The following is a 141,909-nucleotide window of genomic DNA, read 5'->3' as shown; positions in this document are numbered from 1 at the left end:
GGAGATCCAGACCGCCGTGCGCCTGCTTCTTCCCGGTGAGCTGGCTAAGCACGCCGTGTCCGAGGGCACCAAGGCCGTCACCAAGTACACCAGCTCCAAGTAAGAAGTGACCAAGACTCCATCAAACCGAACGGCTCTTTTAAGAGCCACCCACAGTTTCGCTTGAAGGGCTTTTTTTATTTTTTTTTTTTCTTTCAATTGTTTTCTTTTTGTGTGTGTTGTGCATGACAATGAAAGCGCGATTTGTTTGAAGGCGGGGGGTGCATGGGGGAAATGTTAAATAAGGTTCTTGCGTACTTTCCCGCGCAATTTCTTTGCACGTAGTTTCTCTTTTTTGTTTGGGTAAGGGGCACTTTTTTGGTCTTCTGTATATGAACGAATATGAACATGCACACAGATACTTGCGTGTGTAATAAGTGGATAATAATTGAAAAGGTTATGGTACATATCCTGCAGAGGTATGCTGTAGTTAGTAAGTTTAAGTTTGGATCCAAGGTTAACAGGAGGAGTTCGGTTTTTCTTGCCACTGCACATAGAAAGTCATTACTAATCAGAAGTGAAATTATGGGAAAGCCCCGGGCTCCACATAATAATCGAGTTTTGCATTTAGATGGATGAAAACAGGAGCGGGAATGGGGTAGGAAGCGTTTCTTTATTTCTTTCCCTCTTTGTCTTCGTCCTCACTCACATACGAAGGGGCGGCGCCGGGCGGGGGGGCTTGGTGAAGAACAGCGGGCGGACCCTAGAGTTTGACGGCGCTAATGGGATTGGTTGTTGGAGGCCGTCGCATTTCAGCCAATAGAAACGCAGCCGCTTTGCCTATATGAAGGGCGTTCGGCGACCAGCGCCCTTCATTTCAGCTTAGTTCGACAAACACGGTTTTAAAGGCAAAATGAGTGGACGAGGCAAGACCGGCGGTAAAGCTAGGGCCAAAGCTAAGACTCGCTCCTCCCGCGCAGGCCTGCAGTTCCCTGTGGGACGTGTGCACAGGCTTCTGCGCAAAGGCAACTATGCCGAGCGCGTCGGCGCTGGCGCTCCCGTCTACTTGGCTGCCGTGCTGGAGTATCTGACCGCTGAGATCCTCGAGTTGGCTGGTAACGCCGCTCGCGACAACAAGAAGACCCGTATTATCCCTCGTCACCTGCAGCTGGCCGTTCGTAACGACGAGGAGCTCAACAAACTGCTCGGAGGAGTCACCATCGCTCAGGGTGGCGTTCTGCCCAACATTCAGGCCGTCCTGCTGCCCAAGAAGACCGAGAAGGCGGTCAAGGCCAAGTAACCTGCTTTTCTCTTTTGATTTGTATATAACCAACGGCTCTTTTAAGAGCCACCCACCTCAGCGACAAGAGTGCAGTTTTTCTTTCCTTTATGCCACCAAAAAGAAAGGCGGCCGTTGATCGATCGGTGATTGTGCATTAGAGTGAAACAAAAGGCAAAACATCTCCACATGTCCCGCCGTTCTATACTGAAAAAAGGTTTTGAAGTTCCTATTGTATTCTAACACATGTGGTGAATAGAAACACACAGGAACGTCTGTGTAATGGCGCGGGTTAAGGTGAAATAACAGCGGTGTAATAAAGAACGAAGCAAAAATCAGAATAACGTTACACACCACTTACAAGGAAGAAAAAAATAAATCATGCTTATTAGTTTGCCTGTGATGCAGAAGCCCGCCACGGCGTTGGGGCGGTGTCTTGTGTTTTGAAAATGTTGGCGCGACAGAAGACGCCCAATAGCGTTAGACTGAGGCGTGGACTGCCGTCCAATGGGAGGCGAGCACATTCAAGACGCCCAGTGGGCGGAGAGCAGCTCGAATGCATAAAAGAGCGGAGGTGCGCGCGCGAGGTCATTCTTTTTTCCTTTGCAGAGAAGATTAGAGTCTGACGGCATGGCAAGAACCAAGCAGACCGCGCGTAAGTCCACCGGTGGCAAAGCCCCGAGGAAGCAGCTGGCGACCAAGGCTGCGCGTAAAAGCGCTCCGGCTACAGGCGGCGTTAAGAAACCTCACCGTTACAGGCCCGGTACCGTGGCTCTCAGGGAGATCCGCCGTTACCAGAAATCCACAGAGCTGCTCATCCGCAAGTTGCCCTTCCAGCGCCTGGTGCGGGAGATCGCTCAGGACTTCAAGACCGATCTCCGCTTCCAGAGTTCTGCCGTCATGGCCCTGCAGGAGGCTAGCGAGGCGTACTTGGTGGGTCTGTTCGAGGACACTAATCTGTGCGCCATCCACGCCAAGAGAGTCACCATCATGCCTAAGGACATCCAGCTGGCCCGCCGTATCCGCGGAGAGCGCGCCTAAATTAAACGGAGCGCTTACAAGTTGCCAAAAAACCCCCCAAAGGCTCTTTTAAGAGCCACATAAGCGTTTCAGTCCGAAAGAGTGAGTTTTCTAGCGAACTGCTAGCTCTCCTAAGTGCTATGATGTGACGATTCCTGAGGAGTTTCTTAGTCTGCCCATAGTTCCCCTATTGTGTGGATAATGGTACACTGTGATAAAATGGAGCAAATGTTATGTGTACATGAGGTGAGTTTATATGTATAAACAACAAAAAAACTTTAGTCTATATAAAGGTGTTCACATATGTATTTTTTATTTAAATGTAGCAAATATGATATAACTAAAAGTAGTAACAATACATGAGGATGTGATGTGAAAGGGAAGTCCCTTTTTATGAGAAAAACGTTGCTCAATTTTATTTTTTTTTTTGCCTTTCTTCCTTCAAGTGCACATGTGAATTTATGAATGCAAGTCATTGTGTGCACATATGCATATTTGTATTAACAATTAGAGATGTTCATCTACAGATCATTTTCATGCTCTCTTTGTGTGTGTGTATGTGTATTTATGCTTAAGGTTAGTGTGCATGTCCAGTTCTTATGCTGGTGAATTTAGAGCATCGTTTAACTCTACTCAGTGCTGAAACGTGTTGTTTATTTTTCTCTCCCAGTAGCAGTTCCTTGACTCAGCATACCTGATTCAGCTCATCAAGTGATTATGAACTGGATCAGGTGTGGTGGGGCAGGGAATAGTTGGAATACGCTCTAGTGTGGTCTGTTGTCCAAAGCACAATTAAAAACCCTGAGCTAGGCTTTAGGACTAAAGCATGGATTTAGACGTGTGATATTGTTAGACTGTAATAAAAGTAGTTCTACATCTGGGCATCAGGTTAATGAAGAAGTTAGAATGAGTCAAAGTAACGTTGGAGCTAGGTTTTAGGCTTATGATGACGCTCCAGGAAGTATGAACAGGTACATAGCAAGGCCCCAGGCTTCTGTTGTGTTTAGACAAAGTAAAAGTGTGTTTATAGATAGACTGTAGGTTTGTGATGAATTGAGTAAATTGATGTGTAAGTAAAATTAGGTTTTACGGCCAGGCCTTAGTGTCATGTTAAAGTTAGAGTGAGTACAAGTTTACAGCTAGGCCAGAGACGTATGATGAAATGAGAGTAAGTAAAAGTAGGTTAGAAGCCAAACCTTGGCTCTGTGATGTAGAGCTAGGCCTCAGGCTAAGGAGGACGTTACTGTGAGCAAGTTATTGGTTATTGGTTAGACATCTGATGAAGTTAGAGTGAGCAAAAGGAGGCTTATAGCTGGGCCTCAGACTTCTATTGAGGTTATAGTGTGTAATAACAGGTGCAGGGCTAAACCTTAGGCATATTGTGTACTTAGAGCTAGACCATGGGGACATGAGATTAGAGAAAGCAGAAATGAGATTAGGACAAGGACATAGGCGTATGATGAAGTCAGAGTAAACCAAAATGGGCTTCAATCTAGGCCCCAGGCTTATGCTGATGTGCAAGTATTTAGAAACAGGTTAATGGCAAGGGCTTTGGCTCCTGATGTAGTTAGCATTAATGAACAGAGGTAGAGGGCAAGCTATTAGACCAATGATGAAGTTCTGATGAGAAAGTAAAAGTAGGTACAGGTTAAGGCCGCATGCTCATGATAATGTTAGAAAAAGCAAAGGGTGGCTTACTTCCCCAGATGTAGTTAGATAAGCAACATGATCCTCACAGCTAGGCATCTGGCATCTAATGTAGTCGAACACATAATCAGTTTAGAGCAAAGCCTTGTGCTTATGAAGAAGTTAGATTGAATAGTAATTCTCTAAGGCCTAGCTCTCTAGCTGCTGTTATTTACCCATTCTCACAGCTAGAGTAAGTAACAGTGGATATTGTGCTAGAGTTAGTGAGTGAAAAGACATCGATAGCATGCAATTAGACTTATGATGAAGTTGGAGAAATGAAAGTGGTAACAAAGAAAAGGAGGCTTCCAGCTAGGCCTCAGGCTTATATCGTAGTTGGAGTGTATGTAGGAGTAGATTCAGAGCTAGGCCCCAGGCTTATGATGAAGTTAGATAAAGCAGTAGTTGGTATGGGGCTCGGCTTCAAGCTTTGGAAGTGTTTACAGTGAGCATGTGTAGGCTCACATCTAGGCCCCAGGCACATGATGAGGTCAAAGTAAGTGAAAGCAGGTAAATACGTTTCTAGTTAGGTATGGGGCTCCTGATGTAATCAGTTGGAAAGTATTTATTTATTTGTTTATTTATTTATTTATTTATTTTTATCGATTGATTTTGGCTTATTATGAAGTTAGCGTAAGCGAAAGGAGGCATATAGCCTTGTGCCTTTACTGTTGTAAAATAAATAACAATGGCTTCAATGCAAGGCCTAAGGTTCATGAGGAAGTTAGAATAAAGCACAAACCTCTATAGGTTCTTTAGGTCCTAGGTTACTTTCATTATTTTATATATTTTAAGTCTTAGGCTTATGACAAAGTTAGTGTCAGCAAAACTAACCTTTCAGCTTGGCCTCAGGCTTATAATATAAAATAGAATCAGAAAGAGTAGCTATAGAGCTAGGCCTTAGGTTTACTAAGAAATTAAAGATGTAAAAGCCAGTGAAGGGCAAGGCCTTTAGCTTCTGACGAGGTAAGAATGAGCAATATGAGCTTTCCTGCTAGGCCTAAGGCGTATAATGTAGATTGAGTGAGTGATGGTAGGTTTAGAGCTGTGCCCTAGGCTTGTGGTAAAGTTAGGGTGAGTAACAGCAGCTACAGTGCTACAGTTAAAGAATGTCAAGGTAAGCTTAGGGCAGAGCATCAGGTTTGTGATGGAGTAAGAGTGAGTGAACTGAGATAGGCCTTGGGTTTATGGTGAAGTTAGATAAAGTGAAAGCAGATTCAAGGACCTTTGTTGCTGAGGTCATAGTAAGCAAAAGCATGTCTACAGTTAAAACTTGGGCCTATAATAGAAAGATTTGGGCAAGACCTCAGGCTTATGATGAAGTTTGGGTGAGTGAAGAGGGATATTTGGAATGTCATTAAGCTTGTGAATAATTTAGAATGACTAAAAGTTGGTTTGGAACTAGGCCTTAGGCTCATGATGTAGTCGGAGTATTTCACAGCTAGTTCCCACTAGGTTTGTGATGACTTCATTTTCTAGTTGGATTAGAAGGGGTTTAGTTACAGAGAAGTTCGGGTAAAGCTAATTATGGTTAGAACGAGTTAGTGATTATATCTCACTAGTAAAGTCAAAGTTTATTTATTTAACAGCACATCAGCATAGAGCAGTCTCTGCCCCCAGTGGCCGCCGGCTTACGCGTGTGCTTTACTCGCTGCAAGAAAGCTCGTTTTACCCATAATCAGCGGGGTGCTCGGCCATTGGGAGTTCCCTCAGGCCCTCGCCGAGGCTCTCCCCGAACGCGGCGTTGAGCTCTTCGGGGGCTCACGCCGCTGTTTTCCACCTTTTTTCACAGATTATTGCGCTAAATACACCACATCTCGTTCGAAGCGGCTGTCGTGCGGCGCCCTTTTGAGAGCGCCCTGCGAAACGAGGCGTCGTTGCGCGCTCAATCCCGGACTGAGGAAACACAGCAGAGTCTCTCCTATAAGACCGAGCCGTTGGACGCTCGCCAAGTTACGCTTTCGCTCTTATTTTGGCTGCTAAATGCCACGAGAAAACACAAGTACGAGCGCGTCACTGAGGCACGGCTGCACAGTGCCCGCCGGGTTGAGTCTACACCGTTCGCATGTGGCTTTTAAGGTCCGGCCCCTCGCCTGAGAGGGAGGTTCTTCTGAACAGTGCAGTTCGCGCTCATTCTCGCTCCGCTCGCAGCAAAAGCATAACGATGGCAGAAGTGGCTCCCGCTCCGGCCGCCGCCGCACCGGCCAAAGCTCCCAAGAAGAAAAGTGCCGCCCGGCCCAAGAAAGCCGGCCCCAGCGTCGGCGAACTCATCGTCAAGGCTGTTTCGCAGTCTAAGGAGAGGAGCGGCGTGTCTCTCGCCGCTCTCAAGAAAGCCCTGGCTGCCGGCGGCTACGACGTGGAGAAGAACAACTCTCGCGTCAAGATCGCTGTCAAGAGCCTCGTGACGAAGGGCACTCTGGTGCAGACCAAAGGTACCGGCGCCTCCGGCTCCTTCAAGCTCAACAAGAAACAAGCCGAGCCCAAGCAGAAGCCGGCAAAGAAAGCGGCGCCAAAGGCCAAAAAGGCGGCCGCCAAAAAGCCCGCCGCTGCTAAGAAGCCTAAGAAGGTTGCGGCGAAGAAGCCCGCAGCCGCCAAGAAATCGCCGAAGAAAGCCAAGAAGCCCGCGGCCGCCAAGAAAGTCGCCAAGTCTCCAAAGAAAGCCAAGAAGCCGGCGGCCCCGAAAAAGGCGGCCAAGAGCCCGAAGAAAGCGAAGGCGGTCAAGCCCAAAGCGGTCAAGCCCAAAGCAGCCAAGCCCAAGGCGGCGAAAAAGGCCGCCCCCAAGAAGAAGTAAACACGCCGATTTACCTTGGTGTCCTGTTTTTCCACCACTCCAAAACGGCTCTTTTAAGAGCCACCCATATTTTCATCTCAAAGAGCTTGATTTTCATTCTTTCTGTCATAATTACTAAATGATGTACTAAAAATCTCCATTCTTAACATAATTAACGAGCTGCTATTTGCAATTACATGGATGGGAATAGGAGGGGGAATGGGATAGGACAACGGCGGAAAAACAAGGACACGTATACGCTTCTTTGTCTCTCTGCCTCACACACACAGGCGGCAGCACGAGGGAAGCGGGGTACGTGGACAGAACGGTGGGCGGGCCCTAGAGTTTGACGGCGATAATTCGATTGGCTGTTGCATTTCAGCCAATAGAAACGCAGCCGCTTTGTCTATATGAAGGGTGTTCAGAAACCACGGCCGTTTATTTCAGCTGTGTTCGACGAGCTTGATTGAAGTGCAAAATGAGTGGAAGAGGCAAAACCGGCGGGAAGGCTAGGGCCAAGGCTAAGACTCGCTCCTCTCGCGCTGGGCTGCAGTTCCCTGTGGGCCGCGTGCACAGGCTCCTGCGCAAAGGCAACTATGCCGAGCGCGTCGGCGCTGGCGCTCCCGTCTACTTGGCTGCTGTGTTGGAGTATTTGACCGCTGAAATTCTCGAGTTGGCTGGAAATGCCGCTCGCGACAACAAGAAGACTCGTATCATCCCTCGTCATCTGCAGCTGGCCGTTCGTAACGACGAGGAGCTCAACAAACTGCTCGGAGGAGTGACTATCGCTCAGGGTGGCGTTCTGCCCAACATTCAGGCCGTCCTGCTGCCCAAGAAGACCGAGAAGGCGGTCAAGGCCAAGTAATCTGTTTTTCTCTTTCTCTGATTTGTATAGAAACAAAGGCTCTTTTAAGAGCCACCCACATCAGCGACAAAAGTGCAGTTTTTCATTATCAACTGCCCGCTCCACCCAAAAGAAAAAAGCGGTTGTTTACCCATGTGTTAAGCCATGTGTTTACATGGGCGTGAAATAAAAGGCACCGCACCCCAATGAGAATGAACACGTTAGTACCTGATCAAGGAAATTAGTAGCTGAAGAATGAAATGTGTAGTACAGGCGAGTAGTTTGAACAGGTGACACACTGGCGCTCTGCTCAGTTTTTGCCAAACACTACTAAAAAAAGCTTTTTGTATATAGTGTATAATAGCAGCACCGAATATGTAGTTCAATTATTAATGTGCTGATCAGAGAAAACAGTGCAGAAAGACCAACTCTGGTGTTTTGGGCTGAGGGCGATTTGTCATCGATGGAGCTTGGATACCACCGTGTGGTCAGAATGTGAACCTGCAAGAAGTAGAATAAGACATTCTTTCTTATAATGCAGAAATATTGTGTTTCTGAGTGACTTCTTGAATTAATGTGTTTGTGAGGCTCCGTAAATAAAGTGGGAAATAAAGTGGGAAATAGCAACAACCAAACCACATCATTTCATACTGTAGTCCAGCATTTACAATAAGGAGTCTAATGGTCTTTCTAGGACTTGCCAGTTCACGGTTTGACCACAGGATGGCGCGCAAGCTTCAACATATCAACGTACTGTATATAACACACACACACGCATACGTTTGGGTATTATATTATTCTAAGAGAATTCTCACTCCATAAGAGTGTGTTGCTTTACATTTGGTGCAGCCTAGATGAACCATTTTTTACTTGTTATTATTAAATAAATATATATCTTTTTTTTTTATTTTAAATGTCTTGATTTAAAAGGCTGTGAAATGCCACTACTAATATTGACAATGGTAATAGTAATAGTTATAATAATATGAGTGTTATTTTGTAGTTTCTGAGATTCCCCCGCAGACGTAGAACAAAGCACAATCATGTTTTTATGCAACTTCAAAATCTCTAGTTGTGAAATGGATGATGGTATAAAAATATTTCACTGCAAAATTTGTGTAATTCATTAATATTTGGACACTCCCCAAAACCAGAAAATGTGCAAATTTAGTCCTGACTTAAAGGGAGAGTGTCTGCATCACCGCTTAAATTTCAGAAAATAAAACTCAGAATGTGTCCAACTTTAAACTCACCGTGCACAAACACACACTCTGTCTCCTGAAGAAAAGATAACACTGATATCTTTGTCCATTGTCTAAATACAGGCCCTTAAACGTGTGTGTGTGTGTGTCATCAGCAGAAACTGATTTAAAAATTCTATATTGAAACTGTAATGAATACGTTTGTGCCATTAATACATTAATATAGTAATGAAGCCAAACACCATAAAATGCTATTGTTTTGTACTAGACGCTGTTTTCTGCTTATAACAACAGTTTTAATGCACTTCATCTTCACACATTATCAGCTCTTAATAAGATGGAAGTGCATTTATACTAATACATGTAATAATTTACCTCAATAAATGTATTTATTTACCCAATAAATGTATTTTTTGCCTCAATATATTTATCAATTTAATATTAATTTAATTTAAATGTATTAATTTAATTGAATAAATGAATTAATTTACCTCAGTAACTTCATAAATTTACCTTGAGAAATGTATTAATTTACCCTAATAAATGTATTAATATACCTCAATAAATGTATTAATTTACCTCAATAAATATTTTACTTTAACTGAAAGAAATTTCACACGTTTCACACCAAACCCCTCTGAACGACTCTGTTCGCATATCAGCTGTTTAATTATGTATGAACTGTGAATGAGAATCTGCACTTTGGTCTTATTCATCCATATAACTTTGTTCCAGGTCCTGCTGCTCATCTGAAGTGAATTCTGTAATTCAAAAACATAAATTATGTACAAATGAAGAAGAACGTTTCAGACAGCAGGTGTTCTGATGTGGCGGGGCCTCAGAATGTGACGTCATAAATAGAGCTGTCAAGGCAGTGTGACGTATAAGAGAGCAGGTGTTTGTAGCAGAGCCTCATTCCGGAAGAATCAACACTGAAGAACATCTTCACACATTTTCAAACGGAGTTAAAACATTTTTCTTTCTCTCTCTCTCTCTCTCTCTCTCTCTCTCTCTCTCTCTCTCTCTCTTTCTCTCTTTCTTTCTCTGTAAATGTTTCTGTCACTTATTTCTCTGTTTCTCTGTTTCTCTGTTTCTCTCTCTCTCTCTCTCTCTCTCTCTCTCTCTCTCTCTCTCTCACACTGGGTGAAGTTTCGGTCGTGTTTGTTTCTCCATTCTAAGGTTTTCCCTCTTTTTTTTTTGGAGCAGGTCCAGCATTACTGGTCCAGGTGAGTCTTCAGGAGACGCTCAGGTGAAGCAGCAGAGGCGATGACGTGGGGGCGAGAGCTGCGCCCCCTGTCCAGTCCCACCACCTGTGGGTGCTGGGGCAGCTGCCTCCCCAAAATCTCCTTCTTCTGCTTCGACGCCCGAATCCTGGAGAAGCAAAGAGCAGAGGAGCATTTCCGCCAGCTTCAGAGAGAGAGGAGAGAGATGGGGAGAGAGCTGGAAGAGATAAAGAAGGACATAAGGAGGTTAAACAAGGAGGAGTGGAAGCTGGAGGAGAAGAGGAGGAGGCAGCGGGAGAAGGAGAAACAGGAAGAGAGAAGAGAAAAGGCTCAGTGGAAGAAGTGGATGGAGCGCATGAGGGTCAGCCAGGAAGAGAGGCGGGAGCTGAAGACGCTGAGCGAGCTGAGAGCTTTGGAGAGAAAGAGCGGGAGATCGGAGAGGGAGCATCACAGATCTACTAGAAAGGTGAGACGTCTGATCTTCTTCATCATTACTGTCAGTGAGAACATTCAGAGAGGCTACCAGTCAAATCAGACTCTTTAAAGCTGGACACTCAGATTCATTCATTCAGGCTCTGGATCTGCAAATCTTAATTTTGATCTTCAGGACAGAGCTGTAAATGCTCAGGGATGCACGATGTATTGATCAATAATGAATATTGTGGTACTATAATCGCAGGCTGCCATATGCTAATGAGTCTGTAGCCAAACCCTGAGAGTCTCATTATGCATTGTGTGCATCTCAACCAATCACAGACGTTCTTGGACGAATAAAGACGTTCAAGTGATCCAACAAATGTAAATAATTTTGGTAAAAATAACGGAGGCCAATCTTTAACCAAATCACACCACAAGTTCCTAAACCCTTTAGCATCAACTGAACTTCTGCCTAAGTTTTATATCATATAAACAACAGAAAATAATATCATTTTTAGTTATTCATTTTATTGGGTTCAGTTTATCTAATGTTACGATTCAGATAAAGATCTGATCACATTTTGCAATACAGCACCACTGTATGCAGCTGTATGATCACTGTGTGCTCTGTTGTCTCACTGTGTGAACCTAAAACTGCTGTTTACTGTGTGCTGTAGATGGACGCTCTGCAGCAACCCTGGACAGGAGCTGTACAGAAAGGCCTGCGTACCTCCCATTCCTACATGGAGACGCAGGGAAACCTGCAGGAGAAGGTGATTGAGCTCCAGATCAGGGATGTTCGGCTGATGCTGGAAACTGGAGATGTTCAGAAGGACAGAGACATCAGAAGCTTGGAAGAGTTGGTGAGACAGAACGCTGCTGAGATTCTGCAGTGCAAAGAGCGAGAGGAGGAGCTGGAACAGGAGGTAAAGAACATGAGGAGGAAAGTATTCAGGAGAGCTCAGAGAGAAGGGAAAAAAACAGACGTGGAGAGAGAAAGCTTGCTCCTCCTTCAGAGAATCCAGAAAGAGAAACAGATGGAAGATCTGAGATGGAGAGAGAGGGAGGAGGCACTGGAGAGAGAGCTGGAGGAGTTGAAGCAGAAAATGGCCTCCATTGAGAAGAGCAGAGAGCAGGAATGGCTTCCAGAGTTTGGAGTGCAGCGAGAGATAGAGAGAGAGACAGAAATGGAACTGGAGAAAGAGCTGGATGAGATGAAGGAGAGACTGTCAAAGGAAGAACAGCAGAGAGAGGAAGATAGACGGAGAGAGATGGAATGACTGAGGGAGAAAGAGAGAGAGATGGACATGAAGAGGAAGCAGGAGAAGTTGGAGAAACTGGAGCAGACACAAAGAAAAATGGAGGCCCAGCTGGAGATGGAGAAGAATGCGGCAAAAGTACGAGAGATGGCCATGCTAGAAGAGATGGAGAGAAACAGAGAAGAAGAAAAATGAGAGATGGAGAAAAAGATGAAGAAGAAACAGAAACAGCTGGAGAAGAAGTTTCAGGCTTGGCTGAAAGAGAGCAAGATGGAAGGAGAGAAACAGACAAAGCTCGAAAGAGAGCAAGAGGAACAACAGAGGCAGGCGGAAAACCGTCTGAGAGAGATGGAGAAACGGATGATGGAGGAAAGAGTATCAGCTAACAGACGGGAAGAGGAGTGGAGAGAAATGATGAAGAAGCAGGAGGAAGAGTGGGATCGGAGGTATCTGGAGATGGGAAGAACCAGAGAGGATGAAATGAGAGGAATGATAGAGAAGGAGAGAAAGAAAGAAGAGAAACTGATAGACAAGAAAGAAAAAGAAAGACAGAATGAGTTTGAAAAACTGCAGCAGAACATAGCAGAACAAGAAGAAGTGGAGAGAGAGAAAAGGAGGATGGAGGAAAAGGAGACAGAAACAGAGATAAGCCTGAAAGATGAGAGAGATGCATCTATCAACAGAAAGAAAATGGAACAGAAAGATCTGGAACTGGAATTATCTGCCAGTTCCATAAGAAAGGAGAGGATGCTGGAGAAGCAGAAGGAGAAACAACAGAAAGAGATGGAGAGGGAGCTTGAGGAACCTGTGAAGCAGAGAGAAGAAGATCTGCTCCAGGAACCTGTGAAGCAGAGAGAAGAAGATCTGCTCCAGGAAACTGTGAAGCAGAGAGAAGAAGATCTGCTCCAGGAACCTGTGAAGCAGAGAGAAGAAGATCTGCTCCAGGAAACTGTGAAGCAGAGAAATGAAGATGTGCTTCAAGAACCTGAGAAGCATAAATACAAAGATGTGCTTCAGGAACCTGAGAAGCAGAAATATGAAGATCTGCTCCAGGAACCTGTGAAGCAGAAAGAGGAGAAAGATTGTAGAAAAAGGGAACTGGAGATGCAGAAGGCCAGGCAGGAGCACATGGACAGACAGCAGCAGTGGAAGAAGGAGAGGCTGAGAAAAATGTTCACTCCAGGACAGAGCTGGTTTATTTCGGAGGATGAAGCTCGGCGCAGGGGCTTTGGAGGTAGAAGAACGAGAAACAAGACTTCCAGTGAAGACAAAAAGAAGAAAACACTGACCTGAAGAACAAACAAGATCATCTCCAGGGTTTGAGCTGGTCAGTTTCTCCAAATGGAGGAGGCCTGCTCGTCAGTGTGAAGCCTCTTCACCCCTGCGTGGAACCTGGAGCCCTGACTCCATCCACAGCTGACCACAACACAGATCACACTATGGAGAACAGCGTGGGGGAGCAGGAGATCACCGCTGTTCCTGAGGAACCCGGCCCACAGCCTCAGGCTTTCAATGAGCCACAGAAGGACACTCAGATCTTCACTGATGGCTCCAAACTCACCACTGAGGAGAAGAATGAGGCTGAGGAAGCAACGAGCAGCCAGGTGGACAACCTAAAGCAATCTGCGCTGCAGGTGTTTTCAAGGGCAACTATGGTCCAGTGCTGCATCCAGCGTGATAGGACGGACAAGAGCGGCCCCATCTACCACATGTTCCGGGAGATCGAGGACGGCACAAAGGTCAGAGCAGTCAGAAATACACACAGCATCACAAACTGCTTCAGTCTGCTTTAGGGATGCACTGATGTAGAATTTCTGGGACGATAACGATTAAACCAAATTAACATCTCGCTGTGCCCGACATCAATACCGACACCAATTACTGATCATTTACTGCATTTTAAAACATGTTCACACTGTATGTACTGCATGCATATAAAGTGCAGAGAGTGCAAGACAGGTTAGCACGCAGGATGGATCATTGATCAACAGCTAATTCAGACAGTTACTGTAAACATTTACATTGTTTTATGTAGATATTTTACATTATTTAGCAGATGCTCAGAGACACTTACAGGTAGATGAATGTGACGTCAGTGAGCACTCAGTGAAAAAAGGTGTTAAATTATTGTCTGTAGCTCCAACATCACAATAATAATAATATCAGAAACATTTTCTCATGTATTGCTGAGTAATATATGATGCACCGATATATATCGATTAGCCCTGCTGTCCGTCTAACGGTCAGTCCAGCTCTAACTGATCTGTCTGTCTGTCTTTCTCAGCAGTTACTGTTGGTGGTGAGGAGGATGAAGAAGAACAAGGCGTCTTCTTATGTGATCTCAGTGGGCGAGCCTGACGAGGCTGAGAGCGTTGTGGGAACATTGAGGTATGTACAGATTTCAGATAGAACCAGCCGTCAGTTTTGGGGGGGGGGTCAGATACAATGTCTGCCGTTGTGGCCAGTCAGAATCCTGAAACGCTCAGTTTCATTCCTAAACAGGGACATTGCTCATTAATCAACAGAAGAGAAATACTGTGAATGAGCCAGAGTTAGCTGTATAGGCTAATTGTCATCTGTTGTCTCTGGCCGGATCTTAAAATTATATTTAGAAAACATATTTTAAACTTGAAGCTCCAGATGCACTCAAATCTGTGGTAGCAAGACATGAAGCCCCGGTAGAATAGATATATTATATATATATACATTTCCAAAACCAATAACATGCCAGTGTACTTTAGCTTAGCATGCTTGATGTTCCTGATTAGTGTTTGTGGATTCTTTGATTAATCAAGAAATACACAAGATCCATCAACGGTAGGAAAATTTGGTCACAACTACGTCGGCTGCTCTTTGATCTTGTCACATCTGAGAGTTTCTAATATACTATGAGGCACATCGTGACCACAACATCTAGCTGAATGTAGCTGTAATGTGGTGTTTTGTCCATATGGTGCAGCTCTGCTCTCCACAGTCCTGTCACCCTCACTCAGCTGGTCAGGATCATGTGTTGTTAAAGGTTCTCTGTGTTCTACTGTAGATCCAACAAAAAGCGGACTGAGTTCACACTGTATGACGACGCTAGAGACCCTGGCGAGATCAATGAAGCTCTGCTGGCGGAGGCGTGCATGAAGGAGCTCGCAGCGATCAGCTACGTGAGTATATGCAGTTACACATTGTCTCTCTCAGAACCAAACCTTGTGTCTTTTTACTGAATTTGAAACTTTCAGTGTGTTTTCATGATGAAAGGAGCAACATAAACACTCCAAAATCACTTGTTCCATTGATTTCCATTTAAATTTAAGAAGCTTTTTTCTCTTGTAAAGTTGCATTTCGAAAATACGAGGTTTTATGGTGACGATGTTGATGTACGTTCTTATTGGCTGCTGCCCAGTGCCACAGATAACTGGACACCTATCGTATGTTCTCCTTGCAGGAGAAGATGCTGGGATTTAGAAGACCACAGCAGATGTCCGTCGTCATGCCTGGCATGGACAAGAACCTCAAGCGGCGTCCTGTTTACGTTTACACAGCTGAGGTAAGTTTGATATGCAGCACCAGCACTGATTATCATTCTCACACGCTCATTCTTCCACTCACTGTTTAATGTGCTAATGGAATAAAGTGGAATAATGTAGTAATATAAACTGATAAACTTATAATGTCCCACCGTATAACATTGTTGGGGATTTCTTACATTTTGAGGCTGATTATGTATAAAACTGGGGCATTTACTGTATTGAGGGGTTACATTCAGAGCTATAGTCTTTGGCCATTTCATCAGAAACACCTATAGATGCATTCTGCTGTGCTGAGAATAGACCACCATGCAGATATCTGGTCAGTGGTGGTCGTATGGTGGTCCATTTGTCAAAGAGATTTTATGTTTTAATAGGCTAAAAGTCCACATTAGACATACAAAACACTGTAACACACAGCCAACAGTGGATTATTACTGTAGAATAACAAACTCAGATTTAATGAGAAATTGTAACTGTGCACCAACAAATGTGGTGTTTCTAATAAATTGGCCAGTAACAACGTGTCCCTTTTCTACAGTCTTTTTTAAACATTGAGAATATTATCACCAGTCTCATTAAAAGGTGGGAGAATAAAGTGAGCAGATCTGACAGTGTCGAGTATAAGAGTCGTGTACTCGTCCATCAACATCTTAATGATCAGCTCCAGAAAGAACCAATGAGAAAGTGTTCTGTATCAGACCAGCACTAAAAAGCGCACAACATTAAAGTCTTACAGCAGAATGTAGAGCACGGACTGAAAGTGAACTCACTGTTATATTATCAGACTAAATTATCACATCATCCATCTGGAATGTGAATAAATTCCTGTAAAAGAGTTTTACACCATGAGTGAAACTGTTACACTATTGGTCAACATATCGTACTGGACACAGTGGAGGTTATGAGATTATTGGGTCCTACACTGCAAAGTGAAGGATTTTATCTTAACAGGTTGTTTCTTTATATCTGTGTTTATCATTAACAGGGATCTTTATTAAAGAAACTACAGAAAAATGAGGATTCGAAGCTGATTACGCTGGAGGCCTAAAAGCTCAGTTCAGCAGCATTTTCTCTCAGCGTGTCTATGTTTGGATGGATGTTTTCCTCTGATTGTCTCTCTTTCTCTCTCTCTCTCTCTCTCTCTCTCTCTCTCTCTCTGCCACATCTCTTTAGCTCTCTTTCTGTCTTTGTGGTCTCTCTTTATCATATTGGGGGTCTGAAGAGTCTCTCTTGTGTCTCCACAGCGGACAAGTTGGTGATGCAGTTTGGTCGTGTGGATGAAGATCACTTTGCACTGGACTACAATTTCCCCTTGTGTGCGCTGCAAGCCTTCGCCATCGCCCTGTCCTGCTTCGACAAATGACCTCAGTGAAACCTTACACGTGTGTTGTCCTCATTTCTCTTCATTACATCCTCTTCAGCCTTCAATGAAAACAATAAACACTAGAAAAGTGTTTTTTATTTACTGATGAAAATGATGAGTGTGCAGCTTAAGCAATTCCCAGGTGGTTACTAGGGTGTTCTGAAGTGGTTGCTATGGTATCCCAGGTGGATGTTTGGGGACTACTATGTAGTTGCTATGGTATCAGGAGTAATTGCAAGTTGCAAAAGAACATTTGTGTACATGAATTCTCACTAATACCAATGCATTTCAAAAACTAACAAAAAAGCCATCAAAATAGAAGATTCATCTGTAATGATGATGCTTTCTGTCTATTTTCCATCGGTCAAATCACTGCAGCTACAGCAAATATAAGAGCTTTAAACCATCAGTGGGAGCAAAAAAAAATTTAAAAAAAAAAATAGAGAATGGAAAAAAAACAAACAGAAGCAGAGTCGTTCAAAGTGATTTGGTGTGAAATGCTCTTTTCTAGAGAAACCTACCGAATTGTTCACAGTGGTGGTGATAGGAACCAGATGTCCACCTCTAAAAGCTCCCTCACAGAAAGTTATTAGGTGGAATGGTTATGAATTCACTGCCTGATGTCTGAGACACTGTTTTATAATAGCTTTAAGAGGATTGTGGCCTTAAAATCCATTCATGGTGGAGGGATACATTCAGGGTGCTGTGAGGCAAAATAGTCCCCAAAGAAAACTTATTATTTCAGATTTTTTACTGTTTTACCATTATCAACAATCCATTTAAACTCAGAAGACACATGTAGGTTCACTGGTGGTTTTGGATAGTAAATAAAATGTTTATATTTGTGTTGTAGTCATGGCGACCCCTGGTTACTCTCGGCACCACTGTAAAGAAATCCGAAACGCTTGGACATGGAGTGCAAACATGGTTCTGTTTATTTCTGTGTGATGTATGAAGTTCTTTTTTATTCCTTTAATGTGCAGATCAGCTGCAGTTTTTCATTCCAACAGAACAGGAGGGCACATGATCAGTTGTTTGATAACTGAGACAAACTGATTAAACTGGAGGAATCAGGTGAGCTCCAGCTTGTTTGGAATGAAACCCTGCAGACACACCGGATGTTTGCAGATAAGACTGGATACCCTTGATTTAACCAGCGGGATGCTCTTTCTTGGCAACCCACAATTTCAGGGCAAAGTGCTAACGCTTGGTGGTTAGGGTACAGATTTTCCAGTTTTTTAGAAATATAGTGTTTTAGTGTTTTAGAGCTAAGGAGAAAACACAATAAAGGACAGAAAAAAAGAAAATGAGAAAGCTGTGAAAAAACCATGAGAGAGCAGTTTAATATGTATATAAATGCACTATAACTTTTGCCACATTTTATTTTATTTTGTAATAAGTATTCAGCTAACAAATAAAAAGTATTTGTTCATCAGTGATTTTACCAAGTTGCTATTGGTTTGCATACAGCTGTAGGCCCATTCAAAACGAATATAACAGCCTGCTGCTAAAACCAATGTTATCTGAATTGCCCAGTAATCTGACCCATTTCCTAGTGTCCCAGGCTGAGAGGGCCCCCTCACAGTGGAGAACAGGAGTAAAATGCTTTGAGAAGAGTTACTTGCCTTGACGTGGGTGAGAAGCACTGGATGGTTTGACCTGCCTCATAAGTAAAGGCCTCATCACTGGATGACTCAAAGGATCTGAGGCTACTGAACAAATGGCTGCCAGTCTCTGTCACAATGAGACTCACTGACTGTAACCTTTACCTTTGGCTGCACCCTTAACATCTGGCACATGCAACACATCTGGTTACTGTACAGGAATAAATGAAGAGATTAAACCATGTGTTGCTGCTGCAGGTGTGCACTCAACAATAGCGTCCAACAACCAGGTGAAACTTGGACTTGGACTTGGTCCATGCAGCTAAAGCACATGAGCAGAGGGTGGAGCTGGCCTGTGTCCAGTTTCTGTAAAGAGGGGGTGCATAAATACACAAATGTATTAAGTAATTAAAAGTAATTCATAGTAGTTTTGCGTAAAATGCGGCATTTTAGAGAAACTTGCTGAGTCAGAATTGTTCACAGTGGCATAAATTCTGACATGTTTAAAGCCTCTAAAAGCTACCCTGCAGAAAATGATTACACAAAATAGTTACAAAAGTTTGGAGAGAAAAAAATGCATGCAGGGTAGAGAGGTTCATGCGTTGCCAGGCAAAATAATACATAAGGTAAGTATTATTTTGGATTTACCACTAGTTACCATTATCAACATTACATAAAAACTGAGAAGACACATGCAGGTTATTTTGCGTAGTAAATAAATCGGCTATGTAGACATTGGGACCCCTGGTTCCTACCAACACCATTGTAAAGCAGACTGAGTAGGCTTCTCAGTCTGAGTAGTCCTGTGGCAGGACTGAGGAATGGGGGGAGGACATGGAGTGGTGATGGGGATTGCATAAACTTTGTCATGAGAAATGGATGGCAGAGATGGGAATTTATTGGGCGTTAGACTGGACGGAGGGAAGGTTCCAGGTATGGTCCTTACCTCAAATTTCAGTTATTCTACAATTCCATATCCCCTACTATACTTTCATTGCTCCTTCCATCATCCTATACAAGCCCATCAACTTGATTGCACTTTCAATTTTCAAGCTAGAATACCTGGCATAGATATTCAACAGTTCACTCAGAGCACATCACTACATTTTATTCAGATTGTATTAAATTTCTATGGACCACATGGTATTTTTTTTAGAAGAGCACGTTTGTGGATATAGTTCTACAAAAAGGGGATCAGCATTAGCTATGAGGCACAAAGTAGATCTATCACACTTACTGAAGTTTATCTTCACATTTCAGAACATGTACAAAGGTCTATCATTGTAACTCAGATACAAATGCCGATATCCTCAGGACCATCAGGCTTTCTTTTCTGATGTTGAGTGGTCACGTGGAGGAGCTTTGGTCTAAATGTTGGAGGGTGTGAGTTTACACAGGTGCTGCCCTGTGGGGAGGTGCTTTGAAAGAGATTTCAAAGATAACTTAGTCTTGATTCAGTAAAAACTTGGTGAAGGACATGTGAATTATTATATTGTCATCATATCGGTAGTGTTAATTTTGCATTTGAGATCTAAACATTGATCCAGACCTTCTTTTTGAGCCTGTGCATGTGACAATAACATGTAAAGACGTATGATGTGGTCTAAAAACACAAAATCCGACCTGACACCTCTGACAAGGAGTGAAAGCAAAACTGTAGAAAGAGGAGAGAGCCCAGAGAGTAGAACATGGTCTCTCTACTACATTTATTACATAACTCCAATATATGAAACTGTGCATACATAACACTTCACAGGATGATATTTAAATGCCAGTTTTTAAGAAGACTTTACAATAATCAATGACTCAGAACACAAATATTTTAGGGTAGGCTAGGCTTTATTGAAGAATTACAACTTGATGTTTTTTCTCACAAAAATGTTCAAACAAACATCTTTAATGATCATGACCGTAACTAGCTATGAGGACACCAAGGTCCAGACCTCGGTAGTTTCAGAGGGACAGAGAAACAGTGCCGTTCTGATAAGACAGTCTACTCAGAGGCGCAGTGTCACAAACCTACCCAGAATATTCATAATTAATATTTTTTTATGACAAAGAAATTTGTTTTCTGTGAGCACCGTTACTGTACTATGGTCACTCAAAATCTTATAAGCTCTGCCTTATTTTTCTCAACCCTTCAATCACTGCTTAGCAACCACTGCTATCCACAAATACGTCAGTAATCAGCGTCGGTGATGTTCATGACTAGCGTCAGGACTCCGAGGTCCTCTGAAGTTTCTGAAGGGTTTCATAGATTCAGTGTAAAAAAAAAGCGACATATCTACCCAATGAGCTGTGAATGGTTCTCAGCTGACTTCAGAACTGCTGTGGCTCAGCCATAGACTGAACTGCCCACTCCGTTTATCTCTGTATGAGACGCTATACTGCCCTGAAAAGATTAGATGAGAAATTAAAGCTTTATTTTGTTACCTACACATAACAAACTACAGCTTGCATGAGAAAGTTCACTGTTAACCAGCATAGTGATGGTATAGCATCATGTAACTAACATTACTAAGAAACAGCAGGTATGTTAGACTGTATTTTGTTTCATTAGCTCCTGTTGTGTGGGGTTCGGTACAGACAGCTTTTTATAATGTATGTTTAATGTGTGCTTTTTTCAATTATTAGTGAAATAAAATCAATTTGAAACTATCACTTGATGTATTGTAGATTTCAACATGTATTTTCAGCTTAAAGTAAACATATAAATTAATAGTTAAATGAATAATTAAATAAACAGGGTAGGAGTCAAATCAGTTTATGGCAGAGTAATAGCAGTTCATGGAAGAATGGAGGGACAGGGAAGGAAAAAAGTAAAGGAAAAGGTCCATAGAAGTTATGGATTATAAATACATTATGTATATATATATATATATATATATATATATATATATATATATATTTCAGCCCTGTTAATGATTGGGGAATGGATAGTAAAGTTAAAGCTATGGAAAACATACAGGTCTGCCAAAGGTTGAAATATTTTAGATACGGATAGAAGTTAACCTTAAATTGTGTGAATGTAAACATAGATTAGTGTAAAGACCTATTTCACAATGACTCAGCATCAAACTCTTATCTTCAGGCTTGATTCAGCTGCTAGGCTTTCTTTTGTGAGGGTGCCGCTAATGTTTGTCATGTGGAGCAGACTTGGTCTGGTTGTTTGGAGGGAGCGGTTTACCAAGGTGCTGCCCCGTGGTGAGGCCATAGGGTTGAGAGGCATATGCCTCTTTCATATCTGAACGCAGTCGGAACCCTGCCTGGAAGTTGAGGTCAAAGAGCTTAGTAGGAGCGAAGGGCAGAGGCTGTTCATCCAGCATTCCTTTCAGCCTGGCCTGCCATGCCTCTAACATAGCTGTTCTCTCAGAGGGAGGAGTGTGTCCAACACACCAGAAGATCTGCGGGGCCAGAACCTGAAAACCACAGAAGCGCAGAACTCCGTTCTGCATCAAGACACATTGTTATGGTTATTATTGATTGTTATTTTTTAAGTTATTCCCTTTTAGCAACTAACAGATCAGAAATTTCCTCAACACAAAATGGTTTATTTCACCTGTAAGGGCCAAAGCAAAACATTGATGTCTCCATTGATGCCGTCAGGGAGGTACATAGACTCTATTCCTCCAGTAGTGAATGACAGCACAGCCTTTTTATCCTGCAAAGTGAGCAAATAAATAAATAAATAAATAAAAGTAGTCCTGTAAAGTACTGCAAATTCACTTTGATTACTTTCACGATTTATCTCTGCATAGAAAGCAAGTGTTTAAGAGGATAAACACACCAAGAACCTTAATATTACTTTAGCTAATTGAGTTTTTTGTCCTTAATATACACTGAGTTGCAGAGTTTTAGATACACCCACTTCACATATGCGGGTGTTGCAGCAGGCAATAGTTAAAACTCTGCAAGGCAGTAAGAAACACTGCTCTAAAGAATAGACAGGATACACACTCCAAAAATCTTAATATTTCTTTAGCTATCTGACTTTTCTGTTGCATGTCTCAGACCTTAAAAATGCCATTGTCATATATGTTCTGCAGAGTGTAGGCGAATCCTCGAGTGAGCACTCTCTCCATCCAGCCTTTCATTATAGCGGGAACAGTGAACCAGTAGAGTGGGAACTGCAAAATACATTACAATAATTATATGTATTACTTTTCTGATGTAACAATGCATCCAGTATTTTCATGCCAGAAATATATACATTTTTCCTCTTCCATAAAGCTGGTTAAATGAGCGTACATGCATATCATCGCTGTTGTAAATAATCCTTGTAACATTTTTTTTGTTGTGTTTTTTTTTTTTTTTTACCATTTGAATATACCAAGCATCCTTTACATTGTGCAAACATTATATGATGAAAGAACCTACAGAAATGGAACAGTATTATTTTTTAAAGTTTCTAAAGTTACGTTAAGTAACTTTACATTCTTTCTTTCTCATTTAAAGCTGTTGTTTTGGAGATACAAGGTTTTCTTATGGCAGCAACCATCTAAGGGAAGTTGACAGGATAGCGTGAGAGTAAAGAAGAGGCAGTAAGAACACATAAGAATGATGGAAAGAACTATCTAAACATCTAACCTGAAAGATGATGAGATCAGCTTGTGCCACCTTGCGGTGCTCTTCTTTGATGTCATCACTCAGTCTATCCTCCTTCCAGGCAATAAAGGTCTCGTCACCGTACAGAAAGTGCTCAGGGTTCTTCAAGTTACCTAGACAGGTATAACAAAGTGGATATGCAGGACTCTGGCAATGATTTTGATTCATGTTACTTTTATTATTAATTAATATTATTGTTATTGTTATTATTATTATTACTATTATTATTATTATTATTCACTTCTATAATACCAGTTTTATGCATGCATGTATTAGGTGAAAGGTCTTGCATAATTGTTCTTTTATTTATTTATTTATTTATTTATTTATTTTATCAGGGAAATGCATTATGTGACCTGCCATGCTTTGTTGTGGAATCCTCCCCAATTGGTTTTATCACTTTGGCATTTCAAGGAAATTCGGAACTGAAACAACTTTTTTGCAAAATGTAGCTTATGGGTGCTCCAATGACTTATTCCAGGTATGTCTTGGAGAGTCAGTAAGGTGCTCTTTGGTAACAAGGTTGTATATCCCAATGTTTATGGTCCACTCTGGGCAAATTTACGCAAAAATGTTAAACAGGCTGGGGCAGATAAGAGAAAACTACCCATGTGTAGAAGCCGTTGCCTTAATAGGGGAGCAATCTCTCAAACAAAAGAGGAGTATTTCAGCTTTTTGGCCAACAGGTGACAATCATTCAAGTTGCCTACACAGCTGACTGACAGACACACCTACAAAGTTGTCAAAATATGAAACCCAAATAAGAAAACAAAGGAAAAGGTAAAAGCACAACAAATTATCAGGATTAACATTCGGTTCTTTTAGCTTTACAGTAAAGGCCCAAACTCTACTTCCTAATTCAATTCAGTAGCCCTAAGCTTCCAAATCCACAATGTTTCATGCTGAAGTAAAAGCTTCAGTCAATCACCCTCACAAATCCAATCTCTAGGTCTTGAGCTTTTAACACTGGAGGTTACTCTGATGCCTTTGCTTGTAATATTTAACTATCGTATAGTCCATATTGTCTGGGCAAACTGCATATTTATGATCTGTAAATTGTTCTTTAATTTCTTCTTAGTTTTTCCAATTTAAAAGCAACTACATGGACATATTAAGTGATGCACAACACATTCTTTTTTTGAAAGACTTTTGACTTTTGCACATTACTTATGAATAATATAAGCTGAGGACATCTTATATTTGCAAAGGTGTTTCCCTGCGCTGCTTCTGGTCATTCCAGTACACAGCCAACTGGCACTTGATTTTACTGACATAGTACTGCACCACCATACAGACCTTTGATATCCGCCGCTGTTGCTGAGGAACAGAAGTTCATGGCATAGAGGTCGGACACAATGACTTTACAGCCCTGGGCAGTGAGCGTCTGCACAGCCACATCCTTCGCGGAGGCGTTAAAAGAGCTTGGACTCTGATGGGCATAAACGATCAGCACGGTCTTCGGCGCTGCAACATAAGAAACTCATAAAGATCAGAGAGAAGGTCCTCCTATGATATTGCAGTTTGTTTTGAAAGCACATGCTCCTTTTAGTGGTTACATTTTTGAAAATTTCTAATGAATGGACTTCCAGAAAGTCAAAGCTCTGCATGACTGCATGATTTTTTTCACATGAAAGAGCAGCATGATGGGTCTTATGCCCCTCATACTTGCATTCTTTTCCTTTGCCAAGTTCCCAGGAGAGGCAGAATTCATAATGTTTATTGTGTAGTGAAGTCACACCCTGTCAGCAAGCAACAAGCTTTGACTTCCTTACAGTTTTATAGCTTAATCTTACACTATATTGCCAAAAGTATTCGCTCGTCTGCCTTCACATGCATATGAAATTGAGTGAGATCCCGTTCTTAATCCATATGGTTTAATATGACGTTGGCCCACCCTCTGCAGCTATAACAGCTTCAACTCTTCTGGGAAGGCTGTCCACAAGGTTTAGGAGTGTGTTTATGGGAATTTTTGACCATTCTTCCAGAAGCGCATTTGTGAGGTCAGACACTGATGTTGGACGAGAAGGCCTGGCTCACAGTCTCCACTCTAATTCATCCCAAAGGTGTTCTATCGGGTTGAGGTCAGGACTCTGTGCAGCCCAGTCAAGTTCTTCCGCACCAAACTCACTCATCCATGTCTTTATGGGCCTTGCTTTGTGCACAGGTGTGCAGTCATGTTGGAACAGTCATGTTGGTTACCACTGACAGTTGACAGTGGAATATTTAGTAGCGAGGAAATTTCACGACTGGACTTGTTGCACAGGTGGCATCCTATCAAAGTACCACACTGGAATTCACTGAGCTCCTGAGAGCGACCCATTCTTTCACAAATGTTTGTAGAAGCAGTCTGCATGCCTAGGTGCTTGGTTTAATACACCTGTGGCCATGGAAGTGATTGGAACAGCTGAATTCAATGATTTGGATGTGGGAGGACCATTACCACTCTACTGCCACAAAAAGGAGAAAAAACAAAAAAAGCAACTACTCGCAATGAAGTAGAAGAATAAAATATGTAAACAATGTAAACCATGAGCCATGGCAAAGATTCTTTCTTCCTTTATTCACTGAAGCTTATCATGATAAGCTTGTTCAAACTGCATCATGTCTTATCAGAAAGATTCCAAAGCTTTCAATACCAACCAGTACCAGGAACCATTTAAATACTCTGTACATGCTTACAAAAGATGGTTCTTCAAGGGTTCTTCAGTAGAGACAATGGGTCTATACAGAACCATGAATACCCAAAGAATTATTTGCATGGATAAATGGTAAAATATTTCCTCAGATTGATGGTTGTATATGGTTCTCTATAGCCTAGAAAAAGGGTTCTTCTATTGTAACAAGCTTGCCAACACAGCAATAGGAGAATTGTTTTAGTGCTATATAGAACCTTTTTCAAAAAGGTTCTATACAGAACCAAACACAACACATTCTCCATCAATCTGAAGAACGTTTTCACCATGCAAAGAATCATTTCATCATGCAAATGGTTTATTGAGTGTTCATGGTTCAATACAGACCCACTGCCTTTACTAAATAACCCTTAAAGAACCATCTTTTATAAGAGTGAAGTGCTCTAAAAAAAGAACTATTTCAACATGTTATCATGCCCACAGCAATAGTTTAAAATAGTTTAAAATACAGCCTAAAATACCACAAGCGCATTCATGATATTACTGTTTATCAGTTCTGAATGAGATCTGACAATAACTTACATAAAAGAGAAAATATTTATACTTTTAGTAAACACATCATTTAATGAAAAGCACGGAGAGACTACATTTCCAATACAGGTATAGATATTAGAGCTTTGGACCAAAAAGTAGACCATTATTATAATAAAAGGCAGTTTTGTTTGACAGTGTGGAACAATATGCATTACTGAATTAATAATTTAGTAACAGGGTAAGATCAACAGCATCAGCAGTAAAGAAACCATCTTTTGAGAACTGCCCCATCAAGCAAAGGGTTTTCCCCAATGCTTTAAACATGTTTTATTCTCTTAAATCATCTACAGTCTACATCTACCACCAGCCATCCAAACTGGACAAACCTGTCAGACCTTTTCCAACCCTGTAACTGAAGAAGTCCCTCACTCTTTATGACTGCATTATTCTGAGAAACACAGGCCCACCTGAGATATTCCTGGAAAAGCGAGCCAATGCAGAAACCAGGATTTTGATTTTTTTTCCAAGTGATGTGGTTTAACTTGTAAACTGAAATATTTTTGGTTTTATCTGTTTTGAGCCACAAAATTTTATGCTCAGTCATTTCATTACTGGTGAGCATAAGAACCGTAGCTTAGATATATTTTGGGGAGAAAATGGAGAAATAAGAAGAAACAACCTAGTGAACTTAATGAGACCGTATCAGCTGAGGAAATAAAAAAACATGATTAAGATTAAAAACAAAAAAGACCAGAGATGTAAGAAAACTGAAAAATAAGCATAAGTGAAATAATTATTCAGGGGCTGAAATCATGAAAACTTTCTTAAGAAGAAACTTCCGAAGGTTCTTAAGACAAACACTAAGAAGTTCATAAGAATGTTCTTGAATACAATTATTTAAAAAAAAAAAATACTTAAGAAGTTCTCAAATATTCTCTTAAGAAAATCTTAATTGATTTCTTATGTTGGCTACGCTGCGTTTTACCACATACCATAAATGACGCAAGATACGTTTTGAATTTTTATTGACTGTCATTTCCGTGATTAGGTTAATCCGCTCAGAGGTGCAAAATGGGGGAAAAACATTAAACTACGTTTAAAAAATTAGCAATTAGCTAGAGGCTATGGTGGATCCTGCTTGGAAAATATAATAATTGTGGGATGACAGCAAAAAGCAAGAGATCAGGATGGACAGAATTAGATAAATTGATTAATTCAGATGCTCACCTTGTGAACTCTTGTAACTCTTATAATTATATAAAAGACGTGTGAGGTTAAGAAAACATTTAAGAACACATTTTCAAGAATACCACTTGTTCTTAAAACTATTCCTAAGAAAACAGTTAAGAAAAGAAAATAAGACAATTCTTAAGAAGTTATTGAGGAATAACATCTTTCCCTAACTCTTTTTCTTAAGAATGAAGTTAAGAAAACACGTTTAAGAAGATTTTCATTTTTAGACACTTTCGTAAATCCGGCTCAGCTTCCACAGTGAATGAGCAAAGTTCTATTTCCTATTATTGTCCAGGTCTCTTTGGCAGGCAGCAGTCAGATGTAGTCTATCATGCATCAAAACTCACTGAAACACTACTAGTTTGATTTAGATCGCCTGCTGTGAGAAGCCCGTTCACAACAAAACAAAACAAAACAAAAACACCGTCACCTGCTGAACCGAGCGGGTAAAGAAATCTCACCCATGTCCCAGAGTGCCACGCTGAGAAGTCTCTCTGCAGTCCTGGACGGAAACGCTCCTCTGTCCGGTTCTTGAGACTCGGTTAAGAAGCACCGGTCGTTGTCTCTTATGTAACGAGTCCAGTTCCCTCTTAAAGGAGCTGAGACCAGTGATCGCTGCACCCACACACTTTACACTCGCTCTGCCTGTATTCTTAATTTCTAAGCACGATCGCCCAGTCTGAACGATACACGAGCATAAACAGCCTAAAACGACGACAGCTGTACTGGTATTACTCGCGTGCAGCCCGCGACGGTGATTAGCAACCAGCCAAACTTTGTCATTGGAGCCCCAGCTATGTATCTCTGCGGACCGGAGACCGCTGAGTGGGAAGGGCTTACACCGCGGGTGGGTGGTCACCAGAAAGTGGGCGGCCTTTGCGTCACCATAGAGTTTTTTTTTAGTAGAGGCGGAAACCATAGAGTTTCTCCTTTTGTGAGACGGAGCTGCCGATATTTTTACTGCACATCCGTGAAGGAATTTTAGCGCATTTTTAAAACCATCTTCTTTATAGCACTATAATAAAGCAAAATTGACGCCCTTCGTCACAGATTACACATAATTATTGATTCATATATTTGTTTATTTTGCATTTGTTGTCATCCAACAATTTTATATTGACACTTTATTTTATTTATCTTTTTATTAACGTTCCAAAGGGCGTATGAACCCAGATAGCAAGCACATATGGTCCGCATCGGGCAATAATAATAATAATAATAATAATAATAATAATAATAATAATAATAATAATAATGTAGGAGCCAAACCATAAAGACCATCTTTTGCATTGTGTGTAAATATAAATAGTTAATTAACTTTTTATGAAGAAGTGCATATGTGTATATACTGCTGCTTAATATAGTATTAGAATGCCAGAAGTGATATTTGTACTGATTATGTGGATACAAATGTCTTCAGGCACCATTTGTTTATGTGCAGAAAATAGGTGCACTGTCACTTTAAGAGCTAAGCTGCTACGGTGCTGGGAGGACGTGTTTTAGGCAGTGGGGAGTGAGCTGCAGAGGATACTGGTAGCAACACAGTTTTCTTACCGTGTTTAGCGTTACGGTTTGTGTTGCATCTTATATTTGGAACAACCTAACCATGGTTTGAAAGTTTTGTTTTAATTTTATTTCATCACGTGTACAGTCTGGAATAAACAACCGTTTTTGTTCATTCGTACACGGAGCCCTGTGGAAATTTCCTTTTCTTCTCTGAATAACGCAGACACGAGTAAAGAAGTTGCTTCAGCCACCACAGAGCTATGTTCAGCTCACACAAATAATAATAATAATAATAATAATAATAATAATAATAGTGAATTTACAAAGGTAAAGAATGACAACCAGCCAATCACACCAAACAGCAGTAACCAATCATAACCAAGCTCAATAGAAGAAAAAATAGTCGAGGGAGCGCTTCTGCTTCCGCGCCAGTAACTGGAGAGCAGTTTTCGCTCGTGCGAGAGCGGTTTTGCTCGCTTGCGAATTTTGAACTGAATTTGCCGCCACACAAAACCGCCACAAATTGAAAAAAATCAGCGCGAGCCGACCAACGGAAATTTACCTCAGACTGAGCGCTGCTAGTCAAGTTAGCTTACATTTCACCACATTTATGATTTACAGGTTTGGAGTCTCCTAAATCATTTTATCATTTATTATAAGATTGTGTTATTTCTCATCCCAATGAATGAAATTTTAGCAACATTCATAAATTGGCAAAACAAAACTGCCAAAACTGTAAAATAATATTTTAGAAATAAAATAATTTAATCCCTGCCATAAAACACTATGATGTAGTACCAGCATGTGACCACCAGATGTTGCACAGCACACAGTGAGGAGGCACAGCACACGGTCGAAAATATTCTCCCTTTTTTCTAATTGTTGTATATCAAGATTATGGATGAATATGGATCTATACAGACATAAGGAATTGTATATTTTATATTTATACAATAGAGCTTTATTAATAATAAAAAAAAACTTTGTTTACACTGTGTCAGCCCAATACAGCATTTGACTGCGCTGCTTTAAAAAAGCACTGCAATTAACAGTCTGCTCGTTTTGTTTTCATATCATCTTAGTCAACCTTTGGACCAATTTGCCATTCGTTTTACAACAGCATAAGCTGTTTAGAGACTTACAGAGAAACGAGTGATTAATTTGAAGGATAGCCATATTCAATGTTCTTTATGGCTTAGAAAGTTGTGCTTGGACTTGGATACAGTTACCAAACATTATTCGCTTTGCACAACTTGTTATTGTACTATTGTTATTGTTTATTTGTTTCAGTTTTTTTAATAAACATGTTCATATTCCATTAATTAATTTTCTTTATTTCATAACTTCTTTCTTGTTACCCCTGAACACATTTCAAGCACACACCAACAAACAGTTGTGTTCTCTCTTTCTTCCTCTCTGTTCTCCTCCTGCTCTCTTTCTCCACCCCCTCTCTATGACACACTAACCAGTAGAAAACCAGGAAGTCCCTCCTACTCAGTTCAGGAAAAGCGAAACTGATCTCAGAGAGCTGCTCTCACGCAGACTAGAAGGGCAGGAAAATGGCCAGTATTTCAGTAGATCATGACCAGTTCAGCTGTCCAGTCTGTCTGGATCTGCTGAAGGATCCAGTGGCCATCAACTGTGGACACAGTTTCTGTAAGGTGTGCATTAATGGCTGCTGGGATCAGGATGATCAGAGGGGGGTCTACAGCTGCCCCCAGTGCAGAGAGACTTTCGCTCCAAGGCCTGTTCTACGCAGAAACAACATGCTGGCTGAAGTGGTGGAGAAACTGAAGAAGACAGAACTCCGAGCTGCTTGTCCTGCTCCCCGTTATGCTGGACCTGGAGATGTGGAGTGTGATTTCTGCACTGGGAGAAAACTCAAAGCCATCAAGTCCTGTCTGACGTGTCTGGCCTCCTTTTGTGAAACTCATCTTAAACCTCACTGTGAAGTTCCTGGTTTGAAAAAGCACAAGCTGGTCAAAGCCTCCTCACAGCTACAGGAGAAGATCTGCTCTCAGCACGACAAACTGATCGAGATCTACTGTCGTACTGACAAAAGCTGCATCTGCTATTTGTGTACAATGGATAAACACAAAGGCCATGATGCAGTGCCAGCTGCAACAGAAAGAACCAAGAAACAGGTGAGAAATATACATTTTTAGGAATCAAATCATGAATTGTGTGTACTCAGTGCTTTGGGGATGGAAGAGTTCAATAAATTCTTCCTTGATCAGACTTCATTATAAATAAGTCATAATACTCTGTGAATAGTTCCCCAGACAACACCCATCTTCCAACCTGAGTGTTCAGATAATAGTGTGAAATCTCTGTACAACAAACCATTACTTTATTTCAATTACATTTTAATATTACAGTTTGCCTTAGCACATTAATAAAAAAAAATGTTTTGTCAAATTTTGCTAAAATTCATAAAGATTTATGACAAAAATGTATGTGTTTAAAGAGTCAACTAAAGGAGATACAGAGAAAATTCCAGCAGAGAATCCAGGAGAAACAGAAGAAGCAGCAGGAGCTGAAACAGGCTGTGAAGACTCTTAAGGTGAGAACTGAGCAGAGATTTTTATATTTCAGTCCTCAGTGAGGCTCTCCTCCAGTCAGACAGTGAGGAGCTCAGTGTTGGACACTTTTGGATCATATATATACCACCTTACCTCCCCCACTTCCCCTGCTGTGTTCAATAGTCTCTAAAAGACTTGATTGAATGGTTTCTGATACTATATTGACACACTGTTATCTGTAAAAATAGAAAAAATATAGTATAGTGGTTGGTATAGTGTAGTGGGTAACACAATTGAAAACACCAAATATATTTTGAATGATTGACTCCATTTGGGATAAGGAGTGGAAACTGTATAAGTTAGATATTTTTTTTTCTTTTTTCTGAACTGTTCCTCTTAAAAGGATCTCCATCTGGTGTGTTCTTGTCCTAACAGCGCTGTGCTCAGTCAGCAGTGGAGGACAGTGAGAGGATCTTTACTGAACTGATCCGCTCCATTGAGAAAAAGTGCTCTGAGGTAACAGAGCTGATCAGAGCTCAGGAGGAGGCTGAACTGAGTGGAGCTGAAGAACTCCTGGAGAAACTGGAGCAGGAGATCGCTGATCTAAAGAGGAGACACACTGAGCTGGAGCAGCTTTCACACACAGAGGATCACATCCATTTCCTCCAGGTAACAATCACTCATCTACAGAGGAACCTGTTCCTCATGCAGCTTCTAAAACTCCTCTCAGCAAAAGTTCATTAAGGCAGCAGTAAATCTACCTGTCTGTGATCACAAGTCTGTCTTTAGTCTGATTGGAGCTCCTTCATTTCTCTCGTACTCCTTTATCTTCCTCCACTGTGTTTGCTCCCTCTGTAGAGTTTCCAGTCTCTCTGTGTCTCTTCTGGATCTGAGAACTCACCCAGCATCACTGTCCATCAACACCTCTCATTTGATGGAGTGAGGAGATCTCTCTCAGAGCTGAAGGAGCGACTAGAGGAGTTCTGCAGAGAGGAGTTCAGTAAAATCCCTCCACATGGTAAGAGGAGCTGTCCTGCTGTGGAGCATAAGGATGGAAATCTTTACTTATACAGTTCAGAGCTCTCACTGACCCTTTACACACTGACCACACAGTGCAATCATTATCAGTATTTGACTCTTTCTGTAATATAATGTCATTTTTAGACATATGATCTCAAAAAAAAATAATGTAACAGTAACCAATCTGCATAATTCATAAAGTATTCATTAAAGTGTATACAAAAGTATGCATAGTTATATTACACATACAAAATAGTGCGTTACGTAATATTATATATAATAAACATTCATGTACAAAAGTTTGAACACCCCCAGCCAAATTTTCATTTTGTTGAGACTCTTCCTGCTAACAGTGATTGATCTCACTCATTCTATTCTATTCTATTCTATTCTATTGACTGTGTTGGTCTGTTGTGTGTTTGTGTCTCCACAGCTGCAGCAGTTCAGATTTTATCCTCAGAACCAAAAACCAGAGAAGATTTTCTGCAGTGTATGAGTAACAAACGCACTCACACACACACTCACACATAAACTCACTCACACACACACACACACACACACAAACTCACACACACACACACTCACACACACTCAAACACACATAAACTCACACACACTCAAACACACATAAACTCACACACACACAAACACACACACATGCACACAAACACACACATTCACACACACAGACTACAGACTCACTCTCTCACACACACACACATAAACTCACTCTCTTGAACACTGCTAAACTTTGTTCACAAAAATTCATAAACTGTTTTTGTTTTCTTTTATTTAGATTTCTGTCAGCTGACTCTGGACCCCAACACAGCATATAGATACCTCATTCTGTCTGAGAAGAACAGAGTGGTGACGTGGAGTAATAAAGAGCAGTCATACTCTGACCATCCAGAGAGATTTGACTACTTTCTACAGGTGTTGTGTAAGGAGAGTGTGAGTGGACGCTGTTACTGGGAGGTTGAGTGGAGCAGTGAGGGAGAATGGGTGTTCATAGCAGTCTCATATAAAAGGATCAGCAGGAAAGGATGGGATTATGATTGTGGGTTTGGACGCAACAATCAGTCCTGGAGTCTGCAGTGTTCTCCCTCTCTCACTTTCCAACATAACAACATTAAGACTGAGATCTCAGGACCATCATCCTCCAGAATAGGAGTGTATGTGGATCACAGTGCAGGAACTCTGTCCTTCTACAGCGTCTCTGACACAATGACCCTCCTACACACAGTCCACACCACATTCACTCAGCCACTCTACGCTGGGTTCTATGTTAAAGGAACTGTGAGGTTATGTAATAAAAGATAATGTGTCTATTGAATATTGCAGATAAAAAAAATCTGTTGTTGATCAACTGTAACAAAAGTTGACCCACATTTATTTTTCAGGTCATCACATTAACTTTATTATTCCTGCATGTTTGACTCTCCTTCACTCAGCCTCTTTGCTGGTTCAGATAAAGAGCCAGAAGTGTTTCAGTAACACAGCTGATGGAAAATGAAACCATTAGATTAGGGTGTGAATGAGTCGTTTCACTCCAGCTCACAGAGAGCCTGGCAGGTCACACATAGACATACGTGGAAAAATCAAACAGATCCTCCATTTAATTCATACAGAATTTCAGAGCTATGCCATAAATAGTTTCTCAGTTAAGAGTGCAGAACTCCAGCAGGTTCTAAACCACATCTTAAACACTGAGTTTAACTGCTTACAGAACGACTGAACTGAGCTGAAATATTAACTGGAATAAATACAACACTAAGAATAATATTTCACTTTAAATCAACTGCTTTGATCTTAATAAACTCCCACAAGAGCTGTGTTTAAAATGATTAATATGAGTAATATTAGCTTCTATGTTTTATATTTAACTGTATAAAACAGACCGAAACAGAAAGTTTATTAATCCAGAAGGAAACTGCAGAGTCACAGCAGCAACAACAGAACAGTGCAGATCACATAACTCTACTAGAAAGAGCTCTAAAATATACAGAATATACAAAAACACTTTGAGACTTAAATCACATTATGGGTTTACAGTGAATATGTATGTTTGTATCTTGAGATTTCTTTAAAATGTGTAAGTGAATATTAGACACATGTATGTATTGATCCAGTTGATATAATTGACAGAATAACTCTGTCTAACTTGAGAAATATTGATATAAAATGTAATTTGAGAGAATATAAGGGATTCCATTCTCATAGTCTTCTGTACGGCTATATTTGTAGAAATAATCATCATCAGTCTATTTCAGAGTTCATGCTGATATAAAGAGACATTTTCTGAGCGTTTTTTTTCAGAAGCTGGTGATGAATGTGTTGTTCAGTGAGAGTTTAGATTAGCGTGAAATAAACTCCACTTCATTCTACATCACCCCATAGAGCATCTCTAGAAGAGCTTTTATTCCTCCTCAGCCTACAAACCACAAATGGATCATGATGTTTCTCACATTTCTCTAATAAACTGGAAGCTAATGAAGCTGATGAGCTGGATTAGCTGATCACTCAGTGTAAAATACTGTTCTCTGTTTTCTAAAATGAAATAAAAAACTGATCAACTCTTATTTTTCTGTGATGAATTCACTTTTGGTGCTCTAACTTCTGAAGCTCTGCCGACATCTTAACACATTAAACCTCCACATGTGGCAGTTTAGAATTAGCCCTTGCTCAGGGTTTAAATCTGACTCCATATGTTGGTGCAGCCTGATTAGATTTCTATTTAGTTTAGATACAAAGATAAATCAATAAAAATACTGTTTTCATTTTAATCCTGGTTTTAGTTTTAGTGAAAGAGGTTTATCTTGACTGAAGCTGATCTAAGACTTCATCATTGTTGGTGAAACCCTGCCTGAGTTACAGCTTCATAAATCCACAGATGTGTAGAGCAGCTTAAACCCACACTGGAGTAAAAGTGTTGTTACTTCAGTGAAATAACTGCAGTAAAAGTACTTTTCCAACGAAAGCAGATTGAGTAGAAGTACAAAAGTAGCAGGTCCAAAAACCCTTTAAGCACTGAGTAACTTCTAGAACTGCAGTGGAGCTTCTTAGTCCATCCTCTTGGTCTAAAATGAAACGCTAAAGCTCCAAAGTCAGAGGTGTGACAAATCACAAAGCAGGACAAATGCCTGCACCAATCTATCTATCTATCTATCTATCTATCTGATAATTTATATCAAACAGAACGTGTCATATTGAGTAATAGACAGCAATACTATGTACACAAATCTGACACATCAGACCGCTGATACACATCCTCTTTCTGATCTCTCCTTCCGCACCAGTTTTACGCAAATGTGATGAGCAGCGACCAATCAGAGTGTTCAAATTTGGCGCGTTACCGATTGGAGTGATCCGGCTCAGAGCCGCGGAGGAATACAGAACCACCACAAATTCAAAATCAGCACGAGCGCCGACCAACGGACACTTACCTCAGACTGAGCGCTGCTAATCAACCGTCGGCAAGCTAGTTTACAGTTATTTTACCTGGTAAGTGACATTTTTTTCCTGTTTTTATTTTTTTTTATTTATTTATTTATCTATCTATCTATCTATCTATCTATCTATCTATCTATCTATCTATCTATCTATCTGTTTTTTGTAGCTGATTCTAGTGAAATCAAAGCTAACACTAAACATTGTGTTATTTCTAATGAAGTTAAATTGAGCTGAACAGTTCAGAAACCATTTCAGAAAATCCCAATGAATTGCATTTTGCCAACATTAATGAAATGGCTGACAAAACTGCCAAAGCTGTAAAATAACTGCACTGAGCTGTAAAACACCTCAGTGTCACTGCTGGACTGAGAATAGTCCACCGACCAAAAATATCCAGCCAACAGCGTCCTGTGGGCAGCGTCCTGTGACCACTGATGAAGGACTAAAGGACGACCAACACAAACTGTGCAGCAGCAGATGAGCTATCCTCTCTGACTTTACATCTACAAGGTGGACTGACAAGGTAGGAGTGTCTGATAGAGTGGACAGTGAGTGGACACAGTGTTTAAAAACTCCAGCAGCACTGCTGTGTCTGATCCACGTATATATTGTTTAACATGCTTTTAAAATTAGTTTTAAGCTTGAGATTTTTTTGTAATGCATTAAGATTTTGAAGGTTTTGTGTGAGACTGTAAGATGTGGCTCCAGATAGATCAGGTCTCACAATCACTTTTTACCTGGAAACACCAGCCAGACTGAGATAACTGCAAATGTCTTTTATGTTCTTCTGGAGCTGCACTCCTCATCCACTGCCTGCTAAAAGGTGACAGACCAGCAGATGATGTGACTCCTCCCAAAAATCCAGATGTGTTCTGGTGAAAGTTTTAATGACATACTGTGTTATCATGGGAACATTGTGAGTTGTTCTGTCTCTGATCCTGCAGTGTTTGAAGGCACAGATAGTCCAAACCATTATCACTTATGGTATGTTATCATTTTAACCTCTCTGATATTACTAAATGTTATTGAGGTAATAAACTGTCACTGTTCCCTTTTCTCCTCCTTCTCTCTTTCTCCACCCCCTCTCTATGACACTTTAACCAACAAAAAACCAGGAAGTCCCTCCTACCCAGTTCAGAGTAAATTAAACTGATCTCAGAGAGCTGCTCTCTCTCAGACTAGAACTGCAGGAAAATGGCCAGTATTTCAGTAGATCACGACCAGTTCAGCTGTCCAGTCTGTCTGGATCTGCTGAAGGATCCAGTGGCCATCAACTGTGGACACAGTTTCTGTAAGGTGTGCATTAATGGCTGCTGGGATCAGGATGATCAGAGGGGGGTCTACAGCTGCCCCCAGTGCAGACAGACTTTCACTCCAAGGCCTGTTTTAAACAGGAACAACATGCTGGCTGAAGTGGTGGAGAAACTGAAGAAGACAGAACTCCGAGCTGCTTCTCCTGCTCCCCGTTACGCTGGACCTGGAGATGTGGAGTGTGATTTCTGCACTGGGAGAAAACTCAAAGCCATCAAGTCCTGTCTGACGTGTCTGGTTTCCTTTTGTGAAACTCATCTTAAACCTCACTGTGAAGTTCCTGGTTTGAAAAAGCACAAGCTGGTCAAAGCCTCCTCACAGCTACAGGAGAAGATCTGCTCTCAGCACGACAAACTGATCGAGATCTACTGTCGTACTGACAAAAGCTCCATCTGCTATTTGTGTATGATGGAGGAACACAAAGGTCACAATATAGTCCTGCCTATAACTGAAAGAACTGAACAACAGGTGAGAACTTGAAATCTATGAGGATTAAATCATGCTAATTGTATTTGAAATTAATGTCTGATTAATCATTTGAAAGTTTAAACTTTCAGTTCTTCCTTTCAATGGACTGATTTAGAAAAAAATGTGTTAAAAATGTTGATGTTGTGGGGTTCAGTGTCAGAGTGTTCAGTAGGTCAGGTCAGACCAGTCAGTGAACATGTGACCATCCAACACTCAACTTCCAGCCTTATAGTGCTCACATAACAGTGTGAAAGCTCTGTAGAACTGTAGCTGCTATTAAAACAAATCTTTGTAGGTCATAAATCACAAACAAAATATATCTGTTCATAGAATCAGCTGAAGGAGATGCAGAGTAAATTCCAGCAGAGAATCCAGGAGAAACAGAAGAAGCTGCAGGAGCTGAAACAGACTTTGAAGACTCTTAAGGTGAGAACTGAGCAGAGATTTGATATTTCAGTCATCAGTCAGGCTCTCCTCCAGTCAGACAGTGAGGAGCTCAGTGTTGGACACTTTGGGATCAGATTCACACAGTTTCTTATCTAGCTGATCAGCCAAGACATGTTTGGTGTCTGAAGCTTCTATTTACAGTGGAGCAACGAGACTAATGTAGCTAACAAGTAATGGAAGCTTCTACCAAAACTGCATGTCTTAACCATTACACACTCAAATCACACCAATTTATTTAAATTGATTAAGTGATTTCTGACACAATTATCAATAAAAATGGTCAAAAGTATGCAGAGCCTAAAACAGCAACAGCAGCAATCTCTGAGATTTGTTTGTATGTGAGTGGGTTTATGTGCAAGACAGTTTAACAGCACTGCAGAACTTGATGTGGTTTGAGGAAAAATTGTGTAAAATAGATTTTTGCTGAACTGTTCCTCCTAAAAGGATCTCCATCTGGTGTGTTCTTGTCCTAACAGCGCTGTGCTCAGTCAGCAGTGGAGGGCAGTGAGAGGATCTTTACTAAACTGATCCGCTCCATTGAGAAAAAGCGCTCTGAGGTAACAGAGCTGATCAGAGCTCAGGAGAAGACTGAACTGAGTGGAGCTGAAGAACTCCTGGAGAAACTGGAGCAGGAGATCGCTGATCTAAAGAGGAGACACACTGAGCTGGAGCAGCTTTCACACACAGAGGATCACATCCATTTCCTCCAGGTAACAATCACTGATCTACAGAGGAACCTGTTCCTCATCCAGCTTCTAAAACTCCTCTCAGCAAAAGTTCATTAACTCTGTCTTTAGTCTGATTGGAGCTCCTTCATTTCTCTTGTACTCCTTTATCTTTCTCCACTGTGTTTGTTCTCTCTGTAGAGTTTCCAGTCTCTCTGTGTCTCTTCTGGATCTGAGGACTCACCCAGCATCACTGTCCATCAACACCTCTCATTTGATGGAGTGAGGAGATCTCTCTCTGAGCTGAAAGAGCAAATAGAGGAATTCTGCAAAGAGAAATTCTGTAAAATCCCTCCACATGGTAAGAGGAGCTGTCCTGCTGTGGAATGTAAGGATGGAAGTCTTTACTTATACAGTTCAGAGCTCTCAGTGACCCTTTACACACTGACCACACAGTGCAGTCATGACCTGTGAACAGCCTTTTTAGAAAAAGTATTAGAAAAAATAACACGTACACAGAAACATGAGCAGAAAAAAAGTTAAAACAATAATGTAACAGTAACTAATCTGCATAAATCATAAAACATTCATTAAATATAGTATATAGAGTATAATCATATTATATACAAGAAACATTGTAGAATGTCATATTAAATACTGTATAATATACACTCATATGCAAAATTTTGAACATCCCCAGTCAAAGTACATGTTTTGTTGATTTTCTAAGTGAAAATAAGTTCACACATCCTCTCATGTTGTCTAGGGACCAATCCTAAATATGGCATTTTTCTGCAAATTTCAATGCACAGTTTCTGCTTATTTGTTTCTAATAGTTTCACATATTGGAAAAAAGTAAGATATAAAATGTGCCATATCTTTTGCACAAGCCACATTTTATGTTTTATATTATGACTGTGCATTATATCACAATAACATCATATTATTATTATCATTTATACACATTTTTATTTTTACAGAAAAACACTGAAACATTCTAAACATGTTATGTGCTGCCTTATCCACATACAACCTGTTATTAACATGATGATCAACACTTCAGAGTCTAAAATATTTATTGTAGAAATGTGTTAATCAAGTGTATTATTACTTATTATTAAAGGGGCTTTGTATTACGAAAAGGAAAATACAAAGTCCTCTTCATTTGTCCGTGATCTATTCATAGATGACACACATTTATACATCATAATCTGAGCATGAGAGATATAAAGTGTATGACAGGAGAAGAGAGAGAGAGAGAGACAGCACAGAGAACAAGAGAGAGAGAGATAGAGAGAGAATCTTTCCGCAAACAGTGACTGATCTTCCCCAAAGTCCATTGTAAATAAAAAGATTTTATATAATAAAAAAAGAGTTTTCTACTGAAAGAAAATACACATTATGCTTTTAACCAGGTGCGTAGTCAGAACTTTCACAATGGGCTGGCCAGGTTAGACCCAGTGAATTTACTGGGGTGACATATGAAAACAGTGGTTAATAGCGTTTTTCTGGGCATATATTAAGGCTGTGTTATTAAAATAAGATAAATGAGTTCAGCAGTAAAGTATTATTATTATTATTATTATTATTATTATTATTTAGAAACAAAATTATCTTCATCTTTTCCATCTAGTTCTCATTGAGCCTAGAGATGTGTGAGTTAATGTTCATTAATCAAAGTCAGATTTGAAATAGAAATCAAATGGAATTAAAAGTATAAAATCTCTACATCTCTGATTAGTGTGCAAGGCTAAGGCCTCATTCTAAGGTACCTTAAATAACCACGGCAGCAGACTTTTCCGTTTTTCCATTTTTTACGGTGTTATTTTCTGTCAAGGTTCAGACCTTGATACGATGTAAGATATCGGATAACGGAGGAAATTTTATTCAACTGGGAATGACTACAGTCACTGCGACAAAGCTGAAGTTAGCTTCTTTGACAGCTTCTCGTTCAAATTTTCCGTTCCACCTTCGATAGTGCAGTAGTTAGCTGCACTAGTACAGGCGGTAACTGCAGAACCATTTAAGGTGTAAGGGAACGTGAGTGGATGTGAGTGGACGCTGTTACTGGGAGGTTGAGTGGAACAGTGATGGAGGAGTTGTGTTGATATCAGTCTCATATAAAGGAATCAGCAGGAAAGGTTTGGGTAATGATTGTGTGTTTGGATGCAACAATCAGTCCTGGAGTCTGCGGTGTTCTCCCTCTCTCACTTTCTGGCACAACTACATTAAGACTGAGATCTCAGGACCATCATCCTCCAGAATAGGAGTGTATGTGGATCACAGTGCAGGAACTCTGTCCTTCTACAGTGTCTCTGACACAATGACCCTCCTACACACAGTTCACACCACATTCACTCAGCCGCTCTACGCTGGGTTCTATGTTAAAGGAACTGTGAGATTATGTGATAAAAAATTAGGTGTTTTTCTTTAAGATTGTAGATTAAAAAAATCATCACTGTATTGTTAATTACCTGTGACAAAAATATGTTCTTTTCAGTTCTTGACATGAATAGTGCTATTCATGCATGCTATACAGAGTTTAACCCACATTTCCTCAGCCTCTTCTATTTGAATCTTAAAAAGATAGACACATTTTTTTTTGTCATCTGAAGGAAATTGTAGTTACAGCAGCGACGGCAGAACTGTGCAGTTCACACAACTAAGAGCTGTAAGATTTACATGATTTACTAGATGCTTTAAAGAGACTTAACATTGTGGGTTTACAAATGTTTGTTTGAATGACAGTGAATAATTATTATTGTAACTGGGGTATTTGTTAATGAGATTTCTTTTGCAAATGAATATTATGCACGTGCATGTATGGAAAGAAAAACAGTATGTTTGGTTTGGCTGTCAGATGGGATCAGAAATCAAATTTCAGTTTTCTATTTTCTAATTAAGTCATTAAGTCAAAGACAATTCAATGTTTTGAATCAGTGTTTTGTCCCCTAAATCCACCAGGGGGAGCATGAAGCACTGTAGTGAAAGTAGAAGTCTGTAACTGGTCCAGGTTTCTGAAAGTAGCTGAGTAGCAGATAAACCACACAGCTTCACCTTCCTTAGAAATGTGAGATTATTAGCTATTTAAAATGGTATGAATGTATTGCTATGAATGTAGTAATAATCATCAGTCTATTTCAGAGTTCATGCTGATATAAAGAGAGATTTTCTGAGCGTTTTTTTCAGAAGCTGGTGATGAATGTGTTGCTCAGTGAGAGAGTTTAGATTAGTGTGAAATAAACTCCACCTCATTCTACTTCACCCCACAGAGCATCTCTAGAAGAGCTTTTTATTCCTCCACAACCTACAACCCACACATGGATCATGATGATCTTGATGATTCAGTCAGATGCATATTGAAGCTTAATGCATGTTAAATGCAACTAACATAACAGAAACTGTACAGGAAAATTCCCTTTGCTCTGAATTTTAGTTGTTTACTGTAAATACAATGTTCTTTACCAAGATATAATTTCTACCAATCAATCCTGTCTTCTGTGCAAACTGCTTTTATTTCCATCTCACAGTAAGATCTGATGAACAGAAAGCTTGTAACTATAATGCTCACCTGAGACTATTTCATAATTTATTATTTTACACTCATTTGAACGCTGTGGATATTGATGTTTGCATACGTCATCACTTTCTGAGGATGTGATCCAGTTTGTAGTCAGCGTTATGCCCAAAAGTGAGTGTGAGCTAGTCCCTAGGTCCTAAGTGCCCTTAAGTCAGCAGTGCAACAAAAAGTCAACAACTTTTTCAGTCTAAGGCCCTCTTGTGGATAGTAATTGCTACTGCACCCTGATCCCCTGCTGCCTTTCCTGATGTCATACATTTAATGCACACTCTCACTGAAGTTGTTGGTTAAGTAAGAATTTAATGCTTTTCCACAGCACATTAAAAAAGCATACAACACACGGCAAGGGCTTGCTATCAAATGTGTCCCTGATGTCAAAAGAGAGTTAGAGCATCTGAAGCACATGAGAATGAGAAAAAACATAGTCACAAATTACATTTAAGATAAATTAAAGGAAGATAATTAATTTTTCTTTACTACATTAATAAAAAAATAAAAAAATGTAGTAAAAAGTATTGGTAATATTTGCTTTGTAATTTCAAGCTGCAATTGAAACAGTTGTACTCATAGAAGTAAAAGGAGGGTGTTGTCACTACTCAGTGTAGTGGCCTATGGTCACCACTCCTTTTTAGAAAGGCTTGATGCTCAAAGTAACAGCAACTTTATACACTCAGATTACAAGAGAAAACTGAAACGTTATTTTCTGCTGCTCTTCACTGAGTGTGGTGCTGGCAGTAGCTTACAGGCTAAGGTTACCATCTGAGTAATTACCGAACACACATCCCAAAACTGCCATGCACTCTCAGCTTTAATCATTTCTGATTCTACTTGTTAATTAAAGCACCGTCGAATTCAGCCAGGTTTGGACTGTCCACTCCAGGTTTGTAGTCGTCCATAATATCCGTGGAAATGTGATGATGACATCAGACCAAGTTCGGTGTTAGTTCTGTGGTTTATAGAGCAGTAGTGCTGTCTGGAGTTAAGATAAATAGAAATGTTATTAATATTTAAAAATATTAATCTATCAGTTTGTCCTAAACAAATGCATTTTCATAGCAACTGTTCACGTAATTTTCACGTAGTTGAAAAAACTGAATAACCTTTAAAATCTACATAATGTGTTTCCAGTTTAAAATGCCACACTACTGAGCTGGACTGTGTTGTTTTAGACAGCCAAACCTAGGCAGATTGGAAACAACAGTGACAAATTTGCCAACTTCATTACACAACAAAATAAAAGTGTCGATTTGCATGCACCCAAAATGAATATCATTTGAAAAGAATAAAGCATTGTAAATGCAGGTATTTTAATAAAAACTATCAAACTACAGTTTACTATTAGTTTGAATGGGATTTTTGCTATAAAAAAATAACACATTTGTGTGTGGAGTAAGGATAGGTCAACTGCAGTCACAGTAGCAACAAAAGAACTGTGAAAATCAGATACTTACAGTACTGTGCAAAAGTCGTAGAAACCATAGAAAATTTGTTTAAAAAGTTGTTCATCTGGGCAGCTATTTGTATGGGTTGACTGTAGAAGTTGAACTTTTGGCTGGACTATTGCTCTAATACTCATGTGGATATTATACATGTGTATTGTTATAATGGGCAGGGCAGAAAAACACTAGTGCAATTAAAAAATACCAAATACTTCACCAAACTAAAGAAACAGTAAGAAGCTTAATTCAAGAACTAAAGTAACTTAAGAAATACTGAGATACTTAAAGAACTAAAGTAACCAAAGAAGTCCTGAGATACTTAACTAAAGAACTAAAGTAACTTAATAAGTACTGAGATACTTAATTAAAGAACTAAAGTAACTAAAGAAGTACTGAGATACTTATTTAAAGGACTAAAGTAAGTACAGAAGTACTGAGATACCTCAGAACTAAAGTATCTTAAGAAGTACTGAGATACTTATTTAAAGAACTAAAGTAACTAAAGAAGTACTGAGGCACTTTATAACTAATTGTGGCTGAAGAAGTAAGAAGAGTTGATAACGTGAAATGAACAATCATATACTGCTGGCTGTCTTCTGTCCATTACAACACTTCCTTCATATCTACCTCATTATCCACTCGCATCATATATCCACTGTCGTTTTCTCACTAATTCTCTTCCATCTTTTTCTCCCCCTTCCCCCTCTCACCGCTCTCCGAGGGGAAGACGTTCCTCAGTTGTTCGATGACCTGCTGCAGGTGGTCAGCGGTTTGTCTCTGGATGTCCTCCTGGACATACACACCTGCACAGACACAAAACCACCCAACAACATGGAGCTGAAACATGACTCCATTCATTTGTTTAAAGCAGCACTATGTAGGATTTTTGTTCAAATGAAGTATCATTACAGAGTCTGGAGAACAAAAACAGGCTAAAATATGCTGTAAAGTCTGTTTGTAAGAACTCTTACTATTGTTGTACCTTTTTTTTAGGCTAAGGTAGCTAACGAGACATGGAAGTTTATAGAGTTATTGGCTTAAAAGAAGCTTGTTCATGTGGTTATTGACACTCTAAACATGGTCAAGAGATGGCAGTCCAGCTTGGGTGGACTGAGTGAGGTACCTGTTGGTTCAGAGCTGGGCTGGATGTGCAGGTGTGGTGGGTGGGGCCCAGGTGAGCTGGTGGAGGCGGAGCTTTCTGCAGAAATGCTGTTTTCAGAGTCATCTCTGGCCTGAAAAAAAAACATAATCCAGTACAAATGGCAATTCAGAGAAAGTGGTTTAAGTCTTTTGCCAGTCATAAAGTTATAAAGTATGTAGTTCCTGATCTAAAATCTGATTGGCTGAGCCACGATTAAAGCTGTTGTAAAATACTCAGCACTCACTTATGACCACTGAACTGAACTCTGTTTGAATTTGCCAAGTTATTAAAATCGTTTTCCTACATCTTCCACTCCAGTATCTCTGCTACAGATAGCAGGAACAACACTCTACATCACATCAATGTGAATGGGCGGGGCTTACCTGCTGTAGGCTGTATGGATGGTCATATGTAAATGCGTTCATGGGTATGACATCACGGCAATTACAAATTCAAAACAGACCATTAAGCAGTTTAGTCTTGAAATAATCATGAAATAATCTTTGACCATTATGTTGCTTTGTAATCACAGCCACATTTTTAAGTGACATTGATTGACATAAGAATGGGTCAGCTTATATAAATCTTCTTATTTTTGAGCAGTGTATTTTATACCACTTTGTTTTTATTATATTTCTAACATGCCCTAATTGTTAAAAAACACTCTAGTAGAGATATAGCCGAGCCTTTATTATATAACAATAAAACACTGTACTGTACAGGTAAAGATCATCTGTGTTAATGTTGTTGTTTATATAATTAATAAATTTTTTATTCAGTAATACTTCTAATTCTGAATGTATCCATCCAGGTGCAGCTCTGTGTATGTGTGTACCTGTAGCAGTAATGTTCTGAATTGCTGTATTTGGCTCTCCAGCTGCTTCTTGTGTTCCTCCAGCATGAGCATGCGCCTCTCCAATTCCACTTGTAATGTAGTTTTCTGACCTCCAGGTGACCTCGGTGATCTCTGGGCTTCAGCCTCCGCCTGCTGCCACTGTAGCCTCCTATACTCCCCCTGCAGGAGCCTGCAGGAACAACACTCTCAACATCACATGCACACCCTGGCTCAGTCTCAGCCTAAACAACAAAAACAGGCTTAACAGGCTGTAGGTGGAATGGGCGGAGCTAAACTGCTGAATAGCCAGGGCTAAGATGCTGTAGGAATGGGCGGAGTAAAGATGCTGTAGCCTCAAAGGGCGGGGCTAACCTGCTGCAGGCTGAATGGGTGGGGCCAAGCTACTGTAGGCTGAATGAGCACTCATAGGTAAGTGTGTTCCTGGGTGTGACATCACAGTACTAAATTAAAAATGCGCTGCTTTTGCTGCTTACTTTCCATTTATGGACTGTATGGACTGAACGATACCTAAAAAAGACTATGATTTTGGCCCTTTAAATGCATTAAATCTACAGCATCCTGTGCAAATAATAAAATAACACATTCAGAAATCTCCAGTACCTGTTCTGCTGCTCCAGGATGCTGATGGTCCGCTGCAGCTCCCCTCGACTCTGCTGGCCTGGGCTGTTGATCAGTAGGTCCTGTCTGACTCGCTGCTTCACACAGGTGTGGCAGTTGTGCAGGTGTGTGCAGGATGGAGCGTCCATGCAGATGTTGGTGTACTCAGGCTCTAAGTTAGGTGTGACTGGCCAGTCCATGCAGATGTTACTGTATTCAGGTTGAATGGTGAGAGTGACTGGCCGCTCTGTGCAGGTGTGGTTGTGTTTCAGCAGGTGAGGGCAGGGCAGGGCGTCCGGCTCAGGAACTGGACTGTAGTAATGCAGAGGGTACTGCTCCTCATCGCTGTACCGAAAACCACACACACACAAGGTAGCATTATAATGACAGGCACAAGATCAGCAACAAGATGCAATGTACATTAGTGGAAGGTTGAAAAATTATCTTCATTCAAAAATAAAAATAACATAAAATCTACTACATACTGAAAATGTAAAACCATGGAACTCATTTCACTTATCTTGGATGAAGGACATTTGATTTTTTAATTAACTTTTAACACTTTTAAGATCATAAATACTCATTCCATAAAAACGTAAAACGTGCTGGCAGAAAATTACCAGTACTTTTTAATTTTCTCTAAATGAAAGTCAATAAAACCATCATTATGTTAATGGTCAATTCTGTTAAACAGCATTACATAAAAGAAATATTCCATTATTTACATTAACTAGCTAGCTACCATGCAGTATATGTATGCAGTATTGCTGGTAAACCTGGCAGTAGAATTCCATTCATGCCAGGTTTACCAGCAATACATGAACACTGTTTAGAAACTGTAGCACATGCTTCACATGCTGACACGAACACAGTTAATTAGTTATTGTCAATTTAACATTAAGACATTGCTATAAAATGCCACCATATTATACCACAGTGGTAAATGCAGAACTGTTAGAATATAATGTAGCAATGAGTGACATCATTAGTTATACGATACTCACAGGCTGTTGTTGAAGAAGGAGCAATTCTGATTCTCCATTTCAACCAGTCTACAGGAAAAAGAAACTCATCAGCCATCACGTTCATCACTCAGCAGAGTAAATAAAACAATATTTACTGAAAATAAACAACTGGCATTTACAGTAAGGAAAATGTCTATGACTGATATACAGAACGTAATTGTCTTATTGTGATTGACATTTTGAAGCAGCACAAAGAAGCACATGGACATGGAGGCCCAAGTATTGATATATTGTTATTGAATTATTATTATTGAATTATTCATAATTTTAATGTGTATAAAGCCCATTGTTAGGCTAATGTGTGGGGGGGGGGTGACCTGTGCCGCAGTGGAACGCGTAGTTTTGTTTCAAACTATAACATATAACACATTATAGTTTTGTTAAAGCTGAGGAAAAACCCACATCCGCCTTGTGATTGGTGAGAGTAATGCTATGTAAGCGCTATCCCAGATTACAACTGCCCAGTTTAAATTAATAAAGGGGAATTTTGGCCATGTATTATACGTGCTAAAATTAGGCATAGGTCATATTTTGTATATGTATATTGTGTAATGTGTAAATAAAAAAAATATATATGTATGTTTTTAGGTTCCCTGGGGCTTTAACGCGATGTTCAGCGGGTGTCCTGAGTAGGGGAATTACCAAACCTCTAAGACTGGAGTTGAACCCTGATTACCAAAACGCATTTACGTCTATATCCACAAGATGGTGCCATTTCTTTCACTGCAGACCAAAGAAAGATATTTCTTTGAATGTTTATTTGTGTACTGCACAGTTATGATTGGCTTCACTACATAAGATGAAGAGGTGAAGAAGAACATGTAAACTTCATTAGCTAAAACAAAACTGCATCACATTACAGTCTCTCCCCAAGATTTCCAAACTTTGTAAGAATGCATTGATGAAATTATTTGGTAATTCCCTGTGGCTCTACTGTACTTTGTGGTGCATACTGTATATTTTATATGGTATTATATATTTTTTTTATTTTATGTATGTGTTACATTGTATGTTTTTGTGTATTGTGTTACTGTATCAGTCAGATTACATCATTTTTAATTACCAATTACCACTGACACATAGTGTGGCAATAAAAATCAATCAGATCTCTAAACATCATAACAGAATTGTATCATGGCTCAAGTAACATGGTAATATTGTATGGTGGGGCCTGTAGAGGTTCTCAGTCCTAATAGACGTAACACATGAATAGAAATACTGCTTTTGCACCACCAGGGGGCAGTAGGAGCATGACAGAAAACAGGCTGCCTCCAATACTCACTTTCCCATGCTAAATAGTATATTAAAATAGTACAACACCAAGTAGTATGGGTAATATGTGTAGAATGTATAGTATGGGCAGTATGTGTAGTATGGTAAAATGTGTAGTGCATGTAGTATGGTAGTATGTGTAGGATGTGTAATATGGTATTATGTGTAGCATGGTAGTATGGTAATATGTGTGGTATGTGTAGTATGGTTGTATGTGTAGTATGTATAGTATGGTAATACGTGTTATATGTGCAGTATGGTAGTATGCAGTTTTGGACACAGACAAATTCTATGAGAGATGCTCTGCTAGATAAAAATATAGAGTAACACCTGAGTAACAAACTCAAGCTCACATAGTAACACACACTCACACACGCACATAAAAACGTCACCCTGGGTGCTGCTCAGATGTGAGGTGGTGACGGCTACATGCTACTGAAGGTCATCACTATGACGACAGTAGCCGGGGGTCAACCACAATCAACCCTCATGACCAGCGTGTGACCTGTGTGTGACCCCTGGCTGTCCTCTGTCAGACTGTGACTCATTACTCTAATCAGTGCATGTAAGAAATGACCCACTAAACCAGCCGAGTACAGTGTACAGTAACACAAGCAGCCACTGCAGGCCATGTGTTCCACTCAACTTAGCATGTAGTCACAAATAATAAACTATAACAAACTATAACCTTTCAATAGTCATCTATATTTCCACCTCTGTATAATATCCTTATAGTGCTGCCTTATAATAATCTGTAATACTTGTTGTATAATTTACTACAGTGCAGTATGCTGTCTATAAGATTCCACAAATCCTTGTAGAAATTCCTGTAGTATTAATATAGATAATTTCCATAAGTTTAGAATTATTGATCGCTCTAATAATCGTGTCATTTTATTCAGTAATATTTAACATAATACATTTATTTTATACTTTTGTCAAATTATCTTTTAAAACCAAAGACATTCTGGATATTATTTTTGTTATAACTTTTTTATTATGTTTTTATTCAAGATATTCATTATATTCGATATTATTATAATATATGTTATACATTATTTTATTATACGTCTATTCTGGATGTTAGTTTATTAGAGCTTCATTATTTTGTTATAATTTTATTCTAGATTTTAGTTTTTCAACTTTATTCTGGATATTTATTGTATTATAACTTTGTTCTGGACATTAATTTTATTAATATATTCATTAGAATTAGAATATGAATATTCATATTAATTAATAACTACATTATATATGAATTAACTATAATTAATTATATGTTCGCTCAGTCAGTTCGCTTTTGTGTTCTGAAGAACAAAGAACGAGTGTAAAGCTGCCGCACTGTGCAGTGTGCTGTGTGGGGGGCTCATGTACAGTAGGTTATGTGGGCTGAAGTCTGCCCTGCAGCACAGCCCCCCTGATCTCCACCTGATTCCGCTAATTAACTCCTCCAGTCGAGCACGCTGATGAGGTTAGTGAAATCAAGCAATCTGCTTTATAAAACACAAGCTACGGGACATCTGCGACATATAGAGAGTGTATGTGTGTGTGTGTGTGTGTGTGTGTGTGTGTGTGTGCTTAAATGCACATGTGTGAGATTCACCTGAAGGCACAGTGCTCAATAATGGACTGAATGAAGAAAGAATTTTAGAAATGTTAGCAGTGGTGGTGATAGGAACCAGATGTTTGAAGAGTCTCTAAATGCTCCCTTACAGAAAGTTATTACATGAAGTGGTTATGAATTTGCTGCTTGACGCCTGAGACATTGTTGTACATCGTTGGCCTGCTTATTTTTTTATTTTTTCATGAAGTCTGCCTTTACACACCTTTGTAAAATAATCGGTCGTTCTAAAGAGCTCACTGAATTCGAGTGTGGTTCTGTAATAGGTGCCACCGTTGCAACAAGTCAGTTCGTTGAATTTCTTCCCTCCTAGACATTCCACAATCAACTATGAGAGGTATTACTGAAAAGTGGAAGCATTTAGGAACCCAGCAACTCATCCACGAAGTGTCAGACCATGTAAAGTTAGAGAGCGGGTTGCTGAGTGCTGAGGAGCATAGAGCATAAAAGTCTCCAATGCTCTGCTGAGTCAATAACTGCTGCGTTCAAAACCTCCTCTGGCTTTAACGTCAGCACAAAAACTGAGCACCAGGAGCTTCGTGGCACGGGTTTCCATGACTGAAGAGCTACATGCACGCACAGTGCCAAGAGTCAGATGGAGTGGTGTAAAGCACGCCGGGTGTAAGACTCACCTGCAGGCAAAGGGCCCAATACTGGAGTTAGACTCTGAATGTGGCAGCTTAGGAGATGAGCTGGGACTAAAGACAGAGAGAGAGACATTTTGGAATGTTAGAATCGATTATAATAAAATTCAGTAAAATAAGTGTATATTTTTGGGCTTAATTCAAATTGTAAGCCTATTTTCAACCAGAAAAATCTGAAAATAGCCTGTTGTTTTGTTTTTAATGTATATATTGCACTACTTTGTAAATATTTCCTCCAGTCACATCCAGTGTAAATAATTCCAAATGGTTCCAAAATAATCAAATTGTGATGGATTTTAGAATTTATGATGGAATGATTCATTGGCTACAAAGTCCTAATCAAACTGAATCACTGTGACCTCAGAGATTTAGACCCCTGATCGGTGCATATGTGTGTGTGTTACCTGTCTTCCTCTCTGCGTCCCACAGTGGACTGAACAGGTAGATATCCTCTCTGGGGGTGTCTGCTAAAATACTGTTTTCGAGCGAAACTTATTCTTCAGCGTCTCGGCAAAAGCCCTCATCTTCTCTCCAGACGTACTCTGAACACAAGAGTTTAAACAATGCCCTCAATGTCTCTTTAGAACAGTGGTCACTAACTCTGTTCCTGGAGATCTACTTCTCTGCAGACTTTAGTTCCAACCTGCATCTAACATGCTGCCCACACTGTATACCTACACTAATGCATCTGAACCAACCAATCAAGGACTTCTATAGATGTTAATTAGCTATAGCAGGTGGGGCAGCTTGTGGTTTGAACTATAATCCACAATGAAGTAGATCTCCAAGAATAGGGTTGGTGACCACTGGTTTAGAATAATGTGGTGTTGCATTGTGGGTAGTCTTACTTTGGTGTAGTGTTCAGTGCTGTAGTCTAGGGTAGTGTACTCTAGGTAGAGTAGTTTTAGTTAATGTAGTATTTTTCAAAAGTGCAAAGCTGTTGCATGCTGGGTAGCCTTTTTCTGGGGTAATTTTGGTTGGGACTGACTTAATGTGGCCCTGTGCAGAGCTGACTTAACATGATGCATACTGGACTTAAAACAATGCATGCTGGTTAGAAATTATATATGACTTTCGCTGGGGCTGCAGCACATCACCATGTCACCATGTCGCAGCCGCTGTTACCCTCCATCCACTGCACAAGCTACAAAACGCATTCATGACATCAGAACATCACTCTCATTTGCTGGAATCTCCAATGACAAAAATGACGTGTGTCACCTATGTTACGTTTTTATTCTAAAAACTTCAGGTCTTATCCCCTGTGGTTCTCTCTCTTAAAGGGGATGCCATTTATTTGGGCTGGCAGCTAATTGTTTGCATATGGACACTGTTAACAAAATAGTTTCATTTCCAGCAAACAGTTTAGTTTAGGAGTTTGTTATTTTAAAAGATATAACGCCCTTGTAGGTCATAATTTATTCTTTAGATTTCTTGTCACCTTACTGGCAATATGGCTGACTTGGTAATATTGTAATTTTTACTTTATTATCAGGCATATTGTTCTCAATAGAACAGAAAGAAAAAAAATCTTCAAAAGTGTGGCTCTAACAGGTATTCTGTGTGTGATGTTTTGCCCTAAATGTTTCCTAATAAATTAAATTTAATTTGTTTGTGTGTCAAAAATTTAACGTAAACTTTCGAGCTCTTCAATTTCATCTGCAACAAAAAGGCAAATGCCGCAAGATCGGACACTGTTGTGAGCTTATGCTAGGGGAAGTAGAATATGTCTGACTTGACGCCAATGTTTTTATTCCCCACCCCTGCAGTCATCAGCAGTTCACGTTGACCATAAAGTCAGCAAAAGTCAGTTGAAAACATATAATATAACATATAATTTCATCTTGAGATGACTTCTTTCTGTATCCGCCATGGCAGTGTCATTGGGTCCTCCAGAAGGTATGCTAAATCTATGAAGGTATGGCACTATTTGTTATCCATTCATTATTCTATGTGCCATAAGCATTTAAACCCAAAAGACTTGTCTAAGTAGGCTCTTTAACTCTAATACCGTATACCCCAGTAAAAGGAAGGTATGAAAGTATAAAGAAACAGATACCACTCAAGCCTAAGTGTAGTCTTTTTTAGTGTAGTGCTCTATGATGGGTCAGTGTAGAATGTGATGTTGCAAGGTGGGCAGTGTAGTCTTACTTTAGTGTAGTACTCTATGATGGGGTAGTGGAGGGTTTTACCCCGCCATGCACGTCCCGACAGGAAGCAGCTCTGACAGATATCTACATTGAACTGCTTCAGGCTACGATACCTTTAACAAGATAAAAAAAAAACAAAAAAAAACATCAGGCCTTAAAAGAGGCCAAAACCTTAGAGTGATGTTTCTGCCAAAAAATAACATTTCCATAATTTTCCTTCCTCACTCCAAATGTAGCTGATCAACATCTGTCATCTATAAATATGTATATCACATAGCTAAAAAACAGTGACGGCAGCCATCTTAAAGCCTGAAGTTTGTCTGTACATTTGTCCACTTTTTTTTTATTATTGCGATTTAGTTACGCAGTTTGCACAAAGCAAATTCTGTACATAGGCTTCCATTACTTGTTAGCCACATTGGCCTCATAGCTCCAGTGCAAAACAAAGGTAGCAAATATGTCTTGGCTGATAGACTACATCTGGGAGCAAAGGGGAAGTTATGAATTCTTTATTGCTGAATGATTGCTTTAATAGCTAAATATCACTTTAATAATTGTAAATGTGATTATATGAACGGTGTGTGGGGGGGTCTGGTGTGCTGATTTGGGATCATTATGAACCTGAACCCGCGGATGGGGCTGCGCCTGCAGACTGAACAGCGGACGTGGTGCAGCGTGCGTTCTGATTGGCTGACGCGCTGCAGGACAGGTAGCCACACGACAGACTGAGGCTCCAGAGCGATCCAGTCTAAAAAATCACCCTCACCTACTGAGAGACGCCCTGGGACCTGCAGAGAGAGGGCGAGAGAGCGAGAGAGAGAGAGAGAGAAAGTTTGATATTATCACTTGGGTGCCTTATAGTGACCCCTGTGGCAAAAGAACATCATAAACTATTGGTGATATGTTGGTGTATAGTGAAGGTAAATACTGACCGCTGTAAATCTGTTGATAAAAGACTAATGGTAAACAAAAGAACAACAGTAGTGGGAGACCACTCTTCATTTATTTAAATTCCATTTAAAAAAAGTAAATGTTACACATTTTTCAGTGCCAGGGAAGAAATGACACAGAAGCCTCAACAACTAAATATAATATCAGATTTTTCAGTGTTTCATGTGTCGCTCTTTACCTTTATTCCAGCTTCCATTCCTTTCAGGAGACTCACTTACAGTTTCTCAAAGAATCTGCAGACACACCTCCAAAGTTCAGTCTTGGAAGTTGGTTGATCATTTTCTGAAGTAATCAAACCCATTCAGTGGTGTTGAGGTCTGGACTCTGGGGTGGTCAGTCCATTGTTCAGCTTCTTTGTTTGATGTGTCCGTCTCCTTTTCTCAGTGAGGTTCTTCTTGACAGCTACACATCCTTTCAGACCCACAGCGCTGAGTCGTCTTCTCACAGTGGAAGGATGGACAGAAACACCTGTGGATGTTTTCAGATCTGAAGCAGCTTGATTTTCTCCTCTCTCTCAGAGATGAAAGCTTTAAGTGCTGTTTATCTGGTGGGGGCAGTTTTGGTGTCTACCAGGTCTTCCAGGTGGTTGTTAGGAGACACATTTTCTTTGTAGCTTTTATTCATTTTTTGAGCTCCGGTTTTGAAAACTCCTGTTTTGCACTTATTTTTACTTTGACTTTCTGCTTCCTTGTGCAAGTGGATTGTCTAATCTCCTCAAAATATCTTCTGAAAAACAAATAACTTGTACTTAATGGCTGTTTTGACTGGAATTTAAATAAATGAAGAATGAGCGATCTCAGAGATGTATATATGTGAGGTATACATATTACTATTGTGATGTAGTATGTAGTGTGTGTGTGTGTGTATGTGTGATTGTGTGTGTGTGTGTGATTGTGTGTGTGTGTGTGTGTGTGTGTGTGTGTGTGTGTGTGTGTGTGTGTGTGTGTGTGTGTGTGTGTGATTTGTGTAGTGATATGATGTACTTTATGTTTGTAATTTTGAAGCTGATTCTTTGTGGCTTTATTAAGAAAACAATTGCTCATTAGAAGTGTGTGTCATACAAGTTCACCCTCAGCTACAGTACTAATACACACACACACACACACACACACAGTCACACACAAACACACACACACACAGCCCTGGGCTGAAAGACTGACCAACTCCCCCAAACCTAAATACACACATGCACACAAGGTCACAGTGACAGTGCCGAAGGTAAGAGGTCAGTCTGAGGGTCCAGTATTTTACTCTTATAAATAAATGGCACCTAAAGCAATAGTTTAGCCAGAAAACAACTTTACTCAATTTTCCCAAAAGTAACCAATCAGCTAAGACTTGTCTGGTGTCTGAAATTTGCTTTTGTTTTATACTGGAGCTATGAGGCTAATGTAGCTAACAAGTAATAGAAGCTTATCCTCACCCGTTCAGCATTGTACATCCCTACATCATCACAGACTTGCCTCAAACCACATGGAGTTATTAAGTCATCTCCAATAGACTTGCTTATGTGGTTTCTGACTCAAGCTAAGCTGCAAGTGGGGCCTGTCCACTCATCCACTGACCTCACATGGGCACTTTATGTGTCTTATTATAGTGGAGCCCTTGTGGGCAAGACGGGTATCTGGGCCCCAGAAAGGTTTATCATATGTATTACATAGGGCTACCATAGGCCAACATGTGACTTTATATGATATATTAAATTAATGGCTCTAATTACACCAGTTACAATGCATAACTGTCACCAGGCATCGCTTTTCTAACACAGCATGAGGAAACACCACAGTACTTTAAGCAAGTATTTGCAAGTATAAAAAGGTAATTTGTTTAAGACCTTTTTAATGCCACTTTTGCACTGTTTAAACTGGATGAAGTGGCTTAGAGAAAGTAATTTCATTATGTTTTGGACATCATATCTTATAAATATGTAACTGCAGTAATGCAGATATCACTTTGCAAGCAGTCTTTGTATAAGCATCTCTTAAGTAGATGCAGTGTTATGTTAGGGCATAGCTAATCACTTATCCACACGAGGTTTAATGCTACTTAGGTCAACTCTAGCTTTAAAATAGGCATTTAAAGTTCAAAATACTCATTCAAGCAACATATATTTTACTCTGTATGTTTCTATTTTTAGTGAATCATTCAGTAAATACTTCAACTTAACTCTGAACTCTAATTTTGGAGGAGCTTGTTAGCCTGTTAGCCTGCCAAACTGCAGATTACACAGTGTATGTTCTTACACGTTTGCAGTAGAACTCAAACTGAACCTGATTTTATAACTCTGTGCTATCTATCACTAAAATTTGTTCTGAATTAAAATCATACAAAATAAAATGTTAGATGGCTAACTGCTAACAGTTATCTTAGCCAGGTGGCTAGCTGGCTGTTTTAAATTAGTTTCACAGGCTTACAAGCTCAACCCTCAGTCTAATATCTTATCCCTCCAATACATTTTTCCATTTATGTAGCAACAGCAGTGAAATTAAGGAAAATATTGCCTTGTTATTTGAAGCCATATTGAACACTGCAAGCTGAAGGAAATCAGCTTTGCAATAAGGGCTCCCCAGCAACACTGACAGGCAAAGTCACATATGTAAGGCTGAGAATTAGTTTTTATTCATTTACTGCAGGGGTGCTCAACTGTAGTCCAGGAGGGTCAGCATAGTTTAGTGATTTACCTGCTCACACCTGGTTGGACTTGCCTGTTAATTGCCTGGTTTACTGGGTGTGTTTAAGTAGGGAAACCTCCAAATTGTGCTAGACATCAGCCCTCCAGGCCCGCAGCTGTGCACCCCGATTTAATGGATTATACGGTTGGTGGTCCTGTTTTACTAGTTTTGTTTGTGATTTTTTTTTTTTTCCCCCTCGGGTTGAAATTTGTGTCTCAAGTCTGTGACTTGAGTCTCCATGTCTGAGCAGTACTAGCAGCCATCCAGAAGCCAGTTTTTTACTATTTTTTTACACATGTGGATATTTGAATAGCAAAGACTGTCATAATGTCCATCTATAGTGGTACCAGTAGCATTAAAACAAATCAGACCATTCTGAAGCAGCTGTTGACGCTGGGTTCTACGTTGTTCCCTCCGAATGCTGCTGCCTCCCCCAGCTGCCGCGGAATCTGGATCAGCTCATGCAGTAAAGAGCTCAGGTGGGCAGCATCGCACTGTCCATCTGCACCACAAACCTGCCGGAACAAATCTAACACACATATCAAATATCAGTGCCTAAAACAAGATTGTCTTGGCCAAAATAATGTAGGGCAACCTTTAACTTATTTCCTTAATCCACTCTTCTCCATATTCTAGACCTTTCTTGTAATTTTAATTCGTGAGGTCCACTTACGACATTTGTTTAGCTGTATGGTCCATAATTCATTTTTACATGATCATTTTACAACCCTTGAACATGAATAAGCAGACTATTTTTGTTACTCTGCCTTTAAAAGTGATATATGTAAATGAGCTCTGTTCTGATTGGCCTCATTCAAAAAGCAGTCCAGGTTGAAAGACTCCTGAGTGAATGGGCAGAGTTAAACTGCTGCTGACTGAATAGCTGGACTATATGGATTAATGAATGTTTATTTATCAATGTTTACATACTAAATCAAAATCTTTTATTGAAGGCGACAGACAGTACAGGAAACTGCTATTCACTTACATTTGCATTTGTCTTTGACATCAGCATCACACAGGCAGACCAGGCCAGTAACCAAGGACAACAGACGCAACTTCCCAACACGGCCACTGAAAGAGAGAGAGAGAGAGAGAGAGAGAGAGAGAGAGAGAGAGAGAGAGAGAGAGAGAGAAAGAGAGGAACAGAGAGGAGTTATAATTAAAAAAACATGCATATAAGCATAAAGGACATGTCCAGGTGTTTTCCCTGCAGTGATGCAGGCTGCAGAGCAAATAACAGTTCTGTATTCCACACGCAAACAAAGCACGGAGAGGCGCCGCTCAATATTCATCACGGTAACAGCTCCATCACACGACATGCACATCAATGCTCATATGCATAGAAGCAAAAAATAATAATGTTCACACCATGGCCTGACACATTTGACATTATTGGCTGATACTGGAACTAAAAATTCCAATGAGTGATAATATTATCTGGTATACTTTTAGTTACCCAGTGCTTTACTGACTGTCAGTTTTCATTTCTTAAACAGCAAAAACTCTTAAATCTCAAATATCAGCATAAAACAAGCCACTTCTAATCTTATCAGCCAGCTGCAAAACAGGTGAACAACATGAATCTCATAATATGTGAACTCAGGCCTGCAATTACATAAAGATGACATTATGCATATTTATAAATAGGATTTCTGCTATTTCAAATAAGTCTGTGGAACCTTTGTTTTTATCAATCAAACTATACAGTCATATGCAAAGGTTTGGGCGCCTCTGGTCAAAGTATATGTTTTGCTGATTTTCTACAGAGAACACAAAAAAATGTAGCCTGTGCAAAAGTTATGGCACATTTTAGATGTTATGTTTTTCCAATATGTTAGACTTAGGAAATACATATAAAAGTTGCTGTAACATTTGCATATAGGTGTCATATTAAGGTGTGTTCTCTGTAGAGGATGTGTTAACTGTGTGTTAACTGTAGCTGTTCAGACTTTTGTGTATGACTGTATTTCAGTTGGGCGCTAGAGCACGCAGACACGAATACATGATACATGTGTCATAACAAGTGAATGATATTTACAACTGATATAGTGTAATTAGTGGATAAAGTGTTCTTTGAGAAACTGAAAGTGAGTCTCCTGGAGAATGGAAGCTGTAATAAAGGTAAAGAGCGACACAAGAAACACTGAAAAATCTGATATTACATTTAGTTGCTGAGAAAATGAGCTGTTGTAATTGTAAGGCAGAAAAAGGACAAAAACAGGGAGATAATTAAGAGAGAAAGAGAGAGAGAGACACAGAGAGACACAGAGAGAGAGACACACACACACACAGAGAGAGAGAGAGGGAGAGAGAGAGAGCGAGAGTATTTGTAGAAATATTGAGCATCAACTGTCACAACCTCTGAAATGGAAACTTTATAGTAGGATAAAAAACCTAAAAACGTAACTCTTCTAACTTTAATGAATGTTAACGCAACATGTAATGCAAGATATTATTGGTAATACAGCTGTTTTTGGATTTCTATTGGTTCATTCATCAAATGTTTACAATGTAAAGAGGGAGATGTTGCTCTCAAAAAAGAAAAATTATGAGATTTTGTTATGGCAGTGATGAAATGAAGGAGGCCTGGACCAGTACAGACAGACAGGTGGACAGTGGTGTAATCTGACCTGTCATAAACGCTGAGCAGCCAGTTGAGACACATATCCACACACAGCGGAATATCGACCATCATGCCTTTCTCCTGCTCCATGTGTTCATAAAGAGAGGTCAACAAATCAACAACCTCCTGAACCTCCACGACCCTGCTCCCTGAACCTGTGACCTCTGACCCCTGCATGACCCCCACATCACTCTGGAGCTCTGCCACCAATGAACTTAGAGGGACACAGTCCACTGAGAGAGAGAGAGAGAGAGAGAGAGGAGTGAATGTACAAGCTCTTGAATATGCGTACGCGTTACTTACTGTGTGCATATATTCATTATGTATAACACTCACACTTTAAGGCCTTTTGCACACGTCGCAACTTCATGGCTGTTCTGTAGGCTGAAAATCTAATCTCACTGAGATCAGCTAAAAGAGAGAAAAAGAGAGAAAGATAAAGGGTTTAATATGACACATTTTCCTGCTATATTCAAATATAACCTCCAGCCACTAGAGGGTGCTGTTGAGCACAGGTGAGCCAAAACTCAGGTAACAGTAATGTTACTTCAATGTAGGGCTGTGCGATTCCAGATAAGTGACAGGAGTCAATTCCACTCAATATTCTTGATTCCTAAACCCAAGATATACAGATGACATCTAGCAAAAAAAACTATATTAAAACTATATACTATACTTATTAACTATAATGATGACTAATGGGGACTAAACTGTACCTGATTTTCCTCCGTCAATGTCTGCAGTTGTTTGGGCACTGGCAAGCTTTGTTTTTCACTGTTTCTGAAGTGAAATACAGCTGGACTGTTGGTACATTTTTTGTAGAAAGCTGCATTTTTCAAACATTCTCTGACAGCAAAATATCTCCTAATCTGTGTGCAGGTGGGCAAACTTGAACGTCACTGTGTGGAATCAAGTCCAAAGCCTTGGAGTCCATTCATTCCAGGCATTCGTGTACCATGGAATTGATTTGTACAGCTCGAGCAGAAGTATAAAAGCTTAAGTAATGAGTAATGTAGACTGGTTTTAAACTGCTTAAAGTACCAGAACCATCAGCATCAGAAAACCGGAATTGTACTTTATGCATTGCTTATCGGTCCAGTACTAAAGGTTAATAAAATGCCTAAAAGGTAAGCAAATGGTTAATTGCAGCTTAGTCAGGATGACTTCATCGAAGAAATATTTTGTTTCCATTTGCAGTAAGTTATATTTGGCAGTATGGCTCTGTTCTGGGACCTCCCTGTGCATACATGGAAAGTCTAAGGCAGGGAGAGCAACAGAAAGACCCCCAAAACAACCATACCAGGCAAACCATTAACCAGCAGGAGGTTGCAAAGTGGCCCACAGAGGAAGTGACGAGAATGCGCAGATTAAAGCAGCTTAAAAAAGCCTTCTGACAAATTTAGCCAATCGTATGCATAGCAGGCGATAAGCTGAGCTGTCAGCTGATGATTTGAGATCGTGGCTTAAGCTTTACTTTGTTTGAATAAGGTCTTATTTTAGAATGTGCAGTGGAATTTTTTTTAGAACTGCAAAGGAACTTCTCAATACATCTAGCATCTCTCAGCACAGGAACCATTCTCCTCTTTTTGTCTTGAAATAAAATAACATGCTAAAATAATGTACTCAGGAAAGTGTAATACATCAGAAATTCATGACTTCATGTGAATAGAACTGTTTACTACCGACCTCTGCAGGTAGAGGCATTGGACTTCAGAGTATTGACCAAGTAAAGAATAATTCTAATTATGTTCTAATAAGACCTTAGTAACTTAGTAGATTCTATATAGATCCTCAACATCTAGCTCTAGATAAGGCAAAGTGAGTAGTGGAGGCAGCTAATTGTTGGTTTAGAACACAGCCACTATCTCACCCATAGACTGATAGAGCTGGATCATCCGTGGGTGATCCCAACTAGTGCTCTGGGTACTGTGACTAGAAGAGAGAGAGAGAAAGAGAGAGGGGGACAGAAAGGAGAAATAAAAGATGAAGGGCAGTTAGTTGTGCGCAGTAGTTACTGAGCCGATGCTTATGAAATGATCGTGCTAACGTCTGTGCGGTGTGTGAGGCTGAAAGGGTTTTACGCTCACACATCTAAACTCAATCAACTCAACTCAACACATCAAATAAACATGGACACACAGACTCACTCACTTGATGTAGTAGGGCACTCTGCTGGCTGATACGGCTCTTTCCCACGGACTCTGTACAGAACCTACACATAAGAATTCTTCAGTGATATACAGTATTACTTTAAAAGGGGTTACTTTTTGTGTCCCTGGTCACATGGCATGTTTTGTTGATTTTCTAAGGAAAAATAAGTTAACGCTCTCTACGGAGAAAATACTTCTGCACATTTTAAGGCACAATTACTGTTTCATTGCTTTTTTTAAAGAATTTAACATATTTGGGGGAAAAAATCCACCAAATATGGCCTGTCTTAATTTTCATTTTTCCAATATGTTAAATTCAGCAAATAAATAGAAATTGTGCACTAAAATTTGCAGAAAAATGCCAAATTTAAGTATGTTCCCAGTAGAGGATGTGTTAACTTATTTTCACTTGCCCGGGCTTATTCAAACGTTTACTGTTGTAAAGATATTGTGATTATGTATGTATTACTATAGAATAGCCTATATATTGCTATTGCATATGCATGTATTATTATTATTCAGCTAATTCTGAGAGAAAGTGAAATCACCTGACAGGAAGTGTTGGGTTGTGGGTCCAAAGTCTGTAAGTGCTTCCTGCAGCTCTCTCAGTCTATCCTCTATACACTCCTACAGAAAGAAGGAGTGATGGTTTATGGGTAGGGTTGGGATATAATGGGATGCGAGTATTGAGAATACTTATAAAGAATACAAACATTAAGGATTTGTATTCGGTCCGAGTTTTTAAAAAGCAGTACTTAGAACACAATTACATTTTACATTTTAGAAAAATACTTTCAATATTGAATTTGAATTTACTTATTCACTGAAAAAAAACAAAGTCTTCAAAAAATCTTCAAATAAACACCATCAATGCTTGTTTGTTAACTATGGTATGTAGCAAACATGCTTGTTACACGAACTCTAAGGAGGATCTTATTTAAAGGCTTTATAAACACTGAAGTTCCTGCTAAAAGATGAGTAGACTGATAATCAATCTGATTATCAGTTATTAATCTCAGTGTTACTGAGCTCTGCTAAAGCCTGAGTAGACTGATAAATCAATGTGATGAGCCAGTTATAAATCTCAGTGTCTGAGCTCTTTTGAGGGATGATCAAACTAATAATCTCCTTAATAGTGGACATCTTTGTGTGTGTTGCAGAGTGTTGTACTGTGCTGCTCAGGGGATTGTGAGAGCAGCAGTGGAGCACTGAAGCAGGTGGAGAGAAAGGAAAAAGTTAAATAAACAACAACAAAAAAGTTTTCCACTGTGCCTTAACAAAATGTATTGTAAATGTTATTTATTAGTCTACACAGGTCAAAAGAGTATGTGTGTGTGTCTATGTATGTATATATGTATGTATGTATGAACGTATGTATGTATGTATCTAAGTGTCAATGTAAACAATCACTACAACAAAAACATCACTATTATCAGTGACAGTGTGCATATCCATACCTGCAGTAGTGTCCAGTCTGTGTTGAGGTTGTGAAGTCTGTTTGTGTCGTGTTCAGTCAGACACACACCGGCATTGCACAGCTGGTGGGCTAACATGCTCAAATGCTTTAGCCCCTCCCTCACAGGAACTAACTCCTCCTCAAACAACTGCACACTCACAGGACATAGACTAGGTTTAGAATTAGGCTTAGAGTAAACCTTCTTACACATACATAATACATTTGAAACATTAGCCCCCTTTCACTCTGTCCCTCAATGGTCAGGACTCCCACAGTTTTGTGTTGGTGTGTGTTGTGCTGGTACAAGTGGATCAGACACAGCAGTGCTGCTGGAGTTTTAAACACTGTGTCCACTCACTGTCCACTCTATTAGACACTACTACCTTGTCAGTCCACCTTGTAGATGTAAAGTCAGAGACAATAGCTCATCTGCTGCTGCACAGTTTGTGTTGGCCATCCTATTGCCCTTTATTAGTGGTCACAGGACGCTGTTGGCTGGATGTTTTGGTTGGTGGGCTATTCTTAGTCCAGCAGTGACACTAAGGTGTTTAAAAACTCCAGCAGCACTGCTGTGTCTGATCCACTCAGACCTGCGCAACACACACTAACATACCACCACCACATCAGTGTCACTGCAGTGCAGAGAATGATCCACCACCCAAACAGTACATGCTCTGAGGGGGTCCTGACCACTGAAGAGTAAAAGAGGGCTAACTGATGAAATTAATAAGTAGGTGTATATATATATATATGTGCATGTGTGCGTATATGTACCCCGATAGCGTCCACATGGTCCTGCAGTGTTTCTATCTGTAGCTCTCCCAGTGGTTCCCAGGCCTGCTGGACTCCCTGAGCTTCCTCTATCTCTCGCTGTATCTCCTCCATGCTGTGTTGTAGCTCCTCCAGGCCCCTCACAGCGCCCTCTAGCCGCCTCCTGCGGGCACTGCAGTGTTGCAATATGCTCCGCCACTGAGCCTCTGCCGTTTGCATAATGTGCCGCACACACTCCCCGATGGCTGTTTCCACACACACTTCTGAGACAAACAAATGTTATGACATATGTTTGTCCATATTTATCAATAATGGTGTGTAATAAAGTCAGTGGTTGGCAGTGCAGGTGAGACAATCACACTATAGCTTGTAGCACAGGAGGGTCCTTAGTGTCTGAACCCCCTAATATCTTCAATGGACCCCTTACAAATAAACATATACAATGTAACACCCATAATTCATGCATAGCTATGTTAATAATATCCTACTCAACTCAACTATTAGCCAATATACACATCAACTTAGTTGAGACCTAGAAATAGTCCAAAAATAAGCACAGTAAACATATAGCCTGTACAATTTTCAAGTCCTAAACACTTGCCCTCCACGTCACCAAAGTGCAGACTTTGAGGAGAACCATAGAGCTTAGGGTGCTGGAATCAGCTGCGCAATTTATATAAAGCTAATTGGTATAAGCTTCCATTACTTGTTAGCTACATTAGGCTCGTAGTGCCAGTGCTTGGCTGATCGACTGCATTTGAAAACTAGATTTTTTGCCAAACTATTGTTTTAGAAGCATGAAAGAGATATGAATGGGGCACCTGCGGAGTGGCTGGTACTTTCCACTAGGAGGTGCTGTGAGAGGAAGTCCTGAGCTGCCTCCAGTACAGTGTGCACAAAAGATGTTCTAGAGTTTAGCTCCTCCTCGAAGAACTACAAAAGAAAACCATGAGAATAATAAAAATCACCTTACAGGATAAAACATATGATGTAATCTTCTAAACCAATAAGCTGTTAGAGGGAGAGTGAGCTCAATAAAGAGAAAGACGGACAGAGAAATCACTCATTCTCAAAAAATGTACCATTTAGTCTCAGTCAAGCATGGTTATGGTGTCGTAACCATGAGCACAGGACTGCCTGTCTTGGCCTTGTGTAAAAGAGTTCATGGAAGTGCACATACTGACCTGTGGATAGCCAATCTGAGTGCAACTGGCACATTTCCAGTTGTACTGCTGTTGGCGATAGTTGTATAGTCGTATGCAAAAGTATGGGCTCCCCTGGTCAAATGACATTTTGTTGATTTTCTCAGTGAAAATTAAACAACACATTCTCTACAGAGAACACTTCTCATGTTTTAATTCATAATAAATAAATAATTGATGTTCATTTTGTTGAGATTTGCACATTAGGAAAAAAATGTGGCCTGTGCAAAAGTTCTGGCATGTTATATTTGTCTTACATTAAGTTCCCTGTAGATAACGTGTTAACTTACTAACACATAGTATCTCTTTTGAAGGAGCATCTGAGACAGACAGCCTTTGGACGTTGGGTGTTTACTATAAACAAGTCTAAAGCAAATTTGTGCCTGTTTCTCTGTGTATGTGTGTGTTATTACTTGGTGTTGTTGTCTCTGATGTTGAAGTGTTTTAAGATCGCCTCCCAGAGGCCACGGCTCCTCAAGCTCTGCCTTTTTTACTGCCAGCCAGCTAATCAGCTCCTGGAGAGACAACTGCAGACTACACACACACACACGCACACACACACACACACACACACACACACACACACACACACACACATACACACAGAATACACACGCAGAAAATAACTATAGGGAGGACCATGTCTAAAACCTTTCTTGCTTCCAAGAGGCCTATAAGTTCCCATCTATACCTTCCATTTCTTGTGATTAAGTTTTTGCAATTTCCTGTCAGTCCTAACACCATCCACAACAGTAGGGAATGGGAGCTCTGGCCTTCTTGCTCCAAGGAGAAGCCGATCAAAACTCCAGCCCAAGTTCTCAGAGATCCCTCCCCTCCCTCAATCACACAGTATTCCCTCATACTAATACTATTATATTAAAGGCATCGTCCAAACTCACAAACTCTAGTAAAACACACACACACACACACACACACACACACACACACACACACACACACACACTTACCTGTGTTGTGCTCTTGTTCCACACACTGTGTGGCCTTCTGCTACAGTTTCATGGTGTCCATTTCTCAGTGCTGAGGATATCCACTGTGATGAGAGTTGCCCAACTAAGCAAAGAACACACAAATACATAAACAGCTTAGGCCACATACTGTAAGACAACAACTAACGAGGCAGTCAGGACTGACTACAACACAGTAAACAACCACCTTCAGACAACATAAGCAATGACAATGTCAACAGTCACCACAACAAAAACAGTACTTTCAGCAATGACAAATAATTGTTAAAATTATTGATTTTATTTATTTATTTTTTTTAATTTTTAAATCTAACTGTATTATAAAAATAAACAATAAAGTCATCCTCCAAAGAGGTGGGGTGGTGGAGGAAAAAAAAAAAGTTAAAAGTACCACAAGCTGCTAGACAAATGTAGACAAAGCTGTACAAACTGTAACATGCTCTATAAATAGAATTTAAAAGTTTCTCCATCTCCATCAGCATCAGCAATGACGATTTCAACAATCACCACAACAAAAACATCAAGAGTAGCAATGACATGTCAACAATCACCACAACAAAAACATCAAGAGTAACAATGACTATTTCAACAATCACCACAACAAAAACATCACTATTACCAATGATAATATCAATAATTACCAAAACAGAACCATCACTCTCAGTAATGACAATTTCAACAATCACCACAACAAAACATCACTATCAGCGGTGACAATGTCAACAATCACCACATCAAAAACATTACCTTCAGCAAAGACAATGTCAACAATCACAACAAAAAATCATTATCAGCAGTGACAGTTTCAACAATCACCACATCAAAAACATCACTATAGCAATAACAATGTCAATAATCACAACAAAAACATCCCTATCAGTAGTGACAATGTCAACAATCACCACAACAAAAATATCACTATCAGCAATGTCAACAATCACCACAACAAAAACATCACTATCAGCAATGTCAACAATCACCACAACAAAAATATCACTTTTAGCGACGTCAAAGCTATAATGCTTTTAGAGTGAAATCGAAGCTTAGTCACTGAACACTCATGCTATCCCGATTTAAGAAGTTGTTCCTTGATGTTGTTTGAAACCATATGTGGCCATGCATCTGTCGGCTGCTTCTCCACTTTATCTAACAGCAGTTTGTTTTTGTTATGCACGCATCACACAAAATGTTCTGTGATGTTTTGCATTTCAGTCAATTCCCTTTTCTTTCAGAGATGGCAGCCTGGCTTACAGGCCTGTATTTCAGAGTGACGTTACGCAGCTTGCAGTGGAATTGGTTTCATCTTTTGTAGTACTTTCACATTAATACAGCACAAAACTGCCTGTTCACTGCAGTTTTTACTGCCACTCTATTTCAGGCACTGTCTTTAACTGATCGGCAGCTGCCTTCAGCACCCCCTAGTGGACTTATTAGTGCAGCTATCAAGTCCACACAAGTCCCTGTCCATCTGTGTGTCTCAGTGCTTGGGCTTCCGTCCAGGCATATGGAAGGAAAGAGGATGTGGAATGACTTTTATGCACATATGCACCTACGCACACACGCTAACATGGCCTCTGGTGAGCTCTACTTTATTCATGAGAGCATTACAGCAGCAATCTGTTCCCTTAACTTTCTATGACACGTACACACACACATAGTCACACTCACATGTGCATGTACGCTGTATCAGTGGAACACAGTACAGATAGTGCGCTGTGAATGGTCTTCTCATTTCTTAATTTCTTGCTCATCTCAGCTCAGTTTAGTCACTCATATAAACTTTCAAGCAAAAAGTAAATCATTTTCATCATAAATTTGAGTTTGAATCTGAATCAGTGAGGTCCACATTAAACGCAATTTGAATTTCCAGAGTTATAAAACTTGGTTCACTGAATACTCATTTGAAATTCAAAGGTTTAATGCCCCATGATACTGTATTATCATAACATTTCTCAGGGTCACACTGCATAGATGATCATCGTGAAGTGCTTCAACAGCCAATTTTAAAGCTTGGTCAGATCAGATCAGTGTTGGTATCAGCCAATATTCAAGGTTTCAATATTGCTATACAGGAAAGAAAAAGTGGCATCGCAACATCTTTAGCTTCGCTGCTTACAGAACAAATATAGATATATTTCCGGGAACTGTAAGGCTTTTAGAACGAGCCTGTTCTGTATATGCTTATACAATAAACATACATCTGAATGACATCTTAGGAAAACTTCTAATGGTGACACGTTTAACAAAAATAATCTGCTTAATTTTGTACAGGCTAGTGGCTAATAATAGCCACTTATCAATAGTCAGGTCAGTTTATATTCCTGGAAGAGGTCAATTTATATTAAATATCAAATGAGACAAGAAAGAGTGCCAACTATAGTACAATTTCCAAGTCAATATATGCTTCACTGGCTACATCAAAGCCCTTGAATGTGTTGACCAAGTAAAATGATGGACAACAATGGGCTTCATTCACCAGCATCTTGCTTAGTTTCTTCTTAAATGTGTTCCTGAGAAAGGTCTTAAGAAAAAGTCTACGTCAGATTCATGACGTGTTCTTAAACAGCAGAATTGTTTACACCTTGGTGCTCTTGAGTGTGTGTAGATTCTGTTTTTACCCAAGAACAAAGAAAACATTGGTGAATATCAGAATCTTCGTGTAAACTGTGTAAGTGGTTTTTATGAACAAAATTCTTCTTAAGAACAGTTGGTTAATGAGGCCTTTTGTTCTAATACGAAATCTCTACGCTGATGAAGAAGCTAGTCATTACAAACAAACTCCACATCAGCAAAAGAGCTGTTATGGAGTTTCAAAGCAGTTTCAAAATCATGAGGTTTCTTAAATATACTTAAAAATGCCAAAAATCCAAACAAAATAAGAAATTGTTTCATTTCAGAAATATAAAAAGTCATTAATTCAAAAGCTAACATGGTAAGATGCTCCTCTAATAACACTCACAGTTAGGCTTGAAGTTGAATATTTACCAAAATACTGAAAACTGTAAAATTCAAAGTAAAAAAAACAAGCACAAAAGTCAGTATTTAAGCTTCAGCTGCATTAAATTGTACTTGATATGGGACGGTCAATGTGCACCACCGTTAGCTTGGTGCTAACATGACCCTGCAAATCCCATATCGACTGAATCTAACAGCCAGCTGAAATTAGCATTATCATGGCAGGAGTAATCAGGTACTTACAAAAAGAAACAATCCTCACAAAGTGGAAGTTTCTACCTTAAAGTCTGCTTTATACAGACATATCCATACGTTCACATTACAACCATCATTGCTCCAATCTGATTTTTTGCTCAGATCTGACCTCTCTAACATGATGGTTCACAGTCGTGTGGGTAAGTAATTCAAATCTGTCATTAATGTGAACAAACCTGCATCCTGAAATGACCCGCATGTGCACATCCTAATCAGTTACATGAAGTGCAAACAAACTAACCAGTAGAGCAAGCCTTTGCTGCAAAGATAATTTGCTCTCAGCTGTTCATTATTAGAGTGAGGCAAAGGTGAAAACGAGTCAGGTGCGTTGCTTTTGTAGCCTTTTCGGACACTAATTTTAGGTCTGCGCTGCAGCCATGTCAACACTGAATGGTGGCGTGTGCACAGTGAAAAAAAAAACACATGAATTCTCATTAAGGTCGCTTGGCCACAAATCGGATATGTATCTGATCTAAGAGCACATATGAAAGTGGCTCAGGTTGGATTTGAAAAGAACAGATATGTCTATACACACCTCTGCCACTTCAGCCTGATAATGTGAACGTCTGGACATGCTGGTTGCCCAGCATGCCAGCATCTGGTCTATGCTGGTTTTTCTAGAGGGGACTGGCTTGAATATAGTACATTATTGTAGAACCTACAGAAATTCCTTACAGTGCATGTATAATTGTATTTCTATGCATTCCACATGGTTGTGAGCTGAGCTGGACTTTTTTCTTCCTCATCCTCATGTATGAGTCTGATTGTGGATCAGTCTGTGTGAGCAAAGCGGGCATTAAATTCCACATCACTGTAGGCACTTGGAGATATCTGGGAGGCTCTCTGCTTGTTTTAGACGTTCTTAAATAATCAACATAAACACACACACACACACACACACACACACACACACACACACACACACACACACACAAAGCTGAAACCATTAATGTGCTCAGTCAAGTGAATCATTAAATTAATGCCTACAGTCAGACTGAGACGAGCACAAGATGACACCTCTGACTCTAAACACACACACACACACACACACGCACACACACACGCACACACACACACACACACACACACACACACGCACGCACAAATGCACACTGTTTATGCACAAACTTAAACTCTTGAATGCACACAAACCTGACCTTAGTGTCAAAGCACTGGCTTATTTAAAAGGTAATAAGTCCAAGAGTCTTTCTCAAATATAATAAATATGAATTACAAAAGAGCAGCAGATTGGGGGGAAAATGTGGCCTGTACAGATTTGATTTTATTTATTCATTTTATTTTTTTTCCCAACATATTGGAACAACTCAGCCAATAAATAGGAACTGTGCATTAAATTAGCAGAAAATGTCATATTTCATTGTGTTCTCTGTAGAGATTGTGTTCACTTACGTTCACTTAGAAAATCAACATAACCATGTAAATTGACCAGGGGTGCTCAAACTTTTTCACATGACTGTATAAAATATGACCCATATATGTAGAGAGGAGATTTTCTAATCACACATTTCATCACATTCACAAACACACACACTCTTACCGTCTCTCTCGGAGTCTCTGACTGTGCTGCCGTGCTGGAGTGTGTGTGCTGGGTCCCGCAGTGGAGTGTGGGTGGGAGTGTGTACGGATTTCCTGGGTGGTAATCTCGGAGCTGATTCAACAACACCTTTATCCTCACTCTGAAACACAAACACAGAGCGGTAGAGAGCTACACACATCTATATTTGTGTGGTTGGCATGGCTGTTGGAGGTTGCACGACTATTCATTTTTACTGACCAGCAAGTCATTTAAAAAAGTAGTTGATGAGTCATTACTATATTAAAAAAAAAATAATAATAAAATTACAGACGTTTGTGAAAAGTATGATGTTAGTAGCTTGTTAAAAAGGGGTGGGGCAGCAGATGCTGCGGTTTGAGGTGTAAGAGAAGCTGTATTTCAGTAAATTTAATTTTCAGGCACTCTGAATACAGAAGTACACAGACTGTCTGATGTAAACTGCACGCTAAAATCATCACTGCTCTCAGAATCAGAAGGCACTACTGAGTCAGTCTGGAATATTTTTTTTTTTAAATTTTACTTCAGATTATAAAATGGAAGTCCACTCTCTGATTTTGACTGTACTACAATCTCCCACAATGCACTTGTAATATCTAGAGAAGACTGTACATCACTATAACTACTGAGCATATGCCAAAGTTCATTGAGAGTCTCTTGTTATGTTATGTTAATGGTAGCCGTTGAGTCACTGAATACAAAACATATCAGACTCTCTTGACTCTACCCAACAAAATAACAGCAAAACTTTGTTTGAAACTGTACATAGCAGGTAAATAAGATGCTATCAATCTCAAATGTCCAGTTTATGGCTCTGAATCTGGACACTGTGGGAGTAGAATTATAAGGATCTTTTTTGTCAGTTACGAGTTAAGTACATATAGTAAATCATTTAGTGCTGATCTCTGTTGCAGTGGTGAAAAAACAAGTGTATGTTTTAAAACATAAAGGCTTCTTCTTGAAAATTACATACTTAGTTGCTGTTATAAGGTCCTATCTGCTGTCCAATCAGTATGGCTAATAAACATAGGAAGACCAATCAAAACTGGTTGTGAGTATAAGTTTCGAGTTTTGCATTAACAGTTAAACTGCCTGTATTGTGGAGATAAATTAGGTGGATTTAAGGACTGGAAGTGTATGAACACGACTTGTTTTAAGCATGAAAGTAGCCGAGAGCTCAGTATAGGAACAGATAAACACAGTAACAGTTATACAACTCTGAGAACAGCACAGAAAGAGGAGGGAATTCCACCTCATGCTTTTAAGTTCTTAATGGTGCATTGACTCACCTTAATACAAGATTCAAATAAAGTATGTAGGCCTGCCCTCAGCAATTAAATAAGCAAGATCATAACTGCTTAAATCTTTTTTTTTAAAATAAAGCAATTTTACTGATTCAACATAAAAGAGTAAAATTGGCTGAACTTCATCTGTTTTCACATTTACAACTCAGCTCATTAAAGTCAACTGAAGTTGATTTACTAGTGTTGAATTAACTTACGTTGGTCCAGCTTATCTTCCCTGAGTTGGTTTAAAGGTGGTCATTTTGAATACCCATTGAATACTTATACAATAGCAGGTAGAAATCCCATTAGGCTTGGAATGTAAATCATTCTGCCTGTTTGGCTTGATTGACTGTCTGATTAAACATTATTTCATTTTTTCGAAGTTGATAATTTATGTACATTTTAAAAACAAGTCAATTCAATTAATATCAACTTGTTTTCTTAACACCCACAGAGTCAGTTGTGTGTGAGGCTGAGTGTGGTCTCCTACTGCAGCTTCTTCCCACTGCACTGCCTGAACAACGCTTAGCTGAAGCCTATCAGCCTGTCCTACTGCAATTCAAATTCAGCCCACCCATGGATTTGTGGTGCCCACCTAAAATGGCAATCCTGGCGCCAGCACTGACAAAACTCACACAGCTGTTCTCTTACACACTCAGTCCTTCTCACACGCATGCACACACATACACGCACACACACACACACACACACACACACACATGCAAACATACATACAAACACACACAGAAGTTCAGTAAGACAGACTTACCATGATGCTGAAACTTGCATGAAATCCAACTGAACTGCTTAAGAACGCTTAAAACAGAGATAAATGAGCGAGAGAGAGAGAGAAAGAGAGAGCAAGAGGGAACGAGAGAGAGAAAGAACACACACACACACACATACACAGACAGAGAGAAAGAGAGAGAGAGAGAGAGAGAGAGAGAGAGCAGATAGAGAGAGAACAGAGAGAGAAAAAAAGAAATCAGAGCGAGCAGGAGAGAGAGATAGACCAGAAAGTGAAGAATGTTTAAAAAAGAGAAAAATGAGGAACGAAAGAGAGAACAGAGAGAGAAAAAGAGAACAGAGAGTGAGAAAAAGAGCGAGAGAAAGAATGAGAAAAAGAAAACAAACAGCGAGAGAAAGAGAGAAAAAGAGAGATAGAAAGGGAGAGAAAGAGAGAGAGAGAGAGAGAGAGAGAGAGAGAGAGAGAGAGAGAGTGTGTGTAAAGGAAAATTAAAGTGAGATTGAGCCACCGAGGAAGAAAGAGTGACCAAACTTGAGTGCGTCGTCAGGAGAGAGAGAGAAAGTGCATAAATGCAAGAGAGACAATCAGCCGTGGCCTCCAGAGTGTGTGTGTGTGTGTGTGTGTGTGTGTGTGTCTGTGCGCGCTGTGGGGTTGTATGCAGTGAGGGTTCTGCCACATTAGCTCATCCTCATCATCACTGCACATGGCCGACTCTCTGGAGGTTTACATTCACCAGGAAAGAGAGAGAGAGAGACAGAGAGAGAGAGAGAGAGAGAGAGAGAGAGAGAGAGAGAGAGAGAGGGTTAGAGACAGAAAGAGAAAGAGAGAGAGAGAGAGAGAGAGAGCAAACCCAAACAGCAGCCCCGACAAAAGTAAACACAAAGTTAAGACATACAAAAAATGGGTAAGATCATATGCACTAATAATAGCTATTCCTGCCATTTAATCAGCCCACGCAGACTGATCACAGGCCCACCCTATCAAACAGGGAGAGAATATTTTGTCAGATGTGATCTGTTTTCTGTGCTGTCACAATTGTATGGCCAATCAAATTGTTAGACTCTCTGCCAAGCTCAGCCTTATTTTCTCAGCCCTTCAGTTACTGTTTCTAAACGCCATTGCCTCATGCCTTCAGTTCATCATCAGAGCACCAGTGTTTAAATCTGCTGTGGCAGTATGCTTTAGCCTGGGATGATGAGGTTCAGTTTTTAAAGTTTGCTGTGCTGTTTCTGCTCATCTTTTTACATCAGCTGTCTCATTTAAACTGGTTATATTATGTTTGTATCAGTTTGTATCAGGGTAGAACTGTTGGAATAGGTAGGATGATGATGGCAGTGCTGTCAGTAATATCCTGATGTTTTGACATTGCAGGACACAGTGTTCACCAGGTTAGCTTACACACTTTTTCACAGGCCTACTGCCCACAATACAATCAAGAAAGCATCAAGAAAGCCTTCAGATTTTTGCAAATATATTCGTATTTAAGTATTTAATGTATTCATAAATTGCCTAGCATGCTGTGGTATGTGGCATGTCCTATTCTATCTAATCTAATCTAATCATTTGGTATCACCAAAAAACACCAAAAAGGAATTCCACTGATTTTTCAAGTGGTCTCCTTGGTTAAATTGATGAGATCAGAGTCTTTTGCAGTGAAATGGTTCATTGTAGAGAAACTTTACAGTGGTGGTGATAGGAACCAGGGGACTACAACACAAATATAGGAACTTTATTTACTATCGAAAACCACCAATGAACCTACATGTGTCTTCTGAGTTTTTATATGTAACGTTGATGATGGTAAAATAGCAGTAAATCTGAAAATTTGTTTTTCTTTGGGGACTATTTTCCCTTAAAACACCCTGCATGTATCCCTCCACCATAAACAAATTACAAAAAAAAAATGCTTTAGTCCATAACCTGATATCAAAACTATCATAAAACGATGTCTCTGGCATCAGGCAACGTATTCATAACCGTTTCATGTAATAACCTTCTGTGAAGGAGCTTTCAGAGGTGGATGTCTGGTTCCTGTCACCACCACTTTTCTGACTCTAGAACCACACCACAATTCTGACTCTAGAACTCCATTAAGGATAATAAGTTGTACGCTTGATAAAAATATGATAAGAAAATGACAAAAAACTTTTGTTAAGTTGGATTTTTTTACAGTGTTCATGTGTTCATTGACCCACTGATGGCTATTATGACTATGTCCAATAGAGTTTCTCTAACAGGCCTGGACACTTTGATTTAATCTGTGTGGATCTTCTATACAGCACCGCACTCTCTACAGTACATGTGATTATATGAAATGTGAGGGTCCATCCTACTTCTCTGTGACATTTGAGCTCCATGGTACTAAATGATTTACTTCTGAGGCTTGTTAGCATGTTCCGCTCGCCTTTACGCTCGAATGATCTTCATCTTCACTCTTCCTTTACCTCACCCAGCGCTGGAAATGAAGCGAGAGGGTCACACACTGCACTACACTGCTTTAACATGTAGATATATGCAACGCAGGCCGTAAGTAATTGAACAGTGACACAGTTATTGTTTACAACAATGAGTATGTTCATTGGATTAGAAATAAAAGAATGGTTATGAGGTTAAATGCATAATGTTAGCTTTAATTCAAGAGTATTTACATCTGCCTTGGTGGAAGCACATAGGAATCACTTCACTTTTATACTATAGTGCCCAATTTCATGGGGGTAACTGGACAAATGGATAATATTAGGACAAATTAATATAATGTTAAACATGTTTTGTAGGTGAGTCTTTTTGCTTTTGGTTTTGTCTTCAGTCAGTTCAACTTTATTTAGGAAGGTTCAGGTACAGTGACTGAATTACTGGCCAGAAATGAGTTTTCCTATTTTTTGCCCTGAATAACTTCATAGTTGAATGTACTCTAAGAAAGATAGGTTATAAAAAGGGTTTGGAGCAATGCCATAGAAGAACTACTTTCATAACATTTCAATTAATATTCAGAACATTTCATTAAAGATTCTTTAATGCAGTGGTTTTCAAACACATACTCAGGGACTGTGTGACTGTGAGAAACATTTTAAAGTCTCAAGAATGTCAACACAGACAAAAGGTTGTCTACTTTAGAAACCTTTATAGTTGGCACTACCTCCACCATGTTTCACAGATGAGGTAATTTGCTTTGAATCATGAGCAGTTCATTTTTCATTCAACACTTTTCTCTCTCCAGCACTCTGGTAAAAGTAAACCTTCATCTCATCTGTCCTTAAGCAGCTCTACAAGAAGACTTTATGGTCTACTGTGGTCTTCTGTGGTCATGTATGGTCAACTAGGTTTTGACGTTGACAGAGGTGCCCAAACATTTTGTCTGGGGGTGGGGAGGGGGTCAGAGTATAATATTTGTAGTAGTCAAAGGGCCTAAAGGACAAAATAGCTAGTTTGTTAGCTTTATGTTTTTGGGCCTTGTCAGTATATGTAGGGAATAGACCTAGGCCTGATATCTGATAATAATTAGCATTTATTAACTTTCTAGAATGCAAGATTATTGGTTATCACAGCCATGCAAATGCACAACACACACAGTGCAGCTTTGACCTCTTTTCTTTGCTAGCTTTAGCTTATACACTTTTATGCCATTAAATGATTAAATATAAATTGTTGCATGTTACATATTCTCATGTTACATATTCCAATACTGAGAAAATAAACATTTCTTGGTGATAAACTCTTTGATAGATGAGATCTTGCTGGTGCTGTTTCTGTTCTTTAAATGAAGCACACGGAAGTGACTTGAGTGCTAATCATTCGCCTAGTAAAAAAAACTTCAGATGCTAGTGAGTGAGTTATAAAGCTACAAAGTATCATATCTGTATAATCTTACAGCCCATCTGAGCCATCAGGACATTGAAGCTGTATGGAAAAATGCTGAGAATAAATAATAAATACTTAAGAACCTCACCATGTTCTGTACTGTTAACATTAGCGTTCATTGTCCACTTCAGACAAATGAAAAAACAGTTATAAGCAAATTGTACACACTTGCCATTACTTTTAAACAATGGTATAAAAAGCATCACTGTATAATACAACAAACGTTACGACAGCCCGTAACATGTAGCAGGGAGTGTCGAGTTAATTGTAATCTGATGAGGTCAGATGTGAAGTAATGAGGCTGCATGTAAAGTCTCATTAATCTGCAGTGTTTCAGCACCGCGTCGCTATCCAGGCGAATCGTGTCTCTGTTGGAAACGCAATGTCGCCCTCTGGCGGTAAAAAGGGAAAAGCGCCACTTCAAAACTAAGCGCATCTCATTTTGTCCAAAACGAAGAGAATCCTTTGAGTTGTTCGCCATACCAAAACAGCAGTGTTAGCATCTGTCCTGCCAAGGGTGGGCAAAAATTGGCAGCAACCTCTCTCCCTGTCATGGACAATGAGCTGTTCCGTGATGACACAGCTGTGTAAAGCCAGGCTGGAACGAACAAGGCAAGAAAGTGATAATGTACATTATGGAGAGGAGCTTCTTTGGTGTGATGTTCTGGGAGTTGAGACGGAAAATCAAACAAAGTCATCCAAGTGCAGTAAAGACACACAAAATAGGGAGGAGAGCAAATAGTTGAGTCCTGTACAGGCTCAGCAGACTGTAATGCCAGAGTTAATATTAGTGAAGATAGCTATGGTGTTGGGCAAATGAAAAAAACAAAAAAACAAAAACACACAAAGTGTATTTGGATAATTTACTAATTACTCCCTGCAAAAATTAATCTAATTTCTCATTACTTCTGCGCTACTTTGTATCAAACTACCTATACCGGCTATAAAGGCCCAATCCCATTTCTTATTTTTACCTCTACCCCCTTGTTTTCGAGTGTCACCTTGCCTCTTGAAACTGGGTTATAAGGGGTAGTGGTTGAAATCTTCCTCTGTGAAATGGGACCCTCAAATAAAAAGAGCATTAGCGCTGCTCTGTGGGCGACCCTGCCAGTCTGCAGCGATTTTTTGGCCCAATCCCATTTCACCCCTCGCCCCTACCACTTAGTCCTTACCCCTCTGTTTTGCGCGTTCACGTCTAGGTGTAGGGTGTCCTGATTTTTGCTGAGATAGATGGGTCGAGCGAAGTGTTTCGGCAACATGGCCCTCCAAACGGAGTGTTATGAGAAACAACGAAAAACCGGCAAGATGGCTGCGCGAGCGACCAAAGAAACCCACGAATGTGAGAATTTTCTCTGTTAAAAACTATGATAACCACTGTTTTATCTTAGTTTAATGTCATTTCAATGTATTATGTTTCTTTTCTTCATACCAAGCATATAAAATCGGTTGTAGTTTGCTGATGTCTCGGTAGCTAGCTGGCTAAATTTCCCGTTCCACCTTAAATGGTGCAGCAGTTACATTCTGGCACCTCAAGGCTTCAGAACTGCTGCACTATTTAAGGTGGAACGGGAAAATTCGAACAAGAAGCTGGTGAATATCTGACTTCAGCTTCATATCACTGAAGAATTAGGGGTGGGTGATAATAAATCCAAAGACCAAAATAAATACAACTACAGAAGGAAGACGTGTGGCATTTTGAGAACTTGTGTTATATGAAAGCAATAAACAGTCTCTGCACTCTCTACGTGCTCTGTTCTGTCGACAGTTACTTAAGTTCACCACAAGGCGTCGCCATTTGCACACTACAGCCAGCCTGATAAACACATGGCTGCCCTGGTGTGGATGTTACATCATCCCCCTGTTCTTCAGTGTGACACGATTTATGTTGAGGTACACGTGTTAACTGAACACCTGCTGTGTTGAAATCTTACAGTGTCCTTTTGTGGCCAGTTGGACTCACAGAAAACTTGTCGGTGCCTTCGTTTAGCTCAACGCTTAGACTCAACGCTTGTGCATGCGACTCACTAACTTTGAGTTGACGACTCAGAATTTGCAGTTTTTAACAAGAAAAAAAGCCCAACGCTGAGTGGACAGCTGCAGTGCTGAATTAAAACAATTGCGTATTTTAAATGTGCTTTATACATTTTACTAGACTTACTCTGCAATATTGAAACAAGCACCTGCAGTGTTAAATAAACACCCAGTGTATATAAACAACTGCAGTGTTGACCATAGCAATTCACTTTATTCAACATTGTAGGCATTCTATGCAAGTTTCAACCTAAAACTACAGGTGTTCATTCAACACAGCATTTTTTAAAACTTTAGGTGTTTATTTGATGCTGTAGGTGTTTATTTAATATGTTGCGTGCTTATTTAACATTGTAAGTGTTTATTTGATGCTGTGGGTGTTTAGAACATGCTGTAGGTGTTTGTTTGGTGCTGTAGGTGTTTATTTAACACCATAGGTGTTTGTTAGATGCTATAGGTTTTTATGTAATTCTATAGGAGATGATGTGACATTGTTGGTGTTTATTTAACACTGTGGGTTTAACATTGTAGGTTTTTATTTGATGCTGAAAGTGTTTATTTAACAATGTGGGTGTTACTTAATAGTGTAGGTTTTTATTTGATACAATAGATGTTTAATTAACACTGAATGTGTTTATTTGATGCTATAAGTGTTCATTTAACATTTAATGCTGGAGGTGTTTATCTGACGCTAGAGATGTTTATTTGATGCTGTAGGTGTTTAACGTACATGTTTATGGTACAATATTCTAGGTGTTAATATAACACTGTAGGTGTTTGTTTAATATTTGATGCTTTAGGAGTTTAACGGTGTAAGTAGATATTGCTTTGATGCTGAACATGTTTATTTAGTGCTGCAGGTGTTTATTTGATGCTGTAGGTATTTATTTAACACTGTTTATTTTACACTAGCTTTTTTATTTTGAGTTGTAGGTGTTCATTTAACAGTATAGGGTTTATTTAGACAATGCAGCTGTTTACACAATATTAAAGGTGTTTATTTAATACTTGTTAATTCAACACATTAAATCAAATCTAGTCAAGTTTAACTGTATAGCACATTTAATGGATGTTTTAATTCAGCACTGTAGCTGAGCTGAGAGGGGGAGGGGGTCATTACTGTTGGTCCAGTTCGTACTGTCCCTTTAAACTGGAGCAGCTGCACCTCAGAGCCACGTGGACTCTTCACTCAGAGAGGAAATGACCCCTACACACACACACACACACACACACACAAACACACACACAGACACTTCTTCCTCTTTTTCCTCACCCTCTCATATTCTTCCACTCACTCTGTCGTCCTCTATATGTCTTATATGTACATCATCTCTTCCCCTCTGTCTCTCTCCCCCACTCTCTCAGCTCTCCCTCTGTATCTCTTTTCCTCTTTCTCTCTCTCCTTTTCTCTTTCTCATTCTCTCTTCCCTCCCTCTGTCCCCCTTCCTCTCTCACTGTCTTTCCCCTCTGCCCTGTTCTCTCTCTCCCCTGTCTGTCTCTATATTACTTTCCCTCTTTCATTCTCTCTCTCTCTCATCCCTGCGTCCCTCATCCTCCCTCTCTCCCTCTGTCTTCACTCTCTCCCCCTTCCCCACCTCTGTCCCTTTCTTTCTCCTTACCCCTCTACGTTCTCTCTCTCCCTGTTGCTCTCTTCACACCTTTCTGTGTCTTTCTGGTCCCTGCCTCTCTTTCTCCATTGCTATCTCTCTTGCTCTGTCTCCCCCTCCTCTGTCCTTTTCTCCCTCTCCCCTACCTCTCTCTCTCACGCTCTCCCCACCTCTCTGTCCCTTTCTCTCTTTCTCTCTCTCTCTCTTTACCTCTATGTCCCTCTCTCTTCCTCACTCTCACTCCTGCTCTCTCTCCCTCACTAACCCCCCCCCTTCACTGCAGCATTGAGCTGCTCGCTGAACAGAACAGAGGACTGCAGCGTGCTGCACTGGCGTCAAATCGGAGCGTGCGCATGTGTGTGTGTGGTGTGTGTGTACCAACGTCTGCAGACGTTAACATTTATAACCCCCCGTGTGTGAGTGTGTGTGTTTCATTGATATTTGTATTTTTAGATTTTTTAGACCCTAGAAGCTAAACCGCCCCCCCACCACACAGAGCATTGGCTCCTCCCCACCCCACCACCACCACAGCACTGACTCGACAGTGGGACAGCGTAGCGAACGGACGCACCGGAGCTTCCTGACTCCCCCACGCACACGCCTACACACTGGCTTATTTTCAGTTTTTTCCCCCATACGGAATTCCATCACTGTGGGAATATGGTGGTATTTTCCCGGCTGTGGATTTCTCTGGGATGCTGAACGCTCCAGGTTGTTTTTTTGGATACTGCAGCACTGGACTGTAACCTGGAGGGCATGAGGACCCAGCGGTGTCTCTGAGCCACACACACTCACACACACACACGCACACACACACACACACACACCACCGCCGCTGCTGCTGCTGCTGCTGCTGATACTGCCAAGGTGCTGCATGCCTTTCTGAGAGCGATGTGAACGAGAGACACAGAGAGAGAGAGACAGAGAGAGAGAGAGATTTTGATATAAGGAGCGTTGTGTGAGGTGTAGTCCTGGATTGCTGAGATGTGCGTGTGTGTAAGCGTGTGAGTGGGTGCTGGATTGCTCTGGTTCAGGCCTAGCTGTGCGTGTGTGTATGCGTTGGTAGCTGTGAGGTTTTTGTCGCAGCTCAGCTTGTCTCTTATACGACACTGTGTGTGTGTGTGTGTGCTTGTCGTTCCTGGTTTCTGACTGCCCTGTGTGTGTGTGTGTGCGTGTGTGTGTATCAGGATGCTCATGCCTCGCGATGCAGGCCGCGACGAGGCTCAGAAGCTGCACAGGAAATGGATGAAGCACCAGGCCTTCATGGCTGAGCTCGCACACAACAAGGAATGGCTCGCCAAGATTGAACAGGTGAGTCACAGATAGAGAGAGAGAGAGAGAGAGAGAGAGAGAGAGAGATGAAAGAAAAGAATGGAGCAAAAATAAGGAGAGAAAAAGAGTCAGAAATGGTGGAAGACCGGAGGAGGTGAACGAGAGAGAGACACAGAGAGACAGATAAAGAAAGAGAGGAAGGAGAAAAGAACTGAGGAGAAATGAGGGAGTGGAAGAAATGATGGAACGGATTTCTGTGAAGCTGCTTTGTGACAACATCAGTTGTAAAAAGCGCTATACAAATAAATTTGATTTGATTTGATTTGATGGAAGACAGGAGAAGAAGATAGAGAGACAGGAGAAAAAAGGAGAGCAGTAAAGGGGATGGTGTGGGAGAAAAGAAGAAATGAGGAGAGGAGAAGGGAGGAGAGGAGAAGAGTAGAGGGAGGAGAGAGAAAGGGAAAAGAAGAAAAGAAATGGAATGAGAAAATAAGGAGCACAGGATGGAGGACAGGAGGGGTAGATAGAGAGAGAAAGAGTGATAGAAAGACAGGAGAAGGAAAAAAGAAAGGTGAATAAGAGAGGAGCAAATAAGAGAATGGAAGAAAGGATTGGTAGAAAGAGAAAGAAAGACAGATAGAAAGAAAGAGAGAGAGAGAGAGAGGAAAAAATGAGTGGAGCAAAAATAAGGAGAAATAAGAAAGAGTAAGAAATGAAGGAAGACAGGGGGAGGTGAAAGAGAAAGAGGAACAGAGAGAGTGAAAGATAAAGAAAGAGGGGGAAGAGAACAGAGAGGAGCAAAACTGAGGAGAAATAAGGGAGTGCAAGAAGAAGATAGAGAGAGAGGAGAAATGAGAGGAGGAGCAAAAAAAGGAATGAAATGAGAGAAGAGAAGAAGGGAGGGGAGGAGAATTAAGAAGGACTGGAGTAGACAAAAGAAAGAAGCAAAACTAAGGAGAAATAAGGGAGTGCAAGAAGGGATGAAAGACTGGAGGAAAAGATAGAGAGAAAGAGGAGAAAAGAGAGAGGAGCATAAGGGATGGAATAGGAGAAGAGGGGAGAATAAGGGAGGGGAGAAGGGCTCAAGTGGAAAGAAGAGAGCAGAAGAAAAGAAATGGAATGAGAGAATAAGAGAGGAGCACAGGATGGAGGATGGGAGCAGTAGACAGAGAGAGTGATAGAAAGAAAGACAGGAGGAGGAAAAAAGAAGTGAATAAGAGAGGAGCAAATAAAAGAAAGATAGAAATAAAGAGGTATAGAAAGAGGGAGAGATAAATAAGGAAATAAAAGGATGAAAAATGAGAAGACAAAAGAGTGAGAAAGGATGAAAGGCAGAAGGAGCAAAGAGAGAATGGAGAGAGAAAACAGAAAGAGAGGAAAGAAGCAAGTAGAGCAAAAATAAGGACAGATAAGAGAAAAAGAAATGATGGAAGACAGGAGGAGGTGAAAGAGAGAGACAGAGAAAGAGAAAGAAAGGGAGGGAAAAAAAACGAATGGAGAGAAGCAAAACTGAGGGAGTGCAAGAGTGATGGAAGACAGCAGGAAAAGACAGACACAGAGGAGAAAAGAAGAGAGGAGCAAAAGAGATGGAATGGGAGAAGTGTAGAAGGGAGGAGATGAGAGAAGAAGGGAGAAGGACTGATATGGAGAGAAGAGAGCAGATGAAAAGAAATAGAGAGAGAGGAAGAATGACAGATGAGAAGAGAGAAGAGGGGCAAAAGGGATGGAATGGGAGAAGAGAAAAAGGGAGGAGAGGAGAGGAGAGGAGAAATAAAGTAGAGAGAAGAGAGCAGAAGAAAAGAGATGCAAAAGAGATAATAAGAGAGGAGAGGAGAGGAGAGGAGAGAATAAAAGAGGAGCACAGGATGGAGTACAGGAGGGATAGAGAGAGATAGAGTGATAGAGAGAAAAACGGGAGGAGGAAAAAAGAAAGAAGTGAATAAGACAGGAGCAAATAAGAGAATGGAAGAAAATAATGAGTAGAAAAAAATTAAGAAAAATAGAAAGAGAAAAAGATATGTAGAAAGAGGAAGAAAATGAGAGAAAGAGAGAGAGAGAGAGAGAGAGAGAGAGAGAGAGAGGAGAAAATAAATGAGATAATAAGGAAAAATGATGGAATAGGAGAAATAAAAGTGAAAGAAAAGATAGAGAACAGGAAACGAGTAAAAAACAGGAGGAGAGGACAGCAGGATAAATAAAGGGGAGGAAAGCAGAGGAGAGAAAAGGAAAAAAGGAGAAGAGCATTTGGGATGGAATGGAAGAATCAGAGTGTATAATAAAGGATGGAAAGTAGATGAGAAACAAGACAGGAGAAGAGGAGAAGAAAGAGAAGAGAGAATGAGAGGAAAGGTGGAGAATGCTGCTGGAGAACAGGATAAGAGGAAGAAGAAAAAAGGACACGAGAGGAGAGAAGAGGAGTAAAGAAGATGGACTTAGAGTACACTGATGATGGAGGAAGTGATGGGAGACAGGAGGAGAAGAGAAAAAAAGGGAAGTAAACAGGAGAGGATAAAGGAGGAGAAAAGGATGAGAGATGAAAGGAGAAAAGAGGAGAGAAAAGATGAGGTTAGAGAAGATAAGGAGTGATGAAAGAAAACGAGGAATAAAATGGAGGAGAAATGAAGGGAAGAAGAAGAAAGGTGAGAAGAGGAAAGATCAAAAGACTATAGGATGAGAAAAAAGAAAAGAGGAGATAGAAGGAGTAATGAGGAAAGCAAAGGATGCGAGGAGAAAACAGGTGGAGAGGGGAAGGAGAAGGAGAAAAAAGAGAAAAGAAAGAAAAGGAAGATATACTGTGAGACAGAAGGAGAAGGGAATGGAGAGAGAGAGGTAAGCAAAGAGTAGAAAATGAAAACAGAAGAGCAAAAACCATGGAACAGGACAAGTAAAGAGGAGACTGGAGGAGAAGAGAGGAAACAAGAGCATAAAAAGAAGAGAAAAATAAGGAAAAGAAGAAGAGGTAGTGAGAAAAACAGGACCGAAGACAAAAGGAGGATAAAGAAGAGAAGAGAAATAGAAGAACAAAGCTGAGAGGGAAGGAAAAGAAAGGAGAGTGGAGGAGGATAACTGAGAGTAGAGGATGATAGATGAGGAGACAAGCAGAAAAGAGGAGAGGAAAGGAAATGAAAGGAGTGAGAAGGTGGAGAAAAAAGGTAAGAGGAAAAATGAGAGGTGAGGAGAAAGAAGAGACTAGAGAAGAGGAGAGGAGTGAAGAGGAGAGGAAAAGAAGAAAAAAGGAGAGGGAGAAGGAGGAGAGAAAGGAGAGAGAAAAAAAGCGGAGATGAGAAAGGAGGAGAGGAACAGGGAAAGAATGCAAGAGAAGGAGGAAAGGAGAGGAGAGAAAAGATAAGGAGAGATGAAAGGAGGAAGAGAGGAGAGGAAAAAGAGGAAAAGAATGGTCAGGAAATTAGAGGGAATAAGGGCAAGAGAAAAGAAAGGAGGGGGAGCGAAAAGGAGAAGAAGGAAAAGAGAAGGGTGAGAGGAGGAGAATGGAGTGGTAAGTAGAGGAATAGGGGAGAAAAGGAAAGAAGGGAAGATAAGAGGGGAGAGGAAAGAAAGAGAGGAGTTGAGAAGAGAAAGAAGTAGAGGAGAGGAAGAGAAGAGGAAATAATGGAAAATGAAGAGAGGAGAGAAGAGAAATAAAGAAGTAGATACAAGAAAAGAATAGTATGAGAAAAGAGGAGTGTAAAAGAGTGAGACTGAAGACAAAAGAAGACATGAAGAGGAGAGATGAGAAATGAATGAATAAAGGGGGAAGGCAGATGGAGAAAGGGAAAGGATGGAGGTGGATGAGTGCAGGCCAGGTGAGACTGTAGGAGGGGGAGGTGTAGAGGCAGGTAGAGGACAGAGAGAGGACAGATGAAGGACTCATAAAGGAGAGCACTGCTTCATATGCTATGGCAGGATGGAGCTCAGCAGGGCTCTCATAGAAACTGCAGCTACGCCGGCCACAATCAGTAATATACTAATATTACTTCATTAAATATCCTTAAATACTAATATTACTCCATTAAATATCCTTAAATACTAATATTACTCCATTAATATCCTTTAATTATAATAAATCTGAATTAAATATCCCTAAATACTAATTACTCCATTATTATCCTTTAATACTAATAAATCTCAATTAATATCCTTTAATACTAATAAATCTCCATTAAATATCCTTTAATACTAATAAATCTCCATTAATATCCTTTAATACTAATAAATCTCCATTAAATATCCTTAAATACTAATATTACCTAATTAATATCCTTTAATACTAATTCATCTCCATTGCATAACCTAATGTACTAATATTTCTCCATTAACTATCCTTATATACCCATATTTCTCTATTAAAAATCCTTATGTACTAATATTTCTCCATTCTATGCCCTTATGTACTAATATGTCTCCATTAAATACCCTTATGTACTAATATTCCTGTATTAAATACCCTTATGTACTAATATCTCTTCATTAAATACCCTTACATACTAATACATGTCCACTAAATACTCTTATGTACTAATATTCTCCATTAAGTATGGTCATATTCTAATATTTCTCCATTAAATACCCTTCTATAATAATATTTCTCCACTAAATACCCTAATGTTTCTCCATTAAATATCCCTATATACTCATATTTCTCTATTAACAATCCTTATGTACTAAGATTTCTCCATTAAATTCTCTTTTGTACTAAAATGTCTCCACTAAACACCCTTATGTATTAATATTTCTTAATTAAATGCCCTTATATACTAATATTTCCCCATTAAATATCCTTACATCCTGGATTTTGTGCTTAATTGATTACTGATGGTTAATTAAACTGTTGATGTAACTAATTGGCCACCTATCACACGTACCAGTGACTGCAAAATATAGGACAAGAAACTGGATTCGTGCTGCCATGGTTTACTAAGGTTTAATGAAATGTAGCGTACTATGTTTTGTGCGATTTGCTCTAGTATATGCGATATAGCAGTATGCTCCATTTTACTGCTTGCAACAGAATGGCAAAAATTTCTATGAGAGTGCTGCTGAGCTCCGCCCACTTCTAAAGTGGAACGGTTCACATACCAATATAATTTTTTTTCTGTGGAAATGACATACGTCATTTCTGTTTTGCTGGAACGCAGCCAAAGTTGCTTTTCTAAGTTGAACATTTTTGCTAACAGAACTGCTAGAGGGGAATATCCAGTGGATGTGTGTTTAGAATTTATTGCTACCAGTGAAGTATTGATGGAACATATTGCATATGTTCTGCTTAGTAATACAGGGAAACTGTGCCAGATTGAGATATGTATCTGATGGATGTATTTCATTGCTACTAGTCAGGTTTTCTTGGATTCCACTGAACTAGAACAGGGTATGTTCTGGTTAGAACTGCTTATATTGCACTGTATCCATTTGCATGGAGAAACAGTAAAAGATGCAGACCTCTTTATGAAATTTGTAATGGCTGTGATCCAGATTAGCAGAGACCTCAGGATGTATCTTATGATGTATTGAGGTTTTAAGGCACAAGTTTTTTTTGCTAAGATTAACATTTTGGCTAATAGCAATGGGCGTATATTTTTAAAAAAAAAACAAGAACATTTCTCAGGATATTTAAAGGAAGCTGATTCCAGCTCATTTTGCTGTCGTTTCTATGAGGCTGCTAGTAGTGGAACAGAAAGGATGAGCGTGAGGAACAGCTGGAGGTGTGGAGATGGATATGCTGGATTGGAGGTTGGCATAAAGAAGGTATAAAAGAAAAAAGGGAGCAGGTAGAGGAGTAGGAGTGAAAGAAGATGTGAAGGAAGAATGCAAAGGTTTAGGTGGAGAGGGGGAAGAGGGATTGTGGGAATAACGAGGAGCAATGCGCCACAGTGCTGTGCAGTAATGGCCATGCCATACACTCCTGTTCAGTTTTCGCTCACAAAACTAAACCAAAAACTCAATTTGCAGAAACAGTTCACACTGCCAGCTGTAATGGAGACGTGTAAGCCAGTAATGTACTGACTTCTTTTCATGCATAAGCTGTTAATGCTGGTAACTTCCTGGTAATTATACTACGTCTTATACAGGTAAATTGCCATATCTGGTTTACCGGTAGTGCGTAAGGATGTATTATATTTTGTAAGGGTGTATTAGAGTGTGTAAGGGTGTATTAGGGTGTGTAAGGGTGTATTAAATTATGTAGGAGTGTATTAGAGTGTGTAAGGGTGTATTAGGGTGTGTAATGGTCTATTAAAGTGTATAAAGGTACAGTCAAGTAAGTACAGGTGTATTAGTGTGTGTAAGCATGTGTTAGAGTTTGTAATGTTGTCTTAGAGTGAGTGTCTATTAGAGTGTAATGGTCTATTAGAGTGTATAAAAGTACATTCTAATAGACCAAGTGTAAGGATGTATTAAAGTGTTTAAAGGTGTGTTAAAGTGTGTAAGAGTATGTAACAGTGTCTTAGAGTGTGAAATGGTGTATTAGAGTGAAAAGGGTGTGTTAGAGTGTGTAAGGGTATATTGGAATCAGTCAGGGTGTAATTGAGTGTATACAGGTGTATTAGATTGTATAAGAGTGTAGTAGAGTGAGTAAGGGGGTATTAATGTGAGTAAGAGTGTATTAGACTGTGTAAGGTATATTAGAGTAAGTAAGGGTGTATTATAGTGTGTAAGGGTGTATTAGAGTGAGTTAGGATGTATTAGAGTGAGCAAGGTTGAATTAGAGTGTATAAGGGTATATTAAAGTGCATAAGGGTGCATTAGAGTGAGTAAAACAATATTAGCATGCCTAAGCATGTGTTAGAGTGTATAAGGGTGTACTAGATTACAGTATGTAAAGACATGTTGGGATATGTAAGGGTGTATTCGAATTCTATTAGGTTGTGTGAGGGTGTATTAGGGTGTGTAAGGGTGTATTAGGGTATTTAAGGAGTGTGTAATGGTGATTTAGAGTGTATAAGGATGTATTAGAGTGTATAGGGGTGTATTAAAGTGTGTAAATGTGTGTTAAAATGTGTAAAGGTGAATTAGAGTGCTGTAGGATATGTTAGAATGTGTAAGGGTGTACTAGAGTGCATGGGGTGTATCAGAGTGTGTAAAGGTGTTTTAGAGTGAGTAAGGGTGTATTAGAGTGTATAAGGGTATTTTAGATTGCATAAGGGCGCAAGAGAGTGTAAGTGGAATCGAGTGTGTGAGTGAGTGTGTTAGAGTGTGTAAGGGTGTATAGAAGTGCATAAAGGCCTATTAGAGTGCAGACAGGTAAGGGTGTACTACAGTGTGTGGTTTGGAGCAATACTGCCTATTGATCTGCCAGGAATTGCTGTGACAACAACAGGTCAACCCGCGATTCGTTTTGAGTTTAATGCCTGAGATCAGGACACAAATTAACCACATTTCAACAGTCAGAATCAGAGAGTTTGCAGCCCTTGAGACTGATAGTGCACTGTGATTGGTCCTGAGCCTGAAATGCCATGGACAGTGGTGATAACAGTGTTCCTATAACCTGCTGAGCCTTCAGATTTGTACTTTCATGTATCATGACATGTATCACTTAGATACCCAACGTGCTAACGTAAGGCCATGCTAATTGTTTTCAGTGAGTCGTCAGAGGAACATCTGTTGTTAAAGGTTTGTGAAGGTTCTAGAAAGGTTTTCGGTGGTGAGATGAGAAGTATTTATTTATTAATTTGTTTTTTTTAAAAAACTGTATCTGCTTATAAAGATCTTATTGTTTAGTTCCACCTTAATTCCACCTCCAGATTTAGATCATATAACAAGTTTGGTTCATTGTGCTGCTTACATAAGAGCTGTTTGAAATATTAAAAGCTTTTAGCTGAGAATATGCTTGGTGATCATTTCCAATGATGGCAAAACCTCAAAATTTTTTAGTGGTCTTAAACTTTGTTAGCACCTACCTACTACCAGAGCCAGTTTAAGCAGAGCCCAACCACTTCCTTTTCCTTCCTTTTTTCACCAGAGGGTGCCTCCAAGTCCTCAGTGAATGGGTGTGAAAGGAGCTAAATGTCAGTGTGGAAATATTTTATGCTGTCCTGTGTTAAGAAAATTACTGCATTTTTATATAAAAATAATAAGGCATTTGCAAACTGTGCATTTGCACAAAAGCGCCATAGGAACCCATTCATTTTGGACACATGCACCCTCTAGAATTTGACAAACCTTGAAGACATTATTGAGTCTGAGTTCTCCTCATTACAAAATCTCTGCTACTACTTCCATGTAGGCTATACTTTGTATTATATGTTGTGGTATATGCTGTATAGAAAAGTGCCTTTTTATTGTATGTGGAACAGAATAGTTTTTAATGGAGTACTGTTAGTGTAATAGCAAGTATAGCATGGTTCATATGTATTTTGGAAGATTTCTAAAGAGTAATATATCTTGGAAAAGATATTCTATATATGTATCACTCAGGGCCCAATTGGAAATAACATACCTCCAAAAACATTTTGCTAGAATATAGCCAGAATAAGTGTTATAGCTAAGTTAAACATTTTTGCTAATTGCACAGCTAATGGAGATCTTTAAGGGATAATGATAATAATAATACAACACTGTGTCCAAAAAAAGTTGGGACGCTGTGCAAAATGTAAATAAAACAGAATGCAATAATGTGTAAAGCATTTAAACCCTGCATTTATTTGAAAAATAGTACGAAGACAATATTAAAATGGTAATGTTTCGTTTGAAAAATATATGCTAATTTTGAATTTGATGCCAGCAACATGTTTAAAAAAAGTTGGGATGGGACAACAGAAGTCTGGTAAAGTTGTGTAATGCTAAAAAAACAAACTGGTGGTTAATTGGCAACAGGTTAGTAGCATGATAGAGTATAAAAAAGAGTCTTTCAGAAGAAAAGATGGGGAGGGGTTCACCACTGACTGCCCAGTGTAACAATTCAAGAATAACGTTTATGTAAAACAGCAAAGTACTTGGGGATTTCATCATCTGCGGTACATAATGTCTACATTGCAGTACAAAAACCTACATTGGCTTCAGGCCCTCAGACAGCACTGCATTAAAAATAGACACGATTCTGTAGTGGAAATCACTGGATGGGCTCAGGAACAATTCTTAAAACCACTGTCTGTGAACAAAGTTCATTGCTGCGTTCCACAAATGCAAGTTAAATCACTACCATGCAAAGAAGAAACCATATATAAACAGGATCCAGAAACGCCGCCACCTTCTCTGGGCCCGAGCAAGTATCCTGTGGTCTGACGAATCAACTTGAATTTGAAATTCTTTTTGGAACCCAGCTTGTTATAAGCACACAGTTCAACAGCTAGCATCCATGATGGTATAGGGGTGCAGCAGTGCACATGGCATGGTTTGAAGGCACCATTAATGCTACATGATATATACAGGTTTTGGCAACATATGCTGCCATTCAGATGACATCTTTTTCAGGGCATGCCTGCTTATTTAAGCAAGACGATGCTAAACCACATTTAACATGCATTACAACAATATGGCTTTGTACTAAAAGAGTCCGAGTGCTAAACTGACCTACCTGCAGTCCAGACCTTTCATCACTGAAAACATTTGGCGCATTATGAAATGAAAAATACGACCAAGGAGACCCCGAACTGTTGAGCAGCTGAAATCTTATATCAAGGAAGAACAGAACACATTTCACTTTCAAAACTACAGCAATTGGTCTCCTCAGTTCCCAAATGCTTACAGACTGTTGTCAAAAGAAGAGGTGATGAAACACAGTGGTAAACATGCCCCTGTCCCAACTTTTTTGGAAGGTGTTGCTGGCATCAAACTCAAAATGGGCATATATTTTTCAAAAAAACAAGAAAATTTCTCAGTTTCAACATTTGATATGTTGCCTTTGTACTATCTTCAATGAAATATAGGGTTTACATGATTTGCACGCATGTCTATTATGCACAGCTGAAAGGGATGTTTGATGTATACTTTTTTGCAACCAGTTAAATATTCCTAGTATTTACTGCACATATTCTGGGTAGAACCCTGGGAGAATGTTCCACAGGGAAACTGTAGCAGATGCAGACATCAGTGTGACATTCAAGATAGCTGGAAGCTAGACTAGCACAGGCCCCTGTATATAATGCATAATGTGTGCTATACTGAGGCATAAGCATACACTATAAGACAGCTTGGTAGGATATGCTAGAGTATTGTTTGACAGGAAGGTCTAGATTCTTCAGTCTAGTCTTGGTCTAGTTGTTTTTGGGATTCTCTGCAGAAAAGTCACTTTAGTCTGAGGCTGTGCTTAACATGCAGACCCCCATACATACTATATTATGATATAATACTAAATGAGAGTAGTACATATAGGCCTGGATTGTATAGATGTGTATATTTTAGATAATGGATCATCCTGCACAGGTTAACAATGTGCCTAGCGTTTAATGCAAAACTTGCACCAAATCCTCATATAATCCTCATATAAGTTGTAGCGAGTTACATGACCATTGTGATTATTCTGTATAGTGTTACATGAAAATTGACCTTTTGCTATGGAGTTATATGACCATACTGACCATTCCATATGGAGTTTCCATGCAGGACCATAACATCCCTTTCTTTGTAGGACGTGTTGCATGGATGAACAGCATGTATCGCGCGTTTAGGGATGATTTTTGAGTTTGTCTGAAGCTAGCCAAGCCTTCACCTGTCACAGTAACACAAAGAGCACATAGCAATTCCCATGGCAAATATCTGGCTTTTATTTCAGGTTAACACTCCGTGATGTCCTTCTGCTCTGGCCTTTGTTTCTTCGACATAGCAACACTTCCGCAATTAGCATGTGCACTGTTGCGTGACATGATTTTAATGACCCAAACTTCTAATTGCTACCCATCAGAGACATTCTCTTTGTTAGTTTTTCTGTATATGATGATTGATTTTTCAGTTTACTGAAGGCGCATTCAAAATGCTGAAGCCTTTAGGTTAAAGTATTCTGCTGCAGTACGCTTAGTTAGCTTGGTTACGACAATGCTAGGTGCTAATTAGACTGATATTTATTGCAGCAGTTTGTAAATGTCACTCTGGTTTGTTCTCTGGCATGGATGCATGTGTGTTTTGCCTCCAGGAGATTTCATTTCTAAATGTCTGCTTACAGTCCAGCTTATGCCTTTTGGACTAAAGAAGAAAAGAGTACATTTGCTTTGTTTGCTAAATATATATATATATATATAATATACATATGATATATATATAATATATATATTATATATATATATATATATGTGTGTGTGTGTGCAACTGTACAGTACAGTAAATATTGCAGCATCAGCGTAGAGCAAGACATAGGGGAGGCCATGAATCCACCACGAGAAGTGCTCTTTATTAACCACCAGGGCAGAAAGACACACACAAAGTGCTGAACTCGTCAGGGGAGGTCACCAAGGCTTCACCCTCATGGTAGACCCCACTCAACACAAAACACCCACAACTCCAGACACAATAAACCACAAATAATGTTGATGTTGAGGTCTGGACTCTCACACCAGCAGCTTCTTTGTTTGATGTGTCCGTCTCCTTTTCTCCATGACGTTCTTCTTGACAGCTACACATCCTTTCAGACCCATAGCACTGAGTTGTCTTCTCACAGTGGAAGGTTGAACAGAAATGTTTATCTGATGAGGACAGTGTTGGTGGTCTACCAGGTCTTCCAGGTGATTGTTAGGAGTCCCATTTTCTCTGTAGCTTTTAATCATGTATTTATTTTTTTTACTCATGTTAATGGGTATCCAGTTGCTTGATTACAGCAATGCAATTGTATGTACTGTAAAGTCCAGTGTATTTGAGTGGTAACTGACCTGACGCCAGTGTATTTTCCATTATCTCTATGAACAGAACTGAAACACTGGTATGATTGGAACGTCTCTTGACTACATTGTCAAATTTAACTAAATTAACGATGTAGCGTTGTGTTATGACCTCAGAAGTCTTGGGGAAAAATTAAGCTGTAAACAAACTACTGCCACCTTACTGATCAGGCTGATGAGAAAAAGTGTGATCTTTATCTGTTATGCAGTGTAGCACCCCCTGGTGGAACCAAACACAACCGTCCTATTAATACTCACCTCAAATTTAGTCATCAGCCAATTTGTGTTTGGTGTCTGAAGTTTGCTTCTTATTGCACTGGACCTACGAGGCTAATGTAGTTAACAAATAATGGAAGCTTATATACACCAATTAGCATAGTACTGAGAGCCTCAAAATGTGTGGGGTTATCTAAGTAATCTGCTTGCTTAAGACTTGCTTATTTAGTTTCTAACGCTATGACGCTGAACGTTCTCTCACTGGAGTGTCAAGTGCAGGAATCTGTTATTTTTAAGCTCAGCAGATTAAATGCTTCATGATGGTGAGAATGCAGTGGCTGAGTGTGTATTATACTGCAAGCGCAGGGCCTTTGGGTGTGAGCTTGCCTCTGGATCCTGCAGTCAGTTGTGATTTTAGCAGGAATATTGCATCTTTCAGCTGTTATATGTTTTAGCACGCCAGAACTTTCTGTATTCGGTTTTCTGTATGGTCCAGTTTTCTAGTTTTAGTGTCATAGAGTTTTAGTGTCATAGAGCCCTGTTTATAATTGTCAGACCTGTGCATATAGCTCTGTGTAGGAATTTTATGTGTACGTCCTTGACTTTTATTACATTGTCTGAGGTTTGTTCATCCATATTTTCTCAGATCTCAGGAACAGATGTTCTAAAGTTTTTGTGGAAGGTTTCATAAAGGTTTCGATAAAACATGTCTCTTATGTATGGATCTGGCTTTTAAAGATCTCTCATACATACGCATTTGAGGGAGAATCGCGCATAGCATGGATGAGATGTTGCAAGTGGCCACCAGTTTTGTGTGGAATGTTCTCCATCTCTTTAACCCAGGATAGTGTAACACCAGCGGTGTGTAAGTTTATACTTAGGTTTGTGCATAAGGTCTCAATTAAGTCATTAGTAACAATAGTTAGTTTAAAGCCATCCTTTTATTAAAAATGGTTGAACCAGCAATCCTTAGAATTAATCTGGAAGTTATTGCATCTTTCAAGTCAGATGAGTTAGAGCCAGAGCTGTGGATGTTAGGGTATGATCTCACTCAACTAGAGCTTTTGATGTTAGCTATGGTCTACCTGAAACTGGAGCTATGGGATGTTAGCTATGGTCTACCTGAACTGGAACTATGGATGTTAGCTATGGTCTACCTGAACTGGAGCTATGGATGTTAGCTATGGTCTACCTGAACTGGAGCTATGGATGTTAGCTATGGTCTACCTGAACTGGAACTATGGATGTTAACTATGGTCTACCTGAACTGGAGCTATGGATGTTAGCTATGGCCTCACTGAACTGGAACTATGGATGTTAGCTATGGTCTACCTGAACTGGAGCTATGGATGTTAGCTATGGTCTACCTGAACTGGAACTATGGATCTTAGCTATGGTCTTCCTGAACTGGAGCTATGGATGTTAACTGGTCTAACTCAGTTGTCTCAAGCTCAACCACTAAAAGGGCCATATTTAGGGCCATCTACAAATCTGTGGGCCAGAGAACACCTGTTTATATTGAATTTTTAATTAGCATTTTGCTATGACCCAAACAGGCCATTGTTTATTTGAAATATGCCAAAACAGCAGCAGCAAAATATAGACACTTGTGGTAAACCTTGAAATATTATATATGAATTTAATAATAGGCTACATTAGCTACATATGACTGTTGTTGGGGCAGGGGGAGTGCATTGCATGCTGGGGAAAGTTAAAATAATTTAGCTATGGTCTTACTGCATGGAGCTATGGTTAGGAACAGGGTTGGCCCAGACTGTGGCTCTGTATTGATTCTGCTGTGTACGAACATAGGTGTGTAAAAGTACTCTCTAGGGAACAGTGCTGAGAGAGAGAGAGAGAGAGAGAGAGAGAGAGAGAGAGAGAGGGGGAGAGAGAGAGAGAGAGAGAGAGAGAGACATTGTGTGTTATTCTATCCTAGTATATCATATATAATATTGCATCATATCATATTATTTTCTATTTTATTAGTACATTCTGTTCTATTCCATTCTGTTCTATTCTATTCTATTCTATTGTACAATATTATATTTTATTTCTTCATAAGTTATTTTACTCTGCCATATTCATTATTGATTGGTTCAATTCTATTCTATTCTGTTTAATCATATTGACTAGTATTCTGTTATTCTACTCTGCCATTTTCTTGTTGTGTTCTGCTCATTTGTATTCTGTTCTATTCGCTGTATCTTTGTTAATTTTACTCTGCTATTCTGTTCTATTCTATTCAGTCGTACTGTATTGTATTATACTGTATTTCATCATATGCTATTATACTCTGCCGTATTTATTATTCAGTTCTACTCTATTTTATTCCATCTTACTAAATCATATTGTACCATATCAGATTATTTTATATTCTATTTAAACAGGCTATTCTATTGTTTTCTATTCTAGTGTCATGTCTTATTTTATTCTACCATATTCTATTCTATTCTATACTAATATATCCTAATATATTGCATAACATTATTTTCTAATAAAACTCTATTCTATTCTATGTAATCATATTGTATTACATCACATTGTATTTTGTCATATGCCATTCTAATTCGCCATGTTCTGTTGTATTGTGTTTGGTTGTATTCTGGTCTAGAGGGCTGTATCCTATTTTATTTTACTCTGACAGACTCTATTCTGTTCTCTGGGCTTATTTTGGGTTAACATACCTGATTGAGGTCTCTTACGCTTTAACCAGCTAAGTTAAGATGGCTGCTGTGTTCTTGTGGGTGTAGTCATTCTGAAGGGCTGTCTGACTCCACATCCTCTCTCTGACACACACACACACACACACACACACACACACACACACACACACACACACAGAAACACAGAGCGAGAGAAAGGTGAGTTAATGAGAGTGTTACCTGAGAAAGAGCAGAAGCGATGATTCGGCGTCCCGCTGTGATTGGAGAACTGTGTGTCCTTTTGGAAGGGTTCCCGCCCCCTCCCCCACCGGCTACTCTCATTCAGTGCCGCCCCCTCTGTGAGACAGGCCAGCGGACCAATCACAGGCTGTCCTCACACCTGACCTTGCCTGCTGGGTTTAGCAGCAGAGGAGAAAGAGTGAGAGGCAACAGAGGCTAAAAGACTTTATTCACATTCTATTACATAGAATAGAATAGAATAGAGTAGAATAGAAGATAAGCACTTCAGACTAACTTCAGGCAGCCATAAGAGCACTAAATCTTAACTCAGTTTGATAAAGTGTGAGAGACTTCAGTCAGGTCTGTTAATAATAGAATAAAAGGGAACAGAATTGTGTCACAATTATGTAGAAATGAATATTATATATATTACACGTCTATATGACAGAAAACGAGTATAAAATGATAGAATCAAATAAAGAATCTTGTATTATATTATATTTTCTATTTTATTTGATTATATAAATAAGACTAGAAAAAGACAGAAATAAAAGATATAATATAATATAATATAATATAGAAGTGCAACTTTTTTGAAAAAAAAAAAAGATCCAAAAGTCTGACATTTGGTATCTGGACGTTTGGGTGAGGTTTATGTGGAGGAGCAGCTTTACTCAACCACAGTATTACACAAGTCTCCACAAATACAGTAATACACACATGTGAGTGAGAGAATGATAAAGATGGAATGAGATCAAAGAAGAGGGTCTCTGTCTCTAAAGAGCCATGGCTCATTTCCAGATACCTAAAATGGGACACATGAATACACACTGAACACACGGCACTGTACTGACATACTGGAGTAACAGCCTTTAAACATGCAGAGCAGAGCTGACTGCAACACTGTGATCTCTCTCTCTCTATGTGTGAGTGTGTGTGCATACTTAGTGGGTATATGTATGTATGTACATTTATGATAGAGAAAGATATAGAACCATGTGAATGTGTGTGTGTGTGTGTGTGCGTGATAACGCAGTGCTGCATTTCTCTGTTTGGCGCGAGCTCACTGCCTTCTGACTGCTGTCTGCTCCCCCACACATACTGCAGAGACTGCAAAACCACCACAGAGAGAGAGAGAGAGAGAGAGAGAGAGAGAGAGGGAAAGAATGAGAACAGAGGGGGGGTGGGGGGGCCTCTGGGCAACACCCTGATGACACACACACACAGTCACAAATCGAAAATATTAACAATAATAATAGTAATAATAATAATAATAATAATAATAATGATAATGTCAGCACATGATATGGAGAGAACACACACTTTTAGCATGTAGTGCAGCACAGCGAGGGCTGTAGGTTCCAGGTTTGGCCATATGTCAAAGAGAGTTATGCTCTGTGTGTTTTGCGTAATCTGTGCTTCTGGGGTTGCCATTTTGAATTATCCTCATTGTTCAATAAGCAACTTGGCAGACAAATGCAAAATTAGGGGTCAATCCTAACTCAGCAAATAGCTAAACAAATGACAGTCCTGTTATTGGTATAGCGGTGACCACTCTTATCGGAATAGCAGTGCTGTTTCTGCCAGGATGGGGAATTATGTGTTGCCCATCCACTGTATTATCCAGTGACTATAAGGACTAGGCCTCCGTTCAAGCCATTAATGTCACAACAAGGCCAAAAAATGAGGCAAAAACACCTGGAGTATGGTAGCGCTAAGCTAACGGTAGTGTACATACTATAATATTAATCATATTGTATGGCCATTCTAGATTAACAAAGAACTTCTGACATTCTATTTTGTAGTCTTTTTCCTGTAGTTTGTAGTTTTGGCATAGGGCTGCTGCTGTGTTCCATTCCCAACAATTTACTGAAATTTGGTTAAACTACAGCTTGTATTCTCTGCCAGCACAATGTGTAGATCTTCCAGAAGGCCTAGATTGACATTTTTATCCTCACAAACTTGCTTCCACCCAAAACGTCATTAGTTGGGTCTTCTGTCACTTCCTAATTATGTTGTTGGATAATCTGACGTTAGGACTTCAGTTGAGCTCCTGAAGCCCTATCCAATGGGAGTGCATGCTTGGCTGTATCTACCTAGACACTGCAGATACCACAGAGGAAAAAAATCCCTAAAATTTCGGTTGGGCATTTCTAGTCAAAACAAAACAATAAAAGAATATGTATATGACAACATGTACTTCAACATGAGTTTAAATACAACAAGCACAGTGATTCTTTTAAATAAAAATGAAAATTACAGACGCATATCTTTTAGTTCCCAGACGTCCTCTGAGTACTGTTACCTGGTGTACCTGGTGTGTTCAATAATCCCACTCATCCAGATGGACCTCATCTTGAGTCTATGAATGTGACTTTAATCTGTAAAAGCCGTACAAAAAACTCTAAAACAATCTCACCAAGTCTGACGCAACAGGCCTGGCTTTTGAGTAAATAGTTTAGACTATTGAGAACAATAGCGCAATAACTGAAAAGACACAAGGACATCATGTACTTTTAGAGTATTTTTTTGTATTCAGCGATGTTTCTTGCTATTTCTTTCAGTAAAAAAAAGTGTAAATCAACTAACATTTATAAAATGTGTAGGAGGGAGAGGAGCTGATCCAGGAGCAGCCGGAGCTCCGGCCGGTCGTCCAGCAGAAGCTGAAGGAGATGAGGGAATGCTGGACCCACTTGGAGAGCACCACCAAGGCCAAGGCTCGGCAGCTCTTCGAGACGCAGAACCACCGCACCGCGGACGTCCCGCAGGGCCTGTCTGAACTGGACCAGCACCTCAATGTCCTCCATGAGCAGCCTCCTCCACTCGGGACGGCAACAAACACCTCACACATCACATCCACCACCCTGCTGCCCCCACGGGCCACCTTCAGCCAGCAGCTCCAGAGGATACAGGTCAGGCCAACTCACATGAAATGTTATGGTTACATTCATAGATCGGGCAAGAAATGTACACAGTTTCTGAACAGAGTTGATGAGCCAGCACCGTTTGATGTCTGCTTCTTTAGTTTTACATGGGAGCTAAGAGGCTAAAGATGCTAACAAGTAATGGAAGCTTATAGCCAACAAACTGCAAGCCTAAATCATTCCACACATGCCTCAAAGTGTGTTAAGGTATCGCTAATAGACTTGCTTATATGGTTTCTGACGCTGTATGTCCTACAGATGTCTGTAAACATGAACGTTGCATAGTAACAGTAGCAGTAGCAGCATCTTTAAGCCTGAATTGTGTCTGTACTTTTTGTCCATTTTTATAGATAAAAGTATATCACACAGTGTCTGAAACTACATAAGCAAGTCTATTAGAGATTACTTAACAACTCGACACAGTTTGAGTCAAGTCTGTGATGATATAGGCATGCAATTAGCATGATGCTAATAAGCTAATTCCATTACATGTTAGCTACATTGGCCTTGTAGCTCCAGTACAAAACTACAGTAGCTGACAGAAACATTTGAGGTTGGAAATTATTATTATTATTATTATTATTATTATTATTGATATGATCCCTGTTCTGATTGGCTGTCATGTATTGCGCCTCATTCAAAAAAGCAGTCTAAACTGAAACACTCAGTATCACTTCAGTGTGAGTGGGCGGGGCTAAACTGCTGTAGTCTGAATAGATACTCTCAATTGGATACTCTCTTTCTCTCTCTCTCTCTCAGTCAATGGAGGCTCAGATGCAGCTCTATCAGGGCGTAGGTGAACTGAGGAGTGGAGCTGATATCGGCAGGCTGAGTGATATGGGGGTGGCTGACCAGCTGCATCGCGGGCCAATAGGAGTCGAGGGTGAGGACCAAGGGGGCGTGGCTGAGACACGCATCGTGCGCCTGATCGAGCCGCTGAAAGAAAGGAGGCGGATCCTTCTGGCCTCCAAAGAAATGCATCAAGTTACGCAGGACCTGGAGGACGAGATCGTGAGTTCTTCTAATCGTCCAGCTTTCGCTCTGTCCATCCACACCTCAGGATTAGATGGTGATCAGAGTCCACAAGACCAGGGGTTGAGAGTCCATATTTGACAATAGAAAAACTACTGGCCTACAAGTACTTATGGAACGCAATGTGTTTTTGTTTTTTTGGATTTTTATCCAATTTGTCTCCCTAAATTTAGTCACTGCCGAATCCACCCATCAGACGATGCTACCCAGCTGGAGAGTGAAGGCTAGCAGGTTCTTCTAAGACACATGAAGGTCCATCATGTCTTTTCATACTGCTGCCAGGTGCAGGGGGAGAGGGAGGAACATCTCACCCACACAGAAAGAGAGAGACCACTAAACCACTAAAAGGGCCACAAATCCATGGGTCAGCTGTTTTTGTATTTCATTTTGACTTACCATTTTGCCATGACCCCAACTGGCCACTGTATGCCAAAACTACAGCACTAAAACTGCCACTGAATACTTAAACTACTAAAAAAAAAATTTATATATAAAACAACAGGCAGGAGGTAGGTATTTTAAAACTGCCTATTTGCTTAAACTACCCAGCAGGCATCTTTTCTTCTTGTGTAACCGCTGACCCATAGATTGTTGTTAGTGGAAAGGGATCAGAGCACATGTTGCAGTGCATGCTGGGCACGTTAGTGCAGCTCAGCTAATATTAATAGAAATTAAAGTAATGAATAGGATTGTGCCACAGGCCTGACTTGACCCGCAGGTCCTGTGTCTGACACATGGGGCTTAGATGGTTATGCCCACTCGGAAGCACTCCAGTTAGCATTCTCCTCTAAGCATGTTGAGCTGCCCAACGAGGTTGTGTCCAGTTTCAAAAGATGTGGTGGACTTTCACTGTCTCGGAAGAAGCTTGTACTAGCCTTCACCCTCACCCTCTCTCTCTCTCTCTCTCTCTCTCTCCCCCCAGGTGTGGATTCAGGAGCGATTGCCTTTGGCCTCCTCTAAGGAATATGGGACCAACCTTCAGAGCGTTCAGCATCTGGTTAAAAACCATGAGGTAGGAGATAGAGGAGACAAACAACACATGACAAATTCTAGTTTTAAAAAAATGAAACAATCCAACTATTATGGCCAAAGTAAAAGTTTTTAGAAACCCCTCTCTTGTAGCCCCACCTTGCTGATGTTCATTCAGAGACCACTGATCCGCAGTGGTCCTGTGGTCAGACACTAACCCATGATGAATGCTGTAGGGAAGCTGATGAATAGTGCAGCAACAAATGAGCTTCAAGCTGTGTTTGTATATAGGGGTCACCTATTCATATTCACTATCTTATTAGCATAAACTGACCCCAGATCTGTACTCTTTCTGTCAGATATGTGATACAATCCGTACTACATGCTGCTCTAACATACTGCCTGAGAAAAACACAGCACACTACAATGTGAATTATGTGTAAGACTAAAGACTTGAAGATTCCTGTTTTCCCAACATTTCATGATTGTGTTGGTCTATAAAAAGATGGGAGTGACTGAGGCGCTGTGTACATTCTGAATTATTGATTTATATGACTGCTTTTGCCTTAAATGGCTTCCAGCAGAAGCTGAATATGGCATGCATGGGTCTTTTAGAAACCACTGCAGTAAATCATTCAGTAGCCATTCTGCATTTTTCATTACCACATGTGTTAAAAACGTTGGTGTGTAACTCTAAGTGTGAACCGCCTTTGGCTCCTGTTTCATCATGTCTGATTGGTCCTGTAAGAGTTTCACTGATCTCTATTGTTTCTGTCTCTGGCTGGATTGTCTATCTTGGTTTGGTTTGACTGACTGATAAAAAGCAGTATCTTTAAATCGTAGGAGCAGTTAAATGTACCAAATTTACCTTATTGTTTATCCTTGTCTGGCAGGCAGGTTTTATCATCAATTGACATGGTTTATAATAGCCTTCAATAGGTTTTATGTAACATTGCATTCTGAATATTTGTAGGAATCTAGACATGGTTGTTGAAACATAGCATTTTTTATATTTATACTATATTTTTTTAAATATATACTATATTTATACCCTTATATTGTTAATAATTTCTACATACGTGGACCTGGCTTAAAAATTACTCACAAGATTCTCCACAAGGGGGCCCTAGCATAATGTTAGTGCCCAAAAACATGATGGCAAAACGCTAGACCGACTGAGAGTCCTCAATCAATGGAGGTGAATGAAGTGAAATGGCTAAAAATGTTTGTTTTCTTGTCTTTACAGAGAAATTTCCTTTGATCTTGGGAAGTAGAATAATTCTTCTTATTAATTCTAAAAAAAACAATAAAAGCTCACCAGTATCTTCAAATTTACAGCAAACAGGTTTTGGGCAAGATGCTAGCATTAGTGCTGTTGATCGTTTAGTATTACTGAGTGCTGACTGGTTGGCATTACTGCTACTGAACACTGATTGGTGAGCATTACTGCTACTGAACACTGATTGGTTAGCATTACTGCTACTGAGCACTGATTGGTGAGCATTACTGCTACTGAGCACTGATTGGTGAGCAATACTGCTACTGAACACTGATTGGTGAGCATTACTGCTAATGAACACTGATTGGTGAGCATTACTGCTACTGAGCGCTGATTGGCTGGCACTACTGCTACTGAGTGCTAATTGGTTGGCTTTACTGCTAATGAGCGCTGATTGGTTAGCATTACTGCTACTGAGCGCTGATTGGTTAGCATTTCTGCTACTGAGTGCTGATTGGTTGCATCACTTCTACTGACTACTGACTGGTTAGCATTACTGCTACTAAGTGCTGATTGGTTGCATTACTTCTACTGACTACTGTCTGGTTAGCATTACCGCTATTGAGTGTCAGTTCTCCTCTCTGCAAGTTCTCCGATGGTGCTTCGCATCAAAGGCACTGTGTTGTACAGGGTAACGCAGAGACTATGTTCTAGCTAATGCTAAAGCTTCAGCCACAAGTCTGTCAAAACTCATCATGACAAAATTATAATTAGTTTGTTCATTTTTAATATTTGTTCATTTTTGGCCAGATTCCGTGGTTTCATGAGCATATACAACACGCACCAGAATGCCCACGTTTACATACTTGTGCTCCACTGCATTAGGGATTATTTCATTGAGCTCTGTGGTGTTTGTGATTGGCTGTTCAGGCTCTGCAGATGGAGCTGCAGGCCCGGAGGGCACGGCTGGAGGAGGTGCTGGAGCGGGCGGAGGCCGTCGCTGCCCTCCGCACTCCGGAGGTGGAGCTGGTGAGGGAGGGGGCGGTGCACGTGAGGCAGCTGTGGGAGGTGCTTCAGGTGGAGACGGAGCGGCGCACCGTGATGCTGGACGCTGTAAGCCACTCCCAGCAGTACTACACCGAGGCAGCGAAGGCAGAGTCGTGGCTGAGCGACCAGAAACTTCACGTTCTCAACGAGGAAAACGGCAATGTAAGCACGGAAATAATAAGATTTGAGCTGATTTTAACCCTTAGAAGTTTTGTTACATTGTTTAAAACCAATTAATAATTATATGATCAGTCAGATATAACTATATAATAATGTTTTACATTCATGACATATATTCTGAACGACAGGTTCGAGTCTGCACTTTGTTTGTTTCAGTGTCAAAGAATGACAAAAATGTGGCAAACATAAAAATAATTTTCTTTGCGAACAAAACAATTGAGATAACTTGAAAAGTTTAGAATCAGCACTTTTGGAATGATTTCTCTGCTTGTTTTAATGAGCTATGAGTGAGAAATCTCATAACTAATTACAGATGCTTTTGTTATTGCCAGCCATTCACTCTTTAAAGAATTATTAGTCTGTAAATAGTCGATGTGGGAGTGCAAAGAACCTTTTTCTGCAAGTTTAAAGAGCCTCTACATAGTGAAACGGTTCTATTCAAATGTAAAGTTTTTCCTAGAACTATACTTTCATTTAGAAACCTTTATTTGTATGAGTGTACTGTCGTATGCAAAAGTTTGGACACCCCTGGTCAAATTCCACATCTTGTTGATTTTCTAGGTGAAAATAAGTGAACACATCCTCTACAGAGAACACACGTCTGCACATTTTGATGTACAAGTACTATTTTCTGAATTTAACAGACTGGGAAAAAAGAAAGCATAAAATGTGGCCTGTGCGAATGTTACGGCACATTTTATATTGTTTGCATTATTTTTTCCAATTTGTTAAAGTCAATAGTCAATCAACTCAACTCAGACAATAAACAGAAATTGTGCATTGTAACTGTAACTGCACATCCGATGTTTGACGCAAGGTATTAATATCATTTGCTATTAAAATATTAGTAAAATATTAGTCGATGGAGTATGCATTTTTTGAGATTTTGTTCTGTTTCTACATAATCTTCAGTTCATGGGAAACTTGTCCCACCTTGAACAGAAGAAACGATAACCTAAACCAGCCAAACTGTGTGGGTTTGTTAATGTGACAGTACAGTCTGTGTGTAAGATGAGAGACCGCACTACGACTGTAAAACAGTAGCTGCAGTTTGTGGTTAATGTTGTGTGGTCTCTGTATTTCTCCCTTTCCATCCATCTCTCTTTTCTCTCTCTCTCTCTCTCTCTCTCTCTCTGTAGGATGAAGCGAGCACTCTGAGGTTGCTGAAGGAGCAGCTGGCTTTAGAGCAGAAAGTAGAGAATTACGCAGAGACAGTAGGCTTCCTCTCTCAGCAGTGCCGCCGCATGCTGGAGCTGGGACATCCCGACAGGTAAACAGCCCTTTAAATAAACACCGCCTTAACCACCCCAATTACCAAAAATCCAATTAAACACTCTCAGAGGTAACCCCTCTTTTCTGCACATTTAAACATACCTTTATACCCATACCATACCCATCAGACACATGATAGATAACCTACCACCTCAAAATCTTGCATTAGTAGTCCCTTTTAAAAACCTAAACAGGTCATCCTTCCTCTAAACACCTGAACAGGAAAAAACATCTTCAAAACACATGAACAAATAGCCCTTACGCCTCTTTAAACACCTGAACAGGTAAACCGTCTTTGAACACCTGAACAGGTAAACACCGCTTTAAACACCTGAACAGGTAAACCGTCTTTAAAACCCTGAACAGGTAAACCGTCTTTAAACACCTGAACAGGTAAACACCTCTTTAAACATAAGAACAGGTTTACTCCCTTTTAAACATCGGAAAAAGGTAAACCTCCTTAAAACACCTGAAAAAGTAAACCCTCTTTGAACACCTGAACAGGTAAACACCTCTTAAACACGAAACGGGTAAACTTCCCGCTCTTTACCTTTAAATAATAACACTACTGATTACCTTCCTCGTTGCTAATTCCACATTCTCCTTTTCTGTCCGTCCCTCAGTGAGCAGATCACTAAGCAGCAGGCTCATATCGACCGGCTGTACGTGTCTCTGAAGGACCTGGTGGAGCAGAGGAAGACTAAGCTGGAGCAGCAGTACTGGCTCTATCAGCTGAAGAGGGAGGTGGAGGCTCTGGAGAAGTGGATCTCAGAGCGAGAGGCTGTGGCCAGCTCCACGGAGCTCGGACAGGACCTGGAGCATGTCACGGTCTGCTACACACACATAGAAGTTCACTAATGAAGCAGCATGAAAAGATTTAGAGGTTTTGTTTTTCTAAAAAGTGTTTTAAAGGGTCTGAAATGTTGCACAAACCAAATCTGCTACATCTTGAAAGTGATGTGCTGAATTTCTACATCAACATCGTTTATCAGTGAGTGCTATGTGGATGAAGGTGGTGGTCCTGACCCGTGCATCCCCTCTGCAGGCTCTTCAGGAGAAGTTCACGGCGTTCCGGGCGGAGACGAGCTCTGTGGGTCAGAGGCAGATGGACTCGGTCAATAAGATGGTGAACGAGATGATTGACTGCGGCCACGTGGACGCCGCCACCATCGCCGAGTGGAAGGACGGCCTGAACGAGTCGTGGGCTGACCTGCAGGAGCTGATGGAGACCAGAGCGCAGATGCTGGCTGCCTCCCACCAGCTTCACAAGTTCTTCACCAACTGCCAAGAGGTAGGAGCTCAATAAACAGACAGCAAAGATGGAGTGGGGAGGGGTATGAAGGTCATTTTTTTGGACATGCAGTTTTTTCTTTCTGCTGTCTTAAGAGCTGGTAACAGTGAGACATACATTAATTTAATCATTCAGTAAAATGAAAGGGCCTTTATTATGAAAAACTGAACTTTCTCATTTCTTTGAAATAAAACAGTGCAGTATATAAACACTGCTGACATTTTAAAACATACCATTCACTCTCCAGTCCATGCAGGAAACTAAGCTAAGTTTGGAATTCATTGTTTCTGTGAGTCACAAAAACAAGCATAATTGCATATATTCACAGATTCAGCCTACAGCAAGTTAGCTCTGCTTAGACTATTTTTTAATCTTACTAATCTTAGATCACTTATTTTTCTTCTTTCTATTAGTTGAAATCTATGAAGCTGTACAGTAGTAGCACCATATTAGAACTATTTTACACGTGTGTGAAACCAAATCAGTTTTATATTATTAAAAACATTGCCACACACAGACCCACCTGTTTTAATTTCTTTAATGTCCTTGTTGTCCGTGTAGGTGTTGGTGCAGATTGAGGGGAAGATGAGGCAGTTGCCGGAGGTGCGCTCCTGTCAGGTGAGCACAGCCAACCCCGGCACTCTCCAGAGGCTGCTGCACTCCTTCGAACACTCTCTGCAGCTGCTCGTCGCGCAGGTGAGCCACACACACACACACACAAACACAAAGACTTCACACCTGTACTGAGCAGGTGCAGTCACCAGTAGTGACCTGCTAGAGTCTGAATGAAACTTCCCATTCAGGCTCTTACTGTACCCAACAGCACTTAAAATTAATTCTCACTACTAGGGGTGGGAATCTTTAGGCACCTCACGATTCGATTCGATTACGATTCAGAGGGCTGCGATGCGATTATAAAACGATTATCGATGCATCTTTTTTCTCTATACATGATTTCTATCTTCCCACTGTCTGAGGACTTGGTAGTTTTAAAGCAAAGTATTTGTAATGCCCATAATGTAAATGCATTACGGATCATTACAAATACTTTGCTTTAATTATCTAAAATATCTTTTATTAATAAATCAAATCGAAGTGTTGTGGCAAGTGAACTAGAAGGCTCTCATTCAGAGACGCTGCTGCCACTCATCTGCGATAAAATGCGCTGTTGCCCTGAAATAAGATCCAGTGGTGATGGGTGTCCACGCAGTACGTTACAGCCACCCTTTTGGTCTCGTTGTAGGGTTCGAGGCTGGACGCTGAATCTCGCTTCAAAGTGTGCAGCATAGCGCGAAAGCCCTGGTTCTCAACGACTGAGGACAGCAGGTCACATAGCCCCGAAGCCTGGCCTCGCCAGTAGCGAACGAAAAAAACAGATTAAGACGAACATTTGGAGACTTATTCGCATTTAGAAGCAGCGCGGTTGGTTAAATCTGCAACGAGAGACTGTCTTTCTCTAAAAAGTTGCGAAAATGAACTCGCTTCTCTTTCGAATTTTCCCGTTCCACCTTAAATGGTGCAGCAGTTACATTCGGCGCCTAAGGCAGAATTTAAGGTGGAAAAGGAAAATTAGAATGAGAAACTGGCGAATGAGAAGCGACTTCAGCCTCGTAAAACAGCCGGACGCTGAGACATTTTACAGGAAACTCTTCTAGTTTTGAAGAAAAGTTTTCTGGCGGAGATGGGAGGAAAGCGGCTAAAGCTAAAGCTTAAAGCAGAGCGAAGTAAATCTGCGCTCTCCTTTATATTTTCAGCCCATACTAGGACATTAACACACACTGAGACATACTGGGCATTAAATGCTGTGGCTCCCAAGGTGGTTTGACTTTGTTGAAAGGCAAAATGGCTCTTCTTATCATTTGTGTTGTGACTCCTGACCTAACCTGGCTTTAATGCAGAGGGAGCCGGGCGGATTTCTCGCTCCTCCAGTGGTGTTTTTGTTATGTGCCGCCACAGACTGTCCGGGCGCTGCACTTACCCACTTCCAGTTCAGCCTTTTGCTCTTCCGTCAACATTACGTTATAAATGAAATATTTAGAAAATCGATTTTTGACGTGGAATGAATCGATTCAGAATCGTTCACGTCCGCATCGCGATGTATCTAAGAATCGAGTTTTTCCCGCACCCCTATTCATTACCCTAACATACCTTACTGCAAACACTGACCATATAGGAGCACTTTGTAGCTCTAGAATTACAGACTGTAGTCCATGTGTCTCTCTGCATACTGAATACCACCACAGAGCAGGTAAAATTTGGGTGGTGGGTCATTTTCAGCACTGCAGTAATACTGACATGATGATGGTGGTGGTGTGTTAGTGTGTGTTGCGCTGGTGCGAGTGGATCAGACACAGCGGTGCTGCGGGAGATTTTAACCACTCACTGTCCACTCTATTAGACACACTTACTTTGTTGGTCAACCTTGTAGATATAAAGTTAGAGACAATAGCTCATCTGTCACTGCACAGTTTGTGTTGGTCATCCTCTAGTCCTTCATCAGTGGTCTGGTGGTCAATTGGTGGACTGTTCTCAATCCAGCAGTGACACTGAGGTGTTTAAAAACTTCAGAAGCACTGCTGTGTCTGATCCAGACCAGCGCAACACACACTAACACATCACCACCACGTCAGTGTTACTGCAGTGCTGAGAATGATCCACCACCCAAATAGTACCTGCTCCGTGGTGGTCCTGACCACTGAAGAACAGGGTAACAAAGTATGCAGATAAACAGATGGACTACTGGTCTGTAACTGTAGAACTACAAAATGCACCAATATGGTAAGTGGAGCTGATGAAATGGACGAGTGTAGATACAAGGAGGTGGACTTAATGAAGTGGCTGGTCAGTGTATATTCCAACAAATTGGCATCATTCAATCTGTAGGCCTATATTATCACACACTTGACCTTTCTTGTTATGCTTATGGAGTTTATCTGTCAAATAGCCATTATATTGAAGATTATGTTTGTCCATTCTTGGGCATGCAGCTTTTACTATGTTAAGTGATGCTGGGTTATTCACTCCTAGTACTTACCCTACCGCAATTCTGTTTTCTGTGTCTATAAAGTTCTACTGTATAATTTCTAATATGTTGTTAATGTTTTTACCTTTGACCCGTCCAGGTGCGTCAGCTGCAGGAGAACGCATCTCAGCTCCGTGCAATCTACGCCGGTGAGAAAGCCGATGCCATCTTTGCCCGGGAGCAGGAAGTGATGCAGGCGTGGAAGGAGCTGCTGGTGGCGTGCGAGGGAAGTCGTGTGCAGGTTACCACGGTAACAGATAAAATCCAGTTCTTCGCCTTGGTGCGTGAGCTCAGCATGTGGACGGATGGAATCATGGGACAGATCGGCTCTTCTGAGGAGGCACGGTATGAATCCAAACCTTTTACAGTCAGATGAGGCAAAGCTACAAACAAAGGAAGCAAAAAAAATATTTACATTCACATATTTACATATAGCCGCTTACTGAGATAACTTTAGTTTAGCCACACCCTTTAAGTGACACAGTCTGTAGCAGAATTATTGGAGTGTAAGACAACGATTAAACGCCGTGCTGTTCCTGTCTTTCAGGCAGCAAAAGGATTAATGCAGCCTTCCAAAGGATTAACAGGTGCAACCGGAGTGGCTGAAGTTCCTCCTGAGAATTTCAGTCTGAATTTCCCAGTCTGATCCACATTTCAGCCCAGACTGCTTTTTTGAACGAGACATGATACCAGGCACAAGTGCATTTTAGATCAGAAGCAGGAACTACTGCTGTGTTGATGTTAAAAACTACAAACTCCAACTCCAAAAGAGTTGGGACAGTATGTGAAATGCTAATAAAAGCAGAAAGTAGTGAAGCAGAAAGTAAATTCTGTTTGACCTGTATTCAATTTAGATCACTACCAAAACACGCAATTTTCTTTTAACCTTATAAAATTTATTTTATGTAAATATACGATCATTACAAATTTAATGCCTGCAACACATTTCATAAAAGTTGGGACAGAAGAATGTTTAGCAGTGTGTTACATCACTTTTCCTTTAAACAGTGCTTAATAATCGATTGGGGACTGTAAACACAAACTGATTTTCTGCCATTCGTATGTTATAAAATCTTCAGCTGTGCAAACATACAGGGCCTTTGTGTTTGGATTTTGAGTGTAATAAGACACACATTTTTAATGGTAGACAAGTTTGGGCTGCAGGCAGGTCAGTCCAGCACCTGCACTCTGAATATGCAGCCATGCTGTTGCAACACTTGCAAAATGTTTCTTGGTGATGTCATGTTGAAGCAAACATCTCTGAAAAAGCATTTGTTACTCCAAAATGTTAGCATTAATGGTGCTTTCACAGAGAGATGTGTGGGTTACCCACTAATACTCCCCCATATCATGACAGCTCCTGGATTTTAAACTTTATGCTGGTAACAATCTGGATGGTCGTTTTCTTCTTTGGCCCAGAGAACACAAAGTCCATAGGGGCACATGGTCACCACATTTAGAGCTTGGTTCTATTTTTGTTTTTTGCCGCTAACCACATGCCATTAGAAGCAGTTTGGTGACTCCTGCTTTAGAGTACTGTGCCAGATGTATTCAACTGGCTCTTTGCCCTTGTCTTGTCAACTTCTATTGATTAAACTTTCAAACAAGTAGGCTGATGTCCATGCGTCTTGTTATTGGCTGTTTGCATGTGTTTCAGGGATATCTCAGCCCTGGAGAATATGATCTCCCAACACCAGAATCTGAAGAGTAAGATGGAGAACAAGAGCAAGAGCTTCTTGCAGTGTGTGGATATGGGGAAGATGCTGCTCGCTGCACACAACCCTGCAGCTGAGGAGGTATACCCACTGACACAAACATCACCAGGGCTCAAGAAATCACCCACACACAAACATGTTTTCAATTATTGTATGATTAAAAGCTGTAGTCCATCTGTTTCTCTGCAAAATTTGTTAGCCCCCTTTCACCCTCTTCTTCCATGGTCAGAACCCCCACAGGATCACCACAGAGCAGGTATTATTTGGGTGGTGGATCATTTTCAGCACTGACATGGTGGTGGCGTGTTAGTGTGTGTTGTGCTGTTGCGAGTGGATCAGACACAGCAGAGCTGCTGGAGTTTTTAAACACCTCATTGTCACTGCTGGATTGAGAACAGTCCACCAACCAAAAACATCCAGCCAACAGCACCATGTGAGCACTGATGAAGGACTAGAGGATGACCAACACCAACTGTGCAGCAACGGATGAGCTATTACCTCTTAAAATCAACAAGGTAGGAGTGTCTAATAGAGTGGACAGTGATTGGACACGGTGTTTAAAAACTCCAGCAGCACTGCTGTGTCTGATCCACACATACCAGCGCAGCACACACACTAACACACCACCAGGACATCAGTGTCACTGCAGTGCTGAGAACCACCCACATAATGCTCTGTGGGGGTCCTGACCACTGAATAACAGTGTAAAAGGGGCTAACAAAGAATGCAGAGAAACAGATGGACTACAGTCTGTATAATTGTAGAACTACAAAGTGCTCCTGTCTAGTAAGTGGAGCTGATAAAATGGACAGTGAGTGCAGAAAAGAGAAGGTGGACTTAATGAAGTGGTCTGGTGGCGCATATATGCATTGACAACATAATGGATTCTAAAATTACTGGAAAAATTGCATAACATCAAAAACAAAGTTCTAATAAAAATTCATACCCTTGGGCATGGCTGTGTCTGGCTATAAGCAGTTGCTTAGGGCCCCAAGCCACCAGGGGGACCCATTGTGCATATAGTATTTAATTTGATCATTTACTATTTATTTACTTGAGACTTATTCGTTGTTTTACAGTCTTAACTTATTTTCTGTTCCTATTCAAAATAAATGTAGTACTAATTCTGTTTCCTTCTTGCATACAACATAATATAATAGGGTTGGATGGGGCACCAAGTAAGATGTTTTGGTATATGAAACATTCAGAAAACTATCCTGCCTGAAAAAGTCTCGTAATTAAAAAGAGGTGATCAAATCTCACTGCAGATAAGACAAAGTATCACTAATAGATAATTACACTACATTATTGCTTTTTGCATTATTTACTTCTTGTTTTTCCCAAAAGACACAAAACTGTTATTATAAACCTTTTAAAACAATAGCATATGCTGGCCTACACAACATAACAGTTCATGCATTTATAGATTCTGTTGTTCCTGTAAGTACTGCATGCTCCTTCTCCATCTCTTTCTTAATTAAGGTGAAGGAAAAGTTGGATTATGTGATGGCAAAGCAGAAAGATCTGAATGATAAGTGGGAGCAGCACTGGGAGAAACTCCAGCGCAGTAAGAAAATCTTTGTGCTGATAACATTACTACACTTGTTTAGATATGTAAAATGACAAATTTACAAAACATAATTTACTAAATGTTATTTAAATGATGTCCTTATATAACAAAGGATATAACTATACAAATTACATAGTTACTTACATTATGTTCTGGATTATAGTCACTGATTTACACTCAGTGTTTTTGTTGTGTCCATAGTGCAACAGAAGTTACAGTCTGCCCAGCCAAGTGCAGCTGAGCAGGTGTGGCTCACATCCAAGGAGCCAATCAGCAGTAGACATGAGGTCGAGGGTGATGAAGTGGAGCAGCTGATACGCCGGCATGAAGCATTCAGGAAGGCAGCGGCTACGTGGAAGGAACACTTTAGCTCCTTACGGCAGGTCAGCGTGGCAGCGAGCTCTGCTCCAGTCTGATCCATCAAACATCTTATTCTCCATCAATACAGCCATCGAAATATACATTCTTGTCCTTGCATTTATACCTTGCATTTATATCCAGTCCTTCAACAAATCCATCCCCTCTGCATATCCTAACACCACCTCTTCTTCATGCCATGTTTTGCTCAGGCGGAGAAACTGAAGGAGGAGCAGACTAAGCAGCCTTCCACCTCGTCTCTTCTCAACAGACAGATGTTCCCTCTCTCCTGCCTTGTGCCCAGCTCTTCTTCGTCCTCCTCTTCCTCCTCTCTCTTCCGGAACCCTCTCCAGGACACACTGCTCGAGCCCAAGCCCAGTCCTCAAGACCTTGTACATACTGTGGCGCACACAGCCACACACCCACTCACCCACAGGCTCGGATCTGCACTTAATCCATACACACCGGTCATGAATGGCTCTTCCTACCATGGACTAAGCCAACAGGGTGTGCTAGGGCTAGACAGCCCCAGCTACCATGGACTAAACCAACAAGTTGGTGTTCTGGGGGCGAACAGCTCCAGTTACACTGGATTAAATCAACAGGGTGTTTTAGGGGTGGACAGCTCTAGCTACACCGGGCTAAATCAACAGGGTGTCATGGGAGCTGATGGCTCTAGCTATCACAGCCTGAACCATCTCGGTGCCATGGGGGTGACCGAACCTAAACTGGCGTATGCTTGGCAGCATCTGAAGGCTGACTTCCTCCAGCCCAAAATCAACCACATCCACAAGGCTGTCCCACCTCTATTGGAGGCCCACCGTGGCCATCTTATTGGTGGAGCAGCAGATGTCCCTGGGACCCCAGTAGGCATGGACCCTTCCCTGGAGATGATCCACAGCCGGTTGCAGAGGGATCCACGAGGCAGCCGCTCAGACCCCCAGATGGACCACCTGCGCCGGGAGAGGGAGTACCGGCTGGGACGGCAGACGTCCAGCGAGCAGGAGATCCAGGCCAGGCTGAACGAGCTGCCGCTGATTGTGCGGCAGGAACGTTACCGCCGGCGACTGGAGCGTCAGTCGTCCAGCGAGCAGGAGGGAAGCGGAAAACACAGACTGCAGAGGCAGGACTCCAGTGACCAGGAGTCTGGGAAAGAAGGGTCAGACAAGAGGCAATCAGGGTGAGAAATAGTGTATGACTTTGCATACGAATATGTGGTCAAACCATGCAGTCTATTAAAAAGCTATGATGCCAAAAGTTTTTTTCTTTTAACATCACTGTAATGTCCTGCAAATTGAACATTTCCGTGAACAGGGCTAGTTCTCAATGCTGAGCCAGGTACAGGACAAACATTAATTTATGGCCATCACTAACAGAAGTGATGCATCCCTTAAATGGATGCTTCATTTATCTTTTATAGAACTGCGGTTATGAAAAAAGGAACAGTCCATATTTTAGTAAAGCTGTTGTACAGAAGAAACTAAAAGTGAAAGATGATTACGAGAGTGTGCATGTGTCCTTGACTATGATTGTAGGATGATTTTGTATCTTTGCATCTGTCTTGCCATTGTAGGGAGAAACGCTCCACCATGGCTGAGATAGTGGAACAGGTACAGGAGAGAGAAGCGTGCCATGTGAGTACTACTGCTTCATTTATTGTATAAATGGGAAGATCAAGTAAAGGTGTGGCTCACTAGCAGATTTCATTTGGGTTATAACACGGCAACACATTAATCATTGCTAGGGATGAACCGATATAGGAACCAATGACAATACAAAACCATTCAGAAAATGTAGAAATCGCAACTAGATCCACCTGGATTAGCATTACAGAGAAATATAAAGGGTTAGAAATATAGTCAAATTTGTGGTCTATCTCAGAAAAGAAGGTACCGTGGCTTTATCTGCTAACTAGAGACCACTGAAAAGTTCACTTACTAGTTACATGGTCCAAACATTTGCTAATTTGATTAAAAAATAAATAAATAAAAAAAAAGCAAGCAGATGCATACATACTAAAAAAAAGAATATAATTAATGAACTGAAAAAATGCTTTTTTTCTGTTTTGCTCTCTCTCTCTCTCTCTCTCTCAGGCGAGAGGGGAGGTCTATCGGCCACCCAGCAGTCTTTCGGCCCCTGTCACGCGTCTTGATCGCCCTCGAGCTCGTGATAGGCCCAAGCCCCGGCGAAGGCCACGTCCCAAAGAGCCTGAGGAGACCCGCCGATCTCGATCTGCCCCTGCACAGAGCATCCCGACCACCCCACAGCCTCCAACACACACTGTCCGCCATGAGGGCTTCTTGTACCGCAAGCATGAGGAAGAGGGCAAGGAGAGGAGCCCCAACAGGTACTAACTTATGCCAACTAAAGATGAGGTATCTTTATATTAGGGGTAGTCAAGTCCAGTCCTGGAGGGCTGCAGTCTAGCACAATGGTTTCTTTAGTCGAAACACGCTTGACTCGACTCCTCTGCTAAAAATCAGGACATTAATGAGATACGTTTGCCAGTAACTTTTGGGCTTGGTGTCTTTTACATATGCAGCCCTTAAACAGTAATTATGACTGTGTCAGAAGTCACAAGATCATGCCAATGTGGACGTTCTGTCAAGACCACACAGATGCGGTGATCACTTGTGCAATAAACAAACAATTGAATCTCTGTGAAAAGGTTGCAGGAGGGAAGGGAAAAGTGGACAAGAGTGAAATGTCTGGGGACCTGTGCTTTACCCAATCCATGATCATTTGAGAAAGACAGTTGTAGAGCAATTGGCTCAAGGGATGGAAAACACAGTAAAAGTTTGAGAAAGGTTTCTTAAAACAATCCACGGCTCTCATCCTCAGCAGTACTTGAATTCGAGCATGTGATCCAAAAAAAGTCCCAAACTACACAATGCATTTTTTTTTAGATTTATTGAAAAACTTCTCAAAAACCATAAGTCTTGACAAAAGTAAAAAAAGTACATAAAGAGTAAATATCGGATAAGAGAAAAATGAAATGTCACAATGTCATAAAAAGACATTCAACAAAACCTGATAAGCCTCCATGACTGGAGTTTCCCACGCCTGCTTTAAACCATTATCCATGTGAACACATTAATTAATAAATGAAACATAAACGTTAGGAGCACTATCTTAATGACCTCTTCAAAACAAACCTTACAGCAGTACTTTAGAAAGAACTCTTGCATTGGATGAAAATAACCAAAACACATTGTTTAAATACACTTTTTAGATTTTCTGAAAAGCATCTAATACACATTTCACATAAACTTAACAAAATTAATAAAGCACATAGAAACAGAGTAAATATCAAAAAAGAGAAAAGATCATGAAATACACACAATGTCATAAAAAGACTAAATACTGACTGTCCTGTTTGGGGAAAGGTAAACGCTCTTCACAGCTCTACCCAAGGCTTGAGCTCTAATGAACTCAGCTTAGACGGCACATCCATTTCTCCAATGTGTGGCAAGATGGATGCGTCTGTCCTTCCCTTGCCCCCCGTTCCACCTCACCACACCCCAGACACACTATACAAACTTCTGCACCACATGGGAATGGGCCAGTTCCAATCACCTACATGCAGCACAACATATTTAGTTAACAAGATGGTCTTGTTTCCTAATCTATACTACTTACGCGCATGACTTTACAGCGGTACTGGATGGGCTCTTTTTTTTTGTTTAAGATAAAAGTGCAGTGTTCTATACTGTAAGAGAAGAAGGACAAAGTAGGACGTTTCATTTTACATGCTTACAAAACAAACCTAAAAAATCCTTTAAATTGTTCAATTTAAATCATTATGCATGTGAATACATCTGTTAAATGAAGTAACAAAAATCAGGACCACTTCACTGAACTTTTTTTTTCCTGCTGACCACCAAAACTGACTGACCAGTTGTAGCTTAGTAATTGTAACTAGGTCCACAAGGGCATGTATTCAGAACTTCACACTGCACTGCAGCTTTGTTTGTCAATCAATAAAATCAATCAAAATATTAATAAAAACATCGTTATACATTAGAAGATTTTTGAAGTTTAAAAAACATTATTAGGCTTATTTGGGGCTCTGCACGCAATTTATCTTTCTGCACCTCAAGCTGCTTGAGTTTCTGCGACCCGCCCCTAAAACGGCCAACAGTTAGTAATGAAAGCAACTGGTCACGCTGTAATGAAAATATATCATTAACTTAAACAGTGCATGGCTACTGCAGGTTTTGAAAAAAGCAAATAAAATTTAAAAATACAAGCACACAAATCTTCACTGTGCTTACATTATAAAAGTTCAGAAGTTATTATTATTATAGTTCAGAACTTATCAGAACTTATTTTAATTGTTATTATCATTGTTAACTAGATTATTAACCTACAAACAAAAACACAAGGAGAGGCGTAGGATGTGCTACATACAGCTGCAGCTTTGGTATTAATGACTGTTTGCACTCATGTATTTAAGTGATTATGCAGAGACCTGTATGGAGTTAGTTGTATATTGAATCATGCATCCCAAATCTTGCAGAACTGAAGCTTGTTGTTGCTTAGATGTTAAACAAGTAGCCTCTTTAACAGGTGTGTCAAAATGTGTCCGAAAATTGCGAGTACGCTACTGCATCAGTATTTAATTTTGTATTTATGGGTGGAACATTGGCTTTCGTATGTTGTCACTTCCTGGTTGTGATGTTGTAAATCCAGCAGGGTAGCACAATGATGTTTTTCCTAAAGCGCCAGGACAGCAAGCACCGCCGGGACTGAACCTGCTCTTCCATGCAGGAGGCATAGAAACTTAACCATTCGACCAAACAGCAATTACAAAACACACTCGAGACGTTAAAATGTTGCCATAACTCAACTCTAATGGAAATTCAGTAGCCCAGTTGCTCTCGTGCACAAAAATGTGCTTGTAGTTCTGATGTAAATAGCTGTTATTCTTTTCGTTTTATTTTGCAGAACGGTAAATAGTGATTTTGTAATTTTGTATTATGCTTTTTGTTTAAAGATGGGGTTTAAAGACAGGGTTAGTTCGATTTCTGTTCACACAACCCAAAAATGTCTGCACGTGCATTACGTCCAGCCAGAGACAGAGCTTTACGGAACATGATGTTTTATGTCAGTATCGAGCAGTTTGGAACACTGTGACCATGATGCATAAAAACACAAAGTGAATAACAAAACAAATAGGCTATAACAAACATACCATCACGTCAGCACCACCAGGTCCAAGCAAAGGCCTCTGCTATTCCATTCATCCCCACAGTCTCAAAAAACAAGTGATTACACCTTATTGTGAGAGAGCTGGTGTACAGTGAGAGCACTCTGTTGAGTAAAACACTTTCCACACTGTGAGCACTCGTAAGGCTTCAGTCCGGTGTGAATGCGCTGATGTACTTGGAGACTACCCCGCTGAGAAAAACTCTTCCCGCACTGTGAGCACTGATACGGCTTCTCTCCGGTGTGAACGCGCTCGTGTTGTCTGAGACTACTTTGTTGAGCAAAGCCCTTCCCACACTCTGAGCAGGAATACGGTTTCTCTCCTGTGTGAGTGCGCAGGTGACTTTTAAGAGAACCTATGTGAGTAAAACTCGCCTCGCACTGCGAGCATTTGTACGGCTTCTCTCCTGTGTGAATGCGCTGGTGTATTTTGACACTCTTCTTTTCAGTAAAACTTTTCCCACACTCGGAGCACTCATACCTCTGTCCTGTGTGAATTTTCATGTGCAGTTTAAGGTAGTTCTTAAATGCGAAAGTTTTCCCACATTCTGAGCATCCGTGCCGGGCCTCTCTAGCGTGAGTGCGCTGGTGCGATCGAAGCTGGCTCTCTTGTGTAAAACTCTGCCCGCACTGTAAGCAAGAATGTGTCTTTTCTCCTGTGCAAGTACGCTGGTGGTGTTTGAGAGAAGGCTTATGAGCGAATGTCTTCCCACACTGTGAGCACGAATACGGCTTTTCTCCGGTGTGAATGCGCTGGTGTACCGTAAGATGAACTCGCTGACTAAAACTCTTCCCACACTCTGAGCAGAAATACGGTTTCTGTCCGGTGTGAACGCGCTGGTGGAGAGTGTGTGCGCTCTTATAAGCAAAACTCTTCCCGCACTGTGAGCAGTTGTACGGCTTCTCGTTCGTGTGAGTGCGCTGGTGTAACCGGAGTTCACCCTGACGAGCAAAACTCTTCCCACACTGTGAGCAGTCGAACGGTTTCTCTCCCTGTGTGAATGACCTGGTGTATCTGGAGACTCCTGCGGAAAGTAAAACACTTCCCGCACTGTGAGCAATAATACGGCTTCACTCCTGTGTGAATGCGCTGGTGTGTTTTTAGACCACTCTGTTGAGCGAAGCTCTTCCCACACTCCGAGCACTCGTACGGCTTTTCTCCAGTGTGAACGCGCTGGTGTATTTTCAGAACGCCTCTGTCGCTAAAGCTCTTCCCACACTCTGAGCACTCGTACGGCTTTTCTCCTGTGTGAATGCGCCGGTGTAGTTTGAGACCGCGTTTGTCGCTAAAGCTCTTCCCACACTCTGAGCAGTCATACGGCTTTTCTCCTGTGTGAATGCGCTGGTGATTATTTAGACCATATTGCTGAACAAAACCCTTCCCGCACTCCGAGCACTCGTACGGCTTCTCTCCAGTGTGAGTGCGCAGGTGTACTTGGAGTCTTTCTTTAGACGCAAAACTCTTTTCGCACTGCCAGCAGTCGTGCGGCTTCTTTCCTGTGTGAAGGTACTGGTGCATTCGGAGACCACTACGTGTATTAAAATGATTCCCACACTTCGAGCACTCATACGGCTTCTCTCCTGTGTGAATGCGCTGGTGTACTTTAAGAGCCCCTTTGTCTCTAAAGCTTTTCCCGCACTCTGAGCAGTCATACGGCTTCTCTCCAGTGTGAATGCGCTCGTGTTGTTGGAGGTACCTCCTCTGAGCAAAGCTCTTTCCACACTCAGAGCAGTCGTGAGTTTTCTTCTTCCCCATGTTTTAATTCGTTTGTGTCCAAGAAGTGAGGAAAGTACCAAAAGACAAATCGATCTTTCCTTATTTCAGCTGTCAGATGTTCGCCTTCTGATGAGTTTGTACAGCTAAATTTGAGCTGGACATACAGATAAGACGGTGTCATTTACTTCTGGAGGAGGGAAAAAAAAAAGCAAAATTAGAAACTCAATGTAAAATTTGGCATCACATTGTTGTTTGGACAGTACAATACAATTTCTTTACAAAAGTAAAGCAGTAGTAGGGAGTGTAGACTTCTGCTGGCAAAATGTTGATTTTTTTAGACTGCCTCTACCTGTGTAATTAAAATAGAGGTGTTCAGGCCCACCCAGCAATTTACAGTCTCCCCCCATCTAGGAGCCAGGATGACTCATATCTCTACAACAATGCTACTGCTGGATTGGGGAGCTATAGATAACCAGATGTAACATAGGCTAACTATTGGAGGTCGTTACATGACAAGAGAATTACTATCCACAGCCCCCACATATCACCCAAGAAAGACAAACAAAATGCAAACGAGATTAACACAAAAAGCAAAGGAACGAGAAGAAGGTTCAAGAGAAATTACAAAAGGCAATAAAAGCAAATAAATAAAGGAGTAAGTAGTATATATGGGCATTTTAACCCTTTTTAGAGCTGAAGAGCCGCAGATTTACACCCACAGTTTCACTCCAGGGGTTTTTCCATGTAAACAAGTCCTTACAGGAAAGTATTCGTATTTCGACCAGTGGCCGGTCTCCTCATTTATAACGTCCCTGATGTAAACAGCGACTGTTCGTGCTGGTTGTTGTGTCGCTATGCATATTACCATTCAGGAAGGGATATCGTTTCAAATATACGAATCAACCATTGCTAACCGGTTAAACCATAAGCAGAAACATCAGAAACCAAAAGAAACACTTAATGGTTTCTATGAGTTTTGAGGGATACGTTCAAACGCCAAAGTTTGTTTTATCCTAAAGCTTAATATTATGCTCAGTTTAAGCTGCTTAAAGTGAAGTTTCTTTCAACCGAAAGCTTAAAATATAACGTTAGCCCAACACACATTTATCACATATTTATTGGAAACCCACATAAACCGACCGAAATGTTGATTAGCCTAAAACTTGCTAAGAAAAATCAAAACAAGTCTTGGCGCATGCGCTGAATGGCACTGGCTTGAACCTGCTGGAGTGAAGTGCTGAAGTGCTGGACTGTGGCTCTGCAGACAGGTATCATCAGACAGCCCTGCATTTAACAATACTAAAACATTTAAAGAAGATAGATTCCTACTCAAAGGAGTCCTGGGCCTCGCTTCACTTGGACATGACTCAAAACAGAAGGCATGCAAACTGGGCTCAGTGCTGTTTTCTAGATAAGGTTAACTACCCATGCCATGGCCACAGAACCATTCGGTGGGATGACATAATGATGTAGCTATTCACACGTTTGCTCCATGTTTAAGTCAGTTTTATGGATTTTAAAACCACCACTCATGAATGAATGTCAAAGCTTCACTCTAACAAGTGCTGCTAACTGTCACCTGAATCCATGACCAATCTACCCGACCTATCCATGCTCTGGCCATGAATGTATTCTGTTTCACATATCGCTGTGAGACTGGAGATTGTTCATTTTTAACAGCTCTTGTTTTGTTGCAGCCTGGACTGGGTGTGTTTTAGTCATCGTTAGGAAAGCGTTAGGTGTTTAAATGCTGCTATATCATGGCAGAAACAGAAGGCAAAACAGAGTGTTGCCTTAAGCCATATCAATAAAGTAAAAAGAAGTATTCTGCGACACTAGCTAGGTTTAGGATTATTTACAGGATTACCCATCTTGCTCAGTCAGACAGACACTGTATTCCGAATGGCCTCAATCGGACTGGTCTGTTCCAATTAAGGTGTTTACATGGACGTAGTCTAGTCTGATTGAGCCATCAGTGCAGCCAGATTATCAGGCTGCATGTAAATGTGGCTACTGACCAGATATTATTTGGGCTGTGGTGGTCCTCGGATGGTCCCTTGGATGGCTGAAAAATTACACACAACAGGGGATTGTAGTGATGTTTCCTCCTGATACTCTGGAGTATTTGTTTAAAAAACAAAAACAAACCCCGTGCTTTATTTTGAGGAACTACAATGCATGGTTCATATTATATTAAGAAATCTGCAATCATGATGCAGACACGTCCACTGACTCAGCTTTGAGACAATACCACATACTAGTGCCTTGATTTAGACTGCATGTATAAGATGCCACACGGCCTATGGAAGAACAGTTAAAGGACTACAGCTAGGTTATATGTGAATAAGATTATGTATATGGTTAATTAGGAGATTTGCTATGAACACCAGCTGTACATTATTACTCAAGTTGCCTTGAAGCTGATGCATTTCTTTGCAACCTGAACTGCATGTTAGTTACTCATTACCTTTACTCCTGGAAGAAAGAGTCACTAATGCGCACCGTTTGAAATAACTGATTCTGATGCAGCTTGACGGCTTCAGAAAGCTACAGCAACTAACTGTAAACATACTATGTGCATCTGTACAGTGAAGCAGATAAAATGGCCAATGGATGTAGGTAGACAGTAGCTGTACGTTTAAGTTAGCTACCTATATAAAAAAAAAAAAAATCAACGTATGATGGTAAGATAATTTGTAGACGGTCCCTTAATTCTCCCAACAGTCGGAGCAGTTCACAGAAATAAAACACCGGGTCTACATTTTAAAAAGACACACCTTTCTTTTTCGCTTTCAAATGTAAAAACAACGTATCTGCGCAATAAACCACGCTAGCTACGAAGTTAGCTTCTTAGTTGAATTTTCCGTTCCACCTTAAATGGTGCAGCAGACTGTGTAACGTTAAGCCTTTTAAGGTGGAACGGAAAATTCGAATAAGAAGCTCAATAAGTTCCAGTTCCAGGCAAGTCTATACAAACTCGGCTAACGGCCCGATATAAAACATTAAACGGACTTTCAGCACTTTCACAGCCAATTTAACTCACTAAAAAAGCTGTAGCTACTTACATTTCTCACAAGCTGAACTCCAGCCCGTCTCCACGGCGGAGTCTCAACCGCCAAACAAACCGGCGTTTTAAGCATGAAGCGCTTTTTTCCTTTGGTGGGTGTCTGTCGCAGCGTTTTACATCTCAATTCCTGTAATAAATCTTTATCTAAACTTTCCTACTGACTTGGCCGCCCAAACGCACACTAGGTCCTTGTGGTGGTCTCTCCACTCCGTCCGCTCGGTGGCGTTGCATTAGCACTGGCAGCGCCCTCAGGCAGCTATATGAGAGCCTGGCTTACGTTCAGTTATTTCCGAGCAGGACGCATGCGCAGACGTGAAAGCGCGCTGAAAGCTGATTGGATAATAATTAGACTTCTTCATATGTTAAAATAAAACAGCCACGATATTTAACTGCTGTTCGTCTAATGTTAACTAAGGGAGCTCTAACATTCCGGTTTACTGCTTATTTCCCCAGTTAAACTGGGTTAAATGGGAAGGTTTGCTGTGAAATGGTTCATTGTAGTGAAGCTTGGATTTATTTACAGTGGTGGTGATAGGAAGCAGACATCATATCACAAATATTTTATTTACTGTCCAAAAGGACCTGAGTTTTCATATGTAATGTTGATAATGATAAAATAGAGTACTTTTTAAAAAAATATTTTTATATGTGTGCTGTTTTGCCTTACAATGCCCTTCATTTACCTTTCCACTATGCATAGGGAAGAACAGGGCACAAACACATTTGGGTTTTTATTAAAAAATTTAAAAAATATTTAAGCTGGAATAATCATGTTTGTATACAAGCAACATATATACGTCCCTGCTACAAACTGACACTTGAACTTTGTTTCTGGCACCTACTGCTCATGTACAGTTCCACCGAAAATGATGGGAAGCACAATGTTACAGTTTACCCCACAGGTGGGTTCACAGTAAGATCAGTTTAACACTTGCTAGAAAAGTCTGATGAATTAGTACAAACAAAGTTAATTCAGTAGAATTCTATGTTATAAGAAACACATGTATTTTCAAACCATGCTGCATTATATATTATCTATCTGTAAGACAGACAGACAGATAACTCAGTTTATATACACACACATATCAAATTATATATGAAAACTGACATGAGACTGTGTGTCAAACAGTAACACATCTATTTTTTGTGCAGTGAAGGACAGCAAATTAAAAACATTACACATCAGTAAAATTTCTGAATTTTCTGAATAACTACAGCTTTACCAGCTGTTAATGTCATTAATATACTGACTCATTAATCAGTATATTAATGTTCATTAATATACTGATTAAAACAAACATATTAACATCTGAAAGATACTAATGAAGTGAAGAAAATTCCTGTTTGCAGATGTTTTCTCTTTTTTTGTCTTAAAATCTGTGTGAACATCTGGAACAAAAAAGAAAACGTTTCCCTTGTCTTTGTTTACTAAAGGTGGCTTAATCGTAACACTGTGTAACAACTAACCCTGCAGTATGGAGGCTGTACTTAAGCCCAGCTAGCACTTGCTGTAAGCTTGTCACTGCTTCAAAACATTGTATTGTAGCCAACAGGATGGTGATTAAAGTAATGTAAGATTGTATTTTGTGATTTACACAAACAGCTCAGTAACCGAAAAAAAACCTTGCATTGAAAAAAATGACTTACATGCCCTGAAAACACTCTTTGGCACAGACCTCTTTAAAATACTGACAAACCGGTCTGAATTTTGGTGGGAGACCGGCTGGTAAGTGTGGTAATGTGTCCAGAAGCTCATGCTGCTTGACCTTGTATAACAACATGCAAAGTCCATGTTAAATTGTGCCCAGTGTTAGGTTGCTCCCCTACATTAAAACTTTCTCAGACATCAGACAGCGTATTAATAACAATTCCATGTAATAACTTTCCGTAAGGGAGCTTTTTGGACATCTGCTTCCTATCACCACCACTGTGAATAAGTCTGACTTGGTAAGTTTCTAACAGAAAATTTCCCATCAAACCACTCTGAATGACTCTGTTCACATCTTATCCATTTAATTATAGTGATTTTTTTTTTTTTAAAAAATGGTGGATTTTCCCTTTAACTTTCTCAAAACCAAGAGACTCCAAATAAAACAAACAGCTTTAGTCCAAATCAAATACACAAAAACACAGTCCCACTAACATGCAGATATAAGGGTCATTGACTTGATGACTATCCGCGTCAGACAGCAGGTCAGGAGTGACCTGTCACAGTTAAGATGGCTTGGGGGGGCTACATGATGATCATACTATACATGAAATACATTATAATATGTTAATGATAGTTAATTGTACTAAAGCCAAATCCAAACCTTGTTCAAACTGATGGAGATCTGTGTGCTGAAGAGGCCAACCTCACCTAAACAAAGCAGACTCAGTTTTCATTCAGAAACAGCTCTAAGTCATAATGACTTTATTTTGAGGCAGCGGTTTTTGAACTGTTTCTAGATACTAGTGTCTAAGTTTTCAAAGAGCTTTAGCTAAATTAATCATCTAATCAAACATAACACTCAGTTTTTTCACAATGTGATAGGTCTGCATTCCCACCTGAATTTTTTTGTGATTGCCCCCAGATGTTCACATCTAGCCCAGTGAGACAACACAATACAGTTCAGCTCCTGTTTGTAGAACATTTTGCCTTCATCAATTTAGCATTAGTGGTTCAGTCACAGAGTTTCACCTGAATCCTGATTTTTGTTTACAGCTGCTTGAAAATCAAATACCATTTATTCAATACCACATACAAATGAAATAAACACTACAGAGGCTGCTTTGTAGACTGTGGCTATTGAATTGACCATGGCTAGTCCTGGGGCTATTGAAGAAGATTGTGACTGTGAAATATCATCATTAGCTTAACTAACTGAACTACTATCATTAGCTTACAGCACACATGTCAGGCTCCAGTCCTTGCGGGCCAAACCACTGCAGGCTTCAGCTCACTGCCTCATTAAACACACCTGATTCAGCTTCGTGAGCTGAATTCAGTGCTAGAGGAGTGTACATGCTGATCTCTGCAGCACTTTGGCCCAGAGCGTCCTCAGTTTGACATGTTTAGCTTACAGGATGATGTCACTTATCTTGGTCCATCACCTGATTCTGCTGTTGAGCTTCTTTCTTTGCTAAAGGTAAAAAAAGGGTAAAATCAAATGTAGCCCACCAGCAAAGGTTTGGTGTCTAAATTTTCCTTCTATAATTGTGCACTAGAGCAGTGGAAGCAATGGAAACTTATGACCACCAATCAGCACAAGTTTGAGGTACACAAGTGGTGAATTAGAATTTCTCCAGAACTGTTCTGTGCTTCTGAGGAGAACGTGACACCGGTGATGTGGGAGAATGTGTGTAACATACTGTCATACTGTCATACTGCTGAGAAAGTCATTCTCAGCAGTATGCTATAGTAGTAATAGTAGTAAGTAATAGTAATACTAATAGGCCTATGTCCTTTTTTCGACAGCTCCTACATTGTGATTCTCTCTTTTTCCCATTTTCAGTAAGTCATGGGTGAACCTGTTCTGCGTACTCAACAAAGGAGAGATCGGCTTCTACAAGGATGCGAGGAACACGACAACCCCTTACAACGACGAGCCGCTCCTCAATCTAGCCATCTGCACCTTCGACACCACCAACGGTTACAAGAAGAAGAAGAACGTCTTCATCCTCAGGTACAACTACAGCCTACACTCAGCAGAAAGGGTTCTATATAGTATGGGTTCTTTGGCTTGTAACAATACTGGAACCCATTTTGGTGCTATATAGAACCCTCAAAAAGATTCTATATAGAACCATCTACAGCACATTTCGTATCATTGTAAAGAAGCTTTTCACGATGCAAAGAACCCTTCAATCATGCAGAGGTTTCTTTGAGTGGTCATGGTTCTATATGGAACCATTTTCTTTACTAAAAAAACTCTTGAAGAACCATCTTTTTTAAGAGTGGAGATTTGGCTTGATATTCAAGCACTTTACTATACACTCTTAGCAAAAAAGGTTCTATATAGTACCAAAAAAAGGGTTCTTTGGCTTGTAACAAAAGTGGAAACCTTTTCCGTGCTATGTAGAACCCTTTTCAGAAAGGTGCTATATATAGAACCATCTATAACACATTCTCTATCAATCTAAAGAACCCTTTCTCAATGCAAAGAACCCTTTAATCATGCAAAGGATTCTTTGAGTGTTCATGGTTCCATATAGAACAACTTTCTTAATTAAAGAACCCTTGAAGAACCATCTTTTTTAAAGAGTTTGCCAAAAACAGGCAGCAGTCTCATAATTAAGATTTAAATAGTGACACATTTCAGATAATTATTTGTACACTACCATCCCCCGGATCATGTTTTATTTAAATGGTGAAAAAGTTCTTTAGATTGATGGAGAGTGTGTTGTCTGTGGTTCTATATAGCACCAAAAAGGGTTCTTCTGTTGTCACAAGCTTAACATTGTCATAATAATATAACCCTTTTTGATGCTATATTGAAGCATTTTCAAAAAGGCTTTATATAGAACCATAAACAACACATTCTCCATCAGTCTGAAGAACCATTTCACCATGCAAAGAACCATTTACATTTGCAGATGGTTCTTTGAGTGTTCATGGTTCTATACAGAACCATTGTCTGTATATCTTACCAGATGCAGCTATGAGGTAATAAAAATATGACTATTCGGACGATCCAAAAACCTGATGACCCTGTAACGACTGTAACTGATGTTAGCTACTGCTTCAGAAATTGGTAAAAAAAAACTCAAAAGTGTAAATTATGGGAAAATGTCTAGGTGGATTTTTAACATGTTGCTCTCCGTTTGACCCACCACAGGACCGAAACTGAAGGGGACTATATCTTCTTGGCAAAAGATGAGGTGAGTTTTTTCATCAGCAGTAATAAACTCCAGTGCATTGGACCAGCCAGTGTTACATTAATGAGCTTATTAACGATGCTGCATCTGAATCTCAGCAGAAAAAAACTACAGTTTATTACAATATCTATTCAAACTTCTAAGCTCCTGTAAAAAAAAAAAAAAACTTTTATTCGAGTGCCTGTGAAGTGAAGTGAAGTGCCAGTCACAGGAGAAAGAACGCTGTGAGTTTATGTAATATGACATTTCCATTTTAAGGCATTCTGTCCTAAATTGAAAGGTTATATTTTCCTGTGACCATCAGTGCATTTAATGCACAGTTTGTTTAATGCACAGTGTGTTTAATGCACAGTGTGTTTAATGCACAGTGACATCGTCTGTAAATATGAGCAAAAAAAGACACGAAAAAATGATCTTTGTTCGTCAGCTTGGTCTTAGAATGAAAATATGAGAAAAGTGTATGAATTGTGTTTGAATCTGGTGTTCTACCTTAAGTGGAGCAGCAGTTAATGTAACAGCCGCACCATTTAAGGTGGAATGGGAAAGCAGAATAAGAAGCCAACCCCAGCTTCATAAAATCTTGTCTCATCCGTGCATCTCATAATCTCACCCCTTCAACTCTCAGACACTGCTGGAGTTTGGAAAATATTACAGTCATTAACACTGCAGTACCAGCTGGTCTCAGCTTGTTGCATTAACAAGGCCCTGAGACTCTGCGCAGTGACTATCAAAACTCAGAAAATGTTTTAGAGGGAAAAGGCAGTATATTTGGATGGAAGATTACAGGAAACAAGGTTTTGTCACTTACATGATATATGATATGATGAATTGTGTTTAATATGACCAGAAACGTGAACTAAAAAGGTAAGAAAGACATTAAATTAAATTATACAGCTGTACTCAAAAGTAATTTTTTTTTCTTGAGGCCCCTCATGGAATTTGGCATTTGTGTGCTTTTATATACTAAAATGAGTTATAATTCTTTTTTATATGACCATTTTCCAGCCACTCTTTACCCTTAGAATTAAACAGGCTTCTTTGTTATGTAAATGAGCTCTGTTCTGATTGGTTGTCCTTTATTGTGCCTCAGTCAAAAAGCACTTAAAGATCACTGAAACACTTCTTAGTACTTCAGTATAAATAGGCAGTGCTAACCTGGAGTAGGTGGGTGTATATAAATGAGTTCTTGTGACATCACAGAAAGAGTTCATTCAAAATGAGCTGTTTTTCCAGCTTAGTTACTATAAATAGACCATATACTTTCCATATATGTAGTTTCCACACATAGATGCACACACACACACACACACACACACACACACACACACACCACACACACACACACACACATATATTTTCTTTTATTTTTGAAACTTTAACAACTTTCACTGAAATCTGTTGATTTGAGTTAAATTAAAATTTTAAATTAAAATTTTGTTGGTTTTTTGTTTCAGGAGGATCTTAAGCGCTGGGTCAACAGCATCAACGCCAGCCTGAGTGAGATCGAGGAAATCGCAAAGTGGGAGAAACCAACCACCTCCTCCACCGACCCCGACAAATCAGAACGCAAGGAGCGCTCAGAGGGTGCGGAGCCGTCGGAGAAGAGCGAGAAGTCAGAGAAGTCGGAGCGCTCGGAGCGGTCGGACAAAGGAGAGGCGTCGGAGAAAAGCTCGGAAAAGAGGGACACGTCGGAGAGAGAGCGAGCCGAGAGACGGGAAAGAGAGAGGGGCGAGAGAGAGAGGGGCGAGAGAGGCGAAAGAGAGAGAGGAGAGAGGGGACAAAGAGAAAGAGAAAGAGAGAGGGGAGAGAGAGCAGAGAGAGAGGGAGGAGACAGAGAAAGAGAAAGAGCACGAGGAAGAGAACGAGAAGAAAGAGGAGATCGGGGTTCCAGGGCTTCCAGCACCTCGGGAAAAAGCAAATGATTGGCTGGGCTCGTCCCTCTTCTTCAGATCTTTATTTATCCATCCATCTTTTCATCCATCCACAGAGAGAGGAAGAGAAGAAAGAGAGACTCGTGCTTTTCTTTGTTTTACGAGGCTGATGATGGGTTGAGATGCTGGTGACAGACTGCGTGTTTGCGTATGTGTGTGCGGCCCAAAGAGAAAAGCTACAGCACGGGCTGGAAGGACGATGTCTGAAAGAGTCCCATTGTACGCAGACCTGTTGAGTTGTCCTGCTTTGCTACAATGACAGAGAAAGAAGCTGATGAATGAAGACAAAATGCCCCCAGATATTTAGAAAGCCTTTAACTGAAGCAATATAATGTATGCAGTAGATGATTTACAGTATTATATTATGGTGATTTGTGTGCGTTTGGGAGAACCAAAAATTCAGTCAGTCCTCAGAAAGGACAATGAATGCCTGTCTCAGTGGGGTCCTCAATCACAGAGACACTCATGCACTCACACTTTCTCTCGTGGTGCCCAGATGAATAGATTATGACCAGGGCTGGCCCGAAGAGCCTGAATACTCAAGTGGTTATTCGTTACATTGGTATTTCTCTATTTAGTATTTGGTCATTTTTTATTTTATAAGCCACACAAATGAACTACAGCAAATTTCATTAGCAAAGACCTTTAGGTAGAACAGTGGCGGTTAATATATGGAAAATGTTAAATAAATCAATTGTAGCCAGTTTAGTTAAGGCATACTTATCACTGCACCTCAGAGCGCAACAAACTGCCGCTTTTCACTCCACCATTGAAGCTAAAAAAGCAAAGAGGCCTGAAAAATCACAGTCAATAAAAAGTTAGCTCAACTTAAAGTTCTTAGATAACTGATTACACTGTTGAGGTCTGCATGGGCATGAAACTAAAGCCTGAACACAACCTTTACCTGCGACCTTGAGGCCAGTATCTCCAGTTTCAAGGCCCAAACTGACCAAGCCTTACTTTTACTGCTAAATTTGACGACCGAATCGGACCTGTACCTTTGATTTGAGACCTGGCCTGACCAGGCCTGACTGGTACTGCTAAATTTGGAGCCCAAACTCGACCCGAATCCGCTTGCATACACTAGACAGATTATGGCAGACACTGTTTCACACTGAGCGAGAGCAAAAACAAGAAGAAATGTGCTGGAGTGCGTGAAATTTACATAGACATATTCGCAGAGCATGGACAGTTGCACCACTCAGTAGCCAATTAAAAGACTTGGATGTCTGTGTTTATAAATTCTTAATACACTGAAAAAAAGACAAAACAAACAAAAATTAACAAATTAAGTGGTACCACTTTAAATTATTAGTAAGAAAAGTACCCAGTGCAAAAGTTGAGATAAGAGGATGATGTCCTATGGAGGCAGGTGGTTGGCCGATTTCAGTTCACTTGCACTATTAACACTATTAATACATCAGTGCCGCCTACTGAATATATTTTGAACTGCACTAACAAACATGCTTAAAATGATGGTTAATAATGAAGCGTAAATTTTAATGGGCCTCACTGACCAATACCTTCCCTAAGAAAAAGGGAAAAGTCTACGTCAGATTCATGACGTGTTCTTAAACCGCAGAACTGTTCTCACCTGTGTGCTCTTGAATATGCAGATTCTGTTCTTACCTAAGAACAAATCCCAAATAAGAAAACACCGAATATCAGAATCTTCATGAAAACTGCATAAGTGGGTCTTTAGAAGAAGTTTCTTCTTAGTGGTGGTGAATGAGGCCAGTTGTTTTTAAGGGTGGTTTTGAAACAAGTATTCGTTCGTAGCATGCGATTCGGGCCAGCCCTAGTTACAGCATCATGGTTGAGCTTTAGATAGTTCACACAAATAGGCTAACAAGGCAAGAGAAACCAGCAGGGCACAAGAGCCAGCAGTTAGCATCTGAACTTCGTAGTGTAGTTAAGCCATGTTTTGTGTCTGGAGTCGTAAAAGCCATCTTGAAGACTGAATTCTGTCCATGTTAACAGATAACAGTAAGTGTCAGAAACTATTAAGCCAGTCTATTTGAGATTACTTAATCCCTGATCTACTTACGTCATCCAAAACGGCGTAAAGTCCAAATACGAAATGTTAAGTATGTATGACAGACACCAAGTTAGTGTAATCTCAACCACTTAGGCCATCACAGTACATCCAGTTATCTGTCTGAACTTTAAAAGAACGAGCGAGATGAGGCTGTGTAGGAAGATGCTGCTCTTCGACATGATCTCTCTTTACCTTCATCCTTTGATTGTACAATGATTAGTAGATATTCAAATCGGAGGTGAAGTTGTCATGCTATTAAAAAGTGTACATATATAATATATATAAATATATATTTGTATATATACTAGTTAGCAGACTCACTTCTGTGAGTTGCGGTGAATTACGAATGAAAAAAAAATGATTTTTATTAATCAACTGAAATGTAACGAGCTGAAAAGTAGTACTCGTTTAAATTATTACTGGCTAAAGTGGTTTATGACTTCTAAGTGGTAAACATGCATTGAAGTAGCCTTTGTAGACCCACAGTGTAAACACACAGGCACTCACAGCTCTAAGGACCTTTTTGTTTTGGGCAGGAAGGAAAAAAGTACACAAAAGTATCCACACCGCACACCAGGGTCTGTCACCTAACACAGAGTTTATGTTTTCTACACGTAGACACTCTCATAACATATCGCTGTCAACTATGAGAGAAAGAACGAGACAACTGAAAACAGATATTAGTCTCAGCTGTTTTTGAATGGAGTCGAAACTGGGCCATTTCTAAAGGTTTATTCGTAATGCACTATGCTTGGTGAGGTCAAGCTTTGTGGGTTTTCCTCATTTCTTGACACCACTTGGCCTTTTTTTTCTTGTCTTCCAGGTTTTTCTGTTGTCGGGTGTTTCTTGCGTTCAGATGTTAAGCCCGTGTATGGGAAGCTTCTCAAGTTTCAGTAAGAAGATCCCCATTTCTGCTCCGGAGCAAAAAAGAGAGAGCATGTAGGAGCTGGGACTGTCACAGTTATTACATCATCACCTGATTGCAATTGTTTTCCGCTGTTGTTAGGTTTCACAATCATGTTTACGCCAAACAAACAGAATTTAAACTGTTTTTTATCATTTCGGTTGAGGAAAATACTAGTCTTGCAGGATGTGATCTCGTAACAAAACCTGGGGACAAACGTGAGAACTGTTTGGCTGAATTTTGACTTATTAGATTGGTGAACAAAGTAGGTGAAATTTCTGAACCAGTGCTCAGATTGGATGGGGTATCAACACTGTCCACAAGACAACACATCTGTGGTTGGCTTATCGATGTAATGTAAGTTAGCATGGCTAGCAAGTCCCCCAAAAGTCTCCAATTAAATTGCGTGTGTGGAGACCACGTTACATGCAGCAGCTTAGCTAACGATAGCATCTAGCTACTAAGCTAGTGGGGCATGCACCCGTCCCCTGGGCCCCGATGACGACCGCGAGACCCAAGCCCCACTCCCTCGCAGATTTCATCCTCTTCCTGCTGTCTTCGCTGCGTTTTGTCTGGGCTCCGAGGTCGGGCCCTGCCTTCCTGCCGGCTCTTGCGGCTGTGATCGGGGCCCAGGCGATGGGCGCATGCCACAGCTAGCTTTGCTTGTGTTGTGGACTTAAAATAGACTGTCATGGACATTAAGAAAGCATGGACTAGAGGAATTTGGGGGCAAGTTTTACAGGGGGCGCACCCTTGTTAGCGACAGATTTCACTACAATCCCGCACCCAATGTTTATCAAGTTGTCCCCAGACGTGAATTTTCATTGCGAGATTACACAAGAAAAAAACATCTTTAACTTGTAATTCTGGAGCATTTCTGTTGGTGTGTTTAACACAGTGCAAATTGTAACTTGTGCAAAATTTAAAAAGACAAAAATGGAGCAACAGTGATGATATAAATAAAAGTGTAGAAAATGCATTTATTGGAACAAGTCATGGGATCTTATGAAACGTGTTCTAACTTCTGACTGGTGCTGTAACACCTTTAGAGGGCAGCACTGAGTAATGTTTGTCTATTTGAGCTTGAGCTGTTTTGTCTGGAAGCTACTACATATCAACATCTAAGAAGCCAGGTAGCTAATCTGCCAGTTTGGTCACTTTAGGCCAATTTGGTCACTTTAGTTGCAATTATTTATATGCCAATTAATCGTCAGCTAAAATTTCATGATTGTGACAGTCCTAGTAGGAGCTACAGTTATAGAGATAGAAGAGAGAATGTGTGGGAGAAGGTTATCTAGAAGAGCAAGAGAGATGGAGAGAAAAAGATGGACAGAACATGAGAGAAACCTTTAGCATAGAGATTGGTTTTAATGTAGGCCATCTGCCCCCTGTGGATTCTCCTAGTTTTATCCATCAGTTCACTTCTCTCGCAGTGCACTGGAGTGTTGACCCAAGTGCACTCCGAACATGCAGTGGGTATGGAAAATACCCAAATCTCCTGTTCTGCATGGGTCTGAATCAGACCTGGGTTGGGTTTTTTGTGTTTCGTTGGGGGACGGGGGTGATCCTAGATCAGCACACTGTAAAAGGGTCGGTTGTACCCAGAATCCTTTGGCAGATCCCCCCCGTTTGTTCTACATGTCATGTCTGACCAACCTGTAAAATCCCCTCAGAGATCCTTTGTAGCTGGACTGCACTTTTCTCAGCTGAACTCTTTATTTTTCCTGAAAGATCTTCCTCGAGGGTCGTCAACAAAAAGCACAAGTTTCACCCCAAAAGCCATCATCTCCTCCCTGCAGTTCTCCTCCAGAACTGCTGTTTGAAAACTCCAGATTGTTTCTGATGGAACTCCTCACTGTTGGAGCTTCTTCTCTGATGGACAGACAGAATATTTGAGCCAGGCACTTTTTTCATCAGCAGGCCCTGTTTCATCACTGAGCTTGACCTCACCGCATTGACACATTTGATATTTTCTGTTTGACATATGAACTGTTGATAAAAGAAGACGCGTTGCCACCCTGGGATTTACGTGGCTAACGGACGTACGGCCCACCCCAAGCTCATGGACAGAAGGAGCGGACGGGGTAACTGGCTTCATCTGATCAAGTAAACCATTTCTCACGAGGAACGTAGAAGAAAACCACTAATACGTTGCATGAATGAGAACATAGAGGAGATTTCTATGCAACAGCTGTGCATGTTTATCCAAAGGGGTCCAACCCCCCAGCAAAAAGACTGGGCTTGAGTGATGATGATGAAGTGATAATGAGGAAGGGTAATGCAGGTAATGTGTATTAACTGAGATGTGTCATTAAACATTATGTACTGGTATTCTCCTGGACTCATTACAGGTTGTATATATCAACACATTGTTGGGTCTTTATTTCGATCACTGTGTCAGAAAACCAGCTGTACTTTGAGCCACACTGTTATATGATTTTTATAATTAATGGATGTGTAACGTCGTCCAATAGATAAAAATGGAAATTAATCTAATTGACACTTAGAATACAAAGCCTGCATTTTATGGGCTGTTTGTGTGGTTGTTTCTAGACTTCACGACTCATCAGTTGTTTAACTTACACACATAAGACACATAACAGTATCTTTCAACATTAGATATTATGTTTCAGTTTCCATTGATTTTAAGAATTCAAGAAAACATTTCAATGCCTGCCTTGCTGAATATCAGTGTTAGCACTCAGTATAAATCCAAGAGGAGAGAAAATCAATAAAAATATAGCTCTCTTATGTATGTTTTTTTTTAAAGACAGGAGATCAAAACAAAACATGACCTAATTTTTCATTACCCATACCTAGTTGTTTCCTAAGGAAACTAATACAGTACCACATTTTCACTTACAGTACTTGCAACAATCAACATCTGAGTAATGACCAGTTAGACTTCTAAAAAAAAAAGCACCAAGTATCAAAAGTCGATGCATTTAAGTCAAGTGTATGGACAAAATATCTAGTGAGAAAAAACAAATAGTTGTGTGTGTGTGATGGGTGCATGTTTGGGAGTTGAATGTCTTATCTTCTGGAAGTTTCCACCAGCATTTGGGTAAAGTCTGTCCTTTATTTTGCACGGAGGTATTGTCCATTTATTTGCCAGGTCCAACTCAGTGCCAGGTCAAATTCAGTGTAGCAAAGCACAGCACTGGAGAGGAGGAAATCGTCTGCAATAGGTGTGTATGAGATGGGCTGAATGGCTGGTTATGGTGTCGACATCCCACGGAATCATTTGACAGTCGTTGATTTTCTGCCTAACACAGAAATACAACTCTGCATTAAAATCCAAACAATGTATTGTCAAAATGTAAAACCTAGTCTTCTCTAAACTGACATCTGGTCTCTGAACTGCTCTAAAGCCTCTCTATTGCTTTGATGTCTTTTGGTATATGGGTATTTTAAAGTAGGGCTGCAACAACTAATCGACATTATCAATAGCGTTGATAATAAAAAATAGTTGGCAACAAATCAAGTCATCGATTAGTTGGCTTAATGATGTTTGCATGTCCCATCTACATCACGTGACTACATAATTTGTTGAGAGGAAGATTGCCACTCCATAATGTCTTCTGGGTTTGTCAAACGCCAGAGGGCGCTCCTGAGTGAGTTACCAAAATGCCAAAATGAACGAGTGAATATGGAGTACTTTAGCAAAGTCATAGCTTGTAAATCCTTAAACATTTGTATATAGAATCATGCATTAATTTTCTGAACACAGAAAAGAATAAAATATTGTAACACTGCTGTTGTTTTTTAAGTGCTTTTGAACTTATAGGAGTTTGTAATGGTGCCTCATGTAAGTTCATGACATCGCTGAGCGAGAACCACTTCACTCAGCCAATGACCTGCTCCGCTGACCAACCAACAGCAGCAGTAATGCCAGCCAATCAGCACTCAGTAGCAGTAATGTTAACCAAACAGCACTCAGTAACAGTAATGCCAAGTAATCAGCACTCAGTAGCAGTAATGCCAACCAATCATAACTCAGTAACAGTAATGCAGATCAATTAGCACTCAGTAACAGTAATGCTAACCAATCAGCACTAAGTAGCAGTAATATTAACCAATCAGCATTCAGTAACAGTAATGCCAAGTGATCAGCACTCAGTAGCAGTAATGCCAACCAATCAGCACTCAGTAGCAGAAATGCAGATCAATCAGCACTCAGTAGCAGTAATGCCAACAAATCATAATTCAGTAACAGTAATGCAGATCAATTAGCACTCAGTAACAGTAACGCTAACCAATCAGCACTAAGTAACAGTAATATTAACCAATCAGCATTCAGTAACAGTAATGCTAACCAATCAGCACTCAGTAACAGTAATGCCAAGTAATCAGCACTCAGTAGCAGTAATGCCAGACCAATCAGCACTCAGTAACAGTAATGCCAACAAATCAGCACTCAGTAGCAGCAATGCCAAGTAATCAGCACTCAGTAGCAGTAATGCCAACCAATCAGCACTCAGTAACGGTAATGCCAGCCAATTAGCACTCAGTAACAGTAATGCCAACAAATCAGCACTCAGTAGCAGTAATGCCAACCAATCAGAACTCAGTATCAGTAATGCCAAGTAATCAGCACTCAGTAGCAGTAATGCCAACCAATCAGAACTCAGTATCAGTAATGCAGACCAATTAGCACTCAGTATCAGTAATGCAGACCAATTAGCACTCAGTATCAGTAATGCAGACCAATTAGCACTCAGTATCAGTAATGCAGCACTCAGTATGCTAGCATTGTGCTGCACTAAACCCATTTGCTGTAGAAAAAAGGAAACATACATCCTTCACATTTCTAAAATCAAAGGAAAGTTCTGGTCCAGTGATTAGAAAATATTTTAACTTTTTTCTGTTTGGCCTTTTAGCTCCATTCATCCCCCTTTCATTGAGAACTCACTCGAGGCTCCCTCTGGCATTTTTCAGTCATGTTTTTGAAATGAAGGGAAATAGAAAATGGCCAGGCTCTCCTTAAACCAGCTCTAGTGCATCATCTCGCCCGTCCAAAGCTCTTCAAAATTCTCATTTTCAGCATTTGAATGTGAACCGATAAAAATATATCGCTGCTGTCGGAACAAAACTTCATGCCTATCAAAAGATCACTTTACAGGACGAGGAAAAACATTCTTAAGTTTCAAAGGAAGTAAATGCAGAAATATTTTTTCCAAGTAATTTTGGACCATTTCTGTTGGTCTGTTGAATGTAAAATTTGGAGGCCAATGTGCTTTAGGTCTCCATATCTGACACAGTTAATGACTGGACTGTTGGTTATCTGTAATATCATATTTCATTACATGATGTTATCGACCAAACAGAAGCTGTTTAATTTATTTTTGCTTTATTCTTAGAGGAGAAATACAGAAAAACAGCTAATCCAGGGCTACCATGTTTGTGCTGTTATTTTATTGTTTCTGCACCCTTTAAAAATAGAGTTTTTGTTGCTTTGCCTGCGATAAAAACTCTTTTTTTTTTAGAAAATACAAATAATACAGTAGTGTGGGTGTTTTTAGAGGAGGTGGTTTTATGTTTTTAATAAAAGAACAATAATCCTAGTAGTTTTAATTTGTTGAATGAAACATTATTGCCAGATTAATATCTGCAGGTTTTCGGTTCCCAACTTATTGATTATTCAGTAATGGACCAACTGATTTTTTATGACGTCACCTGCAGCCCTGTTTTCAACACTTTTTTTCACTTTGGCTGGTTCAGTTGGTCTTTGTGGCTCAGTGTATTTTTGGTATGTGAAACATAATGGCGATTATTATTGACAAGTGAGGCTATTGTGGTGTCGGAGTGCATCTGTGTTTCCGTTTCTGTAAATGAGTTGAAGTCCTTCTGGTGTACTTTTGTTCTGTGGGTGGGGTTGAGTAAGTGTGGTAGGCCGGGGGGATTCTAGGAAGAAGAAGGGAAGTGGGAAAGAAGAACAGCTGTAATGTTCCTCACTGGACTCTTCCTCTACATCATGCCATAACATGTTAATCTCAAATATTACAAATGATATTATAAGCCTCTCTCTCTCTCTCTCTCTCTCTCTCTCTCTCCCACACACACTCTCACTGAGAGGCCATTTAGCTGTTTATTGTCAGAGAAAATAAAAGTTAAGAGTAGTAAGAGTAGTTAGAAGTAGTTAAAAGTACTTAGAAATCTGTAGAAACACACTGTGTTTGTTACCGTATTTACACAGTTTGAAGGCTGTGTGTGCAACGTTACTGACTCTGGAGGTTGGCACTTATTTGTGTAAGCTAATTTTAAGGCAGTGGTCACCAACCTTTTTCCTGGAGATCTAGCTTGCTGCAGTGATCTTTTTGTGACCAAACCACACACACAGAATTTAAATTACTTTGTTGGAAGCAAATAAACTAGGAAACCTCATGTAATTATTTAATCATGACATGCATGTAGAAAGATGTGCACTAGCAGAGCACACTGTGACCTTACTGTGATCAGTCTCACTGTGATCGGTCTCACTGTGATCAGTCCTTTTTCTGCTCATATCTTATCATGTTTTCCTTCAGTTTTGTCTGTACAGATTGTTCCCACTTCTGTAGCCAAGCCAGCTCAGAAATGTTTTAAGACTAGGATTGCGGACCCACGCAGAACTTCCAGAAGTTTTCAGTACCCTTTCCACCCCTGGTTAGGAGTAGTCTTAGTACCCCTTGGTATACTTACATAGAAGTATTATACATAGTGTTACATAGAGTTGTTTTGCATAATATTGCATATGCTGCGTATGTTATATTACATCTTTATGTGCTATATGGTCTAGTTCTACCACGTAAGGTAGATTTTACTTACCATAAGAATTAGTCTTGATTGCATCCTTAGTAATGTATTTAATATATGTAATATTCTTCTGTTTCACCACACAGTGGTACCGGTTCTCCTTCCAATCCTCAGTCTCTACTTTGAGGGAAATCCTCTTCTGGAAGGTTCCATCACCATTTGGTAAAGTCTCTCCTTCACTCACATTCTCATGGTGGCGCCGGATGTTTTTTTGCCAGGTCATTTTCAGTACTTTAGGGGTAGAAACCTGTAGCAAGGCAGACCACTGGAGAGGAGCGGTTTTTCTGCAACAGATAGACCTCTGGATTGACAGGAGATAAAGAAGAAAGAAAAATATAAAATGAACTGCAAAAAAAAGAAAGACATATCTTTCTCAGCGGTGAATACCTAATAATAGATTTCTATGGCGTTTTGTTCTTTTCATAAACAGAAAAGGTAATAATTCTTTGACATTGACCATTTACTATATGTAACTGGAGCAGACAGTACAGTGTAGCCAGGTACTCATACTATTATAATGCTCACATTTTTTCATTCAGTGAAGTTAAAGACATCATCATACCAGGTTTCTCCACAACACTGATTCCTCTTGAGCCAATCCTCTTTGGCCATTTAGGACATTCATTTTTGTAGTAGTTATTTTGTTCTTTAAGCTGTGATTTGTTGTTGTTTAAAGCTTCTGCTACGGCTCTGGCCTCTTCCAACGAGTGAATATAGGCAGGTGGATCATTTTTCACTTTAAGAACTATGAATTGTTTTCCATCATAACGATATTCATCAAGTCCCTCTGTGTATCCGGTTACGGAAGCCCATTTACAACCAAACTTTCTTTGATACATGTGCGCACCTGATGAGAGAGAGAGAGAGAGAGGAGAGAGAGAGAGAGAGAATTACATAATACCATTTATATTTATGCTTGGTGGTCTGTAATATCATGTTCTGCACACGTTATTGCACTAAAATGCTGCCTACACTGCAATAAAGTATGTAGCTCTGTACATGGTGGTCAATCATGATGGCTTTGTTTTCCTTTTTTAAGAGAATCTGAAGTTCATTAATTCTGCATTCCTGCTAATAGAATATTCTCGACATACCCACATTAGAGGATTGATGAATCAGCTTCAGTGTGTGGAAACGAGTGCCTAGGCCCTCGTTCCTGATTCATATGACATTTGCAAAGGACATGTCCCAATTTACCCTCATATACACATCATTTACAAGATGTTTAAATTGTCAGTCAGTTAAAAACGCATTCGTGCTCATGAGCCAACAGGTCCTCATAGGTGGAGTTTGGAACTGAGCAGGAAAAGCACTGCTCCCCTATTGGCCTGAGCTTAAGTAGCTTTTATAAGCTGCATTCCAAAAGCTTATACATACCGAAATTAGTTTTGTTCACATCAGCTTTCTAAAACATACAATGGCCAATTCCCAGCTATCATTATCACTTACTAGCTTAGCGGCTTAAGGCTGTACTTCTGTTTCTTAAATCTTTTACTGATATATTGTACCTTATTCATTATTTATTGACTTTAAAAAAGGCCAGTAAAATGTATAGTAAAATATACAGTCGTATAAAGCAGAAACACACTACAGCATGTCTTTAAATGGAGTGGAGTTTTAGTTGCATGTAAATCAGTGTGCAATTCACACACACTCCTATCAGACCTGAAATTCATTCAACTTTAAATGACATAAAATAAGGGCCAGTGTAAACACTTTAAGGGCTGTTAACTTGATTGCAAATATTAAAGCTTCCTTAATGATTCTAATGATTTGCGAATTGATGATAATTAACAAAAGTCAGATTTTTAAAAAGGATAACCTAAACTATAGGTTTATAGAGAGTGAAAAGCTAGAAAAACTCAACTTTTCAGACCACAAAGTGAATGACAGTGGCGTAGCCAAGTTATCAGACTTTTGTGTTTCTTTTTTAAGCTTTTGTTTTCTGGCAGAGTTCGATTTTAGTTCTGAGACCATGAATCTGTGCAAGATATCGGATTATGGAATTAAAGATACAGTATGTTCAATCAGGGGTCACTACAGTAACCATGTTGATAAGTGGGAGTAACTAAGACATGTAGGCCGTTGTTAAAAAGCTGCTCTTTAAAGTCCAGTTTCTCATGTGAAACTGTGGAACTAAACTTTTGCAGTTGGCACTTTAAAAAAAAAAAATACAGCCATATATTTTAGTGATTTTAGTGATTTTTTTTTATTAGGGCTTCACTTGATGTCACCTTCTTCCAAGATAGTCCCACATAACTCAAATCCAACTGAGGGAACACAGGCGTGCAACAAATCCACTCAAAATGATTTCTATACAGTTGAGATTTAAAAATCCTAAATAAAGTGTTTTGGACTGTCAGCCTTACCTGCACTGTGTTTAAAGAGTTCCATAACATCAGTTAATTGTTTTTTCATCCTCTCACACTCTGAAGAGTGAGCCTTTGACTTGTGCTGTACATAGTGATCAGGTGCAAGCTGCTTTGCCCACTCCTGCAGTTCCACTACTTTAGATGAACTGTTATAGTAGTCGATCTGCAGATCATCCACAAACGACAGAACAATGCAGCCTGGCTGGTTCTTTATTCCCTGTCAGTACTGTGTAGA

General features: G+C 40.2%; 14 protein-coding genes and 1 long non-coding RNA gene across 15 annotated transcripts in view; 11 read left to right on the top strand and 4 right to left on the bottom strand.

Moving 5' to 3' along the window:
- LOC118814516 (histone H2B) overlaps positions 1-126 on the top strand; it is a 988-nt gene extending 862 nt beyond the window's left edge. The window contains exon 1 of the mRNA XM_036580149.1: positions 1-126. This exon is cut by the window's left edge and continues 862 nt beyond it. Within this exon, the coding sequence (XP_036436042.1) occupies positions 1-103 (103 nt within the window). The 3' untranslated portion in view covers positions 104-126.
- Positions 127-595: 469 nt separating this feature from the next.
- Positions 596-1,429, top strand: LOC118814514 (histone H2A). Its single transcript, XM_036580147.1, has one exon. The coding sequence runs from the start codon at positions 893-895 to the stop codon at positions 1,277-1,279; it is 387 nt and encodes a 128-aa protein (XP_036436040.1). The 5' UTR covers positions 596-892; the 3' UTR covers positions 1,280-1,429.
- A 132-nt stretch (positions 1,430-1,561) lies between these two features.
- LOC118814513 (histone H3) lies at positions 1,562-10,059 on the top strand. Its single transcript, XM_036580145.1, has 2 exons — positions 1,562-2,524; positions 9,987-10,059. The coding sequence occupies exon 1, from the start codon at positions 1,889-1,891 to the stop codon at positions 2,297-2,299; it is 411 nt and encodes a 136-aa protein (XP_036436038.1). The 5' UTR covers positions 1,562-1,888; the 3' UTR covers positions 2,300-2,524; positions 9,987-10,059.
- LOC118814512 (histone H1-like) lies at positions 6,099-6,789 on the top strand. The gene has a single exon (XM_036580144.1). It carries the CDS (start codon positions 6,129-6,131, stop codon positions 6,753-6,755), a length of 627 nt encoding a protein of 208 aa, XP_036436037.1. The 5' UTR covers positions 6,099-6,128; the 3' UTR covers positions 6,756-6,789.
- LOC118814515 (histone H2A) lies at positions 6,899-7,666 on the top strand. Its single transcript, XM_036580148.1, has one exon. The coding sequence runs from the start codon at positions 7,213-7,215 to the stop codon at positions 7,597-7,599; it is 387 nt and encodes a 128-aa protein (XP_036436041.1). The 5' UTR covers positions 6,899-7,212; the 3' UTR covers positions 7,600-7,666.
- On the top strand, positions 10,047-11,727 carry LOC118815065 (trichohyalin-like). The gene is made up of 2 exons (XM_036580999.1): positions 10,047-10,469; positions 11,098-11,727. The coding sequence occupies exons 1-2, from the start codon at positions 10,047-10,049 to the stop codon at positions 11,698-11,700; spliced, it is 1,026 nt and encodes a 341-aa protein (XP_036436892.1). The 3' UTR covers positions 11,701-11,727.
- A 2,245-nt stretch (positions 11,728-13,972) lies between these two features.
- On the top strand, positions 13,973-16,611 carry LOC118815024 (tubby-related protein 3-like). Its single transcript, XM_036580955.1, has 4 exons — positions 13,973-14,067; positions 14,720-14,834; positions 15,116-15,217; positions 16,445-16,611. Exons 1-4 carry the CDS (start codon positions 13,988-13,990, stop codon positions 16,457-16,459), a joined length of 312 nt encoding a protein of 103 aa, XP_036436848.1. The 5' UTR covers positions 13,973-13,987; the 3' UTR covers positions 16,460-16,611.
- A 4,474-nt stretch (positions 16,612-21,085) lies between these two features.
- LOC118814511 (NAD(P)H dehydrogenase [quinone] 1-like) lies at positions 21,086-27,999 on the bottom strand. The gene is made up of 6 exons (XM_036580143.1): positions 27,634-27,999; positions 24,069-24,236; positions 22,755-22,885; positions 22,181-22,294; positions 21,727-21,828; positions 21,086-21,616 (listed from the first exon to the last, which is right to left on the bottom strand). The coding sequence occupies exons 1-6, from the start codon at positions 27,635-27,637 to the stop codon at positions 21,299-21,301; spliced, it is 837 nt and encodes a 278-aa protein (XP_036436036.1). The 5' UTR covers positions 27,638-27,999; the 3' UTR covers positions 21,086-21,298.
- Positions 28,000-30,180: 2,181 nt separating this feature from the next.
- Positions 30,181-34,784, top strand: LOC118814509 (tripartite motif-containing protein 16-like). Its single transcript, XM_036580142.1, has 6 exons — positions 30,181-30,822; positions 31,146-31,241; positions 31,636-31,869; positions 32,059-32,218; positions 32,654-32,710; positions 33,017-34,784. Exons 1-6 carry the CDS (start codon positions 30,238-30,240, stop codon positions 33,538-33,540), a joined length of 1,656 nt encoding a protein of 551 aa, XP_036436035.1. The 5' UTR covers positions 30,181-30,237; the 3' UTR covers positions 33,541-34,784.
- A 2,042-nt stretch (positions 34,785-36,826) lies between these two features.
- LOC118815064 (E3 ubiquitin/ISG15 ligase TRIM25-like) lies at positions 36,827-39,035 on the top strand. The gene is made up of 4 exons (XM_036580998.1): positions 36,827-37,449; positions 37,780-37,875; positions 38,373-38,606; positions 38,763-39,035. Exons 1-4 carry the CDS (start codon positions 36,865-36,867, stop codon positions 39,033-39,035), a joined length of 1,188 nt encoding a protein of 395 aa, XP_036436891.1. The 5' UTR covers positions 36,827-36,864.
- A 4,001-nt stretch (positions 39,036-43,036) lies between these two features.
- LOC118815063 (dystrophin-related protein 2-like) lies at positions 43,037-98,542 on the bottom strand. The gene is given in 24 exon segments (XM_036580997.1): positions 43,037-43,114; positions 44,291-44,383; positions 44,704-44,812; positions 45,557-45,746; positions 46,178-46,225; positions 46,421-46,519; positions 47,179-47,226; positions 50,725-50,790; positions 51,141-51,217; positions 51,219-51,278; positions 52,888-52,999; positions 53,508-53,674; positions 56,881-57,038; positions 57,498-57,583; positions 59,143-59,368; positions 59,472-59,546; positions 61,006-61,067; positions 61,287-61,347; positions 61,834-61,912; positions 62,743-62,889; positions 63,516-63,757; positions 64,334-64,445; positions 70,469-70,607; positions 98,502-98,542. Coding segments are annotated over 24 exon segments (2,517 nt in total). The 3' UTR covers positions 43,037-43,094.
- Positions 80,951-112,959, top strand: sptbn4a (spectrin, beta, non-erythrocytic 4a). The gene is made up of 13 exons (XM_036580139.1): positions 80,951-81,324; positions 98,794-99,099; positions 99,871-100,122; positions 101,066-101,155; positions 103,262-103,540; positions 104,698-104,828; positions 105,454-105,658; positions 105,876-106,121; positions 106,683-106,817; positions 109,244-109,488; positions 110,801-110,939; positions 112,341-112,425; positions 112,630-112,959. Exons 1-13 carry the CDS (start codon positions 81,202-81,204, stop codon positions 112,842-112,844), a joined length of 2,451 nt encoding a protein of 816 aa, XP_036436032.1. The 5' UTR covers positions 80,951-81,201; the 3' UTR covers positions 112,845-112,959.
- Positions 112,601-132,500, top strand: LOC118815062 (spectrin beta chain, non-erythrocytic 4-like). Its single transcript, XM_036580996.1, has 8 exons — positions 112,601-112,811; positions 112,998-113,965; positions 114,359-114,419; positions 114,879-115,132; positions 126,272-126,442; positions 127,595-127,637; positions 129,089-129,413; positions 132,427-132,500. The coding sequence occupies exons 2-8, from the start codon at positions 113,061-113,063 to the stop codon at positions 132,498-132,500; spliced, it is 1,833 nt and encodes a 610-aa protein (XP_036436889.1). The 5' UTR covers positions 112,601-112,811; positions 112,998-113,060.
- LOC118814506 (zinc finger protein 135-like) lies at positions 117,618-123,002 on the bottom strand. The gene is made up of 4 exons (XM_036580140.1): positions 122,776-123,002; positions 119,000-119,897; positions 118,724-118,914; positions 117,618-118,474 (listed from the first exon to the last, which is right to left on the bottom strand). Exons 2-4 carry the CDS (start codon positions 119,747-119,749, stop codon positions 118,057-118,059), a joined length of 1,359 nt encoding a protein of 452 aa, XP_036436033.1. The 5' UTR covers positions 119,750-119,897; positions 122,776-123,002; the 3' UTR covers positions 117,618-118,056.
- A 7,370-nt stretch (positions 132,501-139,870) lies between the features above and the next one.
- The window catches only part of LOC118814508, a 4,736-nt gene continuing 2,697 nt past the window's right edge, over positions 139,871-141,909 (bottom strand). Inside the window, exons 3-4 of the long non-coding RNA XR_005007726.1 lie at positions 141,672-141,909; positions 139,871-140,149 (exon numbers count right to left, since the gene is read on the bottom strand). The exon at positions 141,672-141,909 is cut by the window's right edge and continues 30 nt beyond it. This is a non-coding gene — a long non-coding RNA (uncharacterized LOC118814508). The remainder of the gene's footprint in view (positions 140,150-141,671) is intronic.

This window comes from Colossoma macropomum, unplaced genomic scaffold (genome assembly GCF_904425465.1).
Source record: "Colossoma macropomum unplaced genomic scaffold, Colossoma_macropomum, whole genome shotgun sequence".
Lineage (NCBI taxonomy): Eukaryota > Metazoa > Chordata > Actinopteri > Characiformes > Serrasalmidae > Colossoma > Colossoma macropomum.
Note: the sequence above shows the minus strand (reverse complement) of the source record. Positions and strands in the feature narration are given on the sequence as shown.

Excerpts from the sequence above, each read along its gene's own strand:
- LOC118814514 (XM_036580147.1), top strand. The coding sequence starts at position 893 with ATGAGTGGACGAGGCAAGACCGGCGGTAAAGCTAGGGCCAAAGCTAAG.
- LOC118814513 (XM_036580145.1), top strand. The coding sequence starts at position 1,889 with ATGGCAAGAACCAAGCAGACCGCGCGTAAGTCCACCGGTGGCAAAGCC.
- LOC118814512 (XM_036580144.1), top strand. The coding sequence starts at position 6,129 with ATGGCAGAAGTGGCTCCCGCTCCGGCCGCCGCCGCACCGGCCAAAGCT.
- LOC118814515 (XM_036580148.1), top strand. The coding sequence starts at position 7,213 with ATGAGTGGAAGAGGCAAAACCGGCGGGAAGGCTAGGGCCAAGGCTAAG.
- LOC118815065 (XM_036580999.1), top strand. The coding sequence starts at position 10,047 with ATGACGTGGGGGCGAGAGCTGCGCCCCCTGTCCAGTCCCACCACCTGT. Across the intron at positions 10,470-11,097 it reads ATCACAGATCTACTAGAAAG|ATGGACGCTCTGCAGCAACC; the intron begins GTGAGACGTCTG and ends TGTGTGCTGTAG.
- LOC118815024 (XM_036580955.1), top strand. The coding sequence starts at position 13,988 with ATGAAGAAGAACAAGGCGTCTTCTTATGTGATCTCAGTGGGCGAGCCT. Across the intron at positions 14,068-14,719 it reads AGCGTTGTGGGAACATTGAG|ATCCAACAAAAAGCGGACTG; the intron begins GTATGTACAGAT and ends GTTCTACTGTAG. Across the intron at positions 14,835-15,115 it reads AGCTCGCAGCGATCAGCTAC|GAGAAGATGCTGGGATTTAG; the intron begins GTGAGTATATGC and ends TTCTCCTTGCAG.
- LOC118814511 (XM_036580143.1), bottom strand. Across the intron at positions 22,886-24,068 it reads AACAGCGGCGGATATCAAAG|GTAACTTGAAGAACCCTGAG; the intron begins GTCTGTATGGTG and ends ATACCTGTCTAG. Across the intron at positions 21,617-21,726 it reads TTTTGCTTTGGCCCTTACAG|AACGGAGTTCTGCGCTTCTG; the intron begins GTGAAATAAACC and ends GTCTTGATGCAG.
- LOC118814509 (XM_036580142.1), top strand. The coding sequence starts at position 30,238 with ATGGCCAGTATTTCAGTAGATCATGACCAGTTCAGCTGTCCAGTCTGT. Across the intron at positions 32,219-32,653 it reads CAGTAAAATCCCTCCACATG|CTGCAGCAGTTCAGATTTTA; the intron begins GTAAGAGGAGCT and ends GTGTCTCCACAG. Across the intron at positions 32,711-33,016 it reads CAGAGAAGATTTTCTGCAGT|ATTTCTGTCAGCTGACTCTG; the intron begins GTATGAGTAACA and ends TCTTTTATTTAG.
- LOC118815064 (XM_036580998.1), top strand. The coding sequence starts at position 36,865 with ATGGCCAGTATTTCAGTAGATCACGACCAGTTCAGCTGTCCAGTCTGT. Across the intron at positions 37,450-37,779 it reads CTGAAAGAACTGAACAACAG|AATCAGCTGAAGGAGATGCA; the intron begins GTGAGAACTTGA and ends ATCTGTTCATAG. Across the intron at positions 37,876-38,372 it reads AGACTTTGAAGACTCTTAAG|CGCTGTGCTCAGTCAGCAGT; the intron begins GTGAGAACTGAG and ends TTGTCCTAACAG.
- sptbn4a (XM_036580139.1), top strand. The coding sequence starts at position 81,202 with ATGCTCATGCCTCGCGATGCAGGCCGCGACGAGGCTCAGAAGCTGCAC. Across the intron at positions 81,325-98,793 it reads GGCTCGCCAAGATTGAACAG|GAGGGAGAGGAGCTGATCCA; the intron begins GTGAGTCACAGA and ends TAAAATGTGTAG. Across the intron at positions 105,659-105,875 it reads AGGACCTGGAGCATGTCACG|GCTCTTCAGGAGAAGTTCAC; the intron begins GTCTGCTACACA and ends TCCCCTCTGCAG.
- LOC118815062 (XM_036580996.1), top strand. The coding sequence starts at position 113,061 with ATGTTCCCTCTCTCCTGCCTTGTGCCCAGCTCTTCTTCGTCCTCCTCT. Across the intron at positions 127,638-129,088 it reads TCTTCTTGGCAAAAGATGAG|GAGGATCTTAAGCGCTGGGT; the intron begins GTGAGTTTTTTC and ends TTTTTGTTTCAG. Across the intron at positions 129,414-132,426 it reads AGAGAGAGGAGAGAGGGGAC|GTTTTTCTGTTGTCGGGTGT; the intron begins AAAGAGAAAGAG and ends CTTGTCTTCCAG.
- LOC118814506 (XM_036580140.1), bottom strand. The coding sequence starts at position 119,749 with ATGGGGAAGAAGAAAACTCACGACTGCTCTGAGTGTGGAAAGAGCTTT. Across the intron at positions 118,915-118,999 it reads GGAGTCTCCAGATACACCAG|CGCACTCACACGAACGAGAA; the intron begins GTCATTCACACA and ends CGGTTACACCAG. Across the intron at positions 118,475-118,723 it reads ATTCACACCGGAGAAAAGCC|GTATGAGTGCTCCGAGTGTG; the intron begins GTATTCGTGCTC and ends CACAGGACAGAG.